This window comes from Cyprinodon tularosa, unplaced genomic scaffold (genome assembly GCF_016077235.1).
Source record: "Cyprinodon tularosa strain WSP-4 unplaced genomic scaffold, ASM1607723v1 ctg54, whole genome shotgun sequence".
Classification (NCBI taxonomy): domain Eukaryota; kingdom Metazoa; phylum Chordata; class Actinopteri; order Cyprinodontiformes; family Cyprinodontidae; genus Cyprinodon; species Cyprinodon tularosa.
This window is the reverse complement of record NW_024039274.1, coordinates 1,439,184-1,580,500: the sequence shown is the minus strand read 5'-3', so window position 1 is coordinate 1,580,500 and position 141,317 is coordinate 1,439,184. Positions and strand designations below refer to the sequence as shown.

The following is a 141,317-nucleotide window of genomic DNA, read 5'->3' as shown; positions in this document are numbered from 1 at the left end:
TAGTCAACACTGATTTTGTGTTTTTAATTATTTTTTAATCCTTGAACTCTAACTTCCCTACTTTTTGTTGGTATATAAACCACCCCAAAGTAAACTTTGAATACTTTTTTGGAGGCACTTTAGGAAACTGCTGTGTACATCAGCTCTGCTACATAATTGTCATTAGAGTTGTGTTTTATCATTAGATATTTGTTTCCTGAACTAAATATTTGAGTTTATTTGAAGATGAGGATGTGATTTTTTTTCCTCAATTAACTAAAGATAGACAAAAAACACAGAGCAATTTAACATGGCAGCTGTCTAAAGAACCTATCTTTAATAGAGTGAGAACTGCAATAACTTTCTGTCTTTTGCTTATCTTGCCTTTAAGCTGAATTTGTCAAATTATTATAAGCAACTTCTAATCAGCAGTTTATCTGTTAGCTAGAGATTAGTTCACTAACATGAAGTGATCATGGCTGTATTTAGTTCTAGGTGCTGATATACTTGATCATCAGTGGATCTTAGGCTGCCGCTGATGTAGGAGCTGGCACTCAGATCAATTTAGGATAAATGCAAGGCAGCATTATTATTGCACAAGCAGTCAGAGCTGCTTATGTAGCCTAATTTGTACAAGCCATTTTTCTCTGTGAAGTGTTTATGACCCTAACTTTATAGATCTTTCCAAAACCAGGTGACAAAACCATGACTGCTTCCACATTTCAAATTCTCTCTGGCAGGTCTTTAGCAGTGTTTCACATGAAATGCAAATCTATTGGTGCTTCTACTTATTATTATTTTCACACTATCTAACAATGCCCTTTGGAAATGCAATCATTTTCTAGTTAACAACAGTTAAACTTGATTAGAAGAGAAATATGAGTCCATTATCCTTTTAGCCGCTGACCACTTCAACTAATTCAGTTATTGCTGAGCCATCTTTCCTTTTTGCCAAGGGCAAGCAGTGGCATTTGTTATGTGATATTATGACAGTTATTTATGAATCAGTGATCTAGATAGGACAGACCAGCTTCTTTTGGGTAATTGTGGTTCAATGAATAGAGAGGTCAGCCTCCAAACCAAAGAGTATATGTTTGATTCCAGCTTCCCCCTTTTACATCTAGGAATAAGAAAATGTGCTTTCTCATAACCCCAAAATGTCCACATATTAAAAGCATCAAAACATCATTCTTACCTACAGCCATTGATTGTATCTAAACTTGTTAAAAAAAAAAAAAACTGACCACTAAAGTCACTAAAACCTTGAATTTTCCTTTCGGATACATTGAATTAAATTGATTTGAATACAATTGAATATAATTGAATCAAATCGCATTAAATTGAGTTGAATTTATTGAATCTAATTAAATTGAATTGAGTAAACCTGATGTTAGCATTGTTTACAGTCAAATAAGTGAAATGTGAATATTAAAGAGAATATCATGCTTTATAACTTGACATTTTTTTCCTCATGATACAACCCCAATTTTATTGTTTTTGAAAGTGATTTATGTGGCAGACTAAAGCAAAGAAGTCTAAAATTATAAATTTTGCAGAAAGTGTATTGCATTTCTGTTCCACCTGCAGAGCCTCTGGGTAACCTTTCTCTTGATGTTTTATATAGAGACAGAACTTTTTACTAGGCATTCTTTACTGAATAGAAAGTGTCTGTAAACACAAGTGTTTAAGAGTTGCCACACATTAATCAAAGATTAATTAATTCATTAATTGTTTTCAGACATCTTATTGTAGTTCTATTTAAATGGTTTAGTTGTGTTGATTGAAGGTGACCTCTAAACAGGTTTTTTTTTTTTTTATCCATGCACTGTTTTAAGCTTCATCCCTCCCCCTGTAAACTCTGACCAACTTCCTGGACCCTGTTGATCGAAAGCACCCCCACAGCATAGTGCTGCCACCACCATGTTGGTTGCAGTCATGAAACTGTTGGTTTACTAAAGTTGGTTTACTAAAAAAAAAAGGTTTTTACTGAACAGTATTCATGCAGATATCATGATGCAAATAGATGTTTTTTATTCATTAAGTTGGTGTTGTCTGAGGAGAATTGGATACACAGCCTTTCATTAGGTGTTAGTTTAGTCTAAGTTAAGTCATTAGTCTAAGTAATACAAATAAAAATAAGCAAATAGAATCTTGTTTCAAGGTTCTGGTAAATCGGTAAATTCTGGTAAATCTGGAAAATGTTCATTTCAAAAGATCTTAAAGAGTATGTATTATTTTCCTACCACTTCAAATTAAAAACTAATAATATAACACATTCTTTAAAATAACTGCAATTGAAAAAAATATATAAATAAGGAATAAAACAGAAATAGCGACTTTTGTTCATTTGTAGCGCTCTAGACCTTCTGTTGTTATCAAGCAGCATTAAAAGTGTTGTTAAAGTTCAATAAATCTGAATAAAAAACATTGAGTTACGTTTGTAAAAATATGACAGCATGTGAGTTCAGAAATGCCATCTGATGATTATTCAGTTTAACACGATGCAGTGTGAAACACAGATCTGATGATTCCAAAGATAGCGTCACATGGGAGTGCAGCTGTATCCATCTCAAGCTGATACTGTCAACAGAGTTCATACAGCAGATTTTAGTCCACATCTTCATGAATCTGTTATGTTGTGCATCATTAAGACTTTAAATGATTCATTTTCTGGCGTCACATTGCGTCACACATCTGGTGGAGAGATACTGTGTGTTGTGCTTAATGATCTGCAGATCAAACATACAAGTTTACTTCACAGTAGGAACAAGACAGCCTACCTCACTTCATCAGCTTCTATTCCACTAGTTATATAAAGGTACTGCCACATTCTCTAAAACACTTACACTTTAACACTTGGACCAACTAACTTCCTGTCAGAGCTACTATTATAGCTGGGAACTTTTCACCTCTTTCACCTTGTGAAAAATGTTTCTATTCTCAAATTTCCAACACTGATGATTTGTTTTATATATCCACACAATTTAAGCACCACGGATCAGGTCACCAAGGCCTCCACCTCAGACTGGTGCCTGATCCGCTATGTACCTGTCCCTCGTTGTTCCCACTGCAGGTGGTGGTCCTAACTGGGGAATGGCCTACTGCCGAACCTTCGGGCCGGGCCATTGCCTGGTTCTTGCAAGTGAGAACCTTACTACCTGGTGCTTGTTGACAAACCTCAACACCAGGTCTGGCTCCAGTGTGGGGTCCCAGCTCCACTGTACCGGGTGACGTCACTTGTTTTCTTAGTCTTCATGAGGGCTTTCTGAACCGCTCTTTGTCTGACCCATGAAATGTTTGCCTTGGGAGATCCTTCCTGGTGCTTTAAAGCCCCCGATAACACAGCCTCTGGCATCATCTGGGCACTGAAACCCTTCCATCATGTTAAGGTGGAGGTTCAGGGAGGGCTGCCATTGCTGACTGGTGATTTGGATAAAGAATTTACACAAAGGGAATCACTTTCCATATGAGGGAAAAGTAACAAATCGATGCTGGTCGTAGCTCCTGCTGTGGAGAGAAAAAAACTAAGCAGATGAGCACTGAGCCAGCATTTAAGGAGAAGATGAAACAAAATGCGTATAATTAGTTACAGTAAAAGCTTAGCCACTAGCAGTGTCTATGAGAAAGACACAGATAACTACAGTTAGACTGGACCAAGGATAAAGAACGAAAATATGAAGCAACCACTAGCAGCAGCCCAGTAGATACCCTTTCCAAAATAACAAAGGTTGTCAAGTTCAAGGTGAGGTCATGCCTACTATAGCTATAGAGAGAGCCAGGAAGAACCATCTAATAAGGCTGTGTTCTCCCTGTCCAGACGGAACTGTAACGTCTGTCCATCCTTGTTCCCTCAAGGTCAACCGAGAGAGAAAAAAGGTGAGGAAAGGGAAAACGAAAAGGGATGAATGATACAGAAATGGATCTCTCCACAGAAACATCAGCAATTCACATGTCATATATGTCTTATACCAGCAGTAAACCTGCAGTCTGAGAGAAAAGTGATCTGTTAGGAAAATCGAAAAAACTTAGATCTCATATATATAATCAAGTCTGATTATTAAGGCCTTTATTTGTGAGAATTTCAAATTCCATTTTTGATTTAAAACAGAGAAGCAATTCTTCTTACCTTATTATAGATCAGCTGAAGGTAGATATTTAATAGACTCCCTAATATAGTTGCAATAGTCCAGCTGTAAAGTAACAAATACATGGATTCATTCTCACTCCTAGAGAGAATATTTCCAACTTTTCCAATACTTTGGAGGTGAATGAAGACATTTCTAGAAACATCATCAATACTGGATTCAAATAACATTTCCTTATCAAAAATAATGCAAGAGGCCAATCTAATTCCACCAGGTAAAACAATTGTTGCTATATGTGTGGTAAGTATGAGGGATTGCTGTCAATTCAATGGCACAGTGATGGTGGCTGACCACCAAAAACTGCTTGCTCATTCAAAATACCGTAAGTGAATCTTACAATTCAATTATCTTCCATCCATCTGCTAGATTTCTTAAGACAACATTTGTTTTATCTAATTTGGAAAAACAGAACTTGACTACATTGTTGGATTATTATAATCAACTGAAAGGGAAATACTTGGAATCTGTGTGCGTTTCTATTGAACATGCTTTTTGATTGTTAAACTCTTAAATGAAGTTAATCACATTTGATTCCCTCTGCTTTGCACTGGTTCTGACAGAAAGAAACAAAAACATGTGGTTAATTTCAAAAAACATTTATCTGGAATACCATTAACTTTTAAGGACTCTGTAGCTGTGCAATCTGTTTCGGTGAGATTGTAGGAATGTGTGGAAAACGCTTCCTAACAAATAGTTCGACCAGCATAGCATATCACATTTTCCAGCTCCATTTCTTAATTTATTCCAACAGATAACAGATGATTGGCTGTGGTTATGTCATGTTCTGAGGTTCTATAGGTTTTTATTTCAATTTCCCACCTATTGACTGTTGACAGTGCTGGGCTGTCTGCATTTGATCATTATCTAGTTTTCCAGAAGTTTCCTTTCGTCTCATGTGGTCCCCACATGACAGAGCTGCATGCATGGTGATGAAAGCTCATCTGTTGTATACATGCACTCACTCTCACCACTAACAGCTTCTACTATGCCTTTAATTACCAGCATTTGTAAAACCATCCATTCATTTTCCACCCCCCTTATTGGTGCTGATCTCATGCGGTCATTGGACGAGAGGCAGGGTATACCTTGGACCGGTCATTGGTTGATTACAAAGCAACAGACAGACACATAGAAAATAACAATCACGCTCACTATTGAAGAAGATCGAACCTTGAAGGCAACAGTGCTACCTGCAGCATCACCTAGCAGCCCACATTTCTAACTACTCCATTAAACCTTGTGCTTTTACCTAAAAAAGCTATTTGACCCATTTCTGAAAAGTGATCCAATTAAAGCCAAACTTATTTTTTCAATTATTAATTATTATTAATTTAAATATTGAAGATTAATGTTTTATATTGCCAGGAGTAGAAGTACTATATTACCAAATGTGTTTTGTACTGTACAGCACAGCAACTGTTCTTCTACACTTTTCTTAATGACCTGCTAAACTGGATTTATACTTAACAAAGACAATTCAGCACATCGTCCAGATTAATTAAAAGTTTTCTAAGGGAAAGCAGTTAACTGCATCAAGTCATTGACTTTGCAGGATTCACTCCTCCTGGATAAGCATATGGTGACAGTAGACTTTTCCTTGAATTGTTTCTTTGACTCTTCAGCAAGCCCTCACACCAAGCCAAACATCCAGCAGGGCCAGGCTCACTGTGAGAGGCCATCTGCTGGGGCCAATTTAGGATTTTAAAGAGACAAAAGCAGACATACAATAAGAAAATAGAAGTCCTGATCTATAAACCTGCTGAGGGTTTGTTTCTGTTAAAGGTGCGTTTTCCTCTCCACTGTCGCTTTGAACCACTCTGACTGTATTATCTTGTTTAATTGTCTCTGTAATGTGCCTGCTATGATAACCCAAAACATATTTTTATTTAGAGGAAAGATAAGAGATAGAATGAAGATGAAGGATGGAAAGTTGTCCCTATGTCCTCCAGCAGTCTAAGCCTATAGCAGTATAAATATAGAGATAGCTGAGTATAACTTGAGCCACCCTAACTATAAGCTTTATCAAAAAGTAAAGATTTAAGCCTACCCTTAAAAGCTGACAAGAGTGTCTGCTTCACGTACTAAAACTGGTAATTGGTTCCACAGGAGAAGCCGGATAACTAAAAGAACTGCCTCCTTTTACTTTTAGAACCACCAGTTGACTTGCAGTCTAAAAGCAAAGCAACCTGAGATTAGAGGGTACTTGGTTATTTTAGTTATTTAAATTCCAAATAAAAGAACCAGACACATAACAGACCACGTGTTGAAATTAAGTTTTCAGAGCCACTAAGTTATTAACAACCTTCCTGCATATTTTACCTCTCAATTTATCAGAACTGGTTGAATTTGCCAATTTGCAATGGAGTCAATGTCTCTGCTTTTGGGAGGTTATCCTGAAACTTCAAAAAAAAAAGGAAGATAATTTTACCCAACTGATTCAAAGGTACTTTGATGAGCAGGTTGTTTAAACAGCTACTATAAACTATTTGAAGCTTTCAAAGAGCTGTTTACAGTCTCCCATTTTTATGCATAATCTAGTGTTACTAAGAGTAAGAAAATTAACTAGTATGTAGTTAATTTCATTCACAGCAAAAGTTTTGTGTGGTTTATTTGCAGAACACAACAAATAACTGCAGTGCAATATCAACAACAAGCAAATGAAATACCTTTGATAAATAGAAATGGTAAATTAAAATGTACTAAAAAAGAAAAATATCAATAAAATATAAAACATGTTTTGAAATGGTGGAAATTAAAAATACCTGGACCAAGATAGAAGATGAAAGTAAATTAAAATGGAATTACTATATAAATATATGTTACTCCAAGCACCTCTTAAAAACATAAATTGATTCGATTGGGTTGATTTATATAGCACCAATTGACAACACATGTGACCTTAAGGCGCTTTACAGATACAGTAATATCATCCAGTCACATTAGTAATATGTTTTCCACCATAGAAAACCAGCTGACTGCATGGTGTCACGATTCTGCAGGATTCGCTCCTTCTAGATGAGAAAATGGCGACAGTATTAATCTGCATTGTGTCATTGCCTCTGCAGCCATCATTCACAGAATGTTCTGCATAAAAACATAAACGACATTTATTTGAACATTTGCCTGTTTCATGTTACACTGTTCTTCCTCAATACTCCATTCACTCCTTAAAACTTGTGCTGCTTGTGCGTCTGTTTTATTTTCACTGACATCACCGACCTGAAAGCTCACTTTCACAGCCCACTTAGATAAGTTTGTCTCTGACAACTTTGCACTGGCCCTTTATCGTCTCTGTGTCCATCTGGCCCCAAGCCCAGCTTTTTTGTTCATGTATAAGTAATAATTTCTACATATTTAAAGAGATATTGATGTAAAAATATACCATCTTATCATTACATTATGTGTTTTTATTTCTATATTCACATGGAATCATACAAGCAAAAAATCAAACAAATAATTTATTGCTTTTGGGGGCCCTAGTTGCCCTTGGGACCTAAGTAATCACTTGGTTTGATATGCCCTGGGGCGGCTCTGAGCTTGAACTATTACAGTAATGATACTTTGCTTCCCTGATATTTAACGAGAAGCAGCAGAAGGGCTGCAAAATGCTTTTACACAGTACTGTAAATGTTTTTCAAACAGTTTCTGGCAGATGACTTGGTCAGTGACTTCCCCTTATTTCCCTTTTCAATTAGACATACATCCCCGCTCACTGTCTTCTGTCTCGGTCAAACAGACGGTCATTGGAAGTTGTCAAGAAAAACAACATACCAGCAGCTAATTTCTTTCCCCGTGAAAAATGAATAGAACAGTCTTTAGTTGGAGGGTTCTGGTCTAAATCCATTTCCCTGTGAACTCATGAGTTCAGTTCAGGATTCACAGCATGTACTCAATCATAGCTGTTTGCAGGGGTCCTGGTAAATCCCCTCGGGCACAATTTTATTCCTCAAGGTCATTTAACTTACACAAATGCCCACTTGTTTATATTGTAGGAAAGAAAACAAAAAATGTACCCCATCATTTTTATTCCTATGATTTATATAAAACATTATTTAGATTATTAATTTATATAACTTTTGTGTTTATGCAATGAAAATCGTATCCACATCTGGACGATAGTAGTTACCACTTGGGTGATCTTTAGGCTACATATGTTATAGTTACAATAAAACAAATTAATTGGAACAAAATATACATATTAGATTAAAATATCTTACAGTCAATTTAGACAGTGGACAACCAGATGGCAAATGTTTGTTAAAAGTCTCCTTTTTTTTATCTTGTCCCTCCTTTTTTCCCCTTTTCCTCTTTGCAGCTTCAGGGAAGGCAGAAAGCCTGCTGAGGCAGTAAAATATGTTGGGTAATGTTTTGCTAGGAAACAAGAGTCCCCGGCGGTCATGTGGACATTACTTTAAGCTCTTCTAGCTGAGCGCTGCTGCTTATAAAGTACAAGCCATTACTCCCTGACAGGCATCGTCTAAAGCAGGATAATCAGCCCTTCACATCTCTGATGAATACTTGCTTAAGGTGTTTAATTCCTCTGAAGGATGCTCTGAACCAACATGCCAGTTTTACCCAATGCTTATAGTGCCTTGCAATAGTATTCCCACTTGTTCTTACATTGGAACCATTCATTGTATGTGACGGCCGAGGAATCTACCAGACAGCTGGGCTTATATAATACAGAGCAGTTTAGCTCAAACTCTATTAATGTGTTGGAACGGTCTAGTCAAAGTCCAAATTGAGAATCTGTGACATGCATAAAACAGAGTTAAACTGGAGGCAAATGCATGTTCACTCAATTTTTCTCTAAAAGTGTTTTGATGCCTGTGTTGTTAGTTAGGTTGGTTCGCAACCTGTAGTTGGAGCGCTGATGTTTTAAGGCAACATCTTCCTAAGCACATTCCAAGCCAGAGGTGTAACCCATTTTGGTTAAATAGGTGGGAAGTGGCGGTGTAGTGGTTAGAGTATAGGGCTTGGAATCCTGAGGTTCTGAGTTCTGAGCCGCACTATTACAACCCACTGCTCCCCAAGGGGGATGGGAGGGGATGGGTTAAATGCAGAAGGTTCATTTTGTTGCTTTGTACTTGTTACACTGTAATGAAAATAAAAAGCTGGGGAAAAAAAGGAAAAAAGCAATCACTGAACAGAGGTGGAGAATTGTAGTGTCAGCTGGGAAGCATCTTCAGTTTGGTCCTGGCACTCATTTCAAAGAGGCACACTCATATACTCACCTACCCTTTCTCTGTTCAATTCAATTATGTTTATTTCTATAGCGCCAATTCACAACACATTACAGTTAAGATCATACAGTCATGATTCAAAGTTTTCTATCTTAGGAAAACCAGTTGATTGCATCGACTCATTGACTCAAATGCAATCCCTCACACTAAGCATGCTTGTAGCGACAGTGGAGAGGAAAAACTCCTTTCTAACAGGAAGAAACCTCCAGCAGAACCAGGCTCAGTGTGAGCGGCCATCTGCTGAGGCCGACTGGGGTTCAAGGAGACAGAAGCAGAGATACAAAAAACAACAGTTAAAGGCGGCCCCGTTCATGAACACACAGCCAGGCAGACGAGCTCCGAGCCAACTCCCATGTCAGAGGATGAAGAGAGCAGAACCATCCAGTCACAGTCAGAGAAACAGGACTACACTAGAAAAACAGGCCGATCTCCGACATCTATAAACAAAGGCGTTGATGGCAGCAGCACAGCTGATATTTCTCTCTCGGATGATGTCACAGCCAAACAGGAACAGACGAGGCGAGGGTACTATGAGAAAAAGCAGAGAGAGCATAATGTTAGACATTGAACTAACAGAATATTCCTCTGTTAGAACTTAGGAAGCAGTTTTTGCTTTGATCTAAATTTCCCATCCCTCGTCTGTCTGCTGTGTTGTTTGGTGCATGCATTTCATTCACTCATGGTTTCTAAAAAACTTCTAAGGCCTACACAGAACAGTTGCATATATTACTGGAATAAAATGAAACACAATTGGTCACACTGATATTTACTTATATGGGTTCAGATTAGTTTTAGAGTCTGGAAAGAGCAGGTCAGGATCAAATTTTGCAGAAAGAAGAACCTGCAAGTTTTTACATGTTTCATCGTAAAGTTGTAATTGATCAGATTAGTGTGAAAACGATACATGCATTTTCTCTCAATGTTTGGCCATAAATTGTGTCTTGGTTTGTTAAATCACTGTGTTTATAAGCTATTTAGTGTATATGTCGGTAAGATAACAAGATATCAAAACACAATATCTTAGTTTGTATGCAGCACATTGCATTCTTATATGAAGTGTTTCATCCTGTATGCTGCATTAAAAATACATACTAAGTGCTTCTGCGTCTCTATAAACATCAGTCCAACTGATGAGTTGCTTTGTAATGCAGCTGCATCAGTGCTACTTGTTTTTATTTATTTATTTATTTCTTAGTGGGCTGAGTCAGCATGATAAACTGAGTCTTCCTGGACAAAAGCCTGACTTCGCTGCACCACAGCAGGCCGATATGTGCCAGTGTAAAAAAAACAGATAAAACCCAGCCTGAGCCACTGCATAGATGGCTCGGTGGAAGGATAGGTGTGGCTTTAGATATCATGTGCCACAGCAGAAGCATTAGTTATGTGCTGTGGTGCACGTGTTGCTCCTCCTCGCCTGTGGCCACTCCCTAAATTCCTGCAGCACAGGCCTCTCACCCGCAAACGCTGTGTGCTGTTACTGAGTGAAACCCAAACCTTTGTCCTGAGATCCAAAATAAGAAAAACACGCATCTCTGTTTTTTTTAACCTTATTTTGGATCTTGCACCTATTGAAGGAAGTCTTTAAGGGGTTCAGTCATGGCATGATGGTCCCTTCACCTCTCCAGCATTTATGAGTCTCAAGCTCATCCTGGAGCTGGAGTTTTTTTTATTACACGCATTGATGAAGAGATATTTGATTTAAATCATAACAGAAATCACAGTGACATAGTTGTTTGCTCTATAAACTAACAGTAATTGCATGAACCTCAGCTGAGGCCCTTCTGTGTGACGGTTGCTTTGTGTCAAAGTGGGGTTTCCTCCTGAGGTGTTCGTGTATGGGGCCAAAATGGTAGCTTTAATATTTGCAAATGTGTGTGGAGAGTTGTGTGTCTGTATCTCGATTTGTGTGTGTGCAGTGGGATTTGAAAATGTGTAAATAAATCTGTAAATGTGTGAGGAGATTTGTGTGTCTGTACAACAATCTGCAAATGTGTAAAACTACTTGTGTGTAATCCATTTTGCAAATGTGTAAAAAATCCACAAATCTGTATTCAGATCTGCAAATGTGTACTGAGACTTGCAAATGTGTAAAAAAATCCACAAATCTGTATTCAGATCTGCAAATGTGTACTGAGACTTGCAAATGTGTAGATCAATCTGTAAGCACACACAGAGACACTTGTGTCTGAAGTATTTTCGCTTCAAGACCCAGAAATACTGACAAATCATTGGTTACAAGTCAAGCGGTTTTTCGGTTGGCTCTCTTTACACACGTGATTTTCGCTAATCTTCTGCCGCGTGAGATGCACAAATGTGTAGAAGGATTTGTATGTGTATTTTCGCGATTTGTAACCCCTTGCGCAGGCTCGCAGGCTCACATGCTGCCCTGACCTCAGGCTCGCAGGCTCACAGACAGCCTCTACCTTTTTTTTCCCTCCGCTGCGGGAGTTGACATGACAAGGACATATTGATACTATTCAGTAAGGAAAAATTTTTATCTATTATTAAACAAAAGGTTACGGAAAGATGGCAGAAGCTGTGGGAAGAGCATAGAACTGGAAGTTGGCTTTATAGTATTCAAAGGAAAATTGGTGAAATGAGGAGAACGGAAAGGAATAAAAAAGAGGTTATATCTAGATTAAGTTTCGGAAACACGGGGTTAAATGGAAACTTATTTAGAATGGGAACAGGAGGTTGTGGTTTTTGTTATCAAGGGGAGACGGTGGAGCATGTTTTGTTGTTTTGTTATAAATATTCTATGGAGAGAAGGGTTACAAGAAAATAAATTACAGTTAAATATACAAGATATTTGGGGGGGGGGGGGGAAATCTACTTATGATTATTTTTGTAATTTGATAAACAATCCTGAAAAAACGAAATTGGTAGAAAGGATATAAGTTTATTTATGTAAATATTGTTAATATTTATTTTTATTTTTCAGTGGGAAAATACATAGCATCCCGATCCACACTCCACTGAAGTAGATGGTGGTAATGCACATCATAAAGTTGCTTGCCAACCGCCATAAAACAGAAGCAGAAGAAGAAGAAACAGTTTTACTAATGCAAACTATAGGAAAAATTAAAGAAATATACTTACAGAAAGCTGACGGGATTCCATTGCTCTCAACTTAGCAGGTACAACCCCTAGGACCCCAGTAACGTCACGTACTGTGCAATACAATACCGCCAACTGGTGGTATGTGGCTGTATGTGAAGCAAGTTGTGCTGAACTGCCGCAGCAGAGAGAGGCTGTCTGTGAGCCCATAGATATCCATAATAAAGGCTAGATGTCTTACGGCGGAGTCTCAAACGTCATCACCGGGCGGCCATCTTACCTCAGGCAGGCTTTCTGTTGTGCTCTGTGGTACTTAATGTAAGGTGAGTGATCAGCACGAACACAAATACTCTTATCTCATTGAATTCTTGACGGATTTACAAACAGTTTGGTTTCTTACAAACGTTATGAACGTGGCTATAATTCTTGATGCTTGAACATGTCGAAATTGCAGATTTTCTTGTCGAAAAATGACTTGATCGTGCAGCATAGTTGTGCATCAAGGTTACTTGCGCAAGTTATCAATAACGATTGTATGACAATTAATCTTTAGTGTAAATTACAATCTTTGTGGATGTGGTTGTAGCTATTAGTTGGCTAATAACAATAATCTGAGTGTTGTTGTATTTTCATTATTAGCCTAACGTTAGCTGGCTAATAACAAGAAGCTGCGAAGTGAGACCTAAAGTTAGTAAGTTAGCAGCTAACGTTACAGTTTAGCTAGCTGCTAACGTTAACCAGCAACTTTGCATCAGTGGAAGAGGCAGAATTTATACATGATTAATGTATGATTTCCAATCGATTTGGTTTGTCAAAACATCTTACATTATGTTACAGGAATTTGCTGGGTCTATTAATAGGAAGATGCCAGACTTTTGTGCAGCCTACGGATGCTCCAATCGCCGTAGTGTCAAAACGAGTGCCAGTGGGATCACCTTTCACATGTAAGATATGAAATTATGATTGGTTTTTGGGATAATCGTTAGTTAATTAGTGGATGTATGTACAATACAGGCTCTGGTACACAGGAACAGCGGGGCTATGACTTAATAGTATTACAAGATTGCCAATAGTCAAAACCTGAGGGAAATCAATATCCCAATGGCCCAAAAAGATAAATGTTCCCTTAATTTCCCCATGGTTATTATAAATTATTTTAATAATACAACTCTTATTTCAGGATTTGTTGTGCGACGGGCTCTGAAAAAGCTGTCCTGTGATGTCTGCCGTGCCAGCTTGGTAACAGATGCTGCATCTGCCATCAAGGACCAGAGCTACCACCTGCTGAAGTTAAAAAACAATGGAGGTCTGGTGATTCCATCAGAAGGCACAGTGATGGTAGTCAGGGCAGCAGAGTGGGTTCTTTGTCAGACCTCATGTACCAGACGATCACAGCCCATCAAAGTGCTAGAGGTTGTGTACATTGTACGGAAGAGGATAGGGTCGGAGGATGTGTTTGTGCTTGGAGAGCACATCGGAGAAACGCAGTATGGCATAGACAGCCACCACCATACGCTGTTAACATTGGTTGTGTCCTTGTTTTTTAAGCTAAGGCTGCACCACATTGCCAAAATAACCAACCTTGGCTTACAGAGCAACAACATGCGACAGAAACACAATAAAACCGTCCTTTTCAAAGGGCATTAACCAAGCTAATTTTTTTGGGTCATTTTTTCATCTCTGTCTTCCATGTGTATACCATCACAGTAGTGTAGGTGGGGATTTCAACATGCTACATCTATATATACTTGTGAAGGGGACTATTGTACCAATTTTAATAGCAAATAAATTTCACTTTTATAATGGTTTAAAAATAGGAACTTTTGTGTAATTACTGATATATAATCCGAATAGTCTACATGAAACTTCTCAGTGTAACCTTTAATTTGAAACCTGGATTATGATTCTACACCAAGAGGTTGCCACACAATAAGCCTTTTTTGTCAGTATTTCAAATTTATTATAACAGTAATATTTATATTATAAAAGTATTTATGTAAATATAAATAAATTAGGACTGTGAAATAATTAATCACACTCAAATAAAAGTGTTTATATATATATATATATATGTATTATAATATATATATATATATATATATATATATATATATATTTTATATACAATATATATATATATATTATTTATATTATATATATATATTTTATATATATACAATATATATATATATTATATATATATATATATATATATATACACAATATATATATTATATATATATATATATATATATATATATTGTATATATATTGTATATATACAATATATATTATATATATATTGTATATATACATTATATATAAAATATATATATAAATATATATTTCTGGGACCATATATATATGGTTGCCATTCTGTACACTGAGTTTTAATAGCATATATTGATTTAACATAAATACCTTGTGCATGTGTATATTTATTGCACCTGTATGTTCTATTCAGTGTTCTTTTCATATGAAATTCCATGGTTATAATTATTCCTAAGTGCGCAGTATCACAACTACATGTCTGACTTTTGTTTAACAAACCAAACAGTTTGAGAATAGTTAGACAATTGAGGAAGTTATGGTTATTTCAGTACATGCGCCATTGAAACACAATGCTACGAATGAGCGAGCTGCCTGTGGTAAGATGGCCGCCACGTGCGGACGTCGACCCCCATTGGCCAGCAGCGCGGACGAGACATCTAGCCTTTATTATGGATATCTATGTGTGAGCCTGCGAGCCTGCGGTCAGGGCAGCATGTGAGCCTGCGAGCCTGCGCAAGGGGTTACAAATCGCGAAAATACACATACAAATCCTTCTACGCATTTGTGCATCTCACGCGGCAGAAGAGTAGCAAAAATCTCCTCACACATTTACGGATTTATTTACACATTTTCAAATCCCACTGCACACACACAAATCGAGATACAGACACACAACTCTCCACACACATTTGCAAATATTAAAGCTACCATTTTGGCCCCATACCCACCTGCCTGTTTCATAATTGCCCCACACTAGAGGAGTCTTAGACATCCTGAAGTGGACAGTGTGAGCATAGGAGTTGCACTGGCAGAGAGTTTGAACTGTGATGCTGCAACTGTGCATGATGCTCCAACAGAATAAATGAAATGTTATACTTTATAGTAGAAATATTTTCCTGTCTGTTCCCAAGAAAATTGGTTCCTCACTGTGAAACAAGGATCGGTTTACCAAAAAAAGCAGGCACACAGCCGGTTAGACAAAGAACTGCACTATCAAAAACTGCAAAACACTTTTTTTTTTCAATGTGCATTGTCATTCTGACTCTAAATAAAATGCTGTTATACTGTCAAATAACCACCAGGGGGCACACTTGGCTTAGGTTTCATATCCAGCCAATGGTTAAAGAGGACATTTTAAGAGAACTATTTCATCCTACTGTGCCCCTCTGACCAGAGACAATAATATGTGCCTACAGAGCGGCCATCTTGGGTCAGACCGCAGGTCAGACAGCTGCTGTCGGAATGAAAAGGAGGCGCTTTAGATCTGATTTTAATCACATGGAAGACAACTCAGGGATAATGTCAAGGGAAAGGTCTCAAATGTTTGACTTTTCTTTCTCAGAATTCTTAATTTTTTCCCAATTCTGACTTTCATCTCGGAACTCTGTCTTTTTCCTAAATTAAACTGAAATAAAATTTAAAAATCAGTTAACTTTTTTTAGTGGCCCTAATCCTCTTCCGTAGGTTACACAAATGTACTTAAATTTAAAACTATTTCTTCCAAAGCTCTTTTTCAAGCTATGTTTTTTTAATCATTCAAAATGTGAACACTTTTTCTTCAATCAACTATAAATATATATATATATATATATATATATATATATATATATATATATATATATATATATATATATATATATATATATATATATATACATATATATATATATATATATATATATATATATATATATATATATATATATATATATATATATATATATATATATATATATCACACATTTATGTTTAAGGGGATTGTAATGTCTAGCATATACACACAAATACAGGTATGTATGTATAAGTATATACTATAAATTGATAGATATAAGTATATATCTATCCTTATATCTATGCATGTATAGTTAAATATACTTCTCGTTGCTTTTGTGTTTATTCAGCATGCATAGTGTGTTATGCACCAGTCCCTCTTGCACCAAAAATCCCCTCACATGGTGCCATATTCCTGCATTCCACAGTTGGGATGGGGCTCTATGACTTGCAGGCGTCCCCTAGTGGCTAATATGAGTCATGACACTGGTTTGCATGCCTATCTTTTGTTCTGGGGTTGACAAGCACATTTTGCGAAATAAATAAATAAAAATACACACATTTACCCCTGGGAAACTAAACGGTCACTGAAAAAATGTTTTTTCTCTCATTAGGATTTCCCATTTAAAGAAATGTGTTTTAGGTTTTCATAAGAAACATCTTTTCAGGAAGAAAACCATCATCACCAAATTATTCAAAGTGAAACATCCTTGCTAAATAAACCAATATATCACAATTGCTCATATTATATGAAAACAGTTGACACAAAAGAAATTTAGGGATTTTTATTGTATTTTTTAAAAATCCACAAAAATACATAAAGGATTATATTGTAGAGCCAAAATACTTCCTTCAGTTACATTTACAACATGATCAACATGAAAATACAGCTTGCTCTTTACAGATTCTTGTGACATCATGTACTCAGAGTCCATCATAAATAATGATAGAACTACTGCCTGATATTTTGTGTTCATTATGATAAGTTAAGAAATCCATCACAGGCTACAGTGATGCCCACTGTATGCCTGTACAGAGCCACACATCTCAAGTGATTGGTCATTGTTTGGAGTCTGAGCAAAACAAGCTTCAAACTCCTCCTAATGAGCCAGTGATGTAAACTGCTTCCTCCCTACCTCCTCCCCCTCTTGTTTTTTTCCCTCCCAGCCCTCAGTACCACCTCCTCTCTCAGCTAGTCCTCTATCAGCATGTCAGGATGCATTAAGCTCATATGCCTGTAGTATCCAGCAAGCGCAGAGAATGGCCAAGGAGTGAGAAGAAAAAAAGTCCTTGCTTTTGAGTGCTTTACATAACAACTCACAGCCCATCTCAGGTTTCTCCACAGTGAAGCAGAAGACAGCCACAAAAAGCTTTGCACAAATAACATGCTCAGTTCAGTAGTAAGGCACATTTTCCACAAGAGATGGAGGCGGATTACTTTGGTCGGAGAGCAAAGAGCTGAGTTCAACAAAGTCCGTGCCTAACGGCGTATGGCTCTGGGAGTAAAGCACATGTAAAGCAGGAGTGTCCAGGTAAACTAGCAACAAACACGAGGTAGAGAAGGAGTAAAACCCCAAACAGTGAGGGTTAAGCTCATGATTCGCTCCCTAGATCGAAAATAATTGCAGCTGCAGGTAGAAACGACTGCAAAACCTTTTAGAAACCCATCCCAGCACAGGAATACCAAAAGAGCAAACCATCAGGGCCTTAAAAGTACATAGGCATATGCTGTCATTTACAATTGTAGGACAAATTTCAAGGTTTCCCACAGCTGGGATTACATTTATCTCTTTTAAAAAAAAAAAAAAAAAAAAAAAGGTACATGTTTTTGCGCTTCTTTCATGTAAAGCTGGATTTATGAAAGACACGAGCTGCCACAACAACGGTAAGCTGTCGATTCCTCTTTGACGTCACAAACGGTGCATTTGTGTCAACAGCAGCCATTCCATCAAAACATACCAACAAAAAAATTATAAAATAAACATTATAAGTTAAACTCACTATAAACTCTCACATGTATTGCAGTTTGAGGCCGGTTTATCAATCATACATAAAAACTTTAGTTTAAAACATTCTAACAAGTACATAGATTTACCCTTTATATACAACAACACAGAAGTTCCTGTTTGCTTAAAAAAAAAAAAAATCACCCATAAATTGGAGGCAAAGCATCTGCTCTTCTTTTAACCACAGGACATAAGTAAAATACTCAACAACACAGCTGCATCTTTGTTAAAAGGCCCTGGTTGATGTGGAAAAATGGAGGTTCAAAAGTTTCCAAATTAGATAAATAACTAAATCACTAATTAAAATCTGAATTAATCAAATAATTTATTAAATATTCAATTAATAGAATTATTTTTTATTCAGTTGTATCTGTCAACCTTAATCTTTTCAGGCATTGGGCATGATTAAAAATAAAGTTTAATTTGATGATGAGTATAGATTCAATTATTTAACTATTTGGTGAATTACAACATAGATGAAAACAGTAAACAAAGACAATATATATAAATAAAAGACTACCAAGTCTTTTAATTGATGAATTAAATAAGTATTTAAATTATATATTTAATATATTTGTATACAAATGCATCTATTTTGAAGAATTTTCTTTCTAATTAAATAGTTAACTAGATGTATATACAAACATGAATGATTTTATTTTAAACTATATTTTGGCACTTTTGGTACTTCGTAAAAATAACTTATTGTCCCGTTACTAAAGAGAAACCGAGGTCTTTGCCCTCTTGGTAGGTGGAAGTCTGGTCTCTGAAGAAACCTAAGGGACTTTAATTAATTATCAACCAGGACTGAGTGACGCACCCTTCATGGCAGCTCAGGTTCCTTCTTCCATAGCCATCTTTTCATGCAAAGAGGTTGACCAGAAGATAGATTGAAGGTAAAAATGTTACAATACTGAAGGAACATGAACCTGGCATGATCTCTGCTAAACAATCTGTGTTGAAGACAAAGATTTTGATTCAATTCTAAAAGCCTTATGGGTCATTCAGACCTTCTGAACATATTTTTCTGCTTGCTACATAAAGTATCACTTTACGGATAAATTCATCTTTAAATATGTTAATCTGTTGCGTGATAAATTAAAACCATCTCTGTAAACATTTAAAAATATATGTGGTTTATTTTTACCTCTTGGTTAGTGTGTACCAGATACTAACTTTAAAATTCTAAAATGTTTTAGATCCTAACATTCGTTTGATTTAATGTTCTTTTAAAGCTGCTGGTTTCTTAACACTGTTGGCTAAAAAGAAGGCAACTGCAGTTTTCCTCCACATGAGGAAACCTGTTTAGATCTTTGAGAAATAATTCCCATCATGCAAAACAAAAAGGAACATCGCTGAAAGCAATATTATCAACTGCTGTTGGAACTCTAGGTGATTACATCTATATATTTATTTATAAATTAGATTTTAATAAATATTTTCATCTACTTTGAGGCACATGTTTAAGTGCATATTCAGTTTGTTGTTAAAGAGGAAAAAGCAATAATATTAGGGCGCTATTCATCTTCATGTCTGCACATGTTCTGTCGTGGTCACATGGAGCATGAAACATCCAGCATGATGTCATGGTTTACCAGTCGGCCTTATTCAGACAGGCTTCCTTGTACTCCTGATCAACCAGCTGCAGTCCCTGTCCAGTTTTTATTCCTAGAGATCAGGACTTTACTAGAATCTCCATGATGTGGTCCAGTTCATTCAGGTCCAGCAGACACGACTGGAGGCTTCCTGCTGAGGAACGTGACTTAATGTCCTCATCGGGCCAAAATGACACACTGACCGGCCACAAAGAACCAGCAGCTCCCCAAGCAGAAGGCAGATCTGAAGTCTCATACATGGATGTGTCAATGTCCTCAAAGATATCGTCCAGGGGAAGGTCACTTAGGTAGCCCATGGTATTTCCTGCATCCCTAAACGTGTTACTGGCAGTGTTGGGGGGAGATTTCTGCAGGTCTGTGGAGCCGTTTGCCTCCTGAGAGGGCATGTCTGCGGATAGAGACAGGCTTTCTCCATCTCCCTCTGCACACCCTGGACACGTTACCGACTCGAAATCACCCCTGAGAAGACATGCATCAGGGTTTACGCCGTGGAGCCGTACGTCGCTCCGCATTTCCTCCTGAATCTGCCTGAGGGTGTTGATGAGTAGCACAGAGCGATGCAGGCTGAGCTCCATGCCGGCCTGATAGTGCTGCAGCTTCTGCAAGCAGAGGCTGAACACCAGCTGGCGCTGCTGCAGGTGGCTCATGCTTGACCGTTGTTCTTTGTCCTCTTCCCCGTTCTGCTTTTTCTCCTCCATCACTAGAGCATTAGGGAGCTCATCTGCCTCCAGCTCCTCCAGGCAGCTCCACTTCCGCTTCACACCTCGACCCAACATTGACCTACAGTAATTAATAGACACAATCAGGTAAGAATTTACTTCATAATAGATGTGGCCATACAGAAAAAAATATTAAGCTAACGGCCTAATGGTATAGCAAGCCCCTGTAGTTTCTTAGGTTCCCCTATTCCACATAAGTTTCCAGTACTGCCAAAAATTCACTTCATTCCTTGTTATTTCCTATATAAAGATACCTATGATCACATTTAAATTCAGTTTTTCTTATGCTACTGTATTGCACTTATTACAATAATGGTAAAAATGACCACAAATGGTATTTAATATTTTCTGACTTCATAAAAACTAATACTGTTCTGAGGATCAAACATCAGCAGGACCAGTAAATCTACTAAAGTTGTTTAGTTATATTTAAGGTGGGGGTGGGGGGGGGGGGGTGTACGTGTTTATGCTATGGGGACTTGTCATCTTCAGTCTGGCGGCGTCATTGCTGGGTTCAAACCCAGTTTGGTGTAATTGAATAAGTCAATGAATCTGTGTAAAGGAATTAAGTTGTAAAAATTAAAAATTATTTGTTTTTTGTACATCAATTGTTTGTGGAGGTAATATATGGACAAAACTGATTTAGAGAAGAAATCAGAAATCAAAAAATCAGAGCCTGAGGTGAGGGGCTTAAACTATTTAATGAGGGCTGTGGGAAGAAGAGCGGCCATTTCTGTTTTCTGTTTCTTTGTTACATTGCTGGTAACTGGAGGGAGGCTGAGGCCAAGAGTATCTTGTACAGGTGCTGGTCATAAAATTAGAATATCATGAAAAAGTAGATTGATTTCAGTAATTCCATTTAAAAAGTGAAACTTGTATATTATATTCATACATTACATACAAACTCATATATTTCAGATGTTTATTTTGTTTAATTTTGATGATTACAAATGACAACAAATGAAAATCTCAAATTCATCATATCAGAAAATTAGAATATTGTGAAAAGGTTCAAAATTGATGGCCCCTGGTGCCACACTCTAATCAGCTAATTAACTCAAACCACCTGCAAAAGCCTTTAAATGGTCTTTCAGTCTAGTTCTATAGGCTACACAATCATGGGGAAGACTGCTGACTTGACAGTTGTCCAAAAGACGACCATCGACACCTTGCACAAGGAGGGCAAGACACAAAAGGTCATCGCTAAAGAGGCTGGCTGTTCACAGAGCTCAGTGTCCAAGCACATTAATAGAGAGGCGAAGGGAAGGAAAAGATGTGGTCGAAAAAAGTGTACAAGCAAGAGAGATAACCGCACCCTGGAGAGGATTGTGAAACAAAACCCCTTCAAAAATGTGGGGGAGATTCACAAAGAGTGGACTGCAGCTGGAGTGAGTGCTTCAAGAACCACCACACACAGACGTATGAAAGACATGGGTTTCTGCTGTCGCATTCCTTGTGTCAAGCCACTCTTGAACCACAGACAGCGTCAGAAGCGTCTTGCCTGGGCTAAAGAGAAACAGGACTGGACTGCTGGTGAGTGGTCCAAAGTCATGTTCTCTGATGAAAGTAAATTTTGCATTTCCTTTGGAAATCAAGGTCCCAGAGTCTGGAGGAAAAGAAGAGAGGCACTTCATCCACGTTGCTTGAAGTCCAGTGTAAAGTTTCCACAGTCAGTGATGGTTTGGGGTGCCATGTCATCTGCTGGTGTTGGTCCATTGTGTTTTCTGAGGTCCAGGGTCAACGCAGCCACATACCAGGAAGTTTTAGAGCACTTCATGCTTCCTGCAGCTGACCAACTTTTTGGAGATGCAGATTTCATTTTCCAACAGGACTTGGCACCTGCACACAGTGCCAAAGCTACCAGTACCTGGTTGAAGGACCATGGTATCCCTGTTCTTAATTGGCCAGCAAACTCTCCTGACCTTAACCCCATAGAAAATCTATGGGGTATTGTGAAGAAGAAGATGCAATACACCAGACCCAACAATTCAGAAGAGCTAAAAGCCACTATTAGAGCAACCTGGGCTATCATAACACCTGAGCAGTGCCACAGACTGATCGACTCCATGCCACGCCGCATTGCTGCAGTAATACAGGCCAAAGGAGGCCCAACTAAATACTGAGTGCTGTACATGCTCATACTTTTCATGTTCATACTTTTCAGTTGGCCAACATTTCTATAAATCCTTTGTTTTTATTGGTCTTCAGTAATATTCTAATTTTCTGATATGATGAATTTGAGATTTTCATTTGTTGTCATTTGTAATCATCAAAATTAAACAAAATAAACATCTGAAATATATGAGTTTGTATGTAATGTATGAATATAATATACAAGTTTCACTTTTTAAATGGAATTACTGAAATCAATCTACTTTTTCATGATATTCTAATTTTATGACCAGCACCTGTATGTGTTTAGTTTCTTTTGCACCCTGTTTTGAGTTTTTGAGCACAATAAATCACCAACACCGGTAACCCGACTGAGCCTGGATTCTTGGAGGCCAAAGAACCCCGTCACAGTGACCCAAATCATCACTGTTACTGTTATTATATAGTAAATTAAATCATTACTGTTAAATTGCATGTATTGTGCAATTGTTTTTTTGAATTCTTATTCCGGATTAGTTGGAGACATACACTAGACTATATCAGCCCCACCAAAAATAATTTTCACCAGCCGCCACTGGGGCGGACCTGTTTCTTTGGCTAAATTTGCATGGTTTCTAAGCCATGACAAGGCTTTTGTTGAGCCACTCTATAAATCCTGGAACTTAACGCTAATCCAGATATCTTAAATTGAAAAAGATTCCTAAGTGGGAAGCAAAGATCTTCAAACTTTCAAAAATTCAGGCGGATTGCTTTTTAAAGGAATAGTACACCCAAAACATGATTAGCCTTCATTTTCTACTCACCCCCATGCTGAACAACACTCTGGAGTACTTTTTTGATATCTCAAATGCATCTGGAGATCTGGGAGGCTTCTTGCTGTCTGCTGACATTCAAATAATGGAGGTCTATGGTGCCCGAGACAGAAAGGTCCATAAAAGTCCACAAAAAACGTGTTAATATTCCTCCATACTGCTCGTCCAATGTATTCCAAGTGTCCTGAGTGGGTAGCATCCAGAATTTACTCGAAACGAAGTCATTTAGAATGTTTTTAGAGCATAAACTCTAGTGTATAGGATTTCCTGAAAGCGCGCACATGCGCGCTCACGACGCTACGGAAGCCGGCAGACCAAACCAGATGAAAGTGCGCATTCAGCGTCTGCTCTTCCAATAATGCAAGCGTAGAAGAAGAAATGTGCTGTTTACCTGTGCAAAGAAAGAAACAACGAAAGAAAAATGTCTGAGGACTTCAGTGTTGAGGAAGAGCATGAGTTCTTTGTCGAGCTGAATGCGCTGGTTTGGTATGCCGGCTTCCGTAGCGTCGTGAACGCGCATGTGCGCGCTTTCAGGAAATACTTCACACTACTGTTTATGCTCTAAAAACATTCTAAATGACTTCGTTTCGAGTAAATTCTGGATGCTACCCACTCAGGAAACTTGGAATACATTGGACGAGCAGTATCGAGGAATATTGAAACGTTTTTGTGGACTTTTATGGACCTTTCTGTCTCGGACACCATAGACCTCCATTATTTGAATGTCAGCAGACAGCAAGAAGCCTCCCAGATCTCCAGATGCATTTGAGATATCAAAAAAGTACTCCAGAGTGTTGTTCAGCATGGGGGTGAGTAGAAAATGAAGGCTAATCATGTTTTGGGTGTACTATTCCTTTAACTTTATTGGAATGACTATGACCTGGATGACTGGTGCAGCACTTACTGACTGGGAGGAGTATTACATAGCTATCACCTTTAACTGTCCCACCACTAACATACATTACACACACACACACACATATATATATATATATATATATATATATATATATATATATATATATATATATATATATAGGTATATATAGGTATATTTAGGTATCTATACTTAATCATTACTCATTTTTCTTCCTACTTCTGACTTCTACTCATTACATTTTCACACAAGTATCTGTATTTTCTATTCCTTACATTTTTAAAACAAACGTTACCCGTTACTCTTGGCTTCGGTTTTTATGTTTATAAATATTCATTGAGTAAGTTTTATTAAGCTTCAACGCTATTCCTGACATTTTGAATTGAAAAGCTTCCTGGATGTGAACCAGTGCCGGTTCTAGACCAAATGTACCAGGGGGCCAGGAGGGGGCCAGCGTGTTTTCATGGGGGCACAGAAAAGTAAGAAATAAAAAAAAAAACAGGGCAAGGGATACAAATACATTAAGATGACTGCATGAAGTGACATTTCTATTCAATTAGGTTTAATTATTAAAATTCTATTTCTTATTAGATCAATAAACATTTATAAATTAAGAATTTTACATATTTTTGACTTAATTTAAGTTAAAATTCGTTTTGAAAAAAACATTTAGCAGATAAAAACTGGGATCCTATCTCAACACCACTAAAGCTATCACCTTATTGTTGTTACATAATTAGTAAAACAGATTTTGTAAAGAAAAAATTTGAAATAGATCCAAAGGAGCTATCATTAACCATGTCTGTTCCAGCGCATATCACCATTAGAATGTCTTTTAGTATTATGTCTTCAGTACAGGGGCCAGGACATGATGTACAGGGGCACTAGCCCCCATTGGTCCCTGTCTAGAACCACCCATGATGGGAACCAAAACTTGAAGAGCACTTCAAGAGCAAAATTTAATCAATCCTTTGCTTGTTGCATAAATTATCAAAAATCAGACATTACCATGATACATCATGATAATTGCCCAGCTCTAATAGAAATGCTTTGATCTGAGTATGAATGCCACATTTCCAAACTTGAGATTCCCCTCGCCTCAAACAGAACACCATCTCTATAGTGGATGTATCATGAGCTATTTCCCTTTGGTTAAATTAGAACATGCACAGTATCTATATGTTTTCTACTTCAGCATTGCTTTGCTTTACATAAAACACGCAGGAAAGTGCGGTTGTCTTGAAGAAGCGTGTTGAAAGTTGCCCCTGAATAAATCAATGGATCCTCCACTGATGGGAATCCTGAACTTTGACAGATTATAAAGCGCAGCGCTGTGTCCAGTTTACATAAGAAGCACCAACCAGGCGCGTTACACTGTGTCTAAAGTAACGGAGCCGCTCTGCATGTGTGCAAACATCAGACATGCTCCTCTGCAGATGCATGCTGAACAGATTGTACCAGTGTTCCGGGGTGGACCTGAGCGTATTTTCGCGCAAGACGCGTAAAACCGAGAGAACATTTGAAAGGCTGTGACTCACTGCAGGCTCACAGACTTTCCTCATCCTACAGTAATCAGAGGATCTCCCTCATTCTCTTAAATGTAGGCATGAAGTCCCTTTAAGTGATAGTTTGACCCCAAAATCCAGAGCTTAACATTTCTGGGATAATACAACAAAATAATAAAAAAAATCAATAAATTATTAGAAATGTTTAAACATTATGTTTTACCTGTAGATTCATTCCCTTTTTTTCCGCGTATTTATTTTTACCAGGAGCGCAGTGAGAACAGCGCTGACCCCTTCCCTACTTTACTGAGAAAACACTGGATCCTGTTTCGATTAAAGTTATTTTTTTATGGCTGGTGAATGTTTGGAATGATCGAATGATATAAAAGCTTTAATAATAACCTTACGTACCCTTGGAAAGTATCATGTGCCGAATAAATCCGTCGGGTCCTCGGCGCGTTTGGTTCCGCCGCCGCGCTTCTGTCCTACGGAGATCCGGAGGGTGAGGAATGTGCAGCCAGTCCTCAGCAGCGGGGGGTTGAGGAGGGGAGGGAGGGAGACCGGGACTCGCGGGCGGAGGAGATTGACTCGTTCCTGCGTCAATCAGGCCTCCGCCTCCGCTACTCACGGGGCAGCGAATGTGCGGCGACTCGCTAAGAGGGAGGACCGATGATGCTTTCAGGAGCAGCTCGGAAACAATAGCATCCACGTTGCGGTTTCACCAGACGATTTTTTGGTCCCTTTGCTTCATTAAATGGCACCTATGGAGTTCTATTATAACTATTGAGCTACTATCATTATTATTTACAATTCTGAATAGCTGTAAACTGGAAAAAGAGGCTATGTTTGGGATAGTAGAGCAGCTGACATGCATTGCAGGGGCAGAGCTAGATGGGGGGCCCTTAAAGGCTGGTTATAAGCCCCGCAGCAGTGTCGCAGTGAGCTTGATGCAGATATTTTTGATTTATGCTCAATTTTGAGCGCGGTCTGCGCTATATGCTGTGGGTCTAGATACGGACGAGGCGGAGAGGAAGTGGGGGCAAGTTTGTCTGACAACGGAGGGAGATGAGGGTGAAAAAGAGCAGAGATCCAGGTGGAATAAGGGTCCCAGCATTCTCACGCACCTTGCTCTACTAGCTTGTCCATCTTTGCGAGTTGTTTTTCGTAATTGCGGTCATACAAACGAAACAAGATGGTCTTCTGCCTGCCTAAAAGCAAAGCCCTTGGTCTTCTAGCTACTTTCCCACCTTTATAAGACAATATAATATGAAATTATATATATATATATATATATATATATATATATATATATATATATATATATATATATATATAGGAATATTTTGGGATCCCCCAATATGACACCTGGGAAAACATGTTTGGAATATTCAGCATTATAAATATTACAATCGAAGCATACAAGTTTTAAAGAGCTTCTGATTTTTATACGTTTTAAAGCATGAGTCTAAGCAGAAACTGTTTGTGTCTAATTATTTGGCATGGTCTGTTTTTAATAACAATATGAGGCCATTAGAACAGAATGAACAGTCTCCTGTTCAAATAATCACTTAATGCACAGAACGCTTGTGTAAAAACTGGACTGAAAGATGCATAAAAAAAGACATCACTGAGCAAAAACAAACCTGTCAACTTGCCTCTGTTTAGTTTCATTGACTTGTCATCCAATAATGCTACTGTCCAAAAAAAAGTATGTAAAAATCCATTAAACTCTATTCACCATCCAATATAGTATTTGTCAAACTTCTGTCATTTGTAATAAATGGTTATAAAATCAATCTCAGATCATCTCACTGGTGGTGCTATTTAGATACCAGGCCTCTGTCAGAGTTATTTTCAGCATATCTTAATTTTATCATAAGTTAATTGGATTCCAGCAGTACCAGTTCAGACTTCATGCGGTGTCACTATTCACTGTTACTCACAAAACAGTCATTTATAACAGGAAACCTACAGTTTTTATTCATTTTTAGAAGTAGATTCTTAAATCTTTATGCATGGAAGTCTGTGCAAAGTACCTTATTAGCCAATATTTACCTAATAAAGATGTTCAGCTTGACCTTTGTGTCTCTATATTATTATCAGAGGTGTGAAATAAGGAAATACAAATACTTTGTTTCTGTACTTAAGTACACTTTTTAGGTTTCTATACTTTACCCTATTACTTATTTTTCTCAATACTTCTGACTTCTACTCATTACATTTTCACACAAGTATCTGTACTTTCTATACCTTACATTATAAAAAAAAAAAAACATTTGTTACTCTTGGCTTCAGTTTAATGTTTTTAATTATTGCAGATCATTGGTGCCATCCACATCTAGTGAAAACTAGTGTAATTGGATGAGTCATATAACGCAAACAGTAATTGGTTAGTTATTTGTCAAATTTGTGCTGACGGCAAAGGAAATCATCAGAAGTCGGATTCAGAAAAACATGTTGAAATGTCTGAAAGGTCGGACACAGGCAAGAGTGTATCGGGAGATGGACCAGGAAGACCTCACTCATCCTTTGCCCTATCTCAAAGAATTTTTAAAATAGTCGAGAAATTTAGCTTTAAAATTCATATAGTGGCATCTGGTTGTTTTTTTTATGGGTACTTTATACTTTTTTTTGGATCACATACTTTTTCACTTTTACTTGAGGTCAAATTGATACTTCAACTTTTGCCAGAGTGTTTTTAAACTGCAGTATCTATACTTCTACTTAAGTAACAAATGTGTGTACTTTTGACACCACTGATGATTATCAACCCAGAAACCAAAAGCAGAATTTTATTTTTTTCATCAGAGCGTTTAAAACAACTTTTTTTTGAGTGAAATTTTGTTGAATCAATTATTCGTTACCCACCTCTATTTTAATTTAATGGCATTTATTTTAGGGAGGGCGGGACACAAAAGCTACAGACAACCAAACAAATGTTCTGATGTTCTAACAGTTGAAATGTAAGGTCAAATACAGAACAGAAAGGTCAAATACACAACAACTTTATGATAGTTTGATGTCATATTTGCATGATAGAAAGAGATATTTCAGTCTCTGAATGCTGCTACTGGGGCCCAAACAAGTGTTTGAGAATATGATTGAATGTAATGGAAAAACAAGATCAAAAGATTGCACCCATGAAGGGTTTACTAAATACTTAAGCTGGAAATGTCTAGAAGAACTGGAATGTGCAGTGAGTCCCTGAACGCAGCATTTTAAAGAGGCAGATGACTCAGAATTGACGTGACCGGAAAAACAGGAAAGGCAACCACCAAATAAGGCAACTCTGCTTCATAACGTTCATCTACGTTTCCCTTTTTTCGTTTGGCTCTGATCAGACTCTAGAATATAGCTGTAGTCAGTTACAATGTTGTAATTAAAATACAGAAGCTGGAAATCAGAATATCAGAGTGGAATTGACTGCATTGGCTTCAATTCCAGTGATACTTTAATCAATTTAGGGAAGCACAGAAAATGAAAAAGAGCATCAGGAAACAAAGATGTTTTATCCATTTATGTCAGGGTACCGGTAATATAAATCTGGTTGAATGTGTTCCCTAAACACTCTTCAGTATGGGATATTTGTCCTTCTGAATTTCTATATTTGACTTGAACGTGGAAATAAAAAGCGAACTAGGAATAAATGTAGTTTGTAAAAACATGAGGGACACTTGAAACTTAAAACCTGGTGATGCTTTCACACCTCAAACATTTTTAGAACAGTTTCACTGCTATTGTGCGATTCTGATATCGATGTGTTCAGAATAGCAGCAGAGCAACAGAACCAGATCAGCTAGAAACTATATATTTCCATATGTAAAATAATTTTGCACGAGGAGTGGCTGGGTGACAAAAAAGGCCTAATAACCATGACATGGATGTAACACATGCTGAGTAATTTAATTATTAATTGAAAGGGGGCATTTTCAGAATGATGGTGTGAATTATTTAATTAACAGGGGCATAATATTTCGCCTTTTTTAGAGGATAAAGGCATCAAATATAAATACTGGCTGAAGTATACTCCCTTTGAAAACCACAATGAGATGGGTTATTACCATTCAGATGAAACAGCATACCTTTATTTCAAAAGCAAAATGTTGGAGAGAGAAAAACAAATGAGACCCTGATACGCTTGTCTGCTAACATGTTCTCAAACATTTTCAAAGCGACAAAAACATTTTAAAACACGTTAAAATGTGTCTACTTTTAAGGCAAGGCTTAAAACTTTCCTTTTTGATAAAGTTTATAGTTAGAGTGACTCAGGTTATCCTGAGCTATCTCTATAGTTATGCTGTTATAGGGTTAGACTTCTGGAGGACATAGAGACCCCTATTTTCATCATTTTGCTTCATTCTATCTCTATTCTTCCACTCTGCAGAGTCTGTTAGTTTATTCTCTAACATTTTGCTCTCTCTTCTTTTTATCATTTTAGCTTCGCCTTATCTGTTCCTTTTTGGCTGTGACACCATCCTGGAGAGAAATATCAGCAGTGCTGCTGCCATCAACACTTTTGTTTATAGATGTTGGAGATCGGCCTGTTTTCCCAGTGTAGTCCTTTTTCTCTGACTGTGACCGGCTGGATGTGCTCTCTTTATCCTCTGACATGGGAGTTTGCTCGAGCTCGTCTGCCTGGCTGTATGTTTCCTGGATGGGGCCGCTCACACTGAGGCTGGTTCTACTGGAGGTTTCTTCCTGTTAAAAGGGAGTTTTTCCTCTCCACTGTTGCTACAAGCATGCTTAGTGTGAGGGATGGCATTTGAGTCATTGAGTCGATGCAATCAACTGGTTTTCCTTAGATAGAAAACTCTGAATCAATTTGACTGTATGATCTGGTGAACTATAAAGTGCCTTGAGATGACATGTGTTGTGAATTGGCACTATAGAAATAAACTGAATTGAAAATGGATCAAAGAAATTATATATAGTATCAAAGCTAACCGAGTCATAATCTCAATGGTATTCAAAAGAAGTCTACATAGAGTTACCAGTGAGCACTGCTACCGTAAACATGAAGATATCACTAGTTATCAAAATATGGAGCCTCAGGTTTTAACTTCTACCCATATTTGTCCAGTTAAGAAGAGATCATGTACCGTATATGAATATTTGGAGAATGTCAGTAATCTGGATTTTATTCCACGCTTTGTATCAGCACTCCTGCTTAGGAGCTTAAAAAAAAGATAAAGATAACTTAATTATATATCAGCTTTCCTATCAGTATAATGTTACACATATTGGTATTGGCCCAATAGGTGAAGCAGGGCCTCAATCAACCACAGTGTTTATTTCCATGCAGTTGGTGTTTTTGTTGCTGAGGGGGAGGGGGTCAGTCATGTGGTATTTGTTTGGTCATGTGACAGTGATTGTGATGCAGCTCAGGTTTATGGGTGTTTAACTGAAGCAGAAAAACATTGTCAGTTCTGTTTCTGGTTTTTCATGGTCACCAAAGGGTAGGAGAGAGAAACATATAATAGTGTTTTGGAGATGCAATCAATCAATCAATCAATCAATCAATCAATCAAAGGAGTAAGTTTTAATAAATCTAGAGAAGATCCGTCCCGCCTCTGAGTTTATTCGAAGGCAAGCAGCGTTCAACAGCATAAGTGAATATGCAACGAGCAGAACTTTATCACATCCTTTTGTACACATTACAGCACAGGGCAGGATACTAATGAGAAACAGATGTGGGAGGAAGAAGATGAAAAAAAACTTAAGAGACTCCTCCATACAAGAACCAGGCTGAAAGAAAAACTCAGTATGTCTTAAGAGAATAGCGGTAACAGATTCCGAGGAAACACACTCCTTCATGTGGAACTCATGGGGTTTTAGAGTTTTTGTTTGGCATACGGGTTCTTCTGTTCATTAAAAGAATACACACCAAATTTCTCACTACATCAGTAAATATCAGATTTCGCCCATAAGGGCAATACTAACACAGGATGTTGATATTGACTCAAATTTACTTTTAATTCAGTTCAGTTTATCCATATAGCGCTAATTCACAACACATATCATCTCAAGGCACTATACCGAGACAATTCAAGCAGATCATACAGTCAGATTGGTTCAAAGTTTTCTATCTAAGGAAAACCATCGACTTAAAGCTAATCCCTCACACTAAGCATGCTTGTAGCGATAGTGGAGAGGAAAAACTCCCTTTTAACAGGAAGAAACCTCTACCAGAACCAGGCTCAGTGTGAGCGGCCATCTGCCGAGGCCGAATGGGGTTCGAGGAGACAGAAGCAGAGATACAAAAAGAAGCAGAGATTCAAAAGGCACTGGTGGCCCTGTCAAGGAAACACACAGCCGGGCAGACGAGCTCCGAGCCAGCTCTCATTTCAGAGGATGAAGAGAGCACATCCAACCAGTCACATTCAGAGAAACAGGAGTGCATTGAAAAACAGGCCAAGCACAGCACAGCTGATAGTTCTCTAAAGGATGGTGTCACATCCAAACAGGAACAGACCAGATGAAGCTACTATGAATAGTCATTATTATATATTTTTTTTACTTAGGGAAGGGTCGACTGTTGGGTAAAACTTGAGTGAATAATAGACAGAGGTTGTGTTTACAAATCTGGTTCTCCTGTACATAAGGTTCCTGTGTGCTTGAGTGAGACATCAGTGTAAGAAACTAACCATTTCATTATCTATACCAGCAAGTTAAATGTGCATGTTTGAATGTTGAAACTAAGTGATCTGGCAACCCTTGGTGTTTGCTCTTTCTGAAGGTGTGGCCTGCAGCTGATGTTTCATAGAAATCTCCTATATGTGGGAAAATAACCCTTGTGCTTATTCTGCCTTTAGGAATTACTAACAGTTTGACGGCCGCGAAACATTAATTCAGACCTCATTGTGCTGAGTAAGGAACAAATGTAAATTGAGGTTTCTCAGACTGCAGGGTCAGAAACATTTGTGACATCCCAGAGATAGTTGATCCGTTTCAGCCAACCAAAGCTCTGAATGTTGCCTTTATGAGGAATAGGAAACTGAAATGGATGATTCTACAAAATAATCCTACACTGCAAAAACTGATCTAAAAATAAATACAATTTCAGTATAATATAATAATATCTATTGGAAAAAAGTGTCTTTCACTAATTTGCGGATGTTAATAAATTATCTACCAATGGAATGAATATTTCTGCCTGTAAAATAAAAAAATATATACATTATGCACTTGAAATTATTTTTTTTAAACATAAATAATCTTAATCCATAGTAAAATTATCTTACTTAAAAGCTAAAAAACTGGGGAGAACACATTTATTTAAAGAAAATTTGACTTAGATATCAGTTTTCGCAGCATCTTGCTAATAAAAAGGTCAAAGTTATGGAGCGGCCAGCCTAATACCTGAACTGTAACCCAACATGACGATTGAGAGGAAACATATAACATCTTTCTGAGGCGAAACAATGAAAAATTTTTAAAATCTTGAAACAGATTCTGATCTTCCTGGTCTGGAATACCTGCTGACAGCTGCAGAAAAATAGCTAACTTGTTAAAGCAGTTCTCTAAATCGCTAAATATTCAACAGCTCACAGTGAAGCTAAACTCTCAACAAAAAGAAGAAGAAAAAAAGTAACCATACATTTTTAGTGAAGATGTTGCTATTTTATCTCCTCTACTTTTACCAGGAATCAATTTTATGCTGTTTTTGTTCATGGTTTTATTATTCTGTATCTGTGCTTGCAGCCCAAGTGTATAAATATAGAGATTTAAACTGAATATAAACCTTCCTTAAACTTCTTAAAGTTGAAGAATGTTGAACTTGTGTCTCTGCAGCAGACTAAACCGACTAAGTCAGGTCTGAAGTGAGCAGGTTAGCTTTCTGTTCTGTTGAACTGCTTCCTATCTCACACAGAATCTCATAGTCCAACATTATCATGTGAGAGCACGAAAGGACAAAGGTCTCACTCAAACCAGACTGGAGCTTTCTGGTCTAATTCAGCTTTCAGTATTCCTCGTTTTAAAGCGAGCACACAAACCTTTCAGATCTTAGTCGTCGTTTATTCAAAATCAATCGTGCACAAAAATGTGGTTTAGGCTGCGCTCCATATACGTTTTCATATTTGACCTTTATTTTCATAATTTCTAATAAACTTTCAAACTTTTGTGTATTTAATTTGGATTTTATGAGATAAAACAACAATAAGCTGTGCAGAACTTCAGGAAAAAAAAAAAAAATTTAGAAAAGTTTTCATAAATACACACTAAGAAGTTTAGCATTATGTCCTAAATTGCCTTTATTCAGCTACCTCTTACTTAAATAAAAAATAAATTGAATTACAAATGAAGATTATAGATCTCTGAGTATTTCCGAATTTTGATCAATAAATCTAAAAATAGAAACAGTAACAGAACAATCAAAAATCTAAATCTAGACACTGGGCAGGCAAAGATAACATTCGTTAGAGAGGCAAAGTGGTTTATCGTTCCATTGGAGGAGCTGCAGAGATGCACAGGTCCACAATCTATCAACCAGACTTAATGTATTATAAAGTCGTTTGATTTTTATTAGCATTTCTAAAAGGCTTACTTATATTTACATTAACAGAAAACTCTGACCTAAAATAAGTCAACATTTCTTAAAATAATTTTTTGTTTAAAAAGATCCCAAAAATGAATAAATATTTTGGCTCATAAAATAAACCTACATACTTATATATATGAAGTAGTGGATATTGCACTTGAAACTACAGTTTCGTTTTTTAGAAGTGCATCTTATTTAATTTACAGATCATTTTACTTACCTAATCAAATAATATGCAAAGATTTATTTCAATGAGGGTCAGTGTTCACGATTAAATGCGCTCCAATGTACTTGACAAGCTTTCAAACACAGTTCCTGAATTAATTTTACTGAACAAGTTTTTTTTCCCCAAAATGAAATATCGGATGGTTAAAGAACTGCATATTTGACTTGCAATGTACTCTAATTCAGCTAAAGAATTTAAAACTAAACAAGGTTATCACATTCTGGAAATGATTTCTATACCAGGGGTTTCAAACCTTTTAACCAGTAACCCCCCCCCTTACTGAATTACCCATTATTTTATCTAATGTGACAATAACATTTATGTATTTTATAGTTTATTTTGGGCCTCCAAATACTTCAGGGATCACATCACCGTGATCGTGAAAAACCATCCATCAACCGTTGATTAGAAGCAGAATATTTAGAGATGGGGGCAGGTGTCAGGCTTTTAAATCCTCACCAATGAAATCTAAATCCAGACTTCCGTATGGAGCCACAATAAAAACAAAGAGAAAATGATCAATTCACAGAAATAAGCAAAACGGTTCAATAGTTGCACCTTTTATTATAAAAAATATGTACAAAGATGCTACAATGTTTTTCTTGATATAAAAATGCATACATTTTACAAAGATAATTAAGTCTTTGAAGTTCTAGCTCCTATTCAGACTAGAGTGACATCCTTCAGGAGTGTTGTGGTAAGGTATTCAGCGTGTTGTAATACTGTATTTTAATCAATACATTTCATTTGCCTGAGTTCATGTTTAATCACCTTAAGAAGCAATTTGAAAAAAAAAATAAAGAAAGAAAACGGTTTTCATTTTTTTTCTACAGATTTGGAGAAAGACAACTGTTTGCATAATGGAATTTAAGGATACAGTCAGTATGAAACACATGAACGAGCTGCATAGTAGCTTTAGGATTCACCCCATTGGTTTTTATTTTTACTAATAATCATTAAAAAAAGGAATAAATGGGTGCTGCATTGAAAACTGAGCAAAATTTGGATAAATACAATTTCACGGGGGGCCTGGTGGTTGAATTAATTCGATGTCTGTACCTAGATAAAATAAATACAATAAATAAACAATAAATTAGATGGGTTAATACAGAAGGTTCAACATTTGTAGCAACAAATGAGAAAAAAAATATGGCTTCTTGATGCAGTGGTGGTAATTTGGTGGGGGGTGTTGGGGGCTTTCCCCAGATTCTTACCATTAATGGGTCTGTACTGAAAGCAGAACAGCCGACTACTTCATTTGTCTCCTGGATACTGTAAACTGAAAAGTCCTGAGCCACATCTGGTGAGTGGCTGAAAAGCGCCTTGATGCCAGGCCTCACACCTTCTACTGCGGACTTCCTATACCAAACCACAGGAAGACACCGCCTCCAGTCTGGCTACTTTAAAACCTTAAAAACCGCTCGGGAGAGAAAATAATCAGGATATCAAACGATGCTCGCAAAATTCCCCAAGCCGTATAATGCAAAAAAATATATTTCTATATACACATACGTACATTTACATATATTCCATTCATAACTGCTCAAATCTCTAGAAAAAAAAAATATGCATTAATTCATAGATTTGGATTTACAATTTGTTCTGTTTCGGTGCATGTAGTGTGGTGAGCTGTCCCTTGGTCCATGTAACAATAAATAGAACCGGACTTTAAAAGGCAGAATAGGACCAGAAGGAGCTAGAATGACAGAATGTATGAAAAAAAAGAAACATGGAAACAGAGACTCAGATTTCATTGCAGTATTGGTAATTATCTTTGCCTTCCAACAGACATCAGCAAGTTTGGGACTTTCTTAAAGCAGGACACTAATTTTCTCCCTGGTCAGGTGGGCTTTCCAACGCCCAAAGTCATTCTTTTCTCCGTCTTTATTTCAACCGTTTACAGTCTGAAAGTTGACCCTCTTCTCGATTAGTCTCCCACTTTGTTCCCCAAACCTGTGAGAATCTGTAACATCACCACAAACACGCACTGTTTGCTGTGCATAGTCCGAGTGCTGCGTCTCTCCGTTTCATGATCCCACAATGATCTCCATGATGTGGTCCAGTTCGTTCAGGTCAGACCTGCAGCTGGAGCTGGAGCTCAGGGCCGTGGGCCCGTGGGAGGACAGGCTCTCCAGCAGGTCGTAGGGCCCCATTTTGGGGGTGCTCTGCATGCCTGTCAGCACTGTATCGAGGTCATAGTAGGAGGGGTCTACGTCTGAGAACAGTTCCTCCAGAGCCGGGTCAGGGGGCGGAGCCGGGTGTTTGATCTCAAAAGTCCCAAAAACCTGCTCTCCAGTCCTGGAGTCTGCTCTTAGGTGGTCCGGCTCGCTTTCCTCTTCTTCTGACACGGACTCCTCACTGTCCTCCTCTTCATCCTCTTCGCAGTCACCATCTTCCTCCTCTTCCTCCCAGCAGGGCGCCATCCCGAAAGGACCTGGCAGGTAAGAGGCCGAAGAGAGCTGAGGCGAGACCGGGGACAAGGACGACATGGTGACCTCCGCCTCCACATCTCCATCCATCACCACCTCCTCAGAGTGATAGCCCTCCTCCAGACCAGACACTGGGAACGGCTTGGGGCTCTGCCCAGCCTGCGCCGCCGCATCAGTCTGTCTGCACAGCACTTCAGTGGCCACCAGGCGATCGGCGGGGCACTGGGCGGCTGCCAGGGCCTGGGTCATTATCTGCCAGGTGCCGTCCTGGGTCATCTCCTCCTGGATCTGCCGCACCGTGTTGGCTATGAGCACCGAGCGGCACAGGTTGGGTTCCACCAGCATGTGGCAGAGCTGCAGCTTAATCAGCGACATGTCGAGCAGCGACTGCCGCTGCAGACTGTAAGATGATGAAAGCGTCCGAGCTGCAGCGGGCGAAGCCGAGGGGCCCTGATCGCCGCTGCACACCGGTTCCTCTCCGGAGTCTGAAAACTTGCGCTTGGTGCCCTTCGGGAACATGATGTCTCTCTGCTGGAATGAGCAAGAAAACAGAGTCAGACCAAACAGGAAGTGAGCACCAACAGATTCATTACATCCACTCTGTTCTAGATGGCACCAGCTAACAGTGTCAGACCTCTTGAACTTTTTCATATTCTTTCCAGTAACAAACACAAATTTAAAGTATTTTATTGGGATTCATTAGAAATCTCAACCTTTGAACTGGAGATAAAATTGAACAGTTTTCCTCCTTTTCTAGAATTCTTTATCGGTGCGTCTCCTACTGCTTTAGATATGTAGAGATTAGGGATCTCCTGATCCAGCGCTGGTGTTGAAAACTGTCCCGATATCTACTAAAAATCAAATATCTGAAAATATCAGCCTGCATCTGAAATCTGATATTAGCGAGCTGATATATACTATAAGCTTTTATTTATCAGGTTCTGTATAAAGTTTATGTAACTTTTAGGTTATTACTACATCAGTCGGTTGTTCTAATGCTTATTTTTGTTTTATTATTTTTTTCATTTGCATCATTTAAGCCTTTTCTAACCTTTCACACTAGAGCTGCAACTAATGATTAATAATTAGAAAGCCAAAGGTTCCTTAAAGATTTTTTACAAAGGTAAACCCGATGAAACTAAAACTTTTCCACTTGAGGAGTTCTGAATAAAACATATTGATAGCGGAAAACTTTCTTTGCAAAATGTTTTTTATTTTATTTTTTTACAATTTAGGTATAATTTCTGCTCTAAAGGGGTTGCTCTGTCAGCTAAAGGCACATTTTTGTCTCTCTCATACTTTAAACACTCATTAAAACGATCAATTACTAAATTAGTTGATTATTTCAATAATCGATTAATTATGATTAATCACGACACCTTTGTGAAAAAGACATTTCTGTTGCATCTGCCATCATGCGTCTCTAGAGACGTTTTAGAGTTAATAATTTACCACAAATACGTTTTTTTTTGTTTTAAACTAGACTGTTCATTGATAAAATTGCTGCTATGACAATAACCTAATTCAGGAAGCTTGCCAACCAAAATAAACATTATGACTGGGATCGTTACATCTGAGGTGTGTTACTGCGGTTGGTTTTATGAGAGCATTACAACTCTCATTGTTTTTAAAGTATGATAAATGTACAACTGGGCTTGTGTCATTGTGGCAATGAACAGCTTAAGAGGAACTCATTCAGAATGTAACATTCCAGCTGTGAAGCGTGGTGGCGGTACGAAGCATCGTGAAAAGAAAAAGCCATCAGAGGCTGCCAGTGTTGACACTAGAGCTGGATATCGCTTCAAATCTCAAATATCAATCAGATTTTAATCGTAAGATTTAGATCCAATCTCAAATTGGTAAATTATGTAATAGTAGATGAATAGCTAGAAGCAAATTAATGCAAAATATTAGTAGTAAAAATATACTTTTTAAAAGCAGTGTATCTTCAGTTGTATGAATTCATCTGGAGGAAATAATATGAGAAATAATTCAGTTGTGTTTGGGGTTTTTATAACAGTGCTATTTTAGACTGGGGGGGGAATTCCCTGTCCAGCAAGGTGACACGGCAGCTTTATGATTTTTATAAAGAAATAACCTTGCAACATTTGTATTCTAGCTTACTACTCTGCTTTGGTCTACCAAATGAAATCCCAATGAAACACATTCAATAGTTATGATTGCAGGAAGAAAAACAAAAGATGAAAAAGTTCGAGAGGTGTTATTACTTTTGGTAGGGACTAAGTGTTGTGTGATTACTAAAGTCAGTAAGAGATGTAAAGATGATAAAGTGGTTTTAATATTTGTGTGGATAAAAAATCTGCTTGAAGATTAGACATTAGAAACAAACTGCTAAATGAATTGTTTTGTTTTTTCTAAAAGTTTGCTATACCTTTCCTGTTGAGAGGCACAGGCAATAGTAATACAGCTTGGTCCCGGCTGCAACGCTTCAAGAACTTTTGTACGAACGACAAGCAGCTTTTGTTCAGCCCCATTTCTGCCCATTTTAGGCCAGTCTGAAGCAAGACTCCTGCTGGGCGGAACAACCACACTTTTAACAGACCACTGAGCCACCGAAAATAGCATGGTTACTGAATAAATGCGACGCTGCATCAAAACAAGCAGAGACTGCAGAGAGGTTTGTCAGAAAACAAAACAATGCAAGCACTCAGGTTACAAGATCAGTGAAATATGGCTCCATGTGGCCACCTGTGATCAGGAAAATCAAAAATACAGCTAAACAGGAAGGAGCTTTAAATGGGAGAAAGACAGGGGGGGGGGGGGGGGAAGGAAGACATTCGTAGTTGACTGGCTATTTACAAGAGGAATCAGGTTTCCGGGCCTCTACAGGCAAAACTAGTAGAACAAGATTTTTTCCTTTCTGTTCACTGAGGCGGGGGTGGAAAAGAGAAATAAAAAATCAACTTCCTTAATGAAACACCACTTCAACACACATTTCTTTACAGGAACAAAACAACAGCCTGTCCAATAATTAAATCCCTACATGTGCATGAAGGAATAAAGCAGGAGCTCTGGGCAGCGTTCAGGTTTTCCACACAGGAAAACAGCGTTCGGTGTCCAGCTGTGTAAAAACCTGTGGGCAGGGCATGTGGGTCAATGAAACCGCTTGTTCTAATGTTCCATTCTTGATTCCTCTCAAAATAATCTGAATAAACATAATTCAAGTTAGTAAAAAGCCATTTATAGCTTTACTTTCTTTAGAGAGCAACATTAAACCGTTGCTGCCATCCTACTGATCACAATTACAGCTAACGTCAAGCAGCTTTTTCTTTCCTCCTTTACTTTTTACTTACAGGAAGCCAAGCTTCTGCGATTAAAACAGAAAGACTAAAACATACCTCGGAGTAATTAACATACAAAAAAGTAACAAAAGCCTAATTTAAATCACAAACTGTAACGTTTCATTTTTTTATGTCAGGGTTAGTTATGGAGAATAAAAACCATCCGACAACGAGCAAAATTAGTTAAACCTTAAGTTATAATTAGAGATGCACCAACAAATTACCAGGCGATAAAAACAGAACTTTTATTTTTGATTGTCTAGTCTTTAATGAAACTTAAAAATCTAATTTATTTTTAATCAGTGAACACACCGCAACTCAGAAGAACCAGCTTGCGTTATTTCTTTGGTTTTTAGGATAGAAATGGTTCCTCTGGCAATTCAAGACAAAACCTTTCCTTTTAATATTATCGAAGCCTTGAAAACGACATCAGAAGAAGCACAGATGTAAGAAGCTTCAGGAGAAAAAACTGTTTTCTACTGCAGCTGCACCAGACAGCAGGTTTACAAACCACATTATGATAAGAATTTACTTTCTTTTGCAGTCTTATAAAACCTCCTAATTCACAGCAACTGCTCTCTCTCTCAACCCCAACCTTTTTAACTAATTACTGAGGTTCTTGAACTGACCACCATTTTTACCCTTCCCATGAACTAACCATGGCCCTAAACCTAATTATTATCTATACCAACCTAACTGTATCCAAAACCCAGAGATGGGTTGTAAATAGTTACATTTATTTGAGTAACTTTTTGACAAACATGTTCTTTAGAAGTATCTTTATTGAACCGTTTTTTGTTTTTGTTTTTAGATAATATTGTCGCTGCTCGAGTTCAGTTTTTAGCTTTTCTACCTACTGCGAGTAACTTTACTGTAAAAAACAAGCACAATCCACACAGACAGTTAAACGTTTTTAATTAGATTCATTTAGATTTAAATGTTTTTGGCTAAAAAATATTTGTTTTAATGGTATTTTTATCTGCTGAGACCATAATAATTTAAGTCAGGAAAAATACATTAAAAAGGTATATATCGTCACTGGAGATGGTTTACTTTGTTAAACACTGTAAGAATTTGATACATGTTTCATGCTAAAAAATTAATAAAAGTGTTTCTTGTGCCGGAGTATTTTTCCATTAGTTTTTATTACTTTAAAATGTTACATTTATATCAACGTCAATCTTGTTACACTGTTTTAAATAGTAGAAGAGACATTTAGTACTTGATTAAGATTTTTTCTAATTCTTTACTTTAGAAATTTTTTTTAGATAGCAACTAACTTTAGATAACAGCTAACAATTAAGTAGAAATTTCACAAAGTTTCGATACTTTCACTTTAATACCAAGCCGTAGCCCAAAAAACTGAGGACCAAAAACTGTACTAACTTTACCAATTAAAAAAAAAAGGGAAAAAAGATATGTTCTTCTTGGTGCAAGTACAAGTACACACACACAGAGAGACTTCCTGAGGACCTGGCTCTGACCTAATTTCATTTTTTTAGTCTATGGCCTTAATGTGACCCAAACTTAAAACAAAACTGACACCTTTAAAAAATGTTTAAAAAAAAAACATCCTCATAGTCACAGAGAGAAACGGCTGCTGCTCACACACATAATGTCTCAAAACAGGAAGGTTTAGTTTATACCTAAGTTATCGAAGCTTGAAGAACTATATGAAGAATTACCAAAAAAGAAAAAAAAAAGGATTTAGCCATAGATCTGATTGGTGCATCTCTAGTTATAATCTGTTCACACCAGTGGTTCCAATGAACACAAAACGGCTTATGTGGCTGCACACCTTTTTAGTCATCATTTGCCTAAAATAACATTTGTGGGCAATATACACAGTTTAAACAATTACCAAAGACCAAAAAAAAAAAACTTAAGAAAACCATTTTGGATGCATCTTCTACAATGAAAGTTTTAGTTAAACAGAATTACTGTGTCTTTAGAAGAAAACAGCGATGTGAAAGGAAATGAGACAGAAATCAAAGACAGTCAGGAAGTCCAACTCCAGAGACCATTGGTAGACCACTATACAGAGAGGAAACACTTCTTTTTTTATGTAACATTTGAAAGACTGAGCTCAGCATTTGGGGGAGTTAAGATGCAAACTTTTGAAAAACATCAATAGCATGTTTAAAAAAAAATTTTTTTATGTAAAAAGTAGGAAGTAGTTAACAAATGATGCTTCAAAATTAAGAATACACTTTTTATACCATCATACTTTGCTTATCCAACAACGTAAAATGGAAGAAAACATCTTAAATCCAGATCAGTTAAACAAATAAAAAGTAGGGTTGATTTTTTTGTATTTACCTAAAGATAAAACCTAGAAGAAATTAATATGATGCATCCTGTTTGTACTCAGAATAAGAGGACATTTCCCACTTAACTGGAATGAAAAATTCCCACCAATCCTCACCTAATGTACAACATTCAATTTGTGGATAAAGAAAACAAAGCTTTTGATGTTTTTCAAATGCACTTCTTATGATTTGTACCTTGTTAATTCATTCATTGTACAAGTCTGTCAAAACTCTGTTGGTTATCAGTTTTTCATAACACTATTAACAAATATAGGTAAATAAGATATTGCGTTATCAGTTCTAAAGGGGCCTTGTTGTTACCTATAACTTAACCATTTTTTCCACTAGTAGCCCAGTTGGTTTATATACAATGGCCATTTAATTAAGTTATGGTTCAATGTCGACGATATTCATTTTATTATGACTTTTACATGTTTTTGCCATTTTGTATTCCTTGTGAGCAAAGGCACAAATTGCTCATACGCTAAGAGCAAACAAGGAAGTAATAGAGCCAAGTTAGTGAAGATTTGCCAAGCCAAGGTTCGAAAGAAATTAAGGAAAAGGGCAAAGAAAACCAACGTCCACCCAAATAGCTATATAGGGCACTATATTGTGATTACGCCATTTAAAAAGACTGTCCAAAATTTAATTTCCCACAATGCATCTTGAAAAGTAGTGATCATCTATGGTCACTAGATGAGCAGATTTATCCCAGATTGCTTTGTGATAGCTCTTCTCATAAAGCTTTATGGGATTTGTTGTCACAGTGGCCGGCTGTCACTACCCTACATGGGCCACAGAGTTGGTGAAGGTACAGAGCAGGGAAGCGGAGTCATGTGACAGCTAAGTTAACCTTGTTCACTATAAAGTTCCCGCTCTATATAGTGTTTGAGTGATTAGGGGTTTGGGTGGACGTTCAGACACAGCCTAAGTAAACACTACGACAAACCAACGCCTGCTGTAGATTGCTTTATTTTAATATGAGCATATGGTTATTGTAGTTTTAGAAAGAGGAATGTCCATTTGGCTTTGAGGCATCATGCTAGGCTTTTTTTCCCCTAAAACCTCTACCGATCTGTAGTAGGTCCAAATTTCTATAACAGTGAAAAACGAAGGTAGCTAAACGATTAAAGCAATCCTGAAGCTAAAGCTAAAATGGCATTAGCAATTTGTTTATGGTGAGCTTGCAGTACTTTTGCATGTTAATGAGAGTCGAAGCCATCCTATACGCTGTAGTTAGTATGGTCACGTTGATCCAATTTCTCAAATGGATTCCGACTTTTATGAATTGTTTAGTTGAGCAAACCTACTTGGCCATTCAACATCCCAATTTTTAAGTACAAATGGAACGCAACAAAACAAGTACGATAACCTCTGAAGTACTTCCTGTCTTATTCAATTTAATAGGCTAAAATTTGGCATAGGGTAAAGCTTAAAGCACCGACCTTCAGATGAGAGCTTTAAATTACTAGCTGGCTAAAAACAGGAACCATCATGACATTTTCATGTTATGATTTAAAACTGTATTACTGATCCATTTATTACTTTGATTGTAAGACTTCATAAAAAAAAATCTAAACAAACAACTTTGCAGTTAAAATATTGAAGATTTTTACACCCATTTACTGTTTACTTTTTTCTGACTTAAGCTGGATTTTGAAAAGAGGAACATACATTTTTTTTGCTGGGAAACTTTTTTTTTGGCCAGCTGATTGGCAGTGAGCAGCAACTTCCGGGGAAAGGATAGTTTCACCACATTCTACAAAGCCAGAGAAAAACCTGTCCTTCCACTCGTTTCTTTGTCATCTCATTTTAAAGAAACGGTAGAACTTAATTATTTTTGAGGTTTTTAAACTGTTAAGTTAGATAACCTTTAGTTACCTGATCCCAGCACAGGTCATTCAACTTGGGGACTGTATAAAAATATACATATATATGTTGTGTATCCTTGTTGTATTTTCAATTAGGTTCTTTTTTTTTTTTTTTACATGTTTGTAATTGTTTTAAGAACTAAATTTATTTGTGTTATTCTCCTTAATTCCAAGGTATGACTTTTATCCAATTACTTTTACTCTAAATCAAATTTGTAAAAAACATTTCTGTGCCAAATTCTGTAGGCTAAGATTTATATAATTTACAGTATAAGTTGTTAATATTAATATCTATTTAAAACAGGTGTTTTATATACAGTGACTTTTACATGATGCAATATTTTATCGGTTTAAGCCAAAAACTGGGACTGGAGCAGCACTGTTGCAGTATCAGGAAATGAATTTCAAAGGCCCAGTTACTCAAACTGCACATATAATACTAGGTTTACAGTAGCTCAGTTATACTTAGATTTGTAACTAACGACATTACACGGTTTAAAATGCAAACACTGAAGTGTTTGTCGTTTAGCGCTTTGGGGCCAAACAAAATCCACCCTCGCTTTACGTCAATGGCTCCTCGCAGGACCCATCCCCCACCGCCTCACTCCGAAAAACCTTCATTTATCGCTTTAATAAACAGCATTTTAAGCACGGCAGATATAGTTTCCCCATTTCCCATTCGATGGAACGCTGTTTCCATTATGTTTAAACGCATTAAGGCGTTTAGGGGGGACTTTAACCGTTAGCGCCGCGTGCTTTGTCTTTCCAGCCACAATGAGGCCATTTTGCGCTGGGAGCTAACAGCCGGTTAGCTCGGCTACGGTTCCCGAACAGGTCTCCCAGAGTGCCTGTAAATGAACAGATGAAATTGAGAACACGGCATCCGTACAGTTATAAAATTATTGGGGCGCGCCTGGTCCCATTTGCCCCCCCGATCTATAAGGCTAGGTAGCGGAAAGCTAATGAGCTAACAGCGCCCACCCACCCATCATCCCCCCTCGGTCCTTCCTCCTTTCTGGCCGAAAACAAGAGTTTTCGCCGCGACTGGGTTGTAAAGTTCCCCCCAAAAAACAGCCGTTCACCCCGGTGCCTGCTTAAAAACCCCGCTGCCGTTGGTTGGGTAGCAGGACTCACCTCGTGTTTGTGTTATTTTCTTCCCGTCTCGGTCATAGGATCGACGGCAGAGAAAGCGGAGATCGGGTTCAGATGAGATCATTCATGCCACGGCTTCAAAAACTGAAGTAGCTCCGTCCTGCTGCTGCTGCTGCTGCTGCTGCTGCTGCGGAGCGGACGGTAGGAGGGGGAGGGGAGCCGACAAAAGCCAGCCATATGCTTGGGATTCCTCTTTAATGATTTCTCCCTTCTCTTCTCTACCAGCAACCCTTTAAACAAACAATTGAAAGCCTGTTACAAAAAAAACAAAAAAAAACTCTTCGCACTATTTTTATCCATTTTTAAGCATTTTGATCCAAATTTTAACCAGCACATAACACTATTAGAAATTATGTTTTTGTATGTATTTGAATTCTTTTTTGATTAGTAACAAACAGTGCCTTGTAAAAGTATTCATACCCCTGAAGATTTTCATTTTTCAATGAAAAACTATTCTTTTCTTTAATCTGATACCCCCAAATCAGTCCTTTTACCTCCGTTGGGAAATCAGGCTTAGTTTATAAAACATGATCTCACTTTTAGGTCTCATTGAGCAGACCATGACACTGAAATCCCTTTAAATAAATATATTAAACAAAACTTGACATCAGTTTTTGTGGCTGAAACATTTGAAGGGTTTTCTCATTTCAAAGCTGTTAAAAGATTATTTCCAAGCTCTAAAGCTTGGAAATAATCTATAAAGTTGCACTACTTTATAGGTCCTTCTCAGAAAATAAGCATATTGTGATAAAGTTCATTAATTTCCATAATGTAATGATAAAACTTGAACATTCATTTATTTTAGATTTATTGCACACTAACTGAAATATTTCAGGTCTTTTATCATCTTAATACGGATGATTTTGGCATACAGTTCATGAAAACCCAAAATTCCTATCTGACAAAATTAGCACATTTCATCCGACCAATAAATGAAAAGTGCTCTTAATACAAAAAAAGTCAACCTTCAAATAATAATTTACAGTTATTCACTCAATATTTGGTGGGGAATCCTTTTACAGAAATGACTGCTTCATTGCGCCGTGGCATGGAGGCAATCAGTCTGTGGGGCTGCTGAGGTGTTATGGAGGCCCAGGATGCTTCAATAGCGGCCTTTAGCTTATCCACAGTGTTGGGTCTTGTGTCTCTCAACTTTCTCTTCACAATATCCTACAGATTCTCTATGGGGCTCGGGTCAGGAGAGTTGGCAGGCCAATTGAGCACATTGATACCATGGTCAGTAAACCATTTACCAGTGGTTTTGGCACTGTGAGCAGGTGTCAGGTCGTGCTGAAAAATGAAATCTTCATCTCCATAAAGCTTTTCAGCAGATGGAAGCATGAAGTGCTCTGAAATCTCCTGATAGGTAGCTGCATTGACCTTGCATTTGATAAAACACAGTGGACCAACACCAGCAGCTGACATGGCACCCCAGACCATCACTGACTGTGGGTACTTGACATTGGACTTCTGGCATTTCCTTCTCCCCAGTCTTGCTCCAGACTCTGGCACCTTGATTCCCTAATTACATGCAAAACTGAGCAACAGTCCAGTGATGCTTCTCTCTAGCCCAGGTCAGGCGCCTCTGCTACAGTTTATGGTTCAAAAGTAGCTTGACCTGGGGAATGCGGCAAGCTTAGCCCATTTCCTGCACGCGCCTCTGCACGGTGGTTTTGGATGTTTCTACTCCACTGCTTCCGCTGGTCCCCCAAGGTCTGGAATCTGCCCTTCTACACAATCTTCCTCAGGGTCCGGTCACCTCTTCTCATTGTGCAGCGTTTTCTGCCACACTTTTTCCTTCCCACGGACTTCCCACTGAGGTGCCTTGGGAACAGCCCATTCGTTCCGAAATATCTTTCTGTGTCATACCCTCTTGCTTGAGGGTGTCAATGATGGCCTTCTGGACAGCAGTCAGGTTGGCAGTCTTACCCATGATTGGGGTTTTGAGTGATGAAGCAGGCTGGGAGTTTTAAAGGGCTCAGAAATCTTTTGCAAGTGTTTAGAGGTAATTTGTTGATACAGATGATTAGGTACGTAGCTCGTTTAGAGACCTTTTTCATGCAAATTTTTTTGAGATAGGAAATTTTGGGTTTTCATGAGCTATTTGCCAAAATCATCCGTATTAAGACAATAAAAGACCTGAAATATTTCAGTTAGTGTGCAATGAATCTAAAATATATGAATGTTCAAGTTTTAGCATTACATTATGTGAAATAATGAACTTTATTACAATATGCTAATACGTTGAGAAGGACCTGTCGATTGTATGAGTTAATTGCCTGATCCGGTAATGCAGATCAAAACTAACTTTATTCATGTTTTTTTGTTTTTAGTTTAACAGTATGCTTGTAAACTAGATTGAATTCGCATTCAGACACCCCCCCCCCCCCCCCCCCCCCCTCCCCCCTTATTGTTAGAGCGCTTTCATTGCTATTGGTATCCTGGCCCACTGAGATATTTATTCACATTCAGAAAGGTGTGAACTGCTTTGAAACTAATTGAGTATTGGGCTTCATGCCGAATGACATGACAGTAAAGATTCTCAGTCATCCAGGTCATGGTGGTCAAGCTTGAAAAGTTCAGTTTAGGCAACTGGACGTGAAGTTGTTTCATCTCACATCCAAGAGGCATCTTGAGTTCTAACTTGTGGTCAGGTTGAGATGGTTTGAGCAAAGGGGTAAGGAAGCAATCTTTGTTCACCTGGAAAAACCATCCCTCAACAGAGGAGCTGGTCTTAGAGATAAACTTTAATCTACTTACAAAGCACTTTTAGGAACAATACCCAGAAGATTCACCTCTCACCTGCCCTCACCTGACTCACAATTCGATAAGGCATGTGACTGAAACCAGTCTGATGAGAGAGTTAACGACCCATCAGAACCCCCTACCGTCCATTAACAACCCCCAGGTGACTACACTATATTAACTACACTATTGTGAAGGTCTATAGTGCTCCCCACCACTAGTTAGAACTGAAGAAGCCTCTTGGATGAGAGGTGAAACATCTTCTAGAAAACTTTACATCAAGTTGCCCAAACGGAACTTCAAGCTACACAACATATTTTCAGCAGCTTAAATTTGAAAACCTTCTGTTTTGAGTTACCTTTTTCTGTTTGAATAGCGTTAATGTCTTCTTTCACTCTTCTGTCAAACCATCTATCTTCTCTGCTCACAATATGAACATTTTGGTCCTCAGAGACTGTCCCTTAGCTGTAGGTGAACAGCTGAGTCTTGTTAAGGGTGTCTCTCACCTTTATATTATTGGGGTTTTAGAAAGAGCTTAAGCCGTTTGCTAAATTTATATAACTTTGTTTTTTATGTCTTTCTTTTTATGAAAGGCTGTTGAATGTTGATGTTTGAACAGCGTCATGCATGTGCAATGTCGTCAGATAAGTACATCTGTAATTCGGCTCAACAGTTTGGAGCTTCTCTCCTACCCTGGATAGCGTTTTCTCTGTTGACCCTGAAAAGTTGAAGAGATAGGAGCTAGGAACGGGAGTTAGGAGCAATTTGAGGTATTCAGATTAAGCCAGAATCCTGCAAAGGATCTAATTATTTGATCCAGGTGTGGTAAGGCATAGACGCATCTAAAGGTGCAGGACACCGACCCTCGAGTACCGGATTCTGAAATCCCTGCTGTAGAGTTGTGATGATACATTTGAGTTCTAGGGGATGGTGAGAGTCCAATAGAAGGTACTGACCTGTGTGGATTTGTTTTCGGTAAACCTCAGAGGCTCCAAACTCTCTCCGTCTGGACCACACAGACCAAAAAGGCAGTTGGATGTCATTAGCGTCCTTTCTTTTGAACCATGTTGATGTGACTATGGAATTAATGTGTCTGGTGATCATCTCTACTCCGATTTTGGCCCAGGTGTCATATATCTGAAGTAGTGTCTTAGCAGTGTTCCCTTTAATTAGATAAGAACTCTCCTTTTGAGTTCATCTTGAGACTGGCTAAAATCGGTTACTTTACAATCACACAGCCGTGCCTTTTTTGGTCCAAATTGTCATCAAATTGTAAATAACTGAAGGAGAGGCAGATGTTCTGCTGGGTACAGATGTGATCCGAGGTAAAACTGGTCCGGTTGTTGAAGTCCGCATCTCAGTTAGGTCATTTTCTGACTGTTTTCACTGGCTCTGATGTAAATATATTTAAGATGACACGAACTTATATCAGAAGGAACAATTATTTCTCCTGAAGATTCAAATGTTCAAGTTTCATTGCAAAATCTGTGGAGTTTTCTGTGATGTTGTGTGTTTCCAACAAAAAAGGGGGTTGAAATATCGATCTGGTGAGCTTACCTTGTTGACAATGGATCTGGGGGGTGTTATTTCTGTATTTTTGGAAGCCGACGTAAAAAAATTGCGGCCTTCCCTGGCTAAAATCTGAAGTACAAGAAATTATGAATTGTTTTGTCCTTTACAAGCTTCTGCAAGTAACAACAACACAAACAACCCCCACTGTCAGGGGAATCCAGTCTGTAACTCCTCTCAAAGCACGACGACAAGACGTAGGTTTTCTTTAACGGGTTTATTCCTCCAGGCAATCTTGTAAAGCCTCCCAAAAACCGTGAAAACTAAATAAACACAATACACAATATCAGAATGAAGTTAGCTAAAACGCTAACACGAACCAAACCTTACAGAAATGAATAAAATAAATTACAAACAAACAAACCTCGTTGGCTGCGTGCGTGAACAGAGAGAAATTAAGTCCTTGGTGACTTGAGTCCTTGTGGTCATCAGTCCTGAGTTGAGTGTAAATGTTCGTATTTAAAACTTTAATGACAGCTGATCTTCTGTTGCCGATTCCTTGGTGGGCTAATGTCTCTCTGAAGTTTAACTGGCAACGTTAGTCGTTACTAGGGTGTTGTGGCAACAGTTAACTGGCAACGTTAGTCGTTACTAGGGTGATCGTGAACACGGTAAGTATATTAGCAATAACCAAATAAAAATAATTATAAAAATAACAAACCCTTTAGATGAAACACTTAAAAATGCTTGCAACTGTTACACAGTCTGTATGTTAATTTAGATCTGCCCAATGGGGAAAACAGCTGAGAAGCCTGGAACTCCCGTCTTACGAGCTCTGAACTGAGAAAGACCTTCAGATCAACCAGGAAAACAGAAGTCAACATGTTTTTTTTGTTTTACATTTATTGTTCTATAATCCAAAAGTTCACCAGGTAACACAATAAAAGACGAAGACATCAGTTCTGTTTTGCTTTTAATTCCTGATAGTTGGATGGCACCCTAAATTTATAATATTTAATCAAAATTAATAACTTTGTAATAATTCCCTTTGGCATTCAATACTATTGATTAGTATTTAGTATAGTCTAGCCTAAAAAGGGTCTAAGAGCTTTAAGAACCAATTTAAAAAGTACCTTTAACTGCAGTTTGTGTCATCTTAGCACTACAATCATGACTGAGGTCTTGTTAAGCATGCATATGAGGCATAACATTAATCTATTAGCTTATTTCTTGTGGTATGTTTTTTTGCATGGTCCTCAACAATGTGGATAACATTTTGGATTTCTTTATATTTTCAAAGATCTGGAAGCTGGATGGTATTAACCCACATACATTTTTTTTGTGCTGATTTTTCTGAGCTTATTCTCAGCCTTATTTTGAATCTGTTATACACCATAGGTCCAGGGCATTCCTCTCCTCCTTGCAGACACTAGACCCCTCTTCAAACTTTTAAAATTTTGTTTGTATTCCATAGTATCATTGCCAGGTTTAGTTGATAAACATAAGTAAACAAAATTATGAAATTAAAGGTTCAACAGTTAAAAAAGGGAAATTATAATGTATATAATATAAGAATGGACGATTAAGAGTCCAGACCCAAATCCATTTAAGAATACATAGCATGATTTGAAAACCGCTGTTCAGATCTCTCTTTATCCAGTCTGATTGAGCTTGAATTGCTTCCCAATGGAGATGGGAAAATCTTTCTATCTCAATCTACAAAGCCTGCAGGGACATCAAAATGCTTTTGGTCTTTGCAATGTTGAGGTCCAGGTTATTTTTCTGTCTCTCTCTCTCTTCTCAGACCAACATCTACAGTGCTCCATCTCACATGAGGGTGTGTAACATAAAGTAGGTTGCCAGCCTACCTTAAGCTGTCTGCCCTCCACATCCCAATTAAAATCCCAGTCACCAACTATAAGCTCTTACTGGTGAGTTCTGAGTTATCGGCTGATATGGCTATACTAATATTTACAGAAATGTAATGTGGGATTTTCTCTTTCATTATTGTAAGACACATTCATCAACATTATAAGAAAGTTTTGATATATCTAACTCTACAATAAATAAAAAAACCTTTATTGTCATTACACTGTCATAGGTACAATGCAACGAAATTCACTATCTAATTTAACCCATCCCTTTGGGGAGCAGTGGGCTGCTATTGTTTAGGGTGGCCATATTTTCATTTGGGAAAACCAGGACACCTTGGAGCGGCGGGGGGGGGGGGGGGGGGGGGGGGGTTGATTGATTTGCTCCGTGATGAGAGGAAATGTTACTTGTTACTAGTTGTTTTAATGGTTATAGAGTCAGATATGTGGCGGTAATGTTTGATTTATCTAAAGGTTTTAATCTGTTACTGTGTAAATGGGTTTGGCTGGAATTTAAGGACAGATCCTAATAAATCTGCAGAGTGGGGACTATAAATCTGATAGGAGTTTAATTTTTTATTGTTGTTTTGCACAATATGCTTAACTAAGTATTTTTTTGTTGTTGAATATTAGAGATTTTGCAGATATATTTTGTAGATACATTGTTTAGACTTACTTATATATTTCTAACCCTTTTATAGAATAGAATAGAAAATCCCTTTATTGTCCCACAATGGGCAAATTTACAGCAGCAGAAAGATTATTGAAAATGGTCACACAAATGTGGACCTTAGAAAAATGTATAAGAATAACATAATAGGGAAGAGTTAAGATATAAAAAATAAAATTCTGTTAAGTTTTTTAACAATACAAAACTGGAGAATTAATAACTAATATGCAGCTATGGACATTTTTACAGTGATGGATATTTGAAAATAGCAGCAACATCAGAGATGTGCAGAATGACAGCAGCAGGTTATTTAACTGACTAAGGTTTCTATCATTACATTTGATTTTATTTGTTCCTGCTCCCGGTGGTTGGAACATTTATTCCACTCTGGATTCTTGTGAGTGTAGTCTTTGTTCACTTTAACTTTTTTTAAAAATAAATAAATAAACAAACAGTTTTGAAAACCTGGGTATTCATTCTTTTCCTGCTTTGTGTGTCAACTTTCACGGTTGCTAAGCAACAGAGCATACGGCGGTAAAACCCGCTGAAGGGAGAACCTGTTCGAATTCACAGCCAAAACTCTTGAGGCCTCCTTATTTTCAAGGACTTCGAAGGATCCAGTCTAGGTAGACCGCCTCCTTGGAGGCTGCGTCCTAGGTTTTCGAACAGAGCCTTAAGAACAGGGCTGCCCGCACTGACGCGGCTCAGGGATTACGTCACACGGAGCGTTGTGCGCAGTGAAATCAGGACATTTCCTTACTTTCTAAAAAAAACCCGGGACGCCCGGGACAGGACGTGAAATACGGATATGTCCCGGGAAATACGGACGTTTGGTCACCCTACTATTGTTCGGCGCCAGAGAATCAGTTCGATATAAAACAATTTATGTTACTGTGTATTTAAAGTTAATGTGTATTTAAAGTCTAATCAAGCAAAACTTTCGCAACCCCCATGCAGTACCTCCGTTGCCCCCAAGGGGTCGCGAACCCCCTGTTGAAGACCTCTGGTCTAAAAGATTAGGCAATCTCAAAAATTCAAGTTTGAGAAAACCAATAAAAGCAATCTCTCTGATTTTTAAATGCACCGTCATTATTTTTAAGCAAATTCACCTGACACTAAAATATGGTAGTGTTATTCTCAAATCTGAAAATAAGCTATCAAGACAGAAATAAACTTTGGTTATAAAAAATTAAATGCTAATTTTATTCTAGACAAAAGTCTTGCAGTACATTCCAAACAGAGGACTGCCGCTCCGAAAAACAACTTCCGGTAAGGCGGAACCTTTACGTCTTTCTACAAAGTTCCGTTTCGAGCATTTTCTATGTTCGGAGAATAAACGCAGGAGCACCGCCAGAGGTTTCTAGAAGCAGCAGCGTGCGGCGGATAACCACCCGGCAGACTGACAGCGAGACCTCCGGCTCTCTGCCACATTCAGCGTTCTGTAATAAATTATATCTCTTATTTATCTGCACAAATGGCGAAGTGGGGTGAAGGAGACCCTCGTTGGATCGTGGAGGAAAGAGCTGACGCGACAAATGTCAACAATTGGCACTGGTGAGACGGAATGAAAGAACAGCAATGAGCAGTTAGCTTGATGCTAATGCTAACTGCGCGCTTTGATGTAATTTTCCTATCAAATTGCTTTTGTATTAAATTTTTGTAACCATGACCGGTTATTAAACAGTGCAAACAATAACTGAGAGATGTTTAAGTTAGCTGTGCAGCTTTTACTAACGCTGTTCAGGTTAGGGTCACATGTAGCTAACGAGGCTTTGCATTAGCGGTCTTTGGCTTTTGATGGATCCAGCTTGTTCGCTTCTTATAATCGTAGGTGAGATCAAACACGGCTGCAAAGTGGTCCTAAATTATATTTAAAATTTATTAAAACTGTGGAACATATTAATATTTATTTGATGCGCATACAATCCTTAAAGTAAAGCAAGTAATCAACAGATAATTTCCCAACAAAACGTTTGATTCCAGATGTTTGCGTGATGTTATAAAGCGGTTGTTATCTATACAGGCTTAAATATTTATTACAATCCAGTTAGATGATTTTTTTTGTGATTTAGGTAGAGTTTTTATGATATTTAATCATAAGTTAAGCAATTTCCTGATTCAGCTTAGCAAGTTTTATTTTTATTAACCCTGGTAAGTGCTGTTGAGACTTTTTCAATGGGGTTGTCCAAAGTTATGTCAGATAAAACTAAACTGATAAAAGCTTTAGAATAATGTTTTCAATGTGTTGTAGAGCTGGAAAAAAGGACACATTTTTCTCTCTCAATTTACACCACATTGACATCTTATTAACCAAAATGGCAGAAGAAATTGTCGGAAAAAAATAAACGAATGATCTATCACCCAGTGCAATAGCTATATATTAAAACCCATGTAAATACGCTGTGCAATAACCCTGTAAAATAATCTTACTATTAAAAAAAAAAAAAAAAAAAATGTCATATTTGGACGCACTGTATATACTTTATACATCCAATGTACCTTTATCTTCTCCTTTGACTATTTGAACTGATTTAACAAGTACATTTCTACACCGTGAGATCAATAAATCAATGTTTTGCCCTTTTTTTCTATTTAATGAATAATTGTCAAATCCGTTTGCAATTTGTTCCCGCTGACAGAGTGTGATGTTTTATTCAAACTGCAGGTTTGGGGGCTTAAGGCCAATTAATGCTTCTGATGCATAGCCTTTGCAACCGTCAAATCTGTCTCTGTGCGTCACCACGCCCCCCGGACAGAGGTTCTGTAACCGTCGTCGCGCACCTCAAAAAAATCCTGACTACACGATAGTCGCAAAACAGTGCAACCTCAGCCGGAAATGCGCAGACAAAAAGCAGCTGCGATTGGTCCTTGGTATGCCTTTCCGGCTGTCTGTGCGGTCGTCCTTCTGGATTTGGTGTCGGGTTGTGCCATCTTTAGTAAAAACTGAGTAACAACAACAATGGACAACTACGACGAAAGGTTAATCGGTCTTTTTGCCAACTCTGACACAACCTTGCCACAATCTCCGTATAGCAATTCTAGATACATCTCCGTGACCGTGATGTCTTGCAGATGCGCCATTGTTGTTTTGGAAGATAAAAACTTCCGCCGCCAAAGTTCTCGTGACCAACCCGCCGAAGTTCTTGCGAATTCTCAAATAGGCTCCCCCTTACATTTTGGCAGGAAACTGCTGTGCGTCCCTAGAAATTCCACACTGACGGTGCAGAAGCATACCAGCAAAACTGGTTCGCGACCAGACGCAAGTAACATTTGATGTGTGCGGTTACAGAAGTCTAGTGTTTACTGTTCATCACGTCTGCTGTATTTGATTTGAATGCAGTCTTCTCATGATCATCTCTGACTTCTTCAGGACTGAAAGAGATGCCACTAATTGGTCTTCAGATAAGCTGAAATCCTTGTTGCTCGGGCTGAGCGTGGAGAACGAGGAGGGAAGGTGTGAGGTGACGGAAGTCGGCAAATTGGAAGGAGAGGCCTCTATTAACAACCGCAAAGGGAAACTAATTTTCTTCTATGAATGGAACCTAAAAGCAACCTGGACCGGTGAGTGAAAAGAAGGCTTGAATGATGTTTACAGCTGCTCTTTGTCTTCTGAAGGCAGAAATATAAAACTTTTTATTCTGTATGTTTTAATATTGATTATAAGCCTAACCTTGCCATTAGTGGCCACACATTTTTGCCATTTTTTAATGTCATACGCATTAAAAACAGTTACATGTTCAACCTTCCGATTGTAACCTGGATGACATGTAGTTTAAGCACCACTGCCCATGAAGTAGCCTGTAAACTAAGATTTAAGTGGTTTTTATTAATTATAGGAAGGCTGGCTAGAAATAAAACGCATAGATCATTGTGGTGTTTCTTTTTTTTTTAACAGGAAAGTCAAAAACCGGCGTCAAATATAAAGGTTCGATCGAAGTGCCAAACCTGTCTGATGAGAATGACATGGAGGACCTCGATGTAAGTTCCACCTTTACACCTTTTCGATGACCCCCTCCCCCCATTCCCGAGCTGTGTGTCTGAGGGACGGCTGCACTGTGGCATGTCGTGTGGTCCATTTATTCAGATTTCCGTTACGTTGAACAAGGATGAGCCCGACACGCCCCTGATCAACCTGATGAAAACTAAAGGAGCCGAGAAAGTCCGCGAGGCACTGGGGAGTTACGTCGGGTTTTTGAAAACAGGTTTGTAACAACAAATAAAACTGACTTTAAATAGAAGTTTCAGATTTTTTTTTTTTTTTATAATAATTGAACTTTTGGAGAAATTTATCTCTGCATTTAACCCATCCACGTGGGGAGCAGTGGGCTGCCATCGTGGGGCGTCCCGGGAGCAGTCTGGAGTTAAGTCTTGCTCAGAGACCCAGAGTGGCAATCTGTGGGAGCGGGTTTTGAACTCACAACCTCAGGATTCCAAGCTCTATGTCCTAACTACAAGACTCTTACTCCCCTTGTTAAAAAAAAAAAGAAACTGAAAATATTTGATTTGCAATACAATCTAGTTGTGCAGTGAACTGTTTTATTAGAAGCAGTGGTCCTCCGTTAACAAACTCTTATTGTTTTTGTTTTAAACTTGCAGAATTTACACAAGGGATGATCCTGCCTACTGCTAACGGTGTAGCCAAGCCTCAGTCAGCTTCTCAGTCCAAAGCCACTATGGATAAAACTCAGGTTTGTGTCACAGATGGAAGAATTTTCAGCCAATTATAGAAGATAGATGATGGTGTTTTACATTGTTGAATAAAACCAAAGGACACAGACTGGAACTTTTGTTTTATTAATTTGTTGGAACAGGTTTCCTCAGGAAGCAACAAAGCAGCTCCAGTCAACACGGGTGTAAAAATCCCCACCTGTAAATTCACCATTAAAGATACGTTTCTCACCTCACCAGCTGAACTCTACAGAGTTTTTCTCAACCAGGACGTGAGTTTAACCCGCTGCTGTTTTATCAACTACTATCAAACTACTAACCTTGTTACCAGACAAGTTAGGTTCTCAGATGGTAACACTGTTGGTATCTTTTGGGGTTTTCAGATGGTTCAGGCATTCACGCGCAGTCCTGCAACAGTGGATGGAGAGAGGGGCGGAAAGTTTCGGCTTCTAGAAGGAAACGTCTTTGGAGAATTCACAGAGCTGGTGAGGCTGACTTTTTTATTCTGGGAAAAATACATTTTTACCCAACAAGTGTATCGTTACCGTATTTTCACGACTATAAGGCGCACTTAAACGTCTTTTTTTTCCCTCAAAATGTGCGGTGCGCCCTATGGTGCGGTGCGCCTTATGTGTGTTGTAACTGCGACTTTTGAGACCACCTCATTGAGGAGATGATGAAAGAGTGGCTGAATGTAAGGAGACCAGGTGTTTTTTTTCCACCCCTCACCATCGCTGTTAATATGTAACTCCATGCGTGCCCATCTCACAGCTGATGTGAAAAACATGGGGAAACAAATTAACGCTGCTCGACATCGGTGTGAACCGGACCCAGCAGGTGCAGCAGAAGCAGCGTGTTTACATGCAAAGTCAATGGTTGACGCGCATATAGGTGCAGCAAAAGGTCCCGCAGCGCATTTTGGTGCAGCACGTCGGGAGCGTTTAAGCATCTGAAGCGCCGCGCTTCTGCTGCTCGAGATGGAAAAATTGAAGTTTTGCTGCTGGACGCGCCGCATCAACCAATCAGAGAAGCTGATCTGGGAGCTGCCAGCGAGACAGACAGCGCTCTGATGACATATGATATTAACGCAAATGGAAAAGGCTGGATGGATGCGTGGCTGAGGCAGGTGTATGTGAGAAGACTAGGTGGTTTTTTCCACGCATCACCATCGCTGCGTGCCCATATCACAGCCGATGTGAAAAAAAGGTGAATCAAATGAACGCTGTGCTCGCCGTTATCCCGGGGGTCTGACAAAGGAGCTTCAACCGCTCGACATCGGTGTGAAGCAGCCGTTCGAAGTAAGGCTGCGAGCGGTGTGGGAGCGATGGATGGCCGACAGAGACCACAGTTTCAGGATAAGAAGGCAGCGCCGGGCAGATTACGCCACAGTTTGCGGATGGATTGTAGATGCTTGGACTAACGTGTCTGCTGGCACTGTTGTTGAAGCTTTCGCAAAAGCCGGCATTATTTCTGAGGAGCTGCGCTGCACGGAAAGTGACTGACAGCGAAGAAGGGGAAATTGGCATGTCTGATTTAGCGCAGCTGTTTTATTCAGAGACAGAGGATGATGACTTTGATGGGTTTGATTAATACTTTGTAATAAATACATGAATAAAGCACAATCATACTCAGTTTTGCTCCCGCTGTATTTTTCTCCCTGAAAACTTAATTCAACAGCAGCCTCTGGGCCGGGTCTCCTCCTCTTCACCGCGGTGGCTGGCAGGTGTTTTTTCATCTAAATAATCTAAATCTTGCAGCTATATTTGCTGTGATCAGTGGGAATAAAGTAGTTTTAATATGTTTTTAAGTGAGAAAGTCCACCTGAAAACTTAATAATTGCAGTCAGTTCATCCAGATTATCTATTTCTGTCGGAGGCGCTCAGACCCCCACATACCAGCGGTGCGCTGACAGCAGAAATCTCTTCATCAGCAGCCTGTAGGCTGGGCAGCCTGGGGTTCACCGCGGCTGCTGGCAGGTGTTTTTCATCTAAATAATTTTAGCTGCAGGCACCAGGATACCGGCAATAAAAGCGAACATATTCCGTCAGCAGGTTTCAGGATTTTAAGTTAATTTAGAAGTGACCACAGCGCTGTGTCATCTGCGATGTCTCTGTCTCACGGCCAGCTGCCAGGTTTGATTAATACTTTGTAATAAATACATGAATAAAGCACAGTCATACTCAGTTTTGCCCCCGCTGTATTTTTAAATACGCAGTAGAGGTATTTAAAGGTAGTAGAGGACATGTACCTGTATATAAAAAACGCGCCCTATAGTCCGGTGCGCCTTATGTGTGTGTTAAATACAGAAATGGGACACATAACTGAGAGTGCGCCTTTTAGTCCGGTGCGCCTTATGGTCGTGAAAATACGGTATATCTATACAAATGGTAATGATGAATTCTCTTTGCTTCAGGTACCTGATGAGAAAATAGTTATGAAGTGGAGGTTTAACAACTGGCCCTGTGGTAGGTATTATTGTTTAGATAAAAAAAAAAAAGATATAAAAAAAATAATAAAAAAAGAACACCTCTGGAACTGTTCCATGTCATACCAAAAATTTCACTGTATTGTGTTGATGGGTTTTAAGTGACAGATATCATATTGTTTATCTATATATATATATAAATAGAAAGCTGTTTACAGTATTTTGATCTGATCGCCGAATATCTCAAATTATTTGTGATGATACCAGAAAATTGACTCTAGCACCAATACTCTCAAAAGTGTATAGCGTAAAAGTATCTGCACCATAAAGAAGCACCTTAAACTACGTTTATTTTGTTCCCCTAAAAGTTACTCAAGTAAATGCAGTTGACTAGTTACTATCCACTTACTGCTCTGAGGTCTATAAGGCTAAAGGCTGTTCAGATTTGGCATAGCAGTGTTGTTTTTGACAGGTTTAGATTTCGTGTTAGTTTTTAGATTCAGGACGAAAAGTATTATTAGTCTTAGTCGCATTTTAGTCGTTACGAAATCTAATAGTTTTAGTCGAGTAAAATTAAAAGGTTTTAGTCTAGTTTCAAATAACAACCAGATTCTTTACCAGACTGACAGCTCTTGCCTAGATACAATTGCTGGGTATAGAAAGTGCCCTGCAGTTCATCATTGCTGATTTTTTGAATTAAAATAAACTTTTTTATGAATTAATACCCCACCTAATAAAGAAGTGTCTCACAAAAGCTTTGAAAATAGCAGATCTAGTTCAACACAGCATATTGGTTAATATAGCAGACAGAAAAGTGTACAATTAATGGTTTTAGACACACTAGCTTTCCCTCATAAAACAAAAAACTTCCTGATCTACTATGTATTATTCTTTATATACAGACCAATAAAATCTCCAAATCCTCCAAAAAGGCAAATAACAAAAAAATTCTTCTTTCTATTTTGGCAATACTGACTTTATTTCTAAGAATTTGCCCCTTGGTTACTGATGCTCAGTGGTCAAAGTAGATTTAAATTCACAGTTTTGATATAAAAAAAAATACAGAGAGAACATACCTAATTGCCTTGTAATGCCATGGCAATCTAGACCTAAATATAATGCTAACTAAAATGTTGGCATATTCAAAAGAAACAGAAAATGTTTTAATGAAAATACAAGGAAACATTTACATCATATTTAAATAGAAACAAGAACAAAGAGAGAAATATTCAAAGATCTATGTACCTTTTCACCTGGGTCTCTATCTAAAAATTAACTGTATGCAATAAAGTATTTGCTTTGGATATAATTTAGGGATTCCTTCTGATAAATATTAAAGAAGTTTTTGCATAACCTCTTCTAAGCTTGAAAAAATAAAATCTTGATTGTTAAACAAAATGATTTTTTTACACTTGGTAGAGGATGATCTGCAACATAGTTTAAGTAGTGAGGGCAGGTAAAAGAGAAGAGCAGAGTTTCTGAGAGTTCAGCGCGCAGTAACAGACCATTCCAGCATACTTTTACCCCTGCAGCTGCTCCCATGGATCTGTGGTCATGCAGAATGTGCACCGTTGCAAACCAGGTGGTGGGCATGACCAAACAGGATGCTGCAGCTTGGCTGTTACTGCTTAGCAGATTACAGCACAATGATTAATTTTAAACATCCAACCTGCTAAAATTTTTTATTCAGTCTTGTCCCATCAAAAAAATCTCACACCCATGACTTGTCATGTTTTCATCATCAGAGAACCATGTTTAGCTCGTCAGTTCTTGTTATCGTGAAAAAACTGAGCATCAATGAAATAATTTCGTCATTGTTGACGAAAACAAAGCCGTGGCATATAAGTCCAGAGTTCAATTCCTACCCAGGAGAGAGTTCTTATTGTTGACCGCACAAAAAGATGAAGGCGCTATGTCTTCATGAAACGGTAGGCGTTTTTAGGCTCTTAACAACAGAATAAATTGCAGCTCGACTGTAACGTATGAAGTAGGTCTGATTTTTCTTTCTGCTTTCTGGGTTTTAAAAATGAAAGCTTTTTTTTCCAGCTAATTAAATATCATAATTTCTGGTCTTTCTACCAAACTGTGTCTTTTAAGTTTCAGACTTGATTAGAAATGTAAATTTTCTTCCCTTCAGAACATTACGCAACCATCACCCTGATGTTCTTGGACCGCAGCAGCGAGACAGAGCTGAAAGTGGAGTGCAGAGGCGTCCCCAACAGTGAAGAGGAACAGACAAAAGGCGGCTGGAAGAGATACTACTTTGAAGCTATTAAACAGACTTTTGGCTATGGAGCCCGACTTTTCTGAGAATGCTGTGCTGTAATGTTTTCTTTTTTTTTTTCTTTCTTTTTTTTCCTCTGTTTGGACCAGAACAGTTTTACACTTGTGGAGCGAGTTACCAACACAGACTCCTCCGTCACTGTATGTGTAAATCTTTTCATTTCTGGACAAATCTAACTTGAAAATTCTCCCTCAGTGTTTGGCTCAGTTCTTCAAGAAGAACCTAAATGAACTGTGCTTTTTTTGGACTGGTTGAAAATGTATTGGATATTACAGAATCTACTGAACCACTGATAATTGGCATCAATATCAATTACAAAGTGGCTTTAGATGCTTTAAAATTTAATGTTTTTGTACTTATTGTATTCATTCTGAGTCATTGTAGGAAAGAGGATTTAAACAAAGATGCATGTCTCATTTAAACATGTTGAATAGGAGGGGTTAGGACCTGATCTTCACCACAGCTCATTAAATCCAAGACAAGCATCAATCAGACTTGAAGCAAGTGTTTGTTTTTTGTTTGTTTTTTTTAATGCCTGTAGCAACTTTAATTTGCTATATATGGCTTAAAAATGTAAATATGCAGTAAAATACTCTAAGATCAGAATTCCTCTATTTATTCTTCACATCATAATCCGTTTAAAGAAAAAAAAAAACGTTTCTCAGAATAAACACGTTGCTTTAAGCTCTTGCTTAGTTTTATTGACCCTTTGCATTGGTTTGCACATCACTTTGTTTAAAAAGTTAATTTACAAGTGCTGTAAAACTGGAAACACAACGGCTATAGTTAAATATAGAAAGCACTCACATTTTAAGGATTGTTGCATCATCAGCCCTTGTATAATTAAGGTAAAGAAAAATAGATTTATGTTGGGGTGGGCTAGGGGTAAGCCACAGGGGCAAAAACAAAAGGAAATATTAAATCTTAATATCATAATCAAAACACTAAACCCTTCTATCAACACAAAACTTTATATATTTACTTACATTACCTTATTTTAAGTCACTTAAGACCCCCGTAGCAAAACAAAATTAACTTCCAGGGACAATCTTTTACCAAAGCTTTTCATTTTTTGCAGATTCAACCTGCTGTGGAATTTTTTTTTTTTCCAAAAATAATCTGGCTTTTAATGTAAGCAAACACGTCCCAGCAGTTTCAGCTGATCTGAGATGCAGCAAACCTTAAAAGAAATGTCAACAGGAACTGTGAAGCTAGAGGTCCATGTTATACGCAGATGAAGAGCTCAGACTCCTGGAAAACAGAAAGGGAAGAAGTGAGTTTCTGGCAACCACCAGAGGGTGCATCCATGAGATTTAGTCAACATTAGTGCCTGTGAGATTACTTAGACTCCTCATGGGCATGAATACAATGTATTTTTGTTGGGATCATGTTTGCTCTAAATGCGATAGCAGGAGTGTGTTAAAGTTAAACATTAATGCCAAATCTGTCTAATCTACAGCGATTGACTGCCTGGATATCTGGTCACACATGTCAGAAAACTTAGTTTATTTAGAGGTTTTCCTTGCAAAACACACATAGGCTAATTGTTCAAGAAGGTCAGTGCTTTGTGCAAGGCTTTCCAAAACCAGTTTGAGATTGTTTGAAATCACAGTTAGGTTGGAAAACAGCTGTGTGGTTACATCTACATGAAGCAAAATATAATGTCTAGACCATTAGATGATACTCTGCTCTGATCTCTGTACCTATAACAGGGTTTATACGGGAATGAGCAACTCTAATTTAATGCTCTTAAGATTAATTTTAATGCAACAAGTACCCATGACTCTCATATATACAAAGCAAATTCCTTCTTCATCTTTACTGTCGACAGGCTTCAATTCCTCGATTTCCAGCCACTTTTCTTGAAATTAGCATTTTCCCCATTCTACAGCTTTTTCCCCGCCTTGAGCTTCTTTTCCGAACATACGGCTTAACGATCAGTGGGAAGCAGTTTCGCACAAATATATCGCGATATATTTGCAAATATATATCATTTAAGAAATTGTTTTTCTAAAAAAAATTGTTTTGAATAAAGCATTTTAAATGCCAAAATAATCACATTTAATGAATTTTTAATTTAAAAAATAATTATTTAATGGTTTTTAATGACCCACGGAAACCCTGTATAAGCCTTCCAGTAATTTGCAGCACCTGGCATGGAAGAGCCGCTTAATCTTCTGGTCATTTGTTTTATGTTCAGATGAGGAAAAAATAAATATGACAAAATTTTAAGGAGTCATTGATACAGTACCAACTATAAGCACGGAGGTGGAGGCTTCATGCTTAAGGCTGCATTTCTATGCGGGTTGGATTGTAAAAGCTGAATGTTGATACGGACTTATCCAGCTACATCAATGAGACACTTTAGGCTGTTGGAACTGGTCTGTGATTCCATGCAGCACACTTAAAAGACAAAAAATTTAAAAGTATATGTATCTATGAAGCTGGAAAACTAATTAATTTAAATGTATTATTTTAGTGAGATGAGTGATCAAATATCCAGAGTTTTTCTGAAAAAGCATGCCATGCAAGTAGCATTTAGCTTGTGCGGAATGGAGAATACCACAAGCAGATTAAACCCCTAATTCCTGTTTTTAAAAGTTATGTTTTATATGGTTGAAAAACTTTTCAAATGAACCATTAAAGGTTGAAAATCAATACATTAATCACTGCTGCAGTCTTTAAACAAACACATTTCTTTCTCAGAATTTGTGTTCAGCAACTAGATACGTACACTTGAGCTGGAGTCATTCTCAGGGGGGCCGAGGCTCCTTGGGGTCACCATCTCTCCTGTTCCGGATGAAACGGCCATTTTGTTCCTTTTGGTCCTTCAAAAAAAGAAACTGAATAATGTTGCAATTTTGATTAAAATAGACACCAGTCACATTATTTAAGGATGCATATTAAGCAGCAGGCTAACAAAAGTAGCCAAACGACCCCCATTCCAAAGGGGTGGACCCGTTCGTCGGTGTCAATTTGCATGTTTTCTAAGCAAAAACAAGGCTTTGTTGGGCTGCTGTATAAAGCCCCCAACTCAACGCTATTTATGACATTTTGAATTGAAAAATCTTCCTGGATGGGAAGCAAAACGTCTTCAAACTTGAAAACAAAATCCAGTGGATTGTTTTAAAACGTTTTTTTGTGATGCATATTAAACATAAAAAACTATTATAAGTATTAAAGATTTACAGCTGGAAAAATACATGGTAATTTTTATACACACCCTTTGTAAATGATAAGATTCTTTGAATCAGGACAATAACACGTGGTCACCTGCATATTCAAATTATGTATAAACCCCATTTCAATTGAAAATAACTAACACCATGACACCCTGACAGAAACAATGTGTATCACAGTGGCAATGATGTAATATAATTGCTTTCTGTTTGACCTCATCAGTTTCTTCATTCACATTTTTTTTTTACCAATCACTATAATGCTGCTTTATTACATCCAGAGCAGTCAAATCACCAGTACTTAGTTACTGTCTTAAGTGGTGCTTTTCAGTATCTGTACTTGAGTATTTTTTTATTATACTTTCTACTATTTCCTTTTTTAAAACTGACTCGTTTCTCCTATATGTATAATGCAATGACATAAAAGCTGCAAAAGGAATTGAGGGAAAATCTAAATCGTAAAGAGAATCTGTCGAGTTTGAGCCCAGTTGTTTGTAGAAAAGCCGATATGAATAAAGACAGGGAATTGCTGCAGATTAAGGATGAAAGATCTATCGGTATTGATCATTATAGCTCATATTTCAGCATATCTAAAACTGGAACAATATTAACAGACAGAGTTCATTTCTATGTAGCTGCTTTTTCAGGACTGGGAGGGGAGAGGATTGGTCATGTGGCGTTTATTTGGTCATGTGACAGCGATTGTGATGCAGCTCAGGGTTGTGGGTTTTTAACTGAAGCAGAGAATCGATTTTAGTAATGTAGTCAGTTTTTTCATGGCATCCAATGGATAAGGAACACATCTAGGATATCAAAACTTTTGCCAAAACTATACAATTAATATTACAAATCAATATCTGCCCATATTTTCCGATTTATGTATATTGTAGGTGATGGGTCAGTCGATTTACAATCACGAACTGATGTAATAAGGTTCACAAGCACATAAAATAAAGCAAAATATGCAGTAATAAACATATTGTTTAACACTTTTTTGTATCATATAAAATCAACTACACACATTTCTATATAACATGTGTTTTTGAATACATTTCTTTAGGGTTTCCAAAGAAAGATAAGTAACACACACGCAATCAGGTTTCATTGCTAGTGACAGTTGGCCTAAATACTAGAACATAACGGTGGCTTCCTTATAATGGTTTGTTGCACATTAAAATGATCTGTTGGGAATAATGAGTATGGTCGCAGTTTGTAAAATATCTTCTTGCTTAATGATTTTGCTCTGAAACCAACCATCTACAAAAATACTAAGAGATCCACCAAACCAGCTTGTTTGGTCAAAACCAGGGAACAGGGACCAACCCGCAGCATCCCAAACAAAGGACCGTCCATCTTAGAAAGAAAACTTGACCTACCTGTATAGAGGCCATATATTCATGCCTCTGTTGTCCTTCTGAGTTGCCGTAGATGTGGTTCCTTCTGCCAGGTCTTTGAGAAAATGAAAGAGTTTTTCTGACTCTATGCACTGCTTCCTAAATTAAAGCAAAAAAAAAAATAAATCTTTCTTTTTAATTCACCCAAATTCCCACAAACTCTTTGTTGTGATATGCTGCACAGTCTTTAAAAAGGCTGCTACTTTCCCTAGTTCACTTTTTCTACCATCCTTTTCCCTTCCACTTAAATTTCCATTAAGATGTTTGAAAAAAAAATCCTCCTTATGATCTTTGGGGGCTTATAATGACTGTCAGTTGGACACCTGTCCCATAACCTCTTACACCCTAAGGGGGTATAAATAAATTTCTGCCTGACAAAAACACACAGAAGTAAATAACTTATAGCCTCAAAGCTATTAGATTTAAGAAGAAACTTTTGGTACGTCTGTAAAGGTAAGATGTCATAGAATGGTTTTCTGGTGTCAGCACCATTGTAGCTTTGACCCTGCCTGAAATATTAGGGACAAAATACAAAATATTTTGCATTTTTTGAACCTCGCCAAAATTTTCTTTGAAATAAACATTGCAAAACACTACCAAAATATTATTTATAGCACAAAAAAGTAGTACAGACTTTCAAATCTAAATGTTGTGTAAAAATATACCAAATTTGGACTCAATCAGATGAATCATATTTATTTTAGAATGGTATTAGTGAGAAAATTTCTTAGGCGGAGAGGCCATTTTGGCACATTTATCCATAAATGTCACCAAACTGTGCCAAATATGTTTTTTACATCAATACTGGGGGTTTGGTAAAATTACGAGGTCATGTAGCAGCTGGACCCGCCGGTGGGTCCGTAGGGTTCAAGGGGATAAACAGTCTTTTCTATAATCTTGTATTGTAAATTGGCCAGAATTTCCACTTTAATTTTAATAGTGTATTTGTCAGAGAAACTTAATTTGCACCTTACAGTTGCTGAAGCCAGAACAATAAGCCATAACAATAAAAAACATTAAATAAAGTTTTTACATCTATGTATATCAATATAAGGCCATCTGATATATAAGGCATCGGCTGGGCCCCGAACAAAATATTAGGATATGGGCCCCAAACCCATGACATTCACAGTTTCTATATATTGCATATATAAGAAGTAATTACATATTACATGAGATTTTCTTTTTTAATTTAATTGCTTAAAAAAACTGATATCAAAATACCTTAGATGCTTCTGCATGTGTGTAATTAAAAATCACATATGCAGACAAAAAAAACAAACATTTATACACATTTATTTTCATTGTTAACTGTTACTATTTCATAATCATACATCCTAATAAAAATGGAAAGATAGTAAACAGTCCTGTTTTATGATCTTCAGATTCACCCTGCAGATCTAACATCCAAATCACAGACACATGGAGGGGAACAGCAGAGAAACACTACTTACATGTGAGCCACTGATATGGTGTTGCTTCGCTTCGCCTCAGTTATCAAACAGGTTTTTGTGAGAAAAGACTTCAGGAACATCTCCAAAGCCCGAGCTGTTCATGTTAGCTAAGGAATTCAATGCTCCACAGTGAAGGTATAACAATGCTAAAGTGTAACTCACCCACATTTAATGACAGAACCCGTCCCTCTGGATACATTTTAAAAAATGACAAAAAGGCACAGTTGGTCCTGAGTGGATGGGATTTTTATAAATAAATGCACAGTAAGACTAAATCACATTGAATAGACCCTGTTTATTTTGGGGTGAGTTACACTTTAAGAAGTCTGAATCGTATTCATTTATTTGTGAACAAGCATAAAAATATACACAAATCGAGGCCACAAAGCAAAGAAAAACAAACAGAATCACACTCAAAGCAGAAGACTTTTTTTTGTCCTTTACAGTTTTCACTTAAAATTCAACCATTGTTGTTTTTTTCTTTTTGCAATTGTATCGGCTGATCTGTGCATATGTTCGCCGATTCCTTAGTGCATCAAATGGCCATACTTTGAGATCACATAAGGCACATTCCTCAGTTAGCTATCTATTGTTTAAAGTTCTTTGATTAGTTAATAAATATTAGCTTTGGTCTTTTTTGTTTAAATATAGACTTTTGTAACATTTGTTATCATTGTATTATTTTTATCAGGAAAATAGAGGAAGAAAAACAGCATTGGCTTAAAGAATCAGCAAAAAACAAATAGCAGGATAAGTCAGGGGGAGCAGGAGCTGTTAGCCTAGTATTAATAACAGCTGTGGTGTTTGCTAAATGCTCCCACACAGATGTTGAAGCATTCAAATCAGATTTAAACTTGTAAAGGATTCTGCCTTGGTCTTTGATGGATCTTAAAGCTATCATTGATGCTGCTTTGGTTATATCGACATATTTTAATAAAACAATTTGGCTTTAAGAATTTTCTTTTAAACAAAAATTCTAAATGAGTAATTTATTTTACTAAATAACAATTTTGTATATTTTACTTATTATTAATTTTTTATTTTTTTTGTGTTAGTTGAATTACTGGTGTAAATTTACCATTTTATTTAATGGGAGGGTATGAAAACTTTCAAGGACAACTGTACATCCTTAACAACTTCTTTTTATTTTAATTTTTAAACATTCAAATAACAGGGAGATAGTAATAAAAATAAAAAATTTACTCAATAGAAGTCACTTCAGTCATTTTATTCATTTTGTGACATTTCATCCAAGACATATAGTAGAGGAATAATGATGTTTTATTGTAGATAAAGTAGTGTATTCTCAATTGAATAGCTGAATAATAATATATTACATTTTTAAATCACCAAGATATGTATTTAAATGGCTGATATCTAGAGTAATTTTATGGGATTTTACATATAGGAGTTTGGTCAATAGCTTTTAATCCATGTTAAAGAAGAAATGTTGTGTTCTGCGTTGTTTTCTGGAAGTTATTTATTTCAGCTAGTCCCCTATAAGTTCCATATTTGCTATCTTGGGGATGAAAACATAATTTAAAGTCTGTAACAGTCATGTTTGACACAGGTCATTCATTTTGTTCAGTTGGACTACAACTCCCAGCACCCAAAGAGGCTGTAAACCGATGCTCCATTGACGGACGCCGAACAGAATTGGTAAAACTGACACCTCGGTCAGCTGTCGTCTTCTTCTATAACCTGAAGGATACAGATGATCACGGGGACCGCCATCGCTATCCTCCCAACCTCTGTGTCCCTCTGCATGATTTTTTTTATGCGACCCTATAAACAGTAACAAAGATTAACCAACTAGACTGCATACCAATCGTTCATCTGTTAAAGTTCATAAATTTCGTACATGAAAAATAAACAATGGGTATCTATTGATGAAATGAAAACCACAAAATAAGTGTTAGAAAAAAAATGGACCTTACATGCTAAAGTTGTTTATCGTAATTGGAGTTTTTACCTGGCAGCTAAATTTCCGACCGTCCTTAAACATAGCATGTGTCCCTCGCTCCATGCTGTGTGAGCTAGCTGTTAGTTCGTTTTGTTTGACTTTAAACATATTTGTTTAAACACATCGAGAGTTTTACTCACAGGAGGGAACCGTACGCTGTATTTTTTCTTCTGTCCGGGCATTTTCGTTGTTGTAATCCCCGCTGTTTGGTTACATTTTCCATGTTTTTACAGATAAGCGCTGTAGCATCCATTTGTTTACTCTTGGTTTGTAGAAAACCGGTAGGAAAAAAAAAAGAGATGTCAACATTTGACCCCAAGAAATTACCATGGCAACAACATGACATTATAAAAAACAGAGGACGTAAAACCAAAACTAAAATCAAGATACTATTTGTTATATTTCTAATAATGTTGTTGTATGAATTAAATGTCTAAATTTATATATATCAAATAAATCATTGTGAATTATTTGATACAAAAATTTAAGTTGGACGTTTTAATCATTGATGAAAATGAATATTAAGGACCTCATTTATTTCATTTAGATTTATTTAGAAGGGTTCATTTATACAAAAATGTATTTATTCCTTACATAAAATATTCGTGTGATATTAAGTCTTGGTCTGTCATTTAAAAAAAAAAATCTTAATTAGGTTTGTGGTATTGATTTAAGAAAATATGACATGGCTGAAAGAAGAGTAAATGTTTTCGCCATGTTTTTTTTTTTTTTTAAATCTTAAATGCAACTAAACTGGATTATTTGAAAATGTACGACATTCACATCTGTAATTGTGCATTAAAAAAAGCAACCGACATTTTACTCACAAAAAACTGCAATTAAAACCAGGGATGCTTACAACTTCTGCAATAGGTATGGATATAAAGTCTAGCAATATTGAAAGTAGGGATCTGCAATCAAGGATGCTATAGTTGGGAGACATTGTCCAACATTTATTTTTGAAGGAGTTCTTCTACCTTCCATTACCTGTACTGTGGCCAGGGGCCTTCCTGGGACAGAGCTGGCAGCTTATCTAACCTCTTCTCAGCTGTAAATAATCTATTTCACTCAAAATACAACACAAAGGATGGTTGATGTCACAACACAGTTAGAGAAGGACCATCCACACTCCAAAAGACCTCAGCCTCCTAAGAAGATGGACTCTGCAGACTTTTCCTGTAAAGGGCATCAGAGTTGCTACTCCAGTCCAGTTTGAGGTTCAGGTGAACACCCAGGTCCACTATTTCAATGTAATTTCCCTGGATGTCCCATGGTGTCGTTGAGGTGAGTCTGCACCTGCAGACATCTACCACCAGCTCCTTGGTTTTCCTTGTGTTGATGAGGAGATGGTTCTGCAGGCATCATTTCACAAGCCTTTGAGTCTGTTCTCTGGGTCATATCACCTAGGATGAGGTTAACTACAGCAAAGCTGACTGAGAGAATTGATTCAATATTTTATAAAGCTGAATAAAACTAGCCATATTGCTCCAGCCTTTTAGAGTAACAGTCCTGTAGACAGAATAAACACTCTTCATAAATAACACATCTTGTTCTGAACTAAAAAAAAAAAAAAGAATCACAAACAGGTGAGGAATAACAGAATAAATAAATATCAGTCTGCAAAGGATTAGAAGCCAGGGGACCTCAGTGAAAGCCATAAACAACAATTACAAAGAAAACTTTAGCCAGTCTGACAAAATAAGTCTAAAAGCTTCTAAGCATCACCCAGAAGGTCTCCAAAGAGCCCAGAACAGGCACGGCAGGCATCCCCTTCCTCAGAAAGAGATAAACTGGTCAAACTGGACTCAGTTGCAAAGTTCTAGATCCCTGCTGAGCAAAGATTGCACAAAGATCCAGTTCATGTTTATCAGAAAACACCCTGATGATCTATAAGATTTTGAGAAAACATTTTCTCAGGGCTGACTAGACAAAAGAGGATGAACATGATCCCCATAGTTAATCACAGCGGTGGAAGGTACAGTCTCAGTCTCCTTCTTTGCTTCAGGATCTCCACATCTGGATGTTGTTGGACTCACACTTGCAAATCAACCTCTGAGTTATTCAGAAAATGCTAATTGAACAGCGGCCTAAAGAAAGTCTGGACTAAAACTCAATTTAAATGCACTGACATGTGGCTGATTTGGAAATAATCCTGCAGATGCTTGATGCAGTTAAACCCCCAATGGTTTTATAACCAGTTACTTGGGATGATTAGGACAGTTGTTTTTACTTTAATGAATGAAAACCAATATTGTAGTCTCACATGCTATCTACACATCCTTACCAGGTCATTTTATGGTGCCGGTATTCTGTCAAATGAGCATACCGGGCAGTCAATACCTGTTTATTCCTTTAATTAATCCCTGTTTTTCCCTTTAGTTTTGATCGAAAAACAAACTTTAAACTACCTCAACGGGCGTGTAACCCTTTAGTCATGCACAAAAAAAACAATTTATTGACTTACTTTTTGGTGTTTTTTAAAGCGTATGGCGATCTCACCTTCAATTGTTTTTTTTTTTTTTTGTACATGACTAAAGGATATACGCCCACTGAGGTAGTTTAAAGTCTACTTTTCGTAGAAAACTAAAGGGATAAACATGAATCTGACGTCTTGCACATGCGTATTGACTATAGGGATCCTGGTCTGACGAGGTATGCTCATCTGACAGAACACTGGGTTGGGAGCATGTTGAGATTCTTTCAATTTTGACACCTCTTAGTATGCATTAATCTTTTGATAGAAATGGTGACACATATTATGTGTGAACATATTTTTATCTGATAACTCCAGGAGCTTCCTTTTACCTTAAAATTATTTTAGGAACATTATGATAGTAACTCTGCTTTTCGTTTTTATTGTGCATGTGAGGAGGGGAGGGGCTTGAGGGTCTGATTTCCTCTTTCCCAATGCAACCATAAAACCCTCTAAAAAATGTGAAGCAAAGACTTTAATGTATGAGCTTTTTTCACAAATAAGAAGTATTGAAATTTATCTTAATGATCTGTCAGTGCCTTCTAAATGTATCCGTGGCCTTCGAACTTCTTCCTATTAGATTTGTTGTCAGTGTGTCAACCTCTCAGACCACTCAGGTCTTCTAGTTCAAGCCAACTCTGTTCACCCAGAACTAGAACCAAACATGGAAAAGCAGAATTTAGTTCCTATGCTCCACTGATCTGAAACAAACTCCCAGAAAACTGTTAATGTGCTGAAATTCTGATATTTTTTTAAGTCACACTTAAAAACCCATTTGTTTCTAACTTTGACAGCTGAAGTTAAACTGTTTACTGAGGTATTTATTCTATTGTATTGTCTAAGTCATGTAAAGCACCTTTTGTCTGTGTACTGAATTGTGCTATTTAAATAAACTTGCCTTTCTTTGCCTTCTCCTTGTCACATATTTTTCAAATACAAAAAGTAAAGTGATAGGAAATTATGAATGTTTAAGAAGTTGCATGTATGCATCCATAATCACTTTAAATTCTCATTTAAATTTCTTTCCCCCCCCCCAGATATTTCAGAAAGTACAGCTACGCTCATTTCAGGTTACATTTCTGGTAACTTTATCCATCTATGAACCAGTCATATTGTCCACTTTTCTTTGAAAATTCGTTCACATTGGATGCACAGCGTATAGAAGAGCAATTGCATGATTTTCCAACAGGAATTAAATGGATTTCTGTGTGGGCTTTGACTGGGTCTTTTTCACAGGATTATGCTTTGATCTAAACCATCCCAGTTAAGCTTGACTGTGTCTTCAGAGTTGCTGTACTGCTGAAAGTGAACCTCCACCCCAGCAACATGTTTTTCCAGTTTCATAAACTATTTCTTTAACTCTTACTATGAACCTTTCCCTCCTGAAGAAAAGCCTCCCTACAGCATAAAGAAATCACCTCTGTAGTTTCTGAAATTATTCTATAATCCAGCTCCTTCTCACCAATTGATGACATCACTCCCTGACCCTTTTGCTGCGTTTCTTGGTCTTCATTGTTCTGTTTTAAGATTCAATTGAGTTTATGTTAGATGAGTTAAATCATTTAAAATTGACTAATTTAAAAAGCTAAACAGATTTATTATATATTTACAGATATGTGGTCCTTGTATATCATCCACAGATTCTCAGTATGTTAAAACCTACTGGTTATTATAAATGGACTCAAGTTTAGTTCATGCAAGTTTGTTAAAAAAAAAAAAAAAGATTTTCTGTTGATTTAAATAAAGCCAATTTGCATTAAGCCACTGATTTTCCAGCATTCCCTCTTCCACTAACGTGTAGTGATAGAGGACAGTGATTGCGTTAAGTCGTTAACTTTGCAGCAGTCCCATGTGGCTCTGGGGACAGTGGAGTAAAATGTCCCTTTTAACAGGAGAAAAACATCCAGTATAAACCAGCTTATTGGGAGCTCTCCTTAACGACAAACAATTGGCAGGAGAGAGATCAGACACGGAAAGGAGTAGCTCCTATTTTAAAGATAATATTATGGAAAGTACGTTCTTCACCAACCTACAAAGGGCTTCACCTCTGGTACCAAGGTTAAATGTTAGCACGATGGTTAAAAACACTGGGCAAATGAAGCGGCAACCAGCCAAGGAGTCAGAAGATTTAAAGAAGTAAATAGATTTTCTTACAGCAGAGGTGTCAGCTGTCTGGCTGCAGCAGGAGATGTCTCATAAAACAATCCTACAGCTTGTGGAGGAGATTTTAGAAAAAAAATGTCACACAAATGTGGACCTTAGAAGAGAGTGGAAAAAATAACATAAGAGTTAAAAAAAAAATAAACAAATAAAATACTTTACTGCAAAGAGTTTTAACAACACAAATACTGTGCACCTGGAGAATAAATAACAAATATACGACAGTGGACATTTTTACAGTAATGGACATTCGAAAATAGCTGCAACATCAGAGATGTGCAAAATTACAGCAGCATGTTATTTAACTGATTAAGGTAAAAAAAAATCCAAATGTGAAAAAAAATCTGCATGAATGTAACAACTTATTTAGGTTGTTGTTAACAGTGGTGGGTATAGAGTCTTACAGCTGCATGGAGGAAGGATCTGTGATAACACTTCCTGGTGCATTTAGGGTGCAGCAGTCTGTCACTGAAGGAGCTCTCCAGTTCTGCAACAGCTTCATGCATGAGGTGGGAGACATTATCCAAGTTTGGATCCTTTTTTTTTTTTTTTTCCAGAGTCCAGAGGGCATCCAATCGCAGAGTTGACCGATATCAATTACATAAAAATTTAAGCACATTGAAGTTTGTGTCAAAGGAAAGGGTGAAATAGTTCAAGGGTTATGCATTTTTTGCATTTTATACATACCTTTTCCATTGGCACTAGAAGATTAACACTGGATTAACTAAAGTTTGGTAATCTTGACCTAATTTGTCACATGGATTTATTATTACAACACTGAAATTTAAATGTGAGTAAAGGATACCTTCCTTTCTGGCTGATTTAAACAGAAATATAAATTTTCGGAATCTAGCTTAGGGCTAGATCAGTATGCATTGGCTCATGAAAGTAATAAACATTTTAAAAGTTCATATATTTTATATGCTTAAATTGATTGTAAAATAAATGCATCTAATTCAGGCATTTATTTGTATAAAATACATTTTCCATTTCCTCTATACAAGTTAGTACAGTCAGAATTCCGAGATTAAAGTCAGAATTCCAAGAAAAAAGTCAGAATTCTGAGATTAAAGTCAGAATTCCGAGATTAAAGTCAGAATTCCAAGAAAAAAGTCAGAATTCTGAGATTAAAGTCAGAATTCCGAGATTAAAGTCAGAATTCTGAGAAAAAAGTCAGAATTCTGAGAAAAAAGTCAGAATTCTGACTTTTTCCCCATATTAAACTGAAATAAAATTGAAAAATCAGTTAGCTTTTTTCCCCAGTGGCTCTAATCCTCGTCCGTAAATTACAAAAAACAGCTTCTGTAAATTGTATTCCATTTTGTGTTGTAAAAGTTGTAAATATTTGCTTTGCAGTTCCTAGGAATGGCCACTGGGGGCAGGAGAGTCAGTGTTTACAGGACTAGGACAGCTTGCTGCACGAGCTCGCTGCTGGTAGCGTGGAGGTGAAATTAGAGACAGACAGGAGGTCGTTGTAGTAGTTTTTTCCCCTCTAAAGTTAGTCAAAGTCCCCAAGAAGCAAACAAGAGATTGTGGCGTTTGTGAAAGCTAACTAAACAAGTTGTTAAATGATATGAAAGTGTTAAATATCGCGGGAAAAAACGTCTGACTCGGGCTCGCCAGCTTCTGCATGGTCCCAGGCTAGCTAACAGTTAGCTGCAGGAGCGTCTGGGCTAGCGAGGTCCAGCCCAAAATCTGTTTACCTCGAGTGGATGTGGTCACCTCCCGAGCTGTTCACGACTTTTCTCTGTGCAAAGAAAACAAGAACCAAGAATCCACACTGGCTTTAACACCGCGCGCTGTCAGCAAACCAGCAGGATGTCCACTGAGGTTGAGTGTAGCCAAGTTGACTCGGGTTTGACAGCGAGCAGCTCCGGCGGGGTGCAGGACAAGTCGGAGGGGGCTCAATTCCACAAAGAACTAGAGAATCAAGGTTCGGAAAAACAGACTGACTGCCACAAACCCGAGACGAACAAGAGCCAGGGGGACAGCCATAAGAAAAGCAAAGAAAACGATAAAGAGAATGAACGGAGCGGTGACGCTGACTCGACCGTTGAGAAGAAAGTTGTCGAAGCTCCTCTACCGAAAGTTAACCCTTGGACAAAAAGAACCACGGGCAGAGTACCGGTCGGTAACATCAACTCCAGCTCCCCTGAGACAGGTAAGCTGGATCCATATTTAAAATGCTAAGTATTCACACCTTTTCAGCTTTTTAAGGGCTTCAATATAGGAAATCCCACCTTAATTTATACATGTCAGCTTTCCCACAGAGATTAGTAAAGAATAATAAAATATCAGAATGTATACTAAGATCAGAGGTGGTGTTAACAGGGTATTTGCCCCATCCCCCCGTGCTCGGATTGCTCATGAGCACCACGTGTAGAATGCTGACAACTGCTACTTCTTAAGCTACTATCAGCGCTCTGCTGTGTTGCACCTCGCTTTATTGGTGTGGCGATGGCAACGGGGAGAGACTGATATTAGTGAGATAGGAGCTGAAGAACAGCTCGGTTTAAAATAAGATCGACTTCAGCTTCGAGCAGCTAGCTGTTGTCGGTGGTTGATGGTAATCCGAGCAGGCTAGTAGCTCCTGCTGCTGTAAAGGCACGTTCCTCATGTCCAATGGGTTGGCTGCCTGTTGTTCCTCCCACCAGTCTGCTGTCACTGGGAGAGAACACGTATGTGGACAAGGTGTCTGAGCAGGTGGATCTGCAGACCAGGGCTCTAGATGACATGTGGCCATGCTGTGGGATTTTTAGATTAGATTAGATTAAACCAGATATAGATAAGGAATTTTAATTGAACCAATCTTTTTGCTATAATCCTTTGAGATTATCAGTTATTTTCTTAAGAAATGTATCTTGTATGACTTGAAAGATTTTGACAAGGTGCTAAAACAGCTGGGAAACCCACTCAGTTTCCCTCTGAGTTACTTTTGGAAAAAAAAATGGAGCGACCACAAAAAAGTAGATGTTTTCTGTGTGCAGTTTAAAATGATTTAATCTGTACTTCATTTTTTAAAGGTGGGAAAGCAAACTAACGCTGAAAATAACCACCTGCATCAAATGATTTGTTAATCCACATTCCTGGAGAGGATCTAAAAAATATAATTTATAAAAACTCACAAGTAAGCTGATATTAGATTTGCATTTGGAAGGTTGGAAGAAAAAATGTAGGTGTATTGATAATCTAGCTAACAAATTGTCATACACACACAGACATATATATAATATATGGAGTGTTTATTTTTCTGCATTAGGCCATTTCTCCCTGTTTAAATCTCAGCTTCATTCTAACTAATCTAGATGCATCCAGCCCCTTTTCTACATTTTGCTTTGTAAATAAAAAATAAAATAAAAGTTAGAACTGTAAATATACAGTCATATGTTTGTATTACTATTTTTTAATGTATTACTGTTTTCAAGGCTGCACTTTAAAAAATGAAAGTGTTTAGAGCTGTTTTAAACACAGTTTCTTTTTCTATACACTTACAAAATGACAAAATAAGTCTAAGTCTAAATAGCAGCTGATTTTAAAACGGAACAAAGCCCTTATGATGTGAAAAAGCAAAATGAATAGTGAAACGTGTACATAGGTATTTTATTTTTAGGCATGGAGCTTTAGGTGTTCCTAAATGCCACATCAGCTTTGAGTGCTGTACTCTATTCCTCTATGAAAATCCCTTCAAGCTTCATAATTTGCAGTCAGAAAGGCTGTCCACAAATGTTTTTAAGATTCCCACTGGATGTTCAGTCTGATTTACACTCCGACTGGGCCAAATAGAATATTCTGAGTTGTACCGAAGCAACTGTATTCATGTCTTGGCTGTATGTCTGAGGGTGAAAGATGAACCGTTACCCCTGTTTGCACTCTGTACCAAGTTGTCCCTGCACATAGCTGTATGTATATTTACCTCTTATTAGTCTCCCAGTTCCTTTTGCTGATAAAACATTCCCACAGCATGATGCTGCCTCTACAGTGCTTCCTCATTGGATACTTTTTTGCCTTGTGATGAGTGATGTTTGGTTTCCTGCAAACATAAACTTGACATTTATTCCAGTTTGTCTTTTTCTCAAGACAAAAACAATTTATGGTCAAAAAGTTCTTAGGGAGGGTTCTGGCATGCTTCAGTCTGTTTGTTCCTAAGGAGTGGCTTTCATCTGGCCACTCTCTTGTTCACCTCTCTGACCATCACAGTCCTCTGATCACTCAGTTTTCATGGCCACCCCACTTCAAGTTGAGTCTTTGTCAACCTAAAATTGTTCCAGTCATTGAAGTCTGAAGTAATTTTGCTTGTTTTGACTTTCAGAGCAGAAACAGGAGGAACTTGAGTTCCTTTTTTAACCCTCATAGAAAAACTATGAATACATAAGCACATTACATTTCTTTGAAGTTTGGTAAATGCATTTATGAAAAAATGTAACTGTCACTGTAATTAGAATAATTAGGTTTTTATGCCGAACCGAGTAGAAAAAAAAAAAAATTTATTTTTAAATAGAGCTAATTTATTATTATCTTTACTATATAAAAAAAAAACATGTTTTATATTGCCTTTTTATGAAATGATATGGACCCCCATCTGTTAAAAAAAGGCTTTTATTTTTTGAGTGACCCAGAAGTTGTGAAAATAGCCCTCCTAATAATATACAGGTGCTGGTCATAAAATTAGAATATCATGAAAAAGTAGATTGATTTCAGTAATTCCATTTAAAAAGTGAAACTTGTATATTATATTCATACATTACATACAAACTCATATATTTCAGATGTTTATTTTGTTTAATTTTGATGATTACAAATGACAACAAATGAAAATCTCAAATTCATCATATCAGAAAATTAGAATATTGTGAAAAGGTTCAAAATTGATGGCCCCTGGTGCCACACTCTAATCAGCTAATTAACTCAAACCACCTGCAAAAGCCTTTAAATGGTCTTTCAGTCTAGTTCTATAGGCTACACAATCATGGGGAAGACTGCTGACTTGACAGTTGTCCAAAAGACGACCATCGACACCTTGCACAAGGAGGGCAAGACACAAAAGGTCATCGCTAAAGAGGCTGGCTGTTCACAGAGCTCAGTGTCCAAGCACATTAATAGAGAGGCGAAGGGAAGGAAAAGATGTGGTCGAAAAAAGTGTACAAGCAAGAGAGATAACCGCACCCTGGAGAGGATTGTGAAACAAAACCCATTCAAAAATGTGGGGGAGATTCACAAAGAGTGGACTGCAGCTGGAGTGAGTGCTTCAAGAACCACCACACACAGACGTATGAAAGACATGGGTTTCTGCTGTCGCATTCCTTGTGTCAAGCCACTCTTGAACCACAGACAGCGTCAGAAGCGTCTTGCCTGGGCTAAAGAGAAACAGGACTGGACTGCTGGTGAGTGGTCCAAAGTCATGTTCTCTGATGAAAGTAAATTTTGCATTTCCTTTGGAAATCAAGGTCCCAGAGTCTGGAGGAAAAGAAGAGAGGCACTTCATCCACGTTGCTTGAAGTCCAGTGTAAAGTTTCCACAGTCAGTGATGGTTTGGGGTGCCATGTCATCTGCTGGTGTTGGTCCATTGTGTTTTCTGAGGTCCAGGGTCAACGCAGCCACATACCAGGAAGTTTTAGAGCACTTCATGCTTCCTGCAGCTGACCAACTTTTTGGAGATGCAGATTTCATTTTCCAACAGGACTTGGCACCTGCACACAGTGCCAAAGCTACCAGTACCTGGTTGAAGGACCATGGTATCCCTGTTCTTAATTGGCCAGCAAACTCTCCTGACCTTAACCCCATAGAAAATCTATGGGGTATTGTGAAGAAGAAGATGCAATACACCAGACCCAACAATTCAGAAGAGCTAAAAGCCACTATTAGAGCAACCTGGGCTATCATAACACCTGAGCAGTGCCACAGACTGATCGACTCCATGCCACGCCGCATTGCTGCAGTAATACAGGCCAAAGGAGGCCCAACTAAATACTGAGTGCTGTACATGCTCATACTTTTCATGTTCATACTTTTCAGTTGGCCAACATTTCTATAAATCCTTTGTTTTTATTGGTCTTCAGTAATATTCTAATTTTCTGATATGATGAATTTGAGATTTTCATTTGTTGTCATTTGTAATCATCAAAATTAAACAAAATAAACATCTGAAATATATGAGTTTGTATGTAATGTATGAATATAATATACAAGTTTCACTTTTTAAATGGAATTACTGAAATCAATCTACTTTTTCATGATATTCTAATTTTATGACCAGCACCTGTAGAGGAGGAGCAGCCATGCTCCTCCTCTCCTCTTTATCCAGCTATTGAAAATAGCATAGGTGCTTCAGGCCCCGCCCCTCCTAGGCAGCAAGGAAATTAACACATCCCACGATGACGGGTTAGAATTGAAATACTCTCACTGGTTTACAATACTGACCTCGCTAAGCAAGTTAATATAAAGAAAAGATGAAGATATTGAGAGAAAATTTGATAAATATGGAGAAAGTTGTTGGGAGATAGTTGGATAAAGATACACGAAGAATGAAGGGATTCATTTGTAAACGTAATAATTTCTAACTATATACCATTCTTGTAGCTAAATTGTTTTTTTTTATTTATTATTATAGATTTTTTTCTGGCAGAAAAAGGTGGACTGGATTAATTTTATTTTTGTTTTTTTGTCTTCCAGACTGTTAGATTGCTAATTCAGGGGTTGATGGTCACAAAATGTAATATGTATGTAAAACTCTTTTAAGCTAGACTACTATTACTAATTAATACTATACTATGCTAATTTATGCTGAAAAGAGAAATAGCTCTTATAACCACTCTCTTCTTTAGAGTAGGTTCAGGAATTGTGGGAAGAAAACAATAAAAATTTAGATTTGATAAATCTTTTTGAATCTAAAGTAATTTTAAAATAAATTTTCTGCATTGGGTTTTAACAACAGTCCTGCTTCGGACTTCACTAGGTAATAAGAAATAAGGCCAAAAGGAAACTTCAGAAAGCTCCAAGCACTAAATAAAGCAAACCTTCTCACATTTGACACTGTGGCTTCAAGAGAGGTTCTAGTAATATGGTTCAAGATGTAATTAACACTTTTACTAACCCAGCTGAAGAAACTTTTTAGCATATGAATAGAATATGGCGGTTCTGTTTGGGTCAGAGAAAGTCTAGCAGCTTTAATTTGCAGAGCTTTCAATGCAGGAGTTAAATATCTGTTTTAAATTTCAATCAATTACTTTCTCCTGTTTGCTCCGTTAGTGAGCTCCAAAAGACTTTCCATCAGCATAGGTGAGATTTTTGCGTGTTGTTTATGCAATGGGAGGCTCAGGAGGGAACGCTTCAGTCTGCTGTGGATTTGAAACCTCTCAGCCAAACGTGAGTTATGAATGTGTGTCAGAGCAGAGAGCAAACGGTCTAAATTTGAACCCCCCGATCTCTGGCACAGGCATCAGTTTACAGGGTTACTGTACAGCCAGCTCTATGGGTGGACACCGACGGCTCGCTCAGGCGTACACCCATTCACATTGAAGCCTGTGCCCGGTGTGTCTTATCAATCCAACCATCCTCTACTGAGTGATAGGAGCCGTCAGGCAGCAGCGGGCCACTCCCAGCCTGCAGAGATGCAGCTGCATACCGCTGCTCTGTGTACTCAAAACACCCTCAACAAGTTCAGTCCCTTTAGGGGTTTTATTCTATATTTCTTCGGTTCTGACTGATACTGTCTTATGCTCACCAAACAGCACATCAGACGGTGCAAGAGTAGATGACTCGACTTGTTAACTGCAGTGTTAAGCAACAGTTGTCTACTCGCACCTTTTTTTTCTTTCTTTTTTTCTTCAAACACTTGACTCTTAGATTTTGGACTTCTCCTGTCTGCCACATTTGATGATGTCTATTTCTATTATCACTCGTCTGTCTGCAGATCAGCAAAATGCCTTGAAAGTTGTCCGAGCAAGTAAACCCAGACCGAGAAAACCCAGCAAGGTAATGTTCTGTTTCAGTCTTTTACCCCCTTTTCGTAAAGCTTCCACTCTTTCTGAACTTCCACAGCTTTGACGCTACAGTCTTCTTTAGATAATGAACAACCAGTGTTTCCTTTTGTCCCCATTCTGCTTTTAAATGTCTTTTCTTTGTGCAGAACTTAGAACTTAATCAACATCCGTCAGAATATGTCAGTAGTCTTGGTGATAACTAGCAGAATTTGATGATATACTATTTTAACTCACAAATGTTTTTTAGTTCTTCAGAGTTTTCACATCTTCATTTTCTTAAATTGACTTGAGGTTTTGACACACAGAGTGGGAAGTTTCCATCTGCTTCTAAATGTTAGCTGGTTTAAACTGCTATCCTCTGGACTTGTTTGTTTTTCCTTCTCGTTTTTTTTTCCACTGCAGTCCTTTAGTGGTATTCGCCTCAGACTAGTAGCTTGATAAAGAGATCAGCTGGATCTTAAACTGTGGTTGAACTTTTTTCTAACTTAGAGTCAATGTAATGTCAATGTTGGATCTGTGACTTTAGCTTGTATTTATTTAGTCATGTGAGAAGATTTACTGTATGCTTTACTGCTGTCCACAGCGGCTTGCTTAAAAAAACATTAGACCCAAAAGGTACCCTTGTCCAAGTCATGTTCTAAGGAGCAAGCTAGAGCAAAAAAATTAGAGATGGTCTTTAGCCTTTAATCTTCAATTATCAAATTTACACTGAAGGGCGTTATTAACACATCCTGCTATAAGTGGGTTCTGATCTTTCACTATTGACAATTAAAACTCAAGCTTTTGTTTTTAACCAGGCCGTTGACAGTCAAACGGAGGATTACAGGATTCTAGTCAGCAGATAATTTTTTTGTTTTTTTTGTTTCTAGTTTAAATAAATATTTATTTTTTAGAAGTTATAAAAGCACTGAAAACATCAATCTTTTATTTCAGGGTTTATCATCTCAATAAGTGGTCCTCCTAATTGTCAATCATTCTGGTGATATGTTTACGTAAGGCCGTCCACATGCTCGCCCTGTTAGCTATCTTTTTCTGCGCATGTGCATCTGTGGTTTCAGTCATTGAAGCTCACCTTTCTCACTGCGGTTCTTTGAAAATGGCTGAGGCTCGTAAGAGAAAAAAGTCTCTAAGAAGTGTATGAGAAGCTACCAACAGTGGCAGCTGATAACAGATACGGTGCAGGCACCACACATTGGCGCCAGATTTAGGTGACCAACGGGGAGCAAAAAGCAGTGATCATCTGTCTGAAGGGTAAAATAAAGGGTCGCTATAAAGTCCACTATATACTGTATTTTCACGACCATAAGGCGCACCGTACTAAAAATCGCAGTCTCAGTTATGTGTGCCATTGCTGTATTTAACACACACATAAGGCGCACCGGATTATAGGGTGCGAGTTTTATATACAGGTACATGTCCTCTACTGCGTTTAGATACCTCTACTGCGTATTTAAAAATAGAGCGGGAGCAAAACTGAGTATGTTAGTGCTTTATTATTGTATTTATTACAAAGTGTTAATCAAACCTGGGAGCTGGCCGTGAGACAGACACATTGCTGATGACACAGGGCTGTGATAACTCCTGTGAAACAGTTGACACATAAATTAACTTAAAATCCTGAAACCTGCCGACAGAATATGTTCGCTTTTATTATCCTGGTGCCTGCAGTTTAGATTATTTAGATGAAAAACACCTACCAGCTGCCGCGGTGAACCGCGAGGAGGCGACGCAGCCAGTGGCTGCTGTTGAATGGGATTCATACTGATAGCGCACCGCTGGTATGTGGGGGTCTGAGCGGCTCTGACATTTTGAGGGGGAAAAAAAGACGTTTATATGCGCCTTATAGTCATGAAAATACGGTAGTCCCCGCTCTATATAGTGATTGAGGGATTTGGGGGTTAGGGCGTTCGGACAGTAAGCTTGGATAAGCTATGCGAACAGCAACTTTTAAACAGAGCGTGCACGAGAAGAAATGGGATTGTGCATGCTCTCACACGCGTTCAATATGCGTTCACTCTCAGGAGTGGGTACAGGGTTGTGCATGTGCGTTTTTCTTTAAAGTGGAGAGGGGGCGTCTTTAAAAAAAATCGCAAAAGTCCTCCACAATACCTTGAAGTTATAAACACACTGAAAACATTGATCTCTTAAACATCTAAGGTACAAGATGGTTCTCAACAAGGTGATGGTGTTACATACATACAGGTGCTGGTCATAAAATTAGAATATCATGAAAAAGTAGATTGATTTCAGTAATTCCATTTAAAAAGTGAAACTTGTATATTATATTCATACATTACATACAAACTCATATATTTCAGATGTTTATTTTGTTTAATTTTGATGATTACAAATGACAACAAATGAAAATCTCAAATTCATCATATCAGAAAATTAGAATATTGTGAAAAGGTTCAAAATTGATGGCCCCTGGTGCCACACTCTAATCAGCTAATTAACTCAAACCACCTGCAAAAGCCTTTAAATGGTCTTTCAGTCTAGTTCTATAGGCTACACAATCATGGGGAAGACTGCTGACTTGACAGTTGTCCAAAAGACGACCATCGACACCTTGCACAAGGAGGGCAAGACACAAAAGGTCATCGCTAAAGAGGCTGGCTGTTCACAGAGCTCAGTGTCCAAGCACATTAATAGAGAGGCGAAGGGAAGGAAAAGATGTGGTCGAAAAAAGTGTACAAGCAAGAGAGATAACCGCACCCTGGAGAGGATTGTGAAACAAAACCCATTCAAAAATGTGGGGGAGATTCACAAAGAGTGGACTGCAGCTGGAGTGAGTGCTTCAAGAACCACCACACACAGACGTATGAAAGACATGGGTTTCTGCTGTCGCATTCCTTGTGTCAAGCCACTCTTGAACCACAGACAGCGTCAGAAGCGTCTTGCCTGGGCTAAAGAGAAACAGGACTGGACTGCTGGTGAGTGGTCCAAAGTCATGTTCTCTGATGAAAGTAAATTTTGCATTTCCTTTGGAAATCAAGGTCCCAGAGTCTGGAGGAAAAGAAGAGAGGCACTTCATCCACGTTGCTTGAAGTCCAGTGTAAAGTTTCCACAGTCAGTGATGGTTTGGGGTGCCATGTCATCTGCTGGTGTTGGTCCATTGTGTTTTCTGAGGTCCAGGGTCAACGCAGCCACATACCAGGAAGTTTTAGAGCACTTCATGCTTCCTGCAGCTGACCAACTTTTTGGAGATGCAGATTTCATTTTCCAACAGGACTTGGCACCTGCACACAGTGCCAAAGCTACCAGTACCTGGTTGAAGGACCATGGTATCCCTGTTCTTAATTGGCCAGCAAACTCTCCTGACCTTAACCCCATAGAAAATCTATGGGGTATTGTGAAGAGGAAGATGCAATACACCAGACCCAACAATTCAGAAGAGCTAAAAGCCACTATTAGAGCAACCTGGGCTATCATAACACCTGAGCAGTGCCACAGACTGATCGACTCCATGCCACGCCGCATTGCTGCAGTAATACAGGCCAAAGGAGGCCCAACTAAATACTGAGTGCTGTACATGCTCATACTTTTCATGTTCATACTTTTCAGTTGGCCAACATTTCTATAAATCCTTTGTTTTTATTGGTCTTCAGTAATATTCTAATTTTCTGATATGATGAATTTGAGATTTTCATTTGTAATCATCAAAATTAAACAAAATAAACATCTGAAATATGAGTTTGTATGTAATGTATGAATATAATATACAAGTTTCACTTTTTAAATGGAATTACTGAAATCAATCTACTTTTTCATGATATTCTAATTTTATGACCAGCACCTGTAGTTTCATTGGAAGGTAAATGTGTTGTTTTAACACAGAAAGCTCTGAAAAAATTACTTGATTGGCTAAAAACAAACATCTTCTTACCTATGTTGTAATTCTTCCAAAACTATATATATATATATATATATATATATATATATATATATATATATATATATATATACACACACTCACTGGCCACTTTATTAGGTACCCCATGCTACTAACGGGTTGGACCCCCTTTTGCCTTCAGAACTGCCTCAATTCTTCGTGGCATAGATTCAACAAGGTGCTGGAAGCATTCCTCAGGGAGTTTGGTCCATATTGACATGATGGCATCACACAGTTGCCGCAGATTTGTCGGCTGCACATCCATGATGCGAATCTCCCGTTCCATCACATCCCAAAGATGCTCTATTGGATTGAGATCTGGTGACTGTGGAGGCCATTTGAGTACAGTGAACTCATTGTCATGTTCAAGAAACCAGTCTGAGATGATTCCAGCTTTATGACATGGCGCATTATCCTGGTGAAAATAGCCATCAGAAGTTGGGTACATTGGGGTCATAAAGGGATGGACATGGTCAGCAACAATACTCAGGTGGGCTGTGGTGTTGCAACGATGCTCAATTGGTACCAAGGGGCCCAAAGAGTGCCAAGAAAATATTCCCCACACCATGACACCACCACCACCAGCCTGAACCGTTGATACAAGGCAGGATGGATCCATGCTTTCATATTGTAGACGCCAAATTCTGACCCTATCATCCGAATGTCGCAGCAGAAATCGAGACTCATCAGACCAGGCAACGTTTTTCCAATCTTCTATTGTCCAATTTCGATGAGCTTGTGCAAATTGTAGCCTCAGTTTCCTGTTCTTAGCTGAAAGGAGTGGCACCCGGTGTGGTCTTCTGCTGCTGTAGCCCATCTGCCTCAAAGTTCGACGTACTGTGCATTAGGGGTGTAAATCACATCCATCATGGCGATTCGATTCAGTATCGATTTCCTGACCCAACGATTCGATTATTTTCGATACTTAAGAATACACCACGATTCGATTAATCGATTAATCGGTTAATTTTTTTTTTATTATTTTTTTTTTTTTTTACACCTTACAGGCTAAACAAAGTTTCAAGTTTGAAATAAATCGATGAAAGCTGTAATATCATTATGCATTTTCTTTAGAAACAACAGCAAATAACAGAAGTAGAAAAGTTGCATCAAAAAATACTGCAAAAATACTGCACAATATCAGTGTAATGAGTTCAATGCAATACCTCAGCTCCAGAGAAACTGTCCAACATATTTTCTTTAGAATGTAATAAATATATTCAGGAAAGAGAGATGTTGTGTAGAGAGTTAGACAGGAATAAAAATAAACTAGATATAAGGGAATTGTTTCAAAGGTCATCTGGGGATGTAGTTTTTGGTAGTATTTTTAATTTTCTAAGAAGAACGTTTGTCTGGTCCATACTCCATTCTGGAAGGTGGCGGTAATGCACCTATAAGTTGTTTGCCAACCGCCATTAAAAAAAAGAAGAAGAAGGCTCCAGAGTGTTGCGTCACCGCCCCCTTGAGAGACGCTCCGCTGCACCTCTCCCAGATTGTAGCTGACTGCAAACAGTGCATCAGACAGGAGGTCGGCTTGTTTTGTTTTTATGACCGAAATTGCGGAAAAAAACTCGTGAAGTTTGACCCGCTAGAAGAGCGAGGTGCGCGAGAACGCTGGGACGCTTTTTCCAGCTGAATCTCCGCTTTTTTTGCCCTCATGTCCCTTCGTCGTCGGACTAAACTCGCCCCCACTTCCTCATCACCTCGGCCGTATCTAGACCCACAGCGTGTAGCCCAGACCACGCTTCAATACTGAGCATAATTTAAAAATGTCTGTGTGAAGCTTGCTGCAACAAACTGCTGTAAGAGTATAACCAGGAAGCGCGGTAGGAGGGCAAAATAGGTTTAGCGCCACCGCAGCACGGGAGGATTACGCCCAGGAGCAAATGGATAAAAATAGACCGGAGGGGAAAAAAAAAAACATTAATCGATTATCTTGCGGACGTGTCGATGCATCGGATCGTCGGCTTTTGGATCGATGCATCGATACAAAACGATTATTATTTACACCCCTACTGTGCATTCAGAGATGCTCTTCTGCCCACCTTGGTTGTAACGGGTGGTTATTTGAGTCACTGTTGCCCTTCTATCAGCTCGAACCAGTCTGGCCATTCTCCTCTGACCTCTGGCATCAACAAGGCATTTCCGCCCACAGAACTGCCGCTCACTGGATGTTTTTTCTTTTTCGGACCATTCTCTGTAAACCCTAGAGATGGTTGTGCGTGAAAATCCCAGTAGATCAGCAGTTTCTGAAATACTCAGACAAGCCCTTCTGGCACCAACAATCATGCCACGTTCAAAGTCACTCAAATCACCTCTCTTCCCCATACTGATGCTCGGTTTGAACTGTAGGAGATTGTCTTGACCATGTCTACATGCCTAAATGCACTGAGTTGCCGCCATGTGATCGGCTGCTTAGAAATTAAGTGTTAACGAGCAGTTGGGCAGGTGTACCTAATAAAGTGGCCGGTGAGTGTATATGTATGTATGTATGTATGTATGTGTATATATAAAGAAAACCTCAAAACTTTTTAATTCATCTTTCACTCTGCCATAAAGATTTATTTTTTGGGCTTGTTATTTAGGACCAACAGAGTCAGTTATTTGTGAAGCTATCATACTAAAGGATTGGAACTAACTGGTTCTGTTCTGCTTCTATGTAGCTTAGCAGTGAAGTGCTACTTTGCTCATTTAACCTTGATCACATATCGGTTTTCCGAAATTGTCAAGATCCAAGTGGTTGTTGGGCCCTGGACTGTTTATCGTTGCTGTTTGCATTTCCTCTGCAAAAAGAGCACTGACCTCCTTTCCTGGAGACTGGACTCAACCTGTCCTGATGCATCGTGTTACATGTTGAAACGATTTTTGGTTCAACCTGTGAGTACAAAATTATTATTTATTTGTTGTTTTTTACAGTCTAGTGACTTCAGCGATATAACAAACTGGCCCACTCCTGGAGAACTCGCAAAAGAGGTATGTGGCTTAGTGTATTTGTGCGTTAAAGTGTGTATCAGGGTTCTTTTTTAAAATATCAAATTTATAAAAAGTTCAGTTGTTTTTTCCAAGTCTCATTAAAAAGTATCCTCAAAAGTTTTGCTTATTAATTACCTGTTTCCATTTTCTAAACCCTTGACTAGACTGTAGATTGACTCAAGTCAGGCTTTGATATCATACATGGTCTTCAGATCAGGTGGAGTCAGGCTTTAAAAAATATTTTTTTTCTCTCATATGATATCAGCTAAGTTTATTTAGTTGTAGTGGATGCTGAACATAGTTTTACCTATTAAGAATAAGGGTGGAGGGTGAAAACTCAGAAAAAAGGACAAGTTCTTCAGTAGTTGTTCACTCTTTCGTAAAACATGGAAAGTCAGAGGCAGGATGTAAATATACCCTACCAGAACACCTAATGTGAAGATAAATGAGGTCCTGCCCAGTGCTCTGATCAGTTCCTTAAATCCAAGTCCCTCTTAATTTGGATGCACTTTGTCAGGATGATGGAGCCAATCATGCAGCTGTAAAAGCAGATGGGTCAAAACACTCCATCTGGGCTGCTCCTCTCCTTCAACAGCCCTACGATTTGTAGAGTTGTGTGTTTGTGGGGGGGGCTTCATGATGATGCAGCTTAGATTATCTCCCTTGTATCTGCTGAAAGTCTAGCCATCTCTTGCCGTGTTAAGTGCATTTTTTCTATAGCTTGAATAGCTTCTATAAAAACTATAAAATAGTTTATATTTCCTAAAACACCTCAGAAAATGGCTAACCTCACAGTAAAAATTTTCTATTTGTGTCATACACAAAATTGGTCTTTGTTCAGGCTGCAGTAATTACAAAATAATTGTTGTTTCTGGTCAATTTTATGTTGCATTTTATAATTATTGGATGAAAAGAACAGATTCCAGATTCCTTTACAAACTTTACTGCATGCCCCATCCCCCCCCCCCCCTTTTGTCCTCCTTGCTTGCATTTTTTGAATGGTTATTGGGATTAAAACGTAACTAGTGCTGCAAAATAAAATGATTAAAGATGAGGTTCAGAAGTTTAAATAAAGGCTTATGTTTACATTTCGCCAATAGCAAAATGTCCCCAGCAACGATGGAAAGAAAACGTCTTCCCGCAGAGAAAGGGACAAGAGGAGAGAGCGACCAGACAGAAAATCAGAGAGCAGTCATGATGGAGGTGAGAGCAAGGAGAACAAGGAGGCTCATCTAGACCCAATGGAGGAACCCTCTAAAGAAGGAGAAACAAAACCAGGGCTGGATTCTAAGAGCTCCGGCCTGAAGAAGAGAGGAGGTGAGGGTGAGTTGTTTTTGTTTTTTTCCCCTGTGTCATTGAGATGCATGTGCACCCTGGGAAGATATTGTGCTAAATAAGTCTGTTAGTTGCTGCACTGTGTACAAGTTTTATAAAAATGTTTGAATTTATTCAAATTTGCATTCATAAGTTCTAAATCAAAGAGGCATGTCTTTATATTTCTGACAATGGGGGTCTTTCCTGTTTTTTGGGGTCTTTTTTACGGCATGTTGATAACTGTAATGATCTGTTTGTAAAGTCTGATTAATGTGGATTGGTGCACGTTCTGCTTTAATAATCAAATCTTTTGGACTTTTTCTGATTTGCCATCATGTTAAAATGTCTGAGCAGAGTATGTTACCACAACTAACCCTTAAGGGAAAAACAGGTCCTTTCATCAGCTTTAGAGCCTAAAATGACAGTCTTCCAGTTTGAATGGGATTGTATTAAATTTAATGGAGAATTTATTATCATTAATTTGAGCACAATTAAAAGTCAAATCTAAGAACTCACTTTTTTGTTTTGAAAGACAAGGACATTTATTGATTTGTTTAGCAGTCACTGTACACAAGCTTGTTGTTACAGTTTAATAAAAGCTAAAGAACTGTTTATAGTGCCCAAATAGTAGGAAAACTACCACAATATGATTTTTTTATTCAGTGTATACTAATTGTTCAAATCAGAATATTTACTTTGAAATAACATTTGTACTTTTTAGTCAGTCAGTGATTTTAGGCTTAAGATTCGAGCAGAGTAACACTTCATTCTCTAAATGAAGCACCCATCTGCAGGCACAGGGATCCCCCCTATATGCTGCTATGACAAAAGTTTGTCCGAATATGTAAATATGTTTTCGTTTTTTTAATTTTAACCATTTGGCAAGTCAGACTTTTAATTTTAAACTTTTTTGATAGGGATATTTAAATCTGATATTGATGGAGGAAATCTGTCCGATAGCAGGCAAAAAAAAAGTATAGAAATATATCGACTTGTATCTAAAATTTCAGACCTTTCACTCCAGCATTTAATTTGTGCCAGAACTTGTATCCCATAAATGAGATCTAACAGAGTAACAGATGGTGCATTACTACAGTAGGAGCTGCGTCCGCATTGTGCCTGTGCTTTTGGTTCAAATGCGAAAAAATTATATAGCAGCTGAGGGAAAAACTGGACAAATAATTCTTCTAATTTATCGGATTTAGTTTTATTCAATTGTGCAATGTTTTAATATTTAAATTTGCGTGAAACAGAGAACAGACTTGGTGACACAATGGTATTTATTCATTGTGTTTATAAAGTAACAGCTTAGAGAGAAAAAAAAGACACACTAATTGATTGAGGATTTTAAAAACATGCTTCTTGGATCTGGCTAAGCTGCAGCAGTACACTGCATGAAAAAATATCAGAAATTTCAGGTATGGACTTTTGGAATAGGCAGCATATATGGTTGTGCGTTATGTCTGCAGCAAAGCATTCATAATAAATCTCATGTAAAACCTGTAAAAAATGGGGGCCAACATCATGGAGCGATGTATTGAGACCGTGCCTTGTTTGTGTAGCAACAAACCAAAACAACAAAATGCTGCTTTTGCTTATACTGTACACACACTGATTGCATAAGTTAACTATGACATGAGGTGTAATATAAAACTTTACACTTTTCCAGTGTTTTTTCCAGTTATCTCATTCCAAAGTAACTATTTGACCTTAGATCAGTTACTAAACAATTGATGCTGCAGGATAAAGCAGTCCAGCTTCTGGATTTATTTAAAAAATGTTTTCTGTCTTGGGAAGATGTGACGCTGGCGTGTATTGTCCTGCATTTATCTTCACTCTGAGATGGTGGCTCCTTCTTCTATACAGTTTTGGTTTTTGTGCAGATGCTACCGTGCCTTACAACATAAACTTTGACAATTTGAAATCTAAAATGTTAGGTCTTCTTTTACATTTTGTTCCCTTTACCTTGATAAATCTTAATAAAATAGGATGAAATCTCTTTCTTTAGGAAGGAACTCTTATCAGTTTTCATTGCAGTTGCTGCCTGGCACTGGGCTTGTTAAAGTATCCTAAATCCTGTGTCTTGGAAAAAAATTCTCAGAGTAAATACGAAATTGTCCAAAGCTCCTTTCAGGTCATAGTCCTACAATAAACACAGAACCAAATCCCTAATTATGGATCACTTTGTCCATCCAAACTGAACAGTCCTGTCTGCTTTCTTAGCACACTTTTGGAACTAAAGCTTAAAAAACAGCAATTCACCTCAGGAATGTAGGGGGGATTTCCTGTGCGGAAGATCATCTGGTGTCTCTACTCTCACTGCACACGGTGGTCTCCTGTCTCCTGCAGTTGTCTTCGCTTTGTTTCATACATCCCACTTTTACTCCAGTCCTTTACCGATTCCTTACAGGTTCAGGGGGGTTTTCTAATCCTCCTTTCATGGTAGGAACTTTAGGCTGATGCTGATTACAGACCAAAAGGTTGATCTGAAAGGGTCTACAAGATGAGGGATATCCAACAATATCAATGACTTTTCTCTTGTTTCCTGATTTTTTTTAAAAACAAGATAAAAGACAACATAGCTGCAATATTATAAATAGTTTCAAGTAAAATAGACAAATCTGCTGTAAGTAAATAAAATAAAAGCAAAAATGGTACCCTTCTCTCTGGACTGAGCTACGATGTAGATAAAATTCACTGTTGTGGATCTTACTTTAGGTTTATTAGATACTTTTTGTTTGTTTCTTTAAATAATGTTAAGTAATTTTGAATTCCTTAATTCAATAACTGTTTGTATGTGTGTAGAAAAACCTAAGGGATGGGGATAATTGGTCTCTGAAATGAGCTGAAACTCGGTTAGTAATTTTTCTTTGATGTGGCTCATTTGACCAAAAACCTTTAAGCTTTGTTTTCGGTATGCAATCACGGATAGGTAACAAACGTAAGTGGGTTTCTCTGCCGCTGGAGGACGTCTCCCGGGATGACGCAGACAAGACATCTAGTGGGTGCGCTGCTCAGTCAGACACCGAGCTCATCAGCGACTCGTCTGATCCCACGGCGCCCAATCAAATGGTTCATGATAACAGAGCGCATTATGACAGCCGGAGTAAGTGGCGAGGAGCTCTTTTTTTTTTTTTTTTTTTTTTCGTGCTTCTGTTTGCTTCTTTTCTGTCCAGCTTGTCGCTCTTTACCCTCTGACATTGCTTTGTGTTTACTCACCACTGTTTTCTAACACCGGATCTTTTTCCAAAAGCATGGCTGAAAGCATGAAGTCTGTGTCATTTCACCTTTGCATGCGCTTGGTTTTTTTGATGATTAAAAAAGTGTATTAGGAGTTTTTTTTTAAATTGTACGATGTTAAGGTTTCAAATTAACTCTATTTTAGTACTACTACTAAGATAGACTTTGAACTTTGGAAAAATACCTTTTAACTTTAACCTCATGTGTTTAATAGGGCCTTCTGAAAGTATTCACACCCAGTTTTCATAGTTTGTCACATTTATTGAGGCTTTTATGGGGAAGACCAACAGTTCTAAATCATACCCAGTTATTGGAGCATCAGTCTCATCAAATCTGGGCTTTACAGAATGATTGGATTTTATCGGAAGCTTATATTCAACAATATTCTGTGTGTTGGAAAATAGTCCTCCATCACAAACTAAAAAAATGTCTTCAAAGTGGCCAGTTATAGTTTATTCCTAAATCTTGGCAGAATTTCAAACATTTGTTAATACATTCTTTAATCTGACTGACCTTGAACTATTTTTGCAAAAAAGAATGAGAAAAGTTTCACTGCAGAGATCTCAGTCTGTTGAGAATGTACAGCTGCTGTACATTTGACTATAAATGATCACAGAGCTTGTCTGTTTTTTATTTGGAAACAATTTTAAAAACTGCATCGTTCTACCTTTAGTATCAATATAACTATACAAACGTTCTTAGCTATTGACTCAAGGGGGCTGAACACAAAATTATCCATGCACCTCAGAGTTTTATTTGTGAAAATGTTTAATAAAAATAAATCCATTTGATATTTTATTAATTCACTGGGTTGGTCTGTCTCATAAAACAAACATATCGTTGTATCTGGTTGTAGTGTGAAAATATATAAAAACTCGAGGAGTATCAAGTATTCAAAAACTTTTCATAGGAGAAGCACTAAACAAAATGCAAATGTTTTCATTATTATTGTAGAAAATAGCTTCAGCAGCTGATATCTTTAAAATGTGATATAGATAATAGTGTCAAGATGCTGAAGCCTCAGAAAGCATTTAAAGCAACAGATGATAAAGGAGTTAGTAAAATGTGGATTTATGTTAATTGATTTCACCATCCCAACAATAAAAAATTATAATTCACTACGTCCTAATATTGTGCTGCTATACCTCTTATCCTCACTTTAATCAATGTTTGATTATTCAGGAAACCAAAGAAGCTCAATGAAGGGAATAACATGAATCATCTTTTACAGGTTGGAGAGCCGAGCCACGGGACCACGGAGACGATGGCGGCAGCATTCGGAGCGATGGCGGCGCTGGCCGTGGTGGACTCCGAGGCAGGGGGAAAGGACGTGGACGTGGGAGAGGTCGTGGACGAGGTGGACATTTCTGCTTTAATATTGACATCATTTTCAGTTCAAGTTGTAGGGAACCAGATTTGTACCGCCTCTTCTTTTCATGTTTAGTTCTGATCAGTGCATTTGCCTTCTTCCTGTTTACTCAGGTCGGTACGAATACTCTCTGAGTTACAGAGACTCTCACTCATCTGACGGCTCAGTTCAGGTCCCTGCAGACTTCAGTAGCAGCATAGTTTACTACTACGATGATGGCAACAAGGTCCAGATGTATACAGTGGATGAAAAGCTTCTTAAGGAATACATCAGGAGGCAAATGTAAGTGTTAACCAACACGTTATATAGACATTAACATTTAAGAAGCTTTAAAATACATTCCACCTGGAGCTCTATGGTACCGAATACCATCTTATGGAGATAATTACTAATAGCTTAATAAAACTTGGCCCTCGAAAATGCTCTAATCTTATAACATTTAAAATTAATACATACATAATAATCATTGTGAAATCTATCTTCTAAAGTACTCAATTACATTTTTCAGGGCAATTGGTCTTGGGTTGGAAATCTTTGCTACATTATTTTAAAATGCCTGATTGATGGATTTATTGTCAGGCCTAATGGGACCTATTATTTAAAACTATTTGGGAAGAAAACTTGTACTGTAAATTCCTGCTGTGATGCATGGCAGTGGAAGTATCATGGTATGGGGATACTAATTCACTGCAGCCACTGGGAAACTGGTGAATAGATTGGAGGGATGAAGCCCAGTATAGGGAATCCCTGAAGGAAGACCAAACATGTTACTGGAGTGAAGGATGTTCCCCTTTGACTAGGACATCAACTCTAAAGTTGCTGCCAGAGCTGCAGCTGAACCATTTTCCTCAGTGGTTCTCAATCCTGGAACCATGGGCCCAATTCCCCTCATGCTTGCATCAGAACACCTGATTCTAAAAATTACACCACCTCATGATGCAATCAAGGCAGTATGGAAAACACCTAAAACCTGCAGGATAGAGGTTCCACAAGATGAGGACTGAGAGCCACTGAGTTAGAACCATGAATAATGAGTTAGTTTCCCAAACTTAAACCCAGTTCTTATCCAGGTCCTAAGACATTTATTATGTAAAAACTTTACGCAGATTAAACAGAATTATTAGTAAATCAGTTTGGCCTGCAGGGGGCAGTGTGCTGCTGGTGTCTAGTTGACAGCTTTGGCCTCATTGAAGATGTGACTCCGGCCAGTGTGAGGTGTGCTCCTAAAAATAGATTGAGTGCTTCTAAAGGCACAGGCGAGGAATTAAATGCAGGCCTGAATGAGTGATGGTAGGGAATGGAGAGAGTAATGGGGGGGAAGAGACCGAGAGGGGGGGTGAGTGACAATGGTGAGAGGGGACATTCCTGTCCACTGCTTTTCCTCATCTCTGCACTATTCAGGACGCTCACTATATCACCGGTTTTATTCATGAAACGTGGTTCTGCCTGAGGCTGAGCTGGCACAAATATTTGTGTGTCAGGGTGTGACATGAAGTGATGCGACAAGCAGTAGACTGGGAGCAGCGAGAGACACAGAAAGCTCTCTCCATTTGGAGCTGTAGTCAGAATATCAGGTGAATAAGAAGAAAACAATTTAATAGTCCAGGATCATAGAATATTTCTAATGGCATATTTTTTGATACACCTCAACCAGCATCCTTTTAACCCTCCTGTTCTAAAAATAAAACCCTTAAATTAAGCTTCATTTATTAAAATAACCTATAAATGGAAACTATTATATTCTTCTGAAATACTGATATCAGTCTAAAATATTTAACATATTTAATTTATTGTACTGAAAGGGAAATAATTAATTTTTTTTATAGAAATTTATTTTTTTGTGCGTGTGTATTTTTTTGTTCGCTTTACCCTGATAAACTCCAAATCAACCAAGTGAATAGCAGTTTAAAGACCTAAAAACTACAGTTTGCTCGGAGAACAACCAACTCAGAACTGAAATGAATCCAACGGGGGCTTATTCGATGGAGGGGGGATGAAGCTTCAACTGGTTCAAGTTTTGTAAAGGAAAAAAAATCTCCATTAAATCAACTTTCCTAATTAACTTTCAGGTCAACCTGTGTTTGAATTTAACTCTGTTTAAATCCTGCAAATAACAAAACTGATGTTTGTCTGAGTGGATGTGTCTACAAATATCAAATAACCATTGGCTAGGCACAGAAGAACAACATATCATTTGTAAAGAATTTTGAAAACCAGCTTCAAATTTCCTTTTGTCACAAAAAAATAGCAATACAATTAACTGAAGGTTGTGGGTATATTGTAAAAAACAGGGGGGCATGTTTAAATAGTATGAATACTTTTACAAACTGCTGAAACACCATATTTTTACATTGATTTGCATAGAAACATCACCCCTGAATTTCAAGTTATCCTTTTGAAATCACTTTGAGAGAAAAGAACCCAGAAATGCAAAGTTTTGGGTTTTATGGACCAAATTCTAGAGCAAACTGGTTTCTGTCGGAGGATGACGCCACCCATCACACTATTTGCAACAGCGAGTTTGATCTGAATAGACTGACATCATTTATATCTAAACTGGTTATATCTATATTACCTCTTCTTCCAGTGAATACTACTTCAGCATCCACAACCTGGAGCGGGATTTCTTCCTCAGGAGGAAAATGGATGCACAGGGCTTCCTTCCCATTTCTCTCATTGCTGGCTTCCACAGAGTTCAGGCTCTTACCACTGATGTCAACCTCATTATGGAGGTAAATACCCAGCCCTGAAATGAATCGGTCAGACATGATTACAAATTATCTGGATCTTTTCCTGATTTGAAACCTGCTCATGAAATTATCTTTCCAGGCTTTAAAAAGCAGCACAGAAGTGGAGCTGGTGGACGACAAGATCCGCTGTAAAGTAGAGCCAGACCGCTGGCCCATCCCCGGCCCTTCCGTCGTGGGTTCCCCTCGCACCGACTTCTCCCAGCTCATCAACTGCCCTGAATTTGTTCCTCGACAGAACCTCAATGCACCCACTGCTGGTCAGTATTCATTTACCTTCTTCAGGACAGGGCTTCTGATTGGTTTTATCAGTTAGTTGAATTTTCGTTCAGGAAGATTACATCTTTCAGAAAATCTTGATTTTCATTTTTGTTGTCCTTCCCACCAATCCACTCCGCGGGATTCCACTGTTCATCGCTTTTTTTTCTTCGATGTGTACTCCTAAATGATAAGCTAGCTCACCGTGTGATACCACCAGCTGCAGACATTTAGTTTGTTATATTTTTATTTCAAAATCGTCCGGGATTTTGTTCGACTACAGTACACCACGTACACATCGGGCATTCGAGCCGAACCGTCAGCTCCGGGGCCGCTCCGGGAACCCCGGTGGGTGGGGGCAGGGAGCCAACGGGGAAAGGAGCGCCAGAACCTGACCCGGTTCCGGGCAGGAATCTACAGTTCCCTGCAGATTCCTGTAACCAATCAGCTTTTAATATATAAAAACAAAAGGGAAAAAAAAGTCAAAAATGAACAGTGAAGAGTACCAACATATGTGATTAGATCCAGTTTACATCAAATCCTCCAGAACTCCAAGGCAGCAAAAAATACACTTATTCTGATTTTATCTACTAAATGCTGCCGCCCTAAATATTTACTTGAGCAGAAAATGTGGATTAATTGATGCCAGGAGGAGTCGCCATCGAATGAACCTTCATGCTGCAGTTATTTCTGTCCTTAAGCCAAGCTTTTCTTTGTAGCAAAAAATTATTTTTTGAAACCGTTTATTTATTTACTTTATAGTTTAATTTGTCTCCTTTGGCATTTCTGTGGATTCATTTTTCTTGTCAAGAGATAATTAAAGGTGTTTGGTTGCAGGTTGTGTATTAATTTTGATGAATAAGTTAGTGTAAACGTGTCACATTTCTAGACTAAAACCTCTTCTAAGTGTTAATACTAGGAGTTTTGTCACAGAAGGCAGAAAAGGAGGGTAAAAGGTGAGAAGGCACAGTGATGTCTAGGCATACATTGTAGAAATGGAAGACTCCTTTAATGTCCTCAGTTTTCACATTGCTTTAATTGATCGTTTGGTTGTGCTGATAGCTTCTTGTTTATTTCTCTGGCCATTTTTAGCCACCTTGCCTGTAAATGAGCCGCTACTGGACTCAACGCAGCTACAGGAATCAGGTGAACCCGCCCCCTCCAACCAGGACTCTAACTCGGCCTCGGACAACTCCAAAGACACCCCCAAGTCTGACCCCAAACTAGACCCTGACGCCTGGATCCAAGTGGAGAAACGGCACCGTCAGACCTCCGGAAAATCAAAGGTAGGCTAATCAAAAAGGGTTGTAGGTTAATGAGCAACAGTGATACAGAACCGAAGTGGACAAGTACAAAAATAATTGTATTTACCCTTAAATGGCTGCAATTCATCTGAGATATAGTGTTTTAATTCTGCTAGAAAATTGAGCCAATCATCCCCATTATTAAAGTAACAGATGTTCTGAACTATTATCTCATGGTTTGTTTTCTTAAAACTAAAAAGAGAAAATGCATCAAAATAAAAAGCTTTTGATTAATGCATTCAATGACCCCAAAATTGTTGGAAATATTTGCTTTTGATGCAGTTAAATGGTAACTTTTGTACAAATTTTCATATTTAATTCTCCAATCGTGCGAGAATTTTTCAATCCGGCCGAGTTTTTGCCTCATCCTACGTCCTGCGTTGTGTAGTATAAAAGAGGTAAGGGGGCGGCTATCAGCCTCTCAGCCACCTGCCGATCAGGAATTGTAAGGTCCGGGGAAATCGAAAGTGTTTGAAATTCACTCGGCCATCATAAGGTGTTCGTGGGCAAATCCTGCTGTTGAAGCAGAGCTACGAGTATCTACGAGCCGATTTACCAGAACCTCAAGCACTGCACATGTGCACACAAGGGGGTTCTTCTTCTTCCAGAACGATGAGTGCGACCAGAGCCATCTCTCAGTGTCAGTCTGACGTCTAGTGTGAGCGGGTAGATCACATCAGAGCATCGAGAATGCCCGGCTTTAGTGCTGCCCTCTATTAGGGTATTCAGGTATTCTGTGCTTTTGATTTACCTCAGAACTGGAAGTTGGCCTGTCCTGTTTGGCCCTTTTTACAACCATAGCAAAAGCAACGGATTGTAGTTTTTATGCCCAAATGGCGACTAACTACATGAGGCTGTTCTCAAATAGAAATATTTTTAACTGAAAAGTTTGGAGCTTTAACCGTGGTTGACTTTAGGACCTTTGCAGAGGCTAAATTGCATCGGATTGGTGCACACTTACTTTAGGGCCAATTGATCAAAAAAACTGATCGGTAGCATTTGTTATAGCATTATCTTATCACCTTTTAGTCTGTAAAGTGTTTTCTTTAGGGACTTTGACTATTCAGGCAAATCAAATTTACTGTTGCTTCCTATTTCCTGAATATAACCCCACCTTACACGTTAACTGCCCCCTTTGGTAACTTTTTCAAAACTTGTCTGGTTGGTTGGGTCACGCTTTTACATAAACCTTAGTTACATTTTACAATTAGGACAGGAAAAAAATATTTTATTAGTCTTTTCACCTATAACCTATATGATTGAGGGAAAGAAAATTGGTGCAACTTTAACTAAACACATTATTTGTAGATTACAACAAAAAGAAAATCTTCTGGACTTTGATTTGTAGAATGTAGAATAAGTGAATGGAGCCAGATTACAACATAAAGTCCTTTGTGCTTTGACTGTAAGTTTGAGTCTGACTAGATGCAAATCAGACCACAGTGGAATGCCATGATAAATATCAGATTAAAGATCAAGAACTATGAGGAATCCTTAGCTAAACATAGCAATGCCTCAGTGAACAGTAGGGAGTCTCCTAATGAACTGTCATTCTTATTTAACCACAACAAATTCTGCTGATTAACATCCATCTCATCCCTCTTTCCTTCTGTGCCTCTCCTATCATTTGTCCATGTTTTCCGTCTCCATGTCATCCTTTCTCTGGCCGGCAGCATGACAGTGATGATGTGTGTGCTGCTGGCCCCTCATGCCCCTCAGAGCTCCAGCCTGACCACCTCTCCTCTCCTGTTGAGTACTTCTTACTTCAGTCATTCAATCATCCCACTTTGTCCTCCGCTTCTCCTTTCTCTGCATGTCTTCAAACATTTACTCATTCAGAATGGTTCAATTGTTTTTTTTTTTGTTTTTTTTCTTCAAAAATATTTTTCAGCCTAAAACTTTTGCGTACCTCACAAAAGTATTCATATCCTTGATCTTTTCCAATGTTTTTCATTTTACAACCTCAGACTTTACTGAATGTAATTGAAGTTTCAACATTATCCTGAACAGGCATCCTTACAGTGAAACATGGTGACCGGGATGATTAGAAGACTTATGCAAGCTAGTTTTACAGAAGTTAAACCTTTTACTGGGTGTATTTACCTGAACTAGAACCCACAGGTTCTGATGGAAAACGTCAGAGTCAATACTTAGAAATTGGTTATTGAAATTTTAACAGTTCTTTTTAAATCTTTCAAACCAACTGAAACATATATCTACCTATTGAGGGCATAATGCTACACTATTTGTCCTTAGTAAATGCAGAGACATACGATGCATACTAGAGGCAATCCCATTGTCTTTTATGTAGGTTTCTTTAGTTGCCCAGAATTTAATCTACCGTATTTTCACGACTATAAGGCGCACATAAACGTCTTTTTTTCCCCTCAAAATGTGCGGTGCGCCCTATGTGTGTTGCAACTGCGACTTTTGAGACCACCTCATTGAGGAGATGATGAAAGAGTGGCTGAATGTAAGGAGACCAGGTGTTTTTTTTTCCACTCATCACCATCGCTGTTAATCTGACTCCATGCGTGCCCATCTCACAGCTGATGTGAAAAACATGGTGAAACAAATTAATGCGCTCGCTGTGAACCGGACGCAGCAGGTGCAGCAGAAGCAGCGAGTTTACATGCAAAGTCAACGGTTGACGAGCGTATAGGCGCAGCAAAAGGTCCCGCAGCGCGTTTTGAGCAGCAGGCGCAGCGCGTCGGGAGCGCGCCGCCAACGCGAGAGATGGAAAAAATTGAAGTTTTGCTGCTGGAAGCGCCGCATCAACCAATCAGAGAAGCTGATCTGGGAGCTTACAGCGAGACAGACACATCGCTCTGATGACATATTAAGGCAAATGGAAAGGGCTGGATGGATGAGGAGATGATAAAAGCGTGGCTGAGGCAGGTGTATGTGAGGAGACCAGGTGGTTTTTTTCCACGCATCACCATCGATTTTAATATGTGACTCCATGCGTGCCCATCTCACAGCCGATGTGAAAAACATGGTGAAAAAAAATAAACGCTGTGGTCGCCGTTATCTCGGGGGTCTGACAAAGGAACTTCAACCGCTCGACATCGGTGTGAACCGGCCGTTCAAAGTAAGGCTGCGAGCGGCGTGGGAGCGATGGATGACCGACGGAGACCACAGTTTCACGATAAGTGGAAGGCAGCGCCGGGCAATTAACGCCACAGTTTGCGGATGGATTGTTGATGCTGGGACTAACGTGTCTGCTGGCTCTGTTGTTCAAGCTTTCGCAAAAGCCGGCATTATTTCTGAGGAGCCGCGCTGCACGGAAAGTGACTCTGACAGCGAAGAAGGGGAAACTGGCATGTCTGATTTAGCGCAGCTGTTTAATTCAGAAACAGAGGATGATGACTTTGATGGGTTTGATTAATACTTTGTAATAAATACATGAATAAAGCACAAACATACTCAGTTTTGCTCCCGCTCTATTTTTCTACCTGAAAACTTAATTCAACAGCAGCCTCTGGGCCGGGTCTCCTCCTCCTCACCGCGGTGGCTGGCAGGTGTTTTTTCATCTAAATAATCTAAATCTTGCAGCTATATTTGCTGTGATCAGTGGGAATAAAGTAGTTTTAATATGTTTTTAAGTGAGAAAGTCCACCTGAAAACTTAATAATTGAAGTTCATTGAAGTTCATCCAGATTATCTATTTCTGTCGGAGGCGCTCAGACCCCCACATACCAGCGGTGCACCGACAGTAGAAATCCCTTCATCAGCAGCCTCTAGGCTGAGTAGCCTCCGGGTTCATGCAGTGGCTGGCAGGTGTTTTTAATCTAAATAATTTAAACTGCAGGCACCAGGATACCGGTAATAAAAGCGAACATATTCTGTCGGCAGGTTTCAGGATTTTAAGTTAATTTAGGAGTGATCACAGCGCTGTGTCATCTGCGATGTGTCTGTCTCACGGTCAGCTCCCAGGTTTGATTAATACTTTGTAATAAATACATGAATAAAGCACAGTCATACTCAGTTTTGCCCCCGCTGTATTTTTAAATACGCAGTAGAGCTATTTAAAGGTAGTAGAGGACATGTACCGGTATATAAAAAACGCGCCCTATAGTCCGGTGCGCCTTATGTGTGTGTTAAATACAGAAATGGCACACATAACTGAGACTGCGCCTTTTAGTACGGTGCGCCTTATGGTCGTGAAAATACGGTAATTGAACATCTCTAGAGTGATCCAGAAAGGCTGAGCAGAGACCTCTCTGATGAAACATGGTGGCTGGATCAGAAACAAGTTTGTTCAAAGATAATTGGCTGCGCTTATCTTTTGGCATCATAGTCAGGAAGTCTAGAAGCTGTAAATACTGTGAATACTCTACAAAATCTATTTACCCATATTGGCAAAAAAAATGCTTTATCATAACAAAATATGGAAAAGGTGAAGCAGATGCACTGTTCATTGTTAGGTTGTTTTGCTAACAGCATTTAGCCTGGTCACTGAGCTTTTCAGTATTTCACCCTGGTTGTTTGGACTGGAATGTGGTTAATGATGGTAATGATCACTGGGTATGAATACTTATGCAAGACGGTAACCTTCCCCTTTATCTTCAGGTTTGGTTCTTCCCACCTTCACTCAATCTTTTCTAACTTTCTCCAGGGAGAATCCAAAGCCACTGCTCCGAGCAGTCAGCCTCCTGCTCAGGCTGAGCTGGACCAGGAGGAGCTGGACTTCATGTTCGATGAGGAAATGGAGCAGATGGCGCCCAGGAAGAACAAATTCACCGACTGGTCAGATGAGGATGACTCAGACTACGAGCTGGACGACCAAGATGTCAACAAGATCCTGATTGTCACCCAGACTCCTCCTTACGTTCGCAAACACCCTGGTGGTGATCGCACAGGAAACCACGAGTCCCGAGCCAAGATCACCGCTGATCTGGCTAAAGCAATCAACGACGGGCTGTACTACTACGAACAGGACCTGTGGAAGGGAGAGGAGCTGATCGAGTGTAGCAAGGTAAGATCACAGACATCAGTCATTAAGGATATCTTTTTATGGTAGCCTATTTTCCAAATTAAAATACATATATTAGGGTTAATATGTGCTTGATCCTCTACCTACAGTTCCCTCAAGCCTTATTGGCACCTCTATTAAAGATGTGTAGAAAAACTTTTATTAGAGCAGTGTGATCACACTTTCATTTGATTTATTATAATTTGCAAATGTATAGCACATAATGAAATAATATTTTTACTGAAACCAATCACTGATCTTGGATAAATGGTGGACAGCCTGTACAATTATTGAAGCTCAAAATACATATAGAATTGAATGTAATCTGCATAAAAGTATTAAGAAATATCATTAAAAAATATAATAATGCAGATAAAGGAAACAAACAACAGAGGACTTAAAACCAACCGCTGTGGAATGACACAGGTTAGAGAGGTAGTTATGGAGGTGTCCTTAATTGCCAAAACAGAGGACGTCATCACAGATACATTTTTACTTTAGTTCCATTACAAATGTCATCATAATTTGCTTTCCGGTCCTCTAAATTTGCCTGAAACCGCTATTTGATCAGCTGACTGTAAAATTCATCTTTTCAGCTGACATGTCAGCCGAGTTTCATGAAAAAACTTTTCTGTTCAGCTTATGTAGGTGTATGACATCATAAACTGTTTGAATTGCCAGATTTTAAGGAAATACTTAACAGCCTTTGCTTGGGAAACTGAAAACATGCTTTTCAAGTGATGGGGAGCTAAATCATGTGATCAAATTTAAACTTAAAGGATTGAAAAAACACAAAAATAACCTATTTCAATGGCAAGCTCAGTTCTTAAACTTTAATCCTTTAGAGAACCTACAGAACTGAAGACAGGGGAATATGATAGAGAACCTAGAACCCCGGAGAATCCAGAAAGGTTCTGGTCATCAATGATCCTTCTCTCTGTAATTATGTAGTGTTTTTTTCACTCATGATGGATTTCACTGATACCATTGTTTCCAACCGAAACCTCTGTGTACAGATAATCTAGAACTTAACATCAACTATGAGACTCCCAGAATTCCTCTATTTATTACCAAATCCAAAATACGTTGAAAGAAGTTGAAAGAGACTGAGGGCAAAAAGGCTTTACCGTGCTCAGCTTCTCTAGCATACTCAGAAAGTTTTGCGTCCCTTTATAGGTCATAGAATATACATTTTTCCTTTTTCGATTACCTTTTTTTAAAGTCTGTTGTTACTCAGAATCAATGTCGAATTACATCACTGATATTGAACGAGCTAACTTTGTTTTTCTCACCTCACTAATAGACGGCCTGCAAAATAGAGTTGTTTCAGCGACACGATAGGGCTCAATACTGTGGAGGGAATTTTTCTGCAAACAAAGAACATGTTTTGTAAAATGTAAATTTGAAAAAATGTAACTTATATTTAATTAAAAATGTTTTACTCATATTTAACTCACATTTTTTTATTTTCTCACATTTTGTCGTTTTACATATTTTATATAGTTTTTTTTTTTTTTTTTCTTTCTCAGATCCCAATTTCAAATTGCGTTTTATATAAAGCCACCAGCCAGGGCCAACCAAGATGAAACACATGGAAAAAATATTATCCAAATTGTAAGATTATGTGCAGTTTGGTTCCTGACATTTCTTTTATCAGTTAAAATTGTCATTCACGGTTATACCACTCATTTATACAAGCGTGTCTTTACCAGGGCTAAATTAGTCATGATTATTCCATTATTGAAATAAGCATTAATTAATTTAGTAATCCATTAATCCTTAACTGGAGTGTAGAGACTCTAAAACCCACTTAGAGGGGTAATTATACCAAAATTAAACAAAATATATATTCATAGTTTGCATTAAAGATAAAATGGCTTTTTCGTCTGTCAGTATGCTAAATCCAGAAATCCTCAAGTGGCAAATTTTGTTTCATTTGGTTTAATTCTGTAAAAAAAAATCTTCTGTAAAGAACTTAATGATATATATAAATGATAGATGAATTGATTAGCAAAATAATCCTACTTCCTTCTAAACAAGCATACCAGCCAGTCCGCTCATACAGTCACCTTTTTTCCATCTTTAATAAGTTACGTTTGAGCTATAACCTACTATTAAGAAGTTTGTAGCTAAATATTTGTGTTATTTGGATTTAGATAAAACATTTTGACCATCCGCAACAGTTGTGGATAGAAAGCCGGACCTGCTTTGTCCCAAACACCATGACATCCTCTCAGGGGTCTCTGAGGTTGAACTGATCCCCCTTTTGCTGTGTAAAGGAGGACTAAAATAAACGTGTACTGCACAAGCCCTTCGTATATCCGACAGCTGCGTCCATAGCTGAATGACCCGGTTTTAGAAAAGCTGCAGCATCTGCAGAAGCAGCGAATGTAAGAGCATTAGATGTTGGTCACAGAGCAATGATGCAACGTCATTTGTGAGACTTGCTCAGCAGAACTGTAGTGGATAAAATAGTATGTAGTCTCTCTAACAATGTTGTGCCATTTCTTTAACTGTTTTTTATTGCCAGACTGTGGTTATGTTGAAATGAATGCTTAAACCAATTTAATGTTTGAAATCCTCTAAATTCAATAATTCAGTTATAACCAAACATCTTAATAATGCAGGTTAATAAATGAAAACATATTTGTCTATTGTTACATCAAATTTGATCATTGCTGTTGATCAAATTGCAGTTGACTTGTACTGATCTTTCGATCAAGATAAAAACATTTCGACCTAAAAAATTCAGTTAGAAAAAGTGAGCATCCCTGATTATTGTGCAATAATTTATTCTTTCATTGCCGGTTACGAATTAAACTAAAAATACTACACAGCTCATAAGGAAGCATGATGTGAAAAAGCATCAAAGTGAATAAAAGCCACAACTTGGGGGAAAAAAACAGTGGTCTAAGTTTATAAAATGAAAATAGTCCAAAGAGATGTATGAAAAGAAAATGTGAATTTAAGTTTTTGAGTTTCTAATCACCAGTCATTGTGAAACGGGCTGCTTCTTTCTCTGATTTAATTGGTATATCTCTACTAAAAGTCAAATATGTATAAAAAAAAAAAAGTCTTTTTTATGAGGTAAATGTACATTTAAACTGTATATTACTGTATTTTGATGATTTTAAACAAATCAAATGCTTCCTTCTGTAACCATAAACTACAGCAATCATGTCCCTGTAAATGTGGCCTCTGTGCTGAAGTGTTTCCCTCACTAAGATCACTTATTCACTCATCATGGTCATCAGGAGCTTTCAGCAATGTCGGCTCTTTTTTGGCTCAAAGGTTGTGTTTAAAGCTTCCACGTGTGGGAAATCCCACGCCTGAACACACACAGCAAGGTCAAATGCAGTTTTTGTTTTTCACTATCATGCATGTGAGGCCAACGTGTAAAGGTCAGAGTCCACTTGACAGATGTTGTGTGTCACACTGATGCCTTCAGCCCATGGTATTATCAGGTGTTTGTATCTGCATGTTGGGATGTAATCAGCCTCAACAATCTGCAAGATCTCTGAGAGAAGAACTGTTCTGTAATTACAGAGAAGTAAGGAAAGGGCCCGATGCGTAGGTGCTGTCGTGCATTAATAATATTAAGGCAGAATTTTTTTTTATTTTATCTCCAGTGTTAACTGCTTTTAGGCCCCAGGTCTAAGATAACTGTTTTTACTAATAAGGAAAAAAGCAGCATAACGTCAAAACTTATGATTTTCTGTGATACAGTACCATGCAAAAGCATCAGCCCCCTTTTGCCAAATTTCAGGCTTCTAACATAAAATATAAAATTATAATTTTCCTGTGAAGTAAGACACAGTCATGAAGGGAAATTAAATTTGTTGGATTTTTAAAAATCTTTTTAATAAAAAAGAATGAATTAGCACCTTTACTTTCAGTACAGAAAACCCTATCCAGAAGTTCATTGGGGATCTCTGAATGATCCAATGTTGACCTAAATGACTGATGAAGATAAATAAAATCTACCTGTGTGTAATCAAGTCTCTGTATACATACACCTGCTCTGTGATTGTCTCAGAGGTCTGTTTAAAGCACAGAGAGCATCATGAAGAACAAGGAACACACCAGGCAGGTCCGAGATACTGATGTGGAGAAATTTAATGCCGGATTTGGATAACAAAGATTTCCCAAGCTTTTAACATCCCAAGGAGCATTGTCACAGCAAATCTACAAAGACCTGGACGTCCCACTAAATTTTTAGCTCTAACAAGGAGTAAACTGATCATAGATGCAACCAAGAGTCTGTCAGTCAATCCTCTAGATGAACTACAGAGATCTACAGCTGAGGTGGGGGACTCTCCATAGGAAAACAGGAAATCAGTCTTATACTGCAGAAATCTGGCCTTTTTGGAAGAAAACCATTTTTTTAAAGATATCAATAAAGAGTATTCTTTAAAGTTTGCTGCAAACCACCTGGAAGACACAGCAAACACTTGAAAGAAGATGATGTGGTCAGATGAAACCAAAATTTAACTATTTGGCAACAATACAAAACATTATGTCTGATGTAAAAGGAACACAGCTCATCACCCTGAACACACCATCCTCACTATCAAACATGGTGGTGGCAGCATCATGGATTGGGTCTACTTTTCTTCAGCAGGCACGAAGATGGTTAAAACTGATGGGAAGATTGATGGAGCGAAATACAGGGAGATTCTGGAAGAAACCCTGTTGGAGCCTGCAAAACTTCCAAAACACAATGATCCAAATCATAAAGTGAAATCTGTAATGGAATGGCTCTTAAATAAACATATGCATGTGTTAGAACGGCCTAGTCAAAGTCCAGACCTGAATTTGATCGAGAATCTGTTGAAAGAACAGAAAACTGCTGTTCACTAACGCTCTCCATCCAAACTGGCTGAGCTCAAGCTGTTTTGCAGAAAGAATGGACAAAGATTTCAGTCCCTCGATGTTCAAACTGATAAATAACCCAAGCGACCTGCAGCTGTCATCACAGCGAAATTTGGTGCTACAAACTATTAACTCAAGGGGGCTGAATAAATTTGCACACACAATTTTTCACTTTTATCTGTTAAAGTTTAAAATATCCAATAAATTTTGTTCCACTTTATGATTGTCTCCAACTTATTGTTGATTCTTCAAAAAAAAAAATTACAATTTTATATCTTTGTTTGAAGCCTTAAATGTGGCAAACGGTTAAAAAGTTCAAGGGGGCCGAATACTTTTATAAGGCATTGAATCCTGCTCGATGCTGTGATAAAAACTTTAAAATTAAAAAATTATTCTAGTTGTAAAATCTTATTGCTTTTGATTCATAATAAACCTAGTCTGCAAATGTCATAATAATTAATTTAAATAGTAGTTTTAATTTTATTTAGTTGAAACAATTTTTCTCTGATTTAGTTGGTTTTAATTAGTTTTTATTAATGTTAAGTTTTATTTTTGTTTTATTTAGTTCCACAACCAGTTTTAGTTTTTTAAACACTTCAGGTAATGTTTAGGTGCAGGATTGTGAAGAGTGAAAATAATGTATTTATGAAATTTTGCTTAAAAGTGATTAAAACCTCAACTCAAGATACCATTTATAAAAACCTTTAAATGTTTTTTTAAGTTTTTGTTTTTTTGAACATACATCTTAGTTTTTCCCCTTTTAAATATCAGTTAGTGGAAATGTCCAGATAACATTTACTCCATCCAGCTGATGAAGAAAAGTTTATCTCTATTAAGGAAAACAAGGTTTATTGAAAAAGTTGATTTGCCTCTCACTGTAACTGAATCGCAGTGTAACCAAAACTTATTATAGGCGTAAAGAGTGTAAACGTGTGATACCTGAACCAAAATCTTTTTTTTTATTTTTTTTTATTTATTCATTCCTTTATTTAACCAGGAAAAGTCCCATTGAGATTAAGAATCTCTTTTTCAAGGGAGTCCTGGCCAAGACAGCGGCAAAAGAATACATTACAAATTACATTACAGTTTACAATTACATCTATCTATAATTAGAAATTCATAAAACAGTTACAAACCATAGATCTCATTTCCAAACCTTTGAGCAATCGTTTAAAATGTCCGGTTGGAATCAAGTCCTTCAACTTCCTTTCTGGATTCCAGTTGTTTTCTTTGCAGTGTGCATCAGATATATTATTCCTTTAATAACCATAACTGAGCAGCCTTGTTTAAAGCTCTGATTTATCCTCTCCAGCAGGATGTGGAGAACTTCAAGAAGCTGAATGTCATCAGTAAAGATGAGTTTGACACCCTCACTCCCAAAGTGCCTGTTGACTCAAACCAGGAAGTCCCAGCTCTTCCTATGCCAGGTGGGTTTAAAGAGCTCCTCTGTAGATTGTTTCCTCTAAGCTTCCTGCATTGGATACATTTAAGATATTCAGACATTATATAATTTGTATATCGTCCATATTAATTATATAATTATTATGAACTGGATTTATTATGTGGAGGACAAATGGTGGTAATAATGCAAACAAAAGTTTCCTAACTGCATTCAGTAACATGTTAGCAATTATTGACATTTAACGGTTTCCAGTTTCACATGAACTCTGATAAACACACACTCTGATAATAAGACATTATCATTCGAGGGGAATTAAAGACAGAATGTATGGCTGCCTTCACAGTGGACGGCGGAGCAGATTTGGCTCGCTCTCTTCCTGCAACAGTTCCCGAGTCCCCCAGCACTTCTCAACCGCGGACCCCCAGGACACCGCGCACGCCTGGACGCCAGGATCCTAACAAGGCTCCACGCTTTTACCCGGTTATGAAGGAGAGTGGCGCCATTGATGGACAGGTGAATGTTTTTCCACATCTCATAACTTGAATGTTTAGATGTCAGCAACAAATGCTGCATAATTGCTCTATGGGCCCCCATCCCACAGTAGAACCACATCCACTGAGCACACGAATGACCTTTTCCAGCTCTCACTGCTGCCGGCCCTCCATTCTTTCAGTTTTACACAACTAGAGGCAGCTAGTTCTACATGGACTCAATCTTGGATGACATTTTCCTCCAGGTTTAGATTTACCGGGATAATCCTAATCCATGCTTTAATCTAATGTCCAACTGTAGCTCTAGCTTTTTGTTAAGGATCATTGTTCTGCTCTCTCCTGTGTTTAACTTCTGTCTAATAATTAAGTTTGATCACATTCCTTCTTCCTGCTTAAGAAAGTATGATGCTGCCACCACCAGGTGTCAGTATGGATTTAGTTGTGCTCTTGATGCTGATAGTTCATTAATGCTGCATTTTCAGCCAATCTCCTTTTACCCGTTAGTATGTTAAACTCAACTGTCTTTGTGTTGGTTATTGTTTTATATCCTCTCTCTTCATGATGTTTATTTCACTTCTCTAAAATACCTCTTTGGTTTTTCAAAAACAGTTTTTATACTGAGAAAAACTAAACCAAAGTATTCATTAATTAGCTGACTTCTAAAGACATGAGGTTAAAAATAATCTACATAGTTCAGACCAATCAAGAATAGTCATCAGACCCAAATTTGAAAATTTTAAATTTGTTTACTTCCATTGCATTTATGTGCTCTCACTTGTTCTAAAACTATAAATAAAACAAAGTCTACAGATGTATTTAAACAACCTGCTTTTTTTCCAGATGCCGAGAAAGAAGAAGACCCGCCACAGCTCCAACCCCCCTCAGGAGGCCCACATCGGATGGGTGATGGATTCCCGTGAGCACCGACCGCGCTCCGCCTCCATCAGGTCCGTCTGCCCTGCCTCACGAGTCGCATTTACAATAACAACACTTCCTCTTTTTTTGTCTACGTCAAGTGCTTAAAGAAGATATATTCTTAAAACTTAACTGATATTTTGACCATCTTATGCAGTGAACACTTAAACATAACTACAGGAAGCAATTGGAGATTCTTACTAAAATGAAGATTCAGTTCAGTTTCACTTTTGAAATTATTAAAGTTTGCGTTGAGATTCTTAGTATTTTATTGTATTATTGCTGATTTACAGAGAATTAATCATTTTGTTTGTGTCATCGATCCACAGCAGCTCCAACGCTTCTCCATCAGAAGGAGCTCCACTGTCAGGAAACTACGGCTGCACTCCCCAGTCTCTGCCTAAGTTCTGGCATCCATCGCATGAGCTGCTGAGAGACAACGGCTTCACCCAGCAGGGATATCACAAGTACCGCCGAAGGTGCCTTAATGGTAAATAGACCAGCAGCTCAAACCCGCCTGTTCTTTGCTTTAACAATGCACGATGACGACCTCAATTTGCTGTTTTTGTCTTATTTCTTTTTTTCTCCAGAGAGAAAACGGTTGGGAGTGGGCCAGTCTCAGGAGATGAACACTCTGTTCAGGTTCTGGTCCTTCTTTCTCAGGGACAACTTCAACAGAAAGATGTATGAGGAGTTCAAACAGTTTGCACTTGAAGATGCCAAAGAAAATTACAGGTTAGATGCACATTAAATGACGTTTTGAACTGCATGTAGATGTTTATATTGCTTCAAGTTTATGTTTACAAACCAATCTGATTGAGATGAAACCTGGAGACCAAGAAAACTTAATAGACACATCCTAAATGGAAATGCAAATCCATTTTAAAGTGAAGTTTTTGGCTTTTTGTGTTGCACAATGATCATGGTGGACTCTAGTTGGATATGCTCAGGAGAATCAAAAAATCCGATCTTTTTCTGATAAGTTAATGCACCATAAATGCTCTGACAACACACTGGGTGTGGTTGATGTTCCTGGATCTTTGTTAATATCAGTTTGAAAGTGAGGTCTGAGGACTCAGAGCTGCAAAAGAGCTTCAAGATGAAGCTGTACCTGTAGCTTGTTAGGACTTGTTTTCAATTTATTCAAGACTTAATGCAGATCAAAGGAAGGTAAAGTGGATTTCCACATGATAACTCCATATTCTCCATCTGAACTTTCGGCCACTGTCAGGAAACACTAATTCTCTGCACTTGATTGGAACACTGGGAGTCAATCCACAGTCTTTTGGGAATATACAAAGATTGCTGTTTTAGAAACTTCAACCTTTCAGTATTAGAAGATGCTAGAATTGGTTAAAAATGTCAACTTAGCAGGTATTTTGTTTTTGTTTTAGATTACTGTAAAACATAACTTGTGGCCATGCCTCCTGCTCGTGATAAGAAAAGAGAAAACGTATTTTCAAAGCTGTTCTTTTATAATTTTAACCCATAATTTATTAGACTTATCAGAATTGCATAAAATGGATCTCAGCAGTTTAAATCTTCACAAAAAAGAAGATGGGAAACTGTCCCCCAACATCTGGTGATGGCGAGTGTCACCAGGCTGTTGCAGTGTGTGACTGTATCTGACAGCACAGGGTGGAGCTGCGTTTGTTGCTCTTTCTGCCAGAGGCGCCTTCTCACACCTGCAAAACCTACATTCTTGGCTGAATCCGCAACTGGCTCTGTTTTACACAATAAGCTCTCAGCTGTTTTAAAATACTTCCCATCATTGCATCCAGCTGTCTGCTCCTGCTAGCAGTAGTAAAGTTCATCTATTGCTCCTCTGTTAGATTATTGTAATACATTCAGCTCATCAGCTAAAAGAAACATACAGTACTAGCTTAATGAAAGTCAAACACGATTTTAGTGACATCTTTGCTCTAATTCTTAAACCTTAAGGTGATAAGCATTTTTAAAAAATACTCTTCTTAAAACCACTTCACCTCATGAGGTTTGATTGACGTATTATCAAATAAAGAATATCAAAGAGTTCGTCCTGCAATTGAAGGGTTGTTGGTTCAAACCTAATCTTAGTTGTGTCCTTGAGCAACACACTTCACCCGCCTTGCGTATTGACCTGTCCCTGGGCCTGTGTAGGGCAGCCTTGCTCCTGTCCGCGTGCCCCGGTGAAGCTGTGGCTACGATGTAAATCTCTTCATCATTAGTGTGTGAATGAATGCATTGTGAAGCACTTTGAATTTCAATTAATTAAAAAAAGGTGTAACATAAATGCAGGCCATTCCCCGTTGACAAGAGGCTTTTAGCTTCAGCTTTAACTCCTGCCGGCCATTAAGTGGCGCACTGGAATTCGCCCGCTCGCCTTCCATTTAACTTTATCAGAAGAAAAGTAGCCACTCTGAGGCTCTTCTTAACCATGTTTAAAAGCTTGACTGACATTCATTTTCATTTTTTGGCCTAAATCTGAGAAATAAAACCCTGAGAATTAATTTCTCAGCTCCATAATGGAGCTGCCAGGATCTGGCAACACCTGAGCTCTGTTTTATATGACCTGATCTTCTATGGGTGCAGAAACATTTCATGTTGAAGTTAGCATCGTAACCAAAAGTAAATGTTTTAGAGCTGTCAAAATTAATAAAGCAATTATTTATATACTATATATATATACTTTAATTCTGCAATACTCTAGACATTCTGTGGATGTTTTGTTAAAAAAAAAATCATTTAATGACAAAGTTGTAACTAAGACCTTTAATTGTGGAAAGCTGTGAAGACGAAGCAAACTTTACCATAATTGGCAGCTACCAGTTGGGGAAATCGCCATATTTTCACGCTTATAAGCTTTATAATTTTTCTGTTTTCAAGTGGGAATGCTTATGCATTCCCACTTATTGTTTTTCACTTTTAATTTTTCTGACTCTAACTAGTCCCGCAGTTTTCAACTGATTTCAACAATTTTGGTATCAAAACGTTCAGCTTGTTCAGGAGAATTCTGCTATGTCTTTTGGTAAAGATATTTTTTGTAGTTTTCGCGATATTCAGCTTTTTCTGCGTTTTTTTTGTCCCATTGAAATGCATGTAGAATTCTTAGATTTCAGCAAAATTCAGCTAAACCTTCAGCATCTTTGACCTTTAACTACTTCAGCATACTTTCAGCTAGAAACACCATTCAACTTTTAAAATGTTTCCGTATCTTTCTGCTATTACTGTTTAACTCAGCTTTTTGCTAACTTTTACAGTTTTGCTTCAGTGAAGCTTCAAACTTTTAAACAATTTTTACAAATTTTCAGATTTATAATGGAAGTCTATGGACGGAATGTTCAGCTGCTAGAGTGTGCCACTCTAGCGTTTTCAAACATTTCACTCATGCCGAACAGCTTCAACTCACTCGCTCATTTTTTACTCTATCTAGATAAATTTTACATCAAAACGTAGGGATTTTTGTCAGGATTCAGGAAATGTAACCCTCATTTGTGTGGCATTTACGGTTTTCCGACAGTTTGGCCCAGACCACGAAGAAGTCCACACTTCCCCAATAGAAAGCCAATGAGAGCTCTCTGAAAATCCGAACTGAAAATTCAAAAAAACAGACTTTTTCGTATCGCTCCCATTCGGGAACCGTTCGACGTAGCAACATGAGCCTTGTGGAAGTTGTTCCTCAGACCTTCCTAGCACTCACATTGAAGGAAGTGTGTCGATATCTTTTATCGTTTAGCTAGGAACAAGGTTTGTTCGGGGGTAACAAATCTGTCCGAACCCCAAAATCAAGATTTTGACAATTATACACTTTTTTACATCGTCACCACGCCTAGACGAAATATTGTAGAAATATGAAAGTTACACCAGTTGTAGTCCAAAGATGGCTGACGCTCACGGTGAAAGAATTTTTTGAATACCTAATACGGTTTTGGCTCACCGCTCGTTTGTTCGGAGGGAAAGTTTTGCTTTTGAGAGTTCTGCTCTACCATTGTGCTGCATGTTATTCAATTAGACCAGCAGGATTTCTCAAACCTTTTTATTCCTCCTTCCCATTAATGTTGTGAATGAGCTACATCCATGAAAGTTACCCCAATTGGAGACAAAGGATAGCTGTTGCTTAGACTGAAAGAATTTTTTGGATACCATTTACGGTTTGTCTTCAGCACTCGTTTGTTCGGAGCTGCTATTCCCATTCAAAAAAGCCTGAGAGGAAAGGAACGAAAGTGAAGTGCGTTTCTCTCTCTCACTGACAGGCTCGTTAAGCGTTGTCAAGGTAACCGTGCTTCAAAGAGATTTTACCTCCACCACTTTAAACAGCACATTTTAATCTAATGGAGGGAGACAACACTGATTTAACATTAGGAAGTGGATACAATATGACTACTGGCCATGACCCTTCCCTTCACACGCAACCCTGATAGACTTTCAAAATAAGACTCCGGGGACCCTTCAAAATAAAAGCCCCTACATTAAACTCATATTTTTTTTCCCAGCATATGGCTCAACATTATGACCCAAACTCAACCACTTTAAAAAAAAATTATACTCTAGGGGGGGTTTCATAACACACCCCACAGCAAATTTCAAAATAAAAGCCTCCCATTTCCACTTCATCTACTGCCCTAATAACAGGGGGAAAGAGTGATTTAAGGATTGAAAAGTCATCAAGTATCACTGCTGGGTCTGACCCTTTTCTCAACACACAACCCTGCTAGACTTTCAAAATAAGACTCCAGTGACCCTACAAAATAAAAGCCTCTATATTATACTTGTGTATTAATTGATGCAAATGGCTCAGAATTATGACCCAAACTCTACCAGCTTGATTCTATTAGACTCTAGGGACCTTTTCACAACATACCCCAGAGCGAATTTCACAATAAAAGTCTCCCATTTATGCTCTAATATATTATCTATTCACCCAATAACATGGAAAACCAGTGATTTCATATTTAGAAATGGATTCTATATCACTGCTGGGCATGACCCTTCCCTTGACACACATCCATGATAGACTTTCAAAATAAGACTAAAGGGACCCTACAAAATAAAAGCCTCTTCCTTATGCACACTCATTCATTGTGCAGTATGGCTTGTAGCTATGACCCAAAGTCAACCAATTTCTTCAAATTACACTACCAAGGCCTGTTGACCACACACCTCAGTTTACATTTCTTAATAAGGCTCTAAGATTTACACTGTAATAAAGCATCTGCTAACCTAGTAACATGCAGCCTAAGCCTGCCAACTGTGCTTTCATCACCACAGCGGCTCGTATTATGCAGGTTCGTTTTTTTTTTAATAAATTCAGCTCCTTAAGTGGTATTAGCTCTCTTTCTATAAGCTTCTCTCTCTGTTCTTCCTCTGCTTCTCATGGTTAGTCTTGCACATAGGTTTGTAAATTTTCAATCCTCAAATGATGACACTGTTTTCTTTATGCTGATCAACATTTTTTGATATCATGTATGGTTTGACTGTGCAGCTTTTAAGATGAGTTTGTTTCTGCCATTTTACTGCCAGATGTTTCTACCCTATAAAATCTTCAGATGATTCAATTGTTTTCTGCAGTTTGAAGTTTCTAATGACTTCCTATCACATTTTTATATGTTCTGCAGTTAATTTCAGCTTTTTTCATTCAGCAAAAGCATTCCCACTTTGATGTTTCTCCGAAACAGCTTTTTCTAGTTATTATTATTATTATTATTCCGTACGTTTTTGGTCGTTAAACTACTTCAACAGTTTTCAGCCCACTTCAACAAATTTGGTATCAAAACGTTCAGCTTCTTCAGGAGAATGATGCTATATCTTTTGGTAAAGATATTTCTTGTAGTTTTCGCGATATTCAGCTTTTTGTGCGATTTTTGGCCCCATTGAAATGCATGTAGAATTCTCAGATTTCAGCTAAATTCAGCTAAAACTTCAACTACTTTGAGCTTTAACTACTTCAGCATACTTTCAGCTAGAAACACCATTCAACTTTTAAAATGTTTCTGTATCTTTCTACTATTACTGTTTAACTCAGCTTTTTTCTGACTTTTATAGTTTTGCTTTAGTGAAGCTTCAAACTTTAAAAGAAATTTTAACGATTTTCAGATTTATAATGGAAGTCTATGGACGGAATTCTTCAACTGTCAGAGTGCGTGCTCTAGCTTTTGAGCTGTTCTGGTTTTTCCGAACAAATTGTTCTCACTCTGTCATTTTTCACTCAATTGAAATAAATTATACATCAAAACGTAGGAATTTTTGTCAGGATTCAGGAAATCTAACCCTCATTTGTGTGGCATTTACGGTTTTCCGACAGTTTGGCTCAGACCACGAAGAAGTCCACACTTCCCCAATAGAAAGCCAATGAGAGCTCTCTGAAAATCCGAACTGAAAATGAAAAAAAACAGACTTTTTCGTATCGCTCCCATTCGGGAACCGTTCGACGTAGCAACATGAGCCTTGGTGAAGTTGTTCCTCAGACCTTCCTAGCACTCACATTGAAGGAAGTGTGTCGATATCTTTTATCGTTTAGCTAGGAACAAGGTTTGTTCGGGGGTAACAAATCTGTCCGAACCCCAAAATCAAGATTTTGACAATTATACACTTTTTTACATAGTCACCACGCCTAGACGAAATATTGTAGAAATATGAAAGTTACACCAGTTGTAGTCCAAAGATGGCTGACGCTCACGGTGAAAGAAGTTTTTGAATACCTAATACGGTTTTGGCTCACCGCTCGTTTGTTCGGAGGAAAAGTTTTGCTTTTGAGAGTTCTGCTCTACCATTGTGCTGCATGTTATTCAATGAGACCAGCAGGACCCTCAAACCTTCATATTCCTCCTTCCCATTAAGGTTGTGAATGAGCTACATCCATGAACGTTATTCCAATCTGAGACAAAGGATAGCTCTCGCTTAGACTGAAATAATTTTTTAGATACCATTTACGGTTTGTCTTCAGCACTCGTTTGTTCGGAGCTGCTATTCCCATTCAAAAAAGCCTGAGAGGAAAGGAACGAAAGTGAAGCGCATGTCTCTCTGTCACTGACAGGCTCGTTAACGTCGTCAAGGTAACCGTGCTTCAAAGAGATTTTACCTCCACCACTTTAAACAGCACATTTTAATCTAATGGAGGGAGACAACACTGATTTAACATTAGGAAGTGGATACAATATGACTACTGGCCATGACCCTTCCCTTCACACGCAACCCTGATAGACTTTCAAAATAAGACTCTGGGGACCCTTCAAAATAAAAGCCCCTACATTAAACTCATATTTTTTTTCACAGCATATGGGTCAACATTATGATCCGAACTCAACCACTTTTTTAAAAATTAGACTCTAGGGGGGTTTTCAAAACACAACCCACAGCAAATTTCAAAATAAAAGCCTCCCATTGCCACTTCATCTACTGCCCTAATAACAGGGGAAAAGAGTGATTTAAGGATTTGAAAGTCATCAAATATCACTGCTGGGTCTGACCACTTTACTCAACACACAACCATGCTAGAGTTTCAAAATAAGACTCCAGTGACCCTACAAAATAAAAGCCTCTATTATATACTTGTGTATTAATTGATGCAAATGGCTCAGCATTATGACCCAAACTCTACCAGCTTGTTTCTATTAGACTCTAGGGACCTTTTCAAAACATACCCCAGAGCGAATTTCACAATAAAAGTCTCCCATTTATGCTCTAACACAGCATCTATTCACCCAATAACATGGAAAACCAGTGATTGCATATTTAGAAATGGATTCTATATCACTGCCTGGCATGACCCTTCCCTTGACACACATCCATGATAGACTTTCAAAATAAGACTAAAGGGACTCTACAAAATAAAAGCCTCTTTCTTACATTCACTCATTCATTGTGCCATATGGCTTGTAGCTATGACCCAAACTCAACCAATTTCTTCAAATTACACTACCAAGGCCTGTTGACCCCACACCTAAGTGCATATTTCTTAATCCGGTTCTAAGATTTACACTGTAATAAAGCATCTGCTAACCTTGTAACATGCAGCCTAAGCCTGCCAAGGGTGCTGTCATCAACACAGCGGCTCATAACATGCAGGTTAGATTTTTTGATACCGTATTTCACGACCATAAGGCGCACCGGACTAAAAGGCGCACTCTCAGTTATGTGTGCCATTTCTGTATTTAACACACACATAAGGCGCACCGGACTATAGGGCGCGTTTTTTATATACAGGTACATGTCCTCTCAGGTGGATTTTCCCACTTAAAAACATATTAAAACTACTTTATTCCCACTGATCACAGCAAATAAAGCTGCAAGGTGTATTTATTACAAAGTATTATTAAAACCTGGGAACCTGCCGTGAGAGACACATCGCTGATGACACAGGGCTGTGATTACTCCTCTGATACAGTTTATTGACGCATAAATTAACTTAAAAAATAGGCAGGATAATAATCTGGATGAACTGACTGCAATGATTAAATTTTCAGGTGGACTTTCTCACTTAAAAAGATTTAAATTATTTAGATGAAAAAACACCTGCGGAGGTGAGTCCGGATGCGCCGTGGACCAGAGCCTGCTGTTGAATTAAGTTTTCAGGTAGAAAAATAGAGCGGGAGCAAAACTGAGTATGACTGTGCTTTATTCATGTATTTATTACAGAGTATTAATCAAACCCCTCAAAGTCCTCATCCTCTGTTTCTGAATTAAACAGCTGCGCTAAATCCGACATGCCAGTTTCCCCTTCTTCTTCGTTTATTCACGCATAAATTAACTTAAAACATAGGCAGGATAATAATCTGAATGAACTGACTGTAATGATTAAATTTTCCGGTGGACTTTCTCACTTAAAAAGATTTAGATTATTTAGATGAAAAAACACCTGCTGATGTGAGCCCGGATGCGCTGCGGCCCAGAGGCGGCTGTTGAATTAAGTTTTCAGGTAGAAAAATAGAGCGGGAGCAAAACTGAGTATGATTGTGCTTTATTCAAGTATTTATTACAAAGTATTAATCAAACCCCTCAAAGTCCTCATCCTCTGTTTCTGAATTAAACAGCTGCGCTAATCCGACATGCCAGTTTCCCCTTCTTCTTCGTTTATTGACGCATACATTAACTTAAAACATAGGCAGGATAATAATCTGGATGAACTGACTGCAATGATTAAATTTTCCGGTGGGCTTTCTCACTTAAAAAGATTTAAATTATTTAGATGAAAAAACACCTGCTGATGTGAGTCCGGATGCGCCGCGGCCCAGAGGCGGCTGTTGAATTAAGTTTTTTAGGTAGAAAAATAGAGCGGGAGCAAAACTGAGTATGATTGTGCTTTATTCATGTATTTATTACAAAGTATTAATCAAACCCATCAAAGTCATCATCCTCTGTTTCTGAATAAAACAGCTGCGCTAAATCAGACATGCCAGTTTCCCCTTCTGCGCTGTCAGAGTCACTTTCCGTGCAGCGCAGCTCCTCAGAAATAATGCCGGCTTTTGCGAAAGCTTGAACAACAGAGCCAGCAGACACGTTAGTCCAAGCATCTGCAATCCATCCGCAAACTGTGGCGTAATCTGCCCGGCGCTGCCTTCTTATCCTGAAACTGTGGTCTCCGTCGGTCATCCATCGCTCCCACGCCGCTCGCAGCCTTACTTCGAACGGCTGCTTCACACCGATGTCGAGCGGTTGAAGCTCCTTTGTCAGACCCCCGGGATAACGGCGAGCACAGCGTTCATTTGATTCACCTTTTTTTCACATCGGCTGTGAGATGGGCACGCAGCGATGGTGATGCGTGGAAAAAAGCACCTAGTCTTCTCACATACACCTGCCTCAGCCACGCATCCATCCAGCCTTTTCCATTTGCGTTAATATCATATGTCATCAGAGCGCTGTCTGTCTCGCTGGCAGCTCCCAGATCAGCTTCTTTGATTGGTTGATGCGGCGCGTCCAGCAGCAAAACTTCAATTTTTCCATCTCGAGCAGCAGAAGTGCGTTGGCGGCGCTTCAGATGCTTAAACGTCCCGACGTGCTGCACCAAAACGCGCTGCAGGACCTTTTGCTGCACCTATATGCGCGTCAACCATTGACTTTGCATGTAAACACGCTGCTTCTGCTGCACCTGCTGGGTCCGGTTCACACCGATGTCGAGCAGCGTTAATTTGTTTCCCCATGTTTTTCACATCAGCTGTGAGATGGGCACGCATGGAGTTACATATTAACAGCGATGGTGAGGGGTGGAAAAAAAACACCTGGTCTCCTTACATTCAGCCACTCTTTCATCATCTCCTCAATGAGGTGGTCTCAAAAGTCGCAGTTACAACACACATAAGGCGCACCGCACCATAGGGCGCACCGCACATTTTGAGGGAAAAAAAAGACGTTTAAGTGCGCCTTATAGTCGTGAAAATACGATAAATTCAGCTCCTTAAGTTTTGTTAGCTCTCTTTTTATAAGCTTCTCTCTCTGTCCTTCCTGTGCTTCTTATGGTCAGTCTTGTACTTTGGTTTGTGGATTTTCAAGCTTCTAAGGATGACACTGTTTTCTCTATGCTGATCAACTGACACATTTTAATTAATTTCACATTTTTTTTACAAGTCTTGACATTTCCACATATGATTTCAGACTTTAATACTTATTATACATATTCAACATTTATCTTCCTATCCTTAAGCTACTCATTTTTGTCTTCAACTAGTTAAGATTCAACTTTTTTACTGTTTATGTTACCGTTTTTGCTATTTTATAAAATTTCTGCATATTTTTTCCAATTTTGGCTTGATTCTGCTCTCTTTCTGGAAAGGCATTAAGCTTTTCTGCTTGCTGTTAATTCATAACATGTCTGCCATGTTTCTGCTGTTGGCTTCAGCTACTTTTAAGAAACTAATTAGACATTTTTTTTGCTATTCCATACCATTCCAGCAGCTTTGACTTTAAATTTCAGCTTGTTTCTGCCATTTTAACCTTACAGCTTACAGTTTAGCGTACAGCATTCACACTGCATTTTCGCAGGAAATGCAACTTTTTCTAGTTGTGTGAATGCTTAAGCATTCCCACTTATTGTTTTTCTGTTTTTCTTTATTATTATTATTATTATTCCGTACGTTTTTGGTCGTTAAACTACTTCAACAGTTTTCAGCCCACTTCAACAAATTTGGTATCAAAACGTTCAGCTTCTTCAGGAGAATGATGCTATATCTTTTGGTAAAGATATTTCTTGTAGTTTTCGCGATATTCAGCTTTTTGTGCGATTTTTGGCCCCATTGAAATGCATGTAGAATTCTCAGATTTCAGCAAAATTCAGCTAAAACTTCAACTACTTTGAGCTTTAACTACTTCAGCATACTTTCAGCTAGAAACACCATTCAACTTTTAAAATGTTTCCGTATCTTTCTACTATTACTGTTTAACTCAGCTTTTTTCTGACTTTTATAGTTTTGCTTTAGTGAAGCTTCAAACTTTAAAAGAAATTTTAACGATTTTCAGATTTATAATGGAAGTCTATGGACGGAATTCTTCAACTGTCAGAGTGCGTGCTCTAGCTTTTGAGCTGTTCTGGTTTTTCCGAACAAATTGTTCTCACTCTGTCATTTTTCACTCAATTGAAATAAATTATACATCAAAACGTAGGGATTTTTGTCAGGATTCAGGAAATCTAACCCTCATTTGTGTGGCATTTACGGTTTTCCGACAGTTTGGCCCAGACCACGAAGAAGTCCACACTTCCCCAATAGAAAGCCAATGAGAGCTCTCTGAAAATCCGAACTGAAAATTAAAAAAAACAGACTTTTTCGTATCGCTCCCATTCGGGAACCGTTCGACGTAGCAACATGAGCCTTGTGGAAGTTGTTCCTCAGACCTTCCTAGCACTCACATTGAAGGAAGTGTGTCGATATCTTTTATCGTTTAGCTAGGAACAAGGTTTGTTCGGGGGTAACAAATCTGTCCGAACCCCAAAATCAAGATTTTGACAATTATACACTTTTTTACATCGTCACCACGCCTAGACGAAATATTGTAGAAATATGAAAGTTACACCAGTTGTAGTCCAAAGATGGCTGACGCTCACGGTGAAAGAAGTTTTTGAATACCTAATACGGTTTTGGCTCACCGCTCGTTTGTTCGGAGGGAAAGTTTTGCTTTTGAGAGTTCTGCTCTACCATTGTGCTGCATGTTATTCAATGAGACCAGCAGGACCCTCAAACCTTTATATTCCTCCTTCCCATTAAGGTTGTGAATGAGCTACATCCATGAAAGTTACCCCAATTGGAGACAAAGGATAGCTCTCGCTTAGACTGAAAGAATTTTTTAGATACCATTTACGGTTTGTCTTCAGCACTCGTTTGTTCGGAGCTGATATTCCCATTCAAAAAAGCCTGAGAGGAAAGGAACGAAAGTGAAGCGCATGTCTCTCTGTCACTGACAGGCTCGTTAACGTCGTCAAGGTAACCGTGCTTCAAAGAGATTTTACCTCCACCACTTTAAACAGCACATTTTAATCTAATGGAGGGAGACAACACTGATTTAACATTAGGAAGTGGATACAATATGACTACTGGCCATGACCCTTCCCTTCACACGCAACCCTGATAGACTTTCAAAATAAGACTCCGGGGACCCTTCAAAATAAAAGCCCCTACATTAAACTCATATTTTTTTCCCAGCATATGGCTCAACATTATGACCCAAACTCAACCACATTTTTAAAAATGAGACTCTAGGGGTTTTTCAAAACACACCCCATAGCAAATTTCAAAATAAAAGCCTCCCACTGCCACTTCATCTCCTGTCCTAATAACAGTGGAAAAGAGTGATTTAATGATTGGAAAGTCATCAAGTATCATTGCTGGGTCTGACCCTTTTTCTCAACACACAACCCTGCTAGACTTTCAAAATAAGACTCCAGTGACCCTACAAAATAAAAGCCTCTATGTTATACTCGTGCAGTAATTGATGCAAATGGCTCAGCATTATGACCCAAACTCTACCAGCTTGTTTCTATTAGACTCTAGGAACCTTTTCAAAACATGCCCCAGAGTGAATTTCACAATAAAAGTCTCCCATTTACGCTCTAATACAGCATCTATTCACCCAATAACATGGAAAACCAGTGATTTCATATTTAGAAATGGATGCTATATCACTGCTGGGCTTGACCCTTCCCTTGACACACATACATGATGGACTTTTGAAATAAGACTAAAGGAACTCTACAAAATAAAAGCCTCTTCCTTACACACACTCATTCATTGTGCCGTATGGCTCGTAGCTATGACCCAAACTCAACCAATTTCTTCAAAATACACTACCAAGGCCTGTTGACCACACACCTCAGTGCATATTTCTTAATCAGGTTCTAAGATTTACACTGTAATAAAGCATCTGCTAACCTCGTAACATGCAGCCTAAGTTTTTTTGATAAATTCAGCTCCTTAAGTGGTATTGGCTCTCTTTCTATAAGCTTCTCTCTCTATCCTTACTCTGCTTCTCATGGTCAGTCTTGCACATAGGTTTTTAGATTTTCAATCCTCTAAGGATGACACTGTTTTCTCTATGCTGATAAACCAACACATTTTAAATCATTTCAATTTTTTTTGCCAAGTCTTGACATTTCCACATATGATTTCAAAATGTTGATACTTATTCAATAGCATCTTCCTCTACATTTTATTTCCCATCATTAAGCTACTACTTTTTTCTTCAACCAGATAAGATTCAAGTTTTTCTTTTTAATTTCTTTTCTAATTCAGCTAATTTCATACTTTTCAGCCTATGTTGTGAACGTTGGCTTCATTCTGCTCTCTTTCTGGACAGGAATTAAGCTTTTCTGTTTGCTGCTAATTCATAACACGCCTGACATGTTTCTGGAAAGTAGGTGCCCCCCCTTAAAAATTTCTTTAGAACTTTTTCTAGAAACTTGGGAGACATTACATTTAGACCCTTCTAGTGACCACATTTAAGACATTTTTTGATATCATGTATGGTTTGGCTCTGCAGCTTTTAAGATGAGTCTGTTTCTGCCATTTTGCTGCCAAATGATTCTACCCTACAAAATCTTCAGATGATTCAAATGTTTTCTGCAGTTTGAAGTTTCTGAAGACTTCCTATCACATGTTCATATGTTCCTCAGTTAATTTGTGCTTCTTTTCCTTCTTGCAGTTTCTTTTGCAAATTTTTATTATTTTGTTCAGCAAAAAAAGCATTCCCACTTTGCTGTTTCTGCGAAACAGCTTTTTCTAGTTATTATTATTATTCCGTACGTTTTTGGTCGTTAAACTACTTCAACAGTTTTCAGCCCACTTCAACAAATTTGGTATCAAAACGTTCAGCTTCTTCAGGAGAATGATGCTATATCTTTTGGTAAAGATATTTCTTGTAGTTTTCGCGATATTCAGCTTTTTGTGCGATTTTTGGCCCCATTGAAATGCATGTAGAATTCTCAGATTTCAGCAAAATTCAGCTAAAACTTCAACTACTTTGAGCTTTAACTACTTCAGCATACTTTCAGCTAGAAACACCATTCAACTTTTAAAATGTTTCTGTATCTTTCTACTATTACTGTTTAACTCAGCTTTTTTCTGACTTTTATAGTTTTGCTTTAGTGAAGCTTCAAACTTTAAAAGAAATTTTAACGATTTTCAGATTTATAATGGAAGTCTATGGACGGAATTCTTCAACTGTCAGAGTGCGTGCTCTAGCTTTTGAGCTGTTCTGGTTTTTCCGAACAAATTGTTCTCACTCTGTCATTTTTCACTCAATTGAAATAAATTATACATCAAAACGTAGGGATTTTTGTCAGGATTCAGGAAATGTAACCCTCATTTGTGTGGCATTTACGGTTTTCCGACAGTTTGGCCCAGACCACGAAGAAGTCCACACTTCCCCAATAGAAAGCCAATGAGAGCTCTCTGAAAATCCGAACTGAAAATAAAAAAAAACAGACTTTTTCGTATCGCTCCCATTCGGGAACCGTTCGACGTAGCAACATGAGCCTTGTGGAAGTTGTTCCTCAGACCTTCCTAGCACTCACATTGAAGGAAGTGTGTCGATATCTTTTATCGTTTAGCTAGGAACAAGGTTTGTTCGGGGGTAACAAATCTGTCCGAACCCCAAAATCAAGATTTTGACAATTATACACTTTTTTACATCGTCACCACGCCTAGACGAAATATTGTAGAAATATGAAAGTTACACCAGTTGTAGTCCAAAGATGGCTGACGCTCACGGTGAAAGAATTTTTTGAATACCTAATACGGTTTTGGCTCACCGCTCGTTTGTTCGGAGGGAAAGTTTTGCTTTTGAGAGTTCTGCTCTACCATTGTGCTGCATGTTATTCAATGAGACCAGCAGGATTTCTCAAACCTTTATATTCCTCCTTCCCATTAAGGTTGTGAATGAGCTACATCCATGAAAGTTACCCCAATTGGAGACAAAGGATAGCTGTCGCTTAGACTGAAAGAATTTTTTAGATACCATTTACGGTTTGTCTTCAGCACTCGTTTGTTCGGAGCTGATAATCCCATTCAAAAAAGCCTGAGAACTAAGGAACGAAAGTGATGCGCATGTCTCTCTGTCACTGACAGGCTCGTTAACGTCGTCAAGGTAACCGTGCTTCAAAGAGATTTTACCTCCACCACTTTAAACAGCACATTTTAATCTAATGGAGGGAGACAACACTGATTTAACATTAGGAAGTGGATACAATATGACTACTGGCCATGACCCTTCCCTTCACACGCAACCCTGATAGACTTTCAAAATAAGACTCCGGGGACCCTTCAAAATAAAAGCCCCTACATTAAACTCATATTTTTTTCCCAGCATATGGCTCAACATTATGACCCAAACTCAACCACTTTTTTAAAATTAGACTCTAGGGGGTTTTCAAAACACACCCCACAGCAAATTTCAAAATAAAAGCCTCCCATTGCCACTTTATCTACTGCCCTAATAACAAGGGAAAAGAGTGATTTAACGATTGGAAAGTCATCAAGTATCACTGCTGGGTCTGACCCTTTTCTCAACACACAACCCTGCTAGACTTTCAAAATAAGACTCCAGTGACCCTACAAAATAAAAGCCTCTATATTATACTCGTGTATTAATTGATGCAAATGGCTCAGCATTATGACCCAAACTCTACCAGCTTGTTTCTATTAGACTCTAGGGACCTTTTCAAAACATACCCCAGAGCAAATTTCACAATAAAAGTCTCCCATTTACGCTCTAATACAGCATCTATTCACCCAATAACATGGAAAACCAGTGATTTCATATTTAGAAATGGATTCTATATCACTGCTGGGCATGACCCTTCCCTTGACACACATCCATGATAGACTTTCAAAATAAGACTAAAGGGACTCTACAAAATAAAAGCCTCTTCCTTACACACACTCATTCATTGTGCCGTATGGCTCGTAGCTATGACCCAAACTCAACCAATTTCTTCAAATTACACTACCAAGGCCTGTTGACCACACACCTCAGTGCATATTTCTTAATCAGGTTCTAAGATTTACACTGTAATAAAGCATCTGCTAACCTCGTAACATGCAGCCTAAGCCTGCCAACGGTGCTTTCATCACCACAGCGGCTCGTAACATGCAGGTTAGTTTTTTTTTTTATAAATTCAGCTCCTTAAGTGGTATTAGCTCTCTTTCTATAAGCTTCTCTCTCTGTCCTTCCTCTGCTTCTCATGGTTAGTCTTGCACATAGGTTTGTAGATTTTCAATCCTCAAATGATGACACTGTTTTCTTTATGCTGATCAATATTTTTGATATCATGTATGGTTTGACTGTGCAGCTTTTAAGATGAGTTTGTTTCTGCCATTTTACTGCCAGATGATTCTACCCTACAAAATCTTCAGATGATTCAATTGTTTTCTGCAGTTTGAAGTTTCTGATGACTTCCTATCACATTTTTATATGTTCTGCAGTTAATTTCAGCTTTTTTCATTCAGCAAAAGCATTCCCACTTTGATGTTTCTCCGAAACAGCTTTTTCTAGTTTTGTTTTTGTTTTTTCCTCTGGCAGGTATGGATTGGAATGCCTCTTCAGATACTACAGTTATGGTTTGGAGAGGAGATTCAAGCTGGATCTGTTCAAAGACTTTCAGGAGGAGACCCTGAGGGACTTTGAGAAAGGTAAGCAGCATTGGTTAAAGAATCGGTTTGACACACTCAACCACATGGCAACACAAAAATAAAAACTCAAATAAAATGCAGGCTTTATATTTGGAACTTATACAATGCTTGGGTTTTTTTGAACACGCACTTATTCATTATATTCAGTGGCAAAGAGGCTTATCATGACCATATAAAATCAAATGTTTTCTGGGATTCTATTTAATTTCTTAAGTGGACAATATTCATAAACTTTGAATTCCTCATTGGAGATCTGTAAATTTATAGTTTTAGATAAAGAACTTGATGTTTTTTTTTAGCGTAATCTGTATTGATCTAGTAGTATATTTCTTTAAAAAAAAATCTACAGAGGAAGATGCCAATGTGAGGAAAAGCTAAAGAAATCACAAACCTGAGACATGAAGGACTCTGGTGTTAAAGCCGTATGTTTTTCCTGCCATCAGCTGTGTGACAAAGCTGTAAAAATTGCTCCCATCAGGGTTACAGCATTCCCTCTACCCGTTTGTACTTGTAGCTTAATTCATAATGGTTGTCTGCATAATCTGCATAATGTGAGATAAATCATGTTCAGCCTAGTTAGATTTTACCACAATACAGTGACTTCCAAACATAATCCTAATGTTTATAGGTATAGCCAAAGTACAGTCAGTTTGCATCCAGCGTAAACAGTATCTCCTCTGCTGTATTTTTACCAGTTATTCTATTTCTATAGGTCAGCTATATGGACTGGAAAAGTTCTGGGCCTTCCTGAAGTATTCAAAGATAAAGAACCAACCTATTGACCCAAAGCTGCAGGAGCACCTCTCAAAGTTCAAGAACCTGGAGGATTTCAGGGTGATGGTGAGTTTCTTGTTCTGTTTGTGCAAACAGCAAGAGATGCAGGGAAGACAATTTTATTGTCAAAAAAAAAAATGTATGGAACTAAATTTTAAGCAATTTTGGTCTGCAGCCTCCCATAGGAGAAGAGGGAGGCAGGAAGAGATATCCCTCGTCCTCGGCCGGGGATGATGGAAGGCGCCGCAGACATCCTTCCAACTCTACCTCAAAGCCTACGCAGGCCTCTAAATCCTCCAATGCTCCTTCTCAGGCTGCTGCCTCCTCCTCCGCACAGAATTCAGCCAAAGACGGCCCCAAGAAAACAGCGGCGCCATCAACTAACCCTGGCAAAAAGTCCGACAGCAGAGCGGTGAAAAAGGATGGAGTTTCACCCAACAAATGAGGCTCCCTCCTCCTGGTGAGAGCTTCAACTTCCAAGGCTTGTGAAGAGAGGCGGCAGCTGCTCTCAGGTTACTGTTGGCTCTTTTCAGCAGCAAACCTTTTGGATCTAAAGAGGCCTGAGCGTGGTTGACTTATTCTGATTGTTTTTATCAGTGCATTTCAGTTTAAAGGAAGCAAATGTTGGCAGTTAGCTTGAATTTGTTTGCCCGACAGCTCATAACGTTTACAAAAAAAAAAAAAAATGCATTCCCCGCATTTTGCCTTTTATCTCTCAGATGCCAAACTCTGTGGTCTGTTGATCGCTGTAAACCGCTCTGTAGGACGCTGTTGAACTGTGATTGTAGTTTGCCAAGATGAGAGATACTGCAGATAGTCATGTGTGCCTTAATCTTATCCATCATGATGTCAACAGTGTTTAATATCTAAAGGTCTTCCTTGTTTGGGGTTGAAAGGAGTCGCAGGTTCCACCCCTCCTTGGACAAGATCTTCCATTTCCATGGTGACAATCAGGTTCGATCATTGATTTGTGAAGGACTGACCCAGATGCTGCCCCTCCCCTGATGTTTCTCAGCCTGACTGCAACATATCACATCCAAACTAAAATAGGCTTCTTTTTTTAATTCTAAAGCTGCAGAAATCATCCTTTTATTTTTTTTTTCTGGGAAGCTTTATGTCCCCTTTTACACCCAGAGATTGCTTAATTTATTGTTTTATTTTTGTTTTTATTTTCCATCGACTTGATTCATGTAATAGTCTTAGGTGATCATTGCTGTTTTTACTAGCCTGTGCATTGAATATAATACAAAATGAAATGTTTCTGCTGGAATTATGGGTTTTAGCTAGTGTCATAAAACTACAGTATATTTTAGCTCAAAGTTTACTTCATTATGTTTTAGGCTTGGTGCTCTAGAGCACTTTAAATGTTAACTTTCCTTTACTTATGGATTAAAAGGTTTGAGTTGAATAAAAAAAAATGTAAATACTATAAAAAAATCATTTACTATTCCATATTCATTTGATTTGAAGAAGTGATTTATTATTAGCGTGTTTGAGTGTTTCAGGATTAAGAGTTGCATGTTCTTGAATTGTAAAATGCACAAAAAAATTAATAAAACTGATTGTATGAACTTGTTTGGTAAGGTTTCTCTTTTTTTCCCCTTAAAGTGTTGCTGAGGGCAAATCGTCTAACCTGATCAGCAGCTTTTTGTTCCCAGCAAAGGCTCGGTGAAATCATTCGAGTCAGATCATCTTCACTCACTACTCATTCGACTGGCTTCAAATTAAATGCCACCTCCCAAAAAATGCCATGAACAGAGATGTGATGTTATAAAACGAGTGGAGGATGGGCAAACAAAAGAAAAAAATGTTGAAAGATACCTAAACACCAAATCAAACAAAGATTGCCTGCTTCCCTTATATATGTGACATATATATAATATAGATAAATTGATTTATTTATTAAAGTGGCTTACTGCTATAACGTGTCTCACACATTTCAGCAGGTCTTTTAAATATGCATTTTTTTTTTTAAATTGGGGAAAATAACATTCTAAATAAAGATATCTATGTATATATTTGTACTAAACATCACTCCAAATAGTGGAAAACAAAAACATGGGCTGCCCTGTAATTCTCATTGTATAAAATACAATACTAAACTAATTTAACACAAAACATTACTTAAGTTATCTGTAATCTGCCATCAACAGTTTTTATTTTATTACACCTGATTTTTTTTAAGTGATTTAATCTGACAGGTAAATGACATGCATACTTAATGCTAAAATGAAAATGTATCAATATAAAATATACGAGAAATAAAAGAAATGTAATCACTAGAGTTGTAGTACAGAGACAGACCTTTTATGGTATTAGCTTTCTCTGGGTTGCAGTATAGAGAATTACAATCAGGGCTTAAATATACTGTATCGCTGCGTACCTTAAACATCAGACTAACCAAAACATTTTTAGCAGCCTCTGTCTCAAAGCCAAAAATCTACCTTAATTGAGTATGTTATAAACAAAATGTTTTATTAGCGAATCATCTGTAAAGAGTCACTATTTGGGCAACAGTGTGCGGCAGCCTCACTCCTGTCAGTGAGCCCCAGGGCAGCTGTGGCTACAATGTAATGTATTTTAGTATGTGCATGAATGACTGAATGTAGTGTAAAGCGCTTTGATTAAGTCTCCTGACTTGGAAAAGAAAGTGCTATAAGTATAGGTAGTCACTGGTAACCTGCGAGATTTAGTCTTCCAGTCACTGGTCTAGGGTCTGATGGAAACTTTGGAAGAATTCATGCAAAGGTGTCCAAACTGAAGGAAGGCCTGGATTCATATTTGTGTTGTAACTGGTTAAAAAAGTCCCTTTATTGGACTGCAACTTACAGTCCAATGTGAAAAGCATTTTGAAATTGTGCACTGTAAATTGAATTATTAAAGGGGAATTTTAAATTATATGTATTAATCCACTATTAATTACTGAAATTATTTAAAAATCCTTTTTCTAAATGGAGATATAAAAATTAAAATACATAAATCTGAGTATAAATAGCTTAATTCAAACAGTTAAAGTGAGCTCAGGGACCAGAAGGGCCACAAAAAAGGTAAATGGAGAGGGTAAAGCTAAAAAAAAAATTTTCTTAAATAAAAAATAACATTTAAAAAGAATTTTGAGCAAAGAATAACCTTTGTAAATGTGATTTAAAATGTTACATTTGATTTTTTTTTTTTTTACTTTCATGTGGCGGAAACGGGCTTCCATAAGATTTAAATCTATCTTTGGGTGCCACTCTAAAAATAAGATGCAACATTCAAAAGTCTATAAACCCCTCAATCAGATGCCATTGTTATTCCCTCGTCGTTTGTAGTAAATGTTCATATTTTCTTATTTATCAAGAATTTTATAGTTGTCGAATCGCATTTTTTCCCCTTTATTACTTTTCGTATATTTGACAGACTTCTGTACCAACATTCTCGGAGAAGACTCTCATTGTTTATGTCTTGAATAATCCCGCCCTTTTAACTGTCTCTGGGGGTCTTGGTCTGGGTGAACTAGTTTCCGACACTTGAACGCTCACTCAACTAGTGGTACTGTTATTCCCGACTGCACCTGAACGCCTCAGCTTGCCAGGGGCGGGTAAGCGCAAACTGTGCAGCATGGCGGACGATGGAGACAGTTCGAGCGGACCAGTTGACACAAACGGCGGGCAGGGGGCGGCGGAGGAGTCAGACGGGCTCAGCTTGGGCGGAATGTTCCTAAATATAACCGTTTTGATCCTGGTTGTTGCGGTTTGTCTGGCGGTGTACCGGCGGTGGGGCAGGCGGCTCGTATCCGACGGGGCCCATGGCGACGAGGCCCCGATGCTTACAAAGATGAGGAGACGGGACTTCACATTGGAGCAGCTGCGGGAGTACGACGGTGTCCAGAACCCCCGCATCCTCATGGCCGTGAACATGAAAGTTTTCGACGTCACCAGCGGCAAAAAGTTTTATGGAAAAGGTGAAGCAACTGCGGACGGAAAGTGTAGGACAGTGGAGTTAGTTGACACGTTGCCGCCTGTGGTGATTGTGGACCAAAAATTGGGCGCAAACCGCTCTAGCTTAGCTCCTTGGCTTTGTGTGATTTTGAATGGAGTGGTAGCAGCTAGCTTGTTAGCATACATCTCGAGTCTGTAACTTCTAACGGTTACATTTCCACTCATGCTAACATTGTATTGCCAGTGAAGCAGATACACCGAATTAGTTTGGGAGCTTTGTTTGAACCCAGAGGGAATTTGTTATGCTAATGTTAGCCTGCTAGCCTGTTGACATTATCAGAAACAGCACAAGCTTGCTGTCTAGTCTGGGTCTGTCGTTTGTTTACAATGATTTAAAGCTTTAACATTGTGAACATTACTGTTGGTCTATACAACATATGGATGGTGGACATGTGTAGGGAAGGCTGCCTAAAGCTTAACTGATCAAACTTAAGTAAATATGTGATTCAGGTGTTTTATCTAATTAAAAAGGCCAGTTTGTTTTGCTTCACAACAGTCCTTCCCTCAGTAGATCCCTTCATAGGACTATCCTGAAGTTAGCAGCTGATTTTTTTTTAGCTTTTAATTAATAAATCTAAAATAAAAAGCAAAATATTCAGCTTTTATTGGCTAGAAGTCACCTTTGCTTAACATTTAGATATAAAAACTAAAACATAAGCTGGAACTCTTTATTCTATTTGTGTAATGTCTTAAATACACATTTTAAATCTTGATTTAAATGGTCCTGTTCAGATTTGACTTCCTGACCACTATCAGTTTTATTTTATTTTTTGTTGAAGGAAGGCTGGCTCCATCTTTCCAGGGCTGAATAGCAAATAAAAGCATCAAAGATGAGTGATTAGCTTACTCAAGTTCCTGTTTGGACACTCAGAATATTTAGGATTTTGAGCAAGAGCTGAGCAGAGGAAGCCAAGGTTATCGAATTTAGTAGAACTGCTGTTTGGTCAAGTTGCAAAAAATACTGCAAACAGATTGCTGACTTTGGTGTCATTTTCTCACGTCTTTATGTCACAATTTGAACTCTGTCGAGTCCATCTATTCTTAGTTTCTCAATAAACCACAGAAAAAAACCTAAAGGGTATGAGAGTTTTCATATGAGAGTCAGATGATGCGCCTCTTAGAAAACCATAAAAGACTCAGCAGTAATTTACTGACTTTTAGTTGCTATCCAAGTAAAAGTTTTTTGGGTTTTTTTCTGTTGAAGTACTAGACCATATTTTGTTTTTGAAGAACAGGCTCTTCCAGTTTATTTGTATACAAATGTTCTGGTTCAGATGTTTTTTGTTAAAGGCTAAATACCTTGATTGTAACACAAGTTTTGTAGTTTCATGTTTACATATTTGCTCTCAGTACTTTCAGTATTTAATTGTATGAAGTGAACCACTCCTATCTCCACCTCTCTCTTTGTGGTGCATGTCTGCCAACAGACCTGCCCTGCTGCTTTGAAACAGGGCACAAATTCTACTCTGTAGCTCTTAGATACATTAACATGTCAAATTTACAGGATAAATCAGTAAAGAATACGCCATTTTTTAATTTTTATTTTGGGGGGTTTAAGGTTCTGTCCAGGCTTCTTGCATTTTGGTCCTTATCTTCGTAGATGTTGGAGTATGACTGCCCCTAGATAATAAACACTGCAGCGCAGATATTGTATTAGCTTTGCTGTCATATACTGATAGTTCTGTTAAAGATTTTGAAATACGCACCGGCTTGATTAAGTACTACTTTAAAGTAAATGCTTAATGTGTGGAAAGTAATACCCTTTCCCCAATCTGTTATTTATGAAATACTTGGAAGTGAAAAATGCTAACACTAGATATGTGATTAGTTTAGCTTTCTTCTGCTGTAGAGTGCAGTTTAGAGGTGTTTTCATAAGATTGGAAACAAAACAATTGTAGGACTTAGATTCGGTTTATTTATGAAGCATTAATCCTAAGAGCATTTCCTCTCTATTCTCTTTGAAGAGATAATTTTATCAGATTGATTAAAATATTTTTATCTAAAAAAAGCCAGCTGATTGCATCCAGTCACTGGCTTTCAGGATTCTCTTCTCCTGATTGAGAACATACTTACAGGAGATGTTCACTTGCATCATGTCGTTGACTCTGCAGCCCTTACGTGGGCATGCCTTCAGCGACAGCGGAGAAGAATAATTCCTTTTAACAAAAAGAAACCTCCAGAGAAACCAAGCTCACTGTAAGCTGACTTCTGCAGAGGTCGACTGTGGGTTCAAGAAGACTGAAGCATACATACAAAAGGAACATAAAAGCATTGATTCAGGAATATTTCTATCTTGGAGAATGCAACAGTAAGCTAGCTCCATAGGACAGCAAAAACAACAAAATAACTGAGATTTGAGCCAGTTTTCATGTCCAAAGGATGATAGAGAGCAGATAAACTTAGTCACAGTAAAAGCTGTGCCCACAGCAATCTCTAAGAGAGAAACAAGAAGCACAGAAAAACTGGCCTAATTATAATCAACTGTTAATATGACAAGGAAAATCAAAGGGAACACAAAGTCAGGGGTAGAACTAACAAATATTGCAGAATGGGAGAAGAGAAATGGTAAAGAAAAGTGGGCACTATGTCCTCCAGCAGTCTAAACATATAGCAGCATAACAATAGAGATAGCTCAGATTGACCTGAGCTGCTCTAAATATATGCTTATCAGAAAGGAAAGTTTTAAGCATGGTCTTAAAAGTGGAAAGGTTGTCTGCCTTGGGGAGTGAGTCGAAGGTGATGCCGTTGGTAGACACAGGCTGGGGTAGTGAACACATGCTCTATAAACAGAGTAAACTAGGATCTGGAGAGACATTTAACACTTCATTCCTTGGCAGTTGTGGAATACACAGATAAGATGCAACTGGTTTTAAATTAGGTTTGAGGTTAATACATTTTCTTATGTCCAACAATAAAAGCTACAGAAAATAATCTAGAAATTAGTCTTGAGATTAGGGAACTTTATGAACTTTTGTCCCATGCCTAAGTTATAGGCCCAATTCTGGTTATAGTCCAGCTCATCAACCTGTTACTGTTAAAATGTTTTTATTTTTGATTGAAATGTTTCATAAAAATTTAGTTGTCAATCAGTTGGTTTTAAACTGATCTAATGTAACACAAGGTTGCCTTGTAAAGCATGAGAAGCACCCAGCTGTTATGGCCACAATGTTGTATATTTGGTTTCATGTTTATTTACAGGTAATAAACATGTCTAAAATCTGCTGCCAGTATAGATGGGGAAAATATATTTATGTTTCTGCTTTAGATACATGTTTAAAGGTTTAATGTAAAATCAGAAGCCATCAGATGCAGGACTGAGTTCATTGCCAAGGTCAGAATTGAAGCCTTTCTAAAACAGTATCTGTAGACTTTTCATTTTTTTTCTCCTTTGTTTTAAACTATTTAACATCTTCCCTGGAATGTCAATTTTTACATTTGTATCGAAGGATTGAGAAACTCTTCTAATGCTGCCCATCATGCTTTTGTTTCTCCAGACGGCCCTTACGGTATCTTCGCTGGCCGGGATGCTTCAAGGGGCCTGGCTACCTTCTGCCTGGAAAAAGACGCTTTGAGGGATGAGTATGACGACTTGTCAGACCTCAACGCAGTACAGATGGAGAGTGTGAGGGAGTGGGAGATGCAGTTCCAAGGTAGGTTCCTCTGGATGTTGTCACCTCTATTTTAAAAAGTCTGCATAATCCAAGTTAAGTTTCTCTTGACCTCCACTACATAAGCTAACATGTTTGTTTTTTGAAAGAAAAAAATGTGGGTAAACACAACCTTATTTTTATAACATCTTATTCTTCAGATTAGAGTGGGCTTTAACCCTGCAGCCCATTAAAAATAAGGAAAAAAAAGTTATCTTAAAGTATAAATCTGAGATATTATTGTCTACATTTGAACTGAAATCTTTTGATTAGAGGTTAGTTTTATTAGCAAGTCTATAGTTAACATTTTAAACTTAAATAAGCCTCTAAAGCCCTTTTTAATTTTATAAACCACTCCTGCTGCCGTGCCGGCTTATTTTCTATCATTAAGAGTTGAATTACATTATTTATGAGCAAGTGGAACTGCTAAAGAATCCACACATTACGTCCACTTATTTATGTTAAATTTCTGTAAATTAATAATTAAAAATAAAGAAAAATATGAAGACAATTTCTTCTTTCAAAGATTTGATTGGTTCAAAAACTGGAAACCTTTGAAAATGTTTTATTGTCTTAAAGTTTTTTCACCTCTTTTCTTCCATCCATCCAACGTGAGCTATATGGTAAACTTTGAAGAAATTAAAGCTGATTAATTCTGATTATGGAAATCATTGTCAACTGATGTGGTAAATGATTAAAGTTAAAGTTAAGACCAGAAGTTAAGTAAAAACTACAAAATATGTTAACATTTTGCATTTAAGATGAAATCTGTCATCAAATATCCAGCGCTCTTTATGTGGCATAATTTAAGCTTAACAGGGTTTCATTCACTAAAAAAGAAACCTAAGTTGCAGCCCTTTTGTAAATTCCTAGAGGATTTTTCCATTTAAGCTAGAAAAATTGTGGTTTTTCTCTTTTCTTTTTTAGACTAGAATTTGCTGATAAAAATCGTTTAGGATTCCTTTAAACAAGCTGAACGTTCTGGCTGCTGAGAAAAGGAAATTTTTTCTTCTGTTTTTCCTCCGTAAAACAAAGCTGTCCATTACGAGCTATAAGGTTTTGAAATAGTTTTTATACCTTGATCATTTTGGAATAAAATGCATTGTCTCAAGTTTTTAGATGGAGCAAAGCATTTTTATTGACCCCTCAGGATTGTTGAATTTCATCGATGCCAAAATGTTAGTGAACTTTAAGGAGAAAAAGTATTCAGCCAAACTTTTTGACCCCTAAATATTTGACTGGAAAGGGACAAATAGAATTTAGTCTCTCATTGATTCTCTTTGTGGTGTTTTTAGAAAAATACGACTACGTTGGGAGGTTGCTGAAGCCAGGAGACGAGCCGTCAGAGTACACGGACGAGGAGGACATCAAGGACCACCTGAAGCATGACTGAGCTGTTCCCATCCCACTTACCAAAGCCAGAAGCCCCCAAACAGCTGTACCAGACCACCCTGGACTACCAGACCGTCTACCCATCCTCCTGCCCCGTCCACCAGTCACTCTCTTCTCTAGTCCCTGTCCCGAAACTCTGAATCCGTCTGGTGCTGCGGCAGCGTTGGAAGGGAAGGATTAAAGTCTTGGCAACCAGACCTCCTCTCCCCCTCGTCATCCTACGAAGATGAACGCCAACAGAAAGCTATCAGAAGGCTTGGAGGAGCTTTATTTTATTTGACAGCTAAAACATCTGGGGGCTGTTAGATGTAGTTTGACACAAAACCCCAAAGCATCTTGCTGATTGGTTGAGGCAGGAGAAATGTTGGATGGAGGTCAGTCAGGAATCGTCTGGTCCGGGATAATCATGGCGCGCCGTGGGAAACACTTCTATCTTTTAGTCTTCGGTTTAGACGCACAGCAACTGAATCCGCTTCAGCTTTGGAAAACTAATCGGTCACTCTTTTTTTTTCTTTTTTTTTTTCTTTTTTTTTTCTATTCAGATCGCGTCCCTCCCTCCTGGATAAGAAGGTCGTTCCTGCGGCCTGACCAAGGGAAGTTTGGCAGGCTTTGCATTTATCTGTGTTTGTAGTGTATGCACTACTAGTTTTCTTTGTTTGTCACCATGTGATTGTATTTGTTAAGTAGCATAGAGGGGACAGTGTTCCAGCCACCTTTTTTATTTTTTATTTTTTTTCCCCTTTTCATACTTCTTTGCGGGGGGGTCAAAGGTCTTTGCTACATGAAGCTTGTTTAAAATCTCATCAGATGGACTAAATCGCTGATTGTTGGGGGCAAAAGGGAAGGTGATCAGGCAGTTCTAATCAATTGAAAAATTGTTTACATGCCTCACAAGCCAGCTGCAGGTCTGTAGATTCCCCTGAATAATGGTCCAAGTATTAATCGTGCCTTATTTCGTTTGTTGCGTCAGCGCCGATGGCTCGAGCAGAAGGTGAGTGGAAGGATGGAGGTGTCCGCTTTGTTCCGAAACTCAGCCCCCACCCCTCCCCACCCCAGTCTTAAAAGAAGGCATTCGTTGCTTCAGTCGTCCATGCAGAGACTAAATGTTCCCCCACATCACAAACTTGTACAAAGACCCAAGAAATTACTCAGTGTTACTGCCATATTTATGTAGTGGATGAACTCCATATACATGCAAATGCTATGTCATATTGGCCAACCCCCCCCCCCCCCCCAATCGTTTGTTTGTTCCATTACTTTCTATAGTTTTATTTTTGAATGTGGGTGAATTTTTCAAAATAAATCAAAAGCGATTAGCAGGTGTTGCAAAAATGCTGCAGGATTGGACCGTTTTGTTTGTAGACATTGCTTATCCTGTAAATATATCTATCGTTTATTAAAGCATGTGCAACAACAAAGTCAGCTATGCCGAGGTTTCACCACATGTATTTAAATGTCAGGCGTGCGTGCGAATGCGTGTTTGTGTCTGTGTGAAAGAGGCAGGAAGGGATTTGTTCATGCATAATAAATCAATTTGGTTAATAATGGTATATCTCTGGTCTTTATTTGCTTTTAAAGGTTACTTGGTGATGAAAATATTTCACTTTTGGCCTTACAAAGTTCACCAAGTGGCAAAGAAACATGATTAAAGCCCTTTTGGAAAATAAAATCTGTTTTTGGGGAGAAGTTCAAATTATTGGTAAATACCACCTACATGTGAGCAGATGAGATGAGATTGATCTTGGTGTCATGACATTGAGTAGAAGATCCTTTGGAGTCGATGCTGATTATTTGCTTAATAGTTTGACACCATAAAATCCCAGTTGTATAAAAATTGAGTTGGAAAAGCGAACTCATTTGTTTTAGATGATTCCTAAATTAGACTACCAAAAAACAAATATTTAGATATGAGAGATGCTCCAAGAGGATAGAGTTGGCTGAACCTATTTCAGTTAAAATTATATATTACTGTTCTTGGTCTGCAAGTAGGGTCATGGGCTGAATGACCCTCCATCCAATGTAGGTCAAATGGCCAGGAAAGAGGATCTAACATCTGTAGACCTGAAACATGGAAAAATGTTAAACCTTTCTTCTCAAGCTGGATCTTTCAGGTGAATCAGGATACCAAGGCTAATTGCAATGATCAAAAAATGTCTTCCTCTTGGAACTGTATACATATTTACAAAACAA

The 141,317-nt window shown here is 38.1% G+C and overlaps 6 protein-coding genes across 15 annotated transcripts; 3 read left to right on the top strand and 3 right to left on the bottom strand.

The window, feature by feature from the left end:
• Positions 1–18,052: 18,052 nt before the first annotated feature.
• si:dkey-177p2.6 (uncharacterized protein LOC568712 homolog) lies at positions 18,053–26,533 on the bottom strand. Of its 2 annotated transcripts, none has more exons than XM_038304698.1 (2): positions 26,305–26,533; positions 18,053–20,648 (listed from the first exon to the last, which is right to left on the bottom strand). In XM_038304698.1, exon 2 carries the CDS (start codon positions 20,642–20,644, stop codon positions 19,928–19,930), a length of 717 nt encoding a protein of 238 aa, XP_038160626.1. In that variant the 5' UTR covers positions 20,645–20,648; positions 26,305–26,533; the 3' UTR covers positions 18,053–19,927. The 2 variants fall into 2 exon arrangements, with proteins under 2 accessions (XP_038160626.1, XP_038160627.1); XM_038304699.1 differs by having other exon boundaries at positions 26,301–26,335.
• Positions 26,534–35,202: 8,669 nt separating this feature from the next.
• On the bottom strand, positions 35,203–45,861 carry cdca4 (cell division cycle associated 4). Of its 3 annotated transcripts, XM_038304677.1 has the most exons (3): positions 45,704–45,844; positions 39,480–39,617; positions 35,203–37,618 (listed from the first exon to the last, which is right to left on the bottom strand). In XM_038304677.1, exon 3 carries the CDS (start codon positions 37,604–37,606, stop codon positions 36,686–36,688), a length of 921 nt encoding a protein of 306 aa, XP_038160605.1. In that variant the 5' UTR covers positions 37,607–37,618; positions 39,480–39,617; positions 45,704–45,844; the 3' UTR covers positions 35,203–36,685. The 3 variants fall into 3 exon arrangements, with proteins under 3 accessions (XP_038160605.1, XP_038160604.1, XP_038160607.1); XM_038304676.1 differs by lacking the exon at positions 39,480–39,617 and having other exon boundaries at positions 45,704–45,861; XM_038304679.1 differs by lacking the exon at positions 39,480–39,617 and having other exon boundaries at positions 35,203–37,615.
• A 7,988-nt stretch (positions 45,862–53,849) lies between these two features.
• On the top strand, positions 53,850–62,499 carry ahsa1b (AHA1, activator of heat shock protein ATPase homolog 1b). The gene is made up of 9 exons (XM_038304707.1): positions 53,850–54,070; positions 55,887–56,077; positions 56,412–56,494; positions 56,601–56,718; positions 57,113–57,204; positions 57,328–57,456; positions 57,568–57,669; positions 59,598–59,649; positions 61,747–62,499. The coding sequence occupies exons 1-9, from the start codon at positions 53,991–53,993 to the stop codon at positions 61,917–61,919; spliced, it is 1,020 nt and encodes a 339-aa protein (XP_038160635.1). The 5' UTR covers positions 53,850–53,990; the 3' UTR covers positions 61,920–62,499.
• Positions 62,500–62,568: 69 nt separating this feature from the next.
• LOC119796240 (dr1-associated corepressor) lies at positions 62,569–70,173 on the bottom strand. The gene is made up of 6 exons (XM_038304708.1): positions 70,024–70,173; positions 69,633–69,705; positions 67,921–68,014; positions 66,449–66,565; positions 64,628–64,721; positions 62,569–63,144 (listed from the first exon to the last, which is right to left on the bottom strand). Exons 1-6 carry the CDS (start codon positions 70,063–70,065, stop codon positions 63,118–63,120), a joined length of 447 nt encoding a protein of 148 aa, XP_038160636.1. The 5' UTR covers positions 70,066–70,173; the 3' UTR covers positions 62,569–63,117.
• Positions 70,174–75,920: 5,747 nt separating this feature from the next.
• larp1b (La ribonucleoprotein 1B) lies at positions 75,921–131,679 on the top strand. Of its 7 annotated transcripts, none has more exons than XM_038304641.1 (20): positions 75,921–76,677; positions 82,426–82,487; positions 89,304–89,360; positions 90,461–90,677; positions 93,607–93,780; positions 95,146–95,271; positions 95,397–95,565; positions 97,871–98,015; positions 98,113–98,290; positions 99,381–99,574; positions 101,266–101,340; positions 104,211–104,570; positions 110,752–110,866; positions 111,185–111,354; positions 112,173–112,279; positions 112,577–112,737; positions 112,838–112,982; positions 129,225–129,334; positions 130,047–130,174; positions 130,284–131,679. In XM_038304641.1, exons 1-20 carry the CDS (start codon positions 76,335–76,337, stop codon positions 130,551–130,553), a joined length of 3,306 nt encoding a protein of 1,101 aa, XP_038160569.1. In that variant the 5' UTR covers positions 75,921–76,334; the 3' UTR covers positions 130,554–131,679. The 7 variants fall into 7 exon arrangements, with proteins under 7 accessions (XP_038160569.1, XP_038160568.1, XP_038160567.1 ...); XM_038304640.1 differs by having other exon boundaries at positions 90,461–90,683; positions 110,755–110,866; XM_038304639.1 differs by having other exon boundaries at positions 90,461–90,683.
• Positions 131,680–133,644: 1,965 nt separating this feature from the next.
• pgrmc2 (progesterone receptor membrane component 2) lies at positions 133,645–140,677 on the top strand. Its single transcript, XM_038304700.1, has 3 exons — positions 133,645–134,051; positions 137,583–137,738; positions 139,031–140,677. Exons 1-3 carry the CDS (start codon positions 133,709–133,711, stop codon positions 139,126–139,128), a joined length of 597 nt encoding a protein of 198 aa, XP_038160628.1. The 5' UTR covers positions 133,645–133,708; the 3' UTR covers positions 139,129–140,677.
• The last annotated feature ends 640 nt before the right edge of the window (positions 140,678–141,317 follow it).

What these genes read in the sequence shown, in the direction of transcription:
- si:dkey-177p2.6 (XM_038304699.1), bottom strand. Translation starts at nt 26,320, where the DNA reads ATGATACTTTCCAAGGGTAC. An exon ending in ATGATACTTTCCAAGGGTAC is followed by an intron (nt 20,649 to 26,300) that starts GTAAGGTTATTA and finishes TAATTACTGTAG; the next exon opens with GTCAATGTTGGGTCGAGGTG.
- cdca4 (XM_038304676.1), bottom strand. Translation starts at nt 37,606, where the DNA reads ATGTTCCCGAAGGGCACCAAGCGCAAGTTTTCAGACTCCGGAGAGGAA.
- ahsa1b (XM_038304707.1), top strand. Translation starts at nt 53,991, where the DNA reads ATGGCGAAGTGGGGTGAAGGAGACCCTCGTTGGATCGTGGAGGAAAGA. An exon ending in CCTAAAAGCAACCTGGACCG is followed by an intron (nt 56,078 to 56,411) that starts GTGAGTGAAAAG and finishes TTTTTTTAACAG; the next exon opens with GAAAGTCAAAAACCGGCGTC. An exon ending in ATGACATGGAGGACCTCGAT is followed by an intron (nt 56,495 to 56,600) that starts GTAAGTTCCACC and finishes CCATTTATTCAG; the next exon opens with ATTTCCGTTACGTTGAACAA.
- LOC119796240 (XM_038304708.1), bottom strand. Translation starts at nt 70,065, where the DNA reads ATGCCCGGACAGAAGAAAAAATACAGCGTACGGTTCCCTCCT. An exon ending in ACAGCGTACGGTTCCCTCCT is followed by an intron (nt 69,706 to 70,023) that starts GTGAGTAAAACT and finishes TACTGTTTATAG; the next exon opens with GGTCGCATAAAAAAAATCAT. An exon ending in GGCGGTCCCCGTGATCATCT is followed by an intron (nt 68,015 to 69,632) that starts GTATCCTTCAGG and finishes TAACATGAACAG; the next exon opens with CTCGGGCTTTGGAGATGTTC.
- larp1b (XM_038304639.1), top strand. Translation starts at nt 76,335, where the DNA reads ATGTCCACTGAGGTTGAGTGTAGCCAAGTTGACTCGGGTTTGACAGCG. An exon ending in GAAGAAGAGAGGAGGTGAGG is followed by an intron (nt 90,684 to 93,606) that starts GTGAGTTGTTTT and finishes AATCACGGATAG; the next exon opens with GTAACAAACGTAAGTGGGTT. An exon ending in AGACCTCCGGAAAATCAAAG is followed by an intron (nt 99,575 to 101,265) that starts GTAGGCTAATCA and finishes TCTGGCCGGCAG; the next exon opens with CATGACAGTGATGATGTGTG.
- pgrmc2 (XM_038304700.1), top strand. Translation starts at nt 133,709, where the DNA reads ATGGCGGACGATGGAGACAGTTCGAGCGGACCAGTTGACACAAACGGC. An exon ending in CAAAAAGTTTTATGGAAAAG is followed by an intron (nt 134,052 to 137,582) that starts GTGAAGCAACTG and finishes TTGTTTCTCCAG; the next exon opens with ACGGCCCTTACGGTATCTTC. An exon ending in GTGGGAGATGCAGTTCCAAG is followed by an intron (nt 137,739 to 139,030) that starts GTAGGTTCCTCT and finishes TGGTGTTTTTAG; the next exon opens with AAAAATACGACTACGTTGGG.